The sequence below is a fragment of the Lissotriton helveticus genome, chromosome 11, assembly GCF_964261635.1.
Source record: "Lissotriton helveticus chromosome 11, aLisHel1.1, whole genome shotgun sequence".
In the NCBI taxonomy this organism is placed as follows: domain Eukaryota; kingdom Metazoa; phylum Chordata; class Amphibia; order Caudata; family Salamandridae; genus Lissotriton; species Lissotriton helveticus.
Genome location: NC_136072.1, coordinates 254,665,884 through 254,810,062, shown reverse-complemented (window position 1 = coordinate 254,810,062; position 144,179 = coordinate 254,665,884).

The following is a 144,179-nucleotide window of genomic DNA, read 5'->3' as shown; positions in this document are numbered from 1 at the left end:
TGTGCTTTTGTGCTGGTGAATATATACAAGTAAGTGGGAGGGAGGGAGTTGGAGTTGTAGGTAATGGCAGATGAAATGTCCGTGCTGACACCACATTGGGGGGTGTCAGGCTAGTCCAGCAGACCAGTGGCAATGATTGTCTATGTGGGACAGGATGGTTTGCAGGGTGAATGTCTGGCACAGGCAGTGGCATTGTCAAGGTCGTCCCCTCTTGGAGCGTGTGCCTGGCGCTCCAACACTGCTCTCAGCAACTTCCTGCCTCGGCCGCCCCCTCCGTCTCGGAGGTGGTACAGAGGCAGCTGGGAGGGCAGGTTGGTGATGGGCCACATCCGTCGCCAGGGGCTCAGGTGGTGGTGGCGGCGGTGGAGGCGGAGGCGGAGGCGACGGGGGAGGCGGAGGTGACGGTGGCGGTGGCGCTGACACACATGGTGGAGGGGGGGGGGGGTTGTTCCGGGCAACCCATTCCCTCCACATCGTTGCCTGCTGGCCCATGATCACCAACATCTGGCCAAGGATGCCAGAGATCTCGCGCAGGCTGTTGGTGTTGTCCACTGAGTCCTCGTGAACACGATCAGCGTTTGCCTGGGACCGGTCGTATGAGGCCTGGCACCTGGCAAGAGCTTGTAGGGACTGTGCCACTGGCTCGGGTAGCTGTCCCTCCTCTGACCGGCGGTGTGTGGGTCGCCTGATTGGCAGTTGTCCCGTTGCCTGTGTTTGTGGCCCACTCACCCTGCTTGTGTGTGGGGCCGTTGGACCAGCGTTGCGCGCTGGGTCATGCTGGGTGGCACCGGCAGGAGTCGTGGTGCTCGTGGTAGTGGTGGTAGTGGTGGTACTGGTGGTACTGGTGGTACTGGTGGTGGTGGGGACTGTGCAGATCACAGAGACGGGTGCCGCGGGAGTCACACATGCGACGTTGGTCGGTCCCGGGAGTCCCTGTGAGCCAGATGGCCCTGGCTGCGTGCTTGGTCCCGCTCCATCCTCCGCCCCGGAGCTGCCTGTGTCGTCGTCGGCAGAGAGTCCTGTAGGTGTGGGAGGCGAGGCTGGCGGCCGGGTACTGCTTTCCCCAGTCAGTTGACGATCACCTGAGGGACAAGATCGAGCAGGTCAGTAATGTGGACAGTACATGGTTACATTGATTTGTAGACATTTCTGTTTCCTGTCGCACACACCCCACCCTCCACCACCACCGCCACCCTCCCCGTGCACATGGGGGCCTGTTGGGAGTTGTAGTTTGGGCCTCTCACACACCCCACCCTCCACCACCGCCACCACCACCACCACCCTCCCCGTGAACATGGGGGCCTGTTGGGAGTTGTAGTTTGGGCCTCTCACACACCCCACCCTCCACCACCGCCACCCTCCCCGTGCACATGGGGGCCTGTTGGGAGTTGTAGTTTGGGCCTCTCACACACCCCACCCTCCACCACCGCCACCACCACCACCACCCTCCCCGTGAACATGGGGGCCTGTTGGGAGTTGTAGTTTGGGCCTCTCACACACCCCACCCTCCACCACCGCCACCCTCCCCGTGCACATGGGGGCCTGTTGGGAGTTGTAGTTTGGGCCTCTCACACACCCCACCCTCCACCACCGCCACCACCACCACCACCCTCCCCGTGAACATGGGGGCCTGTTGGGAGCCATGGACATGTTAGTGTGTTGGTGTCCGACGTGCATGGGTTGGGGCGTGGGGGATGTTTCTTCTCAGTTGTGTGAGCCTGACCATGTCGTGCTGATCGTGGTGCTTGGTTTGTACTCACCAGTCTCTTCTCCTTCGTCAAGGCCGTCTAGGCTCTCTGGGTGTAGTATCACCAGCACCTTCTCCTCCCAATCGGTGTAGGGTATGGGCTCCGGGGGTGTGCCACCGCCAGTAAGATTGGCTCTGGCGTGGTTTTTCGCTCGGATGCCCTTGACCCTGGTCTTAAGGTCATGCCACCGCCTCTGAATGTCGTGCTTGGTCCTCGGCACAGTCCCCGACGCATTCACACGAGTGACGATCCTGTCCCACATGTGGTTCTTTTGCGCCACGGTCGTCTGCTGGACTTGGGCCCCGAAGATGTTGGGCTCCACACGGATAATTTCATCTACCATTACCCGCAACTCTGTCTCCGTGAATTTGGGTTTTTTTTTGGGTGCCATGGTGTGTGGTGCTCAGTGTGTGAGTTGAGTGAGTTGGGAGGTGCAGGTGTGTGGTGTGTGATGTGTAGGATTTGTGTGGTGGGTGTTTGTGTGGTAGGGTGGTGGGTGGGTGTCTTCTATGTGATTTTATGTGAGTTCGCAGTGTCTCGAATGGCCCTCTTGCTGGCAGCAATGCTGTGGTGCAAGGGATTGTGGTTGTGTGGGGGTGTCTTTTTATAGTCGTGTCTCGATGGTTGTTGGCAGTCAGGTGGTAGGTGGGCGTGTTGACTTGTGTGCATTATTGGATAATTGGGACGTGTCATGGTGGCTTGTGCTGGGGGGGGGGCCTTGTCAATGTTCGTATGTTTGCTTAGGACTTGCGGTGCACTTTCATACATTTGTTAGGCGCTAGGGATGTTGTGCGTGTTGGCCTTCCGCCCTGATGCTGTGGTTCTCGTTGCATTGTTTCCGCCGCGGACGTGGATGGCTGTGAGTTCCGTTGTACGGGCGGATTTATCCTAATTGCGGCCACGGAGTATTCTCAGGGATGGCGGTACATGTTTTATTTTCCGCGGTCATTTCCGTCCGCGGCAGTGGTTGTTCATTGGACTCCGTCCGCCGCGGACGGACTTGGTTGTGTTCCGTCCACCGCGGACGGTGTTGGTTGTGTTCCGTCCGCCGCGGTCGGAGTTTCGTGACATGAATATCCTAATCCCAACCGCGGTTTCTCCGCGGCGCAGCCGGGAGTAAAATTTCCCCCACCATGGCGGACAGTACCCATTTCCGTCCGCCATCCTAATCGGCCCCTTAGTTTGGGATCCCTCGTATGTTCTGATTGTGATGGACATCACGAGTTTATACACGTGTATTGAGCACTCGCAAGGCTTAAAAGCAGTTGAATATTTCATGATGAAGAGACCATTGAAATATGCGGGACACAGTACCTAGAATTAACGGAATTTTGCCTGTTGAACAATTTCTTTCTTTTTCAGGGTGAGCTCTACAAACAAATCTCCGGGACCGCCATGGGAACCTGCTTCGCCCCCAGCTATGCGAATTTATTCGTAGGCTGGTGGGAGGAGCAGGTGGCCTGGTCAGAGGGGAATATTACTTGGACTAATAATGTGATTAAATGGCATAGGTACATTGATGACCTCTTCCTGGTGTGGAGAGGGTCAGAACAAAGTGCCAGAGAATACATTTCACATTTAAACATCAATAATGTCAATCTGAAATTCACTGGCGAGGTCAGCTCAGTGGCAGTGAGCTACCTCGACCTTCGTGTAACCATCATTGATAACCAAGTAACAACATCCCTATACCGCAAACCTACTGCTGGCAATAGCGTCTTGCACGCTGAGAGCGCACACCCGGTGAACCTGAAACGAAGTATCCCTTACGGGGAGCTATTGCGCCTTAAACGCAACTGCTCACGTGAGGAAGACTTCCAGGATGCAGCAAAAGAGAGTGTGGCCAGGTTCATACAAAGAGGCTATAGCCATGCTCTCTTGACCGAAACTCTTAAAAGAGTGTCCGGGACAGATAGAGCTGAATTGCTTAAGGACAAAATAAACCCTAAAAAAACAGATGAGGGCAAATTCCGTCTGATAACGGCTTACAGCAACAATTCTAATAAGTTAAAAGGAATCTTACGCCATAGTTGGCATATTCTAAAGACTGATCCCATAATTGGGGCAGACATCCCCCACAGCCATCTTGAGACTCCCGCTGCTAGGACTAATACTTTGGCAGAAATGAAAGGATTCTATCCATGTGGCAAGTGCAAGGCCTGTGCTTACAGCAAAAGGGTCTTGGGCTATGAAATCCCTGGGGTCACGAGGAAGAAAAACATTGGGTCCTTCATTACATGTCAAACACCCTATGTGGTGTATTGCCTAGTATGTCCTTGCAACCTTAAATATATAGGGAGCACTATAAAAAGTGTGAAGTTAAGAATCCTTGAGCACATGAGGGCGATAGCCAATAAGGATTTGACATCTCCTGTTGCTAAACACTTTGCCATCAAACATCGGAGCAATAGAGATTTGTTACGATATTTCGGGGTGGATCAAGTACAGGAACATGAAAGGGGTGGTAACAGATTGTTGAAGTTGAGACGTTTGGAGTCTCGTTATATCATTGATTTACAGACAAAAATCCCAACAGGTCTGAATAGTGGGGAAGAATTAGCCATCCACCTGGGTAAATGAATTGAATTAGTAAACAGCCTGCCTTTTCATCTAAGTCTGGTGGAATCTGTCTTGACTTGGGGGGTGCCCCCGGGTATAGATATGCGGTTTCTAGTGATAGGAGCCGCCTAAGCCGATCCACGGCAAGATAGTAATGGAATGTCTGATTGATTGGGCGCTTATATTTATATTTGTGAGATAAAATGTGTAACAAGCGTACACTCAATAAGAGAAGCAAAAGGATGGTTTGAATAATTATGAAATGAATAGTGATTATTTGAAATGTACGTGTTTTTGCTCAATTTTACGTCACAATAGTTATTGATTGAATTTAACTGGTAAGCTGATCCACAGCTTTATAACTAAATGAATTATGTTGCTTAAAAATGTAATCTCGCCCTGTGATCTATGTAACAACGTTACTTTTGCACATTCCAATATGGCGCCCGCAGTTTTGAGCCGGGTAGTCCATCTACAGTTTCCATCAGTGACACCGCGCTGCATAAAATGTCTTCCTGATAGCGTTTTTGTAATCACATTGACAAAGGGCTTGGCCCGAAACGCGTCTGCACCAGGAATAAAATAAAGAACTTCTGAAACTCACCCCGCGAGTGCTGCTTTTCTACTTCTCTCTCGGTTGGGAGAGAAGCTGTTGGAGCATTGATATATATATATATGTATATATATATATATATATATATATATATATATATATATATATATACATATATATATATATATATCCCTTCGTCTCTCCTCACCACAAGTCTTCATGGACGGAGTCACGGCACTGCAACAGGTTAGTTTTTAAGATATTTTATTCACACACCATGTGAAAATTAAAGTGCATCAATTAACGGTCTACGCGTTTCGGCTACTCCTAGCCTTCTACTGGACCATAGAGTCCTGTGGTCTAGACCCCAATTGTAAAGTGCTCAGTGCTAAGTACCCTTTTCCCTTTCCTTGGTCATCTAGACCGCCAACCCTGCACAGTTAATTGACGGCATATTTACACAGTCATTATTGGTAGTTCATATCATTGTAAAGTACTGTATGTCTTTCTCAGATTTTGTCACAAAATCAAAAGATGATATTTACAAATTTACAGTATTCTTAGATACACCTTTTTTTTCCCCTTTGGCGATTTTTTTGGGGGTTTTTTTCCTTTCAGATTCAGTGTACATTTGCTCTTACAACTAATCAGAAAGTTGTTACTATGTATATTTTGTAAAGTACATTTCAAAGAAAAAATATTTCCGAACTAAATCATAGTTTGATACCTTCTTGCGGACTCTTTTCTCCAAGTCTGTTCATATCTATATATGTACACTATTTACACTATTTTACATTCTGTATAGGACGGTTTTTCTACAATTGTGTACATACTTATTCCTTTCTAATTATTAATCTTATGACGATTTCAGATCGGGTGATGTTTTCGACCCTATATATATATGTATATATATAATTTAATATATTAATTAAAATATATTTATTGGGATTTGCACTTTTTCCCTTGGCGGGATGTACGGCAAATAGGAGTCTTGGGTGGGGGAGTGTATCAATACTCAGGTATTACTTTTAATACTTGAGAATTAAAGGATATTTAGTTTTAGTCATAGTAAATTTATAAAAATATCTTTTTTTAAATTAATAAAAAAGGTTTAGGCAAATGTCCGCTGGGATGAAATGCATGGTAAATAGGGGTTTTGGGTGGGGGAGTGTATTAATACTCAGGTAAAAAAATTTAAACTTAATAAAGAATTGATTTTTATTGATAGTGATTGAAATATGTTGGATTATTGTTTATTTGAAAAATGGTTAAGCATCTATAATTTGGGAATGTATGTATGTATGTATAAAATATTTTATTACGCGCTCTGCTACTACAGAGTATCCTGGCGCGATATGTGAGCTAAAACAGAGCCAAACCAGAGGGAGAAGAAAAGCAACTAGATACTGAGATTAAAAAGGTGGGTTTTTAACCCCTTCTTATAAATTCTGTCAGTGTGGCTGAAGCTCGCAAAGAGAGCGGCAGGGCGTTCCAAGATCGAGCTGCTTGGACAGAAATAGACTGACCACCCAATCTCACATATCTGATTTTAGGCGTGAACATCAGAAGGAGATTAGCTGATCGGAGTGCACGGCGAGGGGTATAGAAAGTGAACCTCTTGTGCAAATATTGTGGTCCTTGTTGGTGCAGGGCGCGAAAGGCCAGGACCAGTGATTTGAACACAATACGATGGGCCACTGGAAGCCAATGGAGCTTTCGAAGATGAACAGATGCGCTAGTTCTTCTCGGGAGATGGAATAGAAGTCGAACCGCCGCATTCTGAATGATCTGCATTCGGTTGATGAGATATTTAGGGAGACCGCTAAAGAGGGCATTGGCATAATCCAGCCTTGATAGAATCAGAGCACGCAGAACCGTCTCTTTTGCTTCCCTATGGAGCAGTGGAAGGAACCTTTTTAGTGACTTGAGGGTCGAAAAACAGGTCGCCGTAATTTTTTTTAGATGTACTTCAAACTTAAGATCCTGTCCAAACCAGACCCCCAAGTTTTTGGCCGGGCCTCCAATAGAGCTGGGACAAGCAAAATCAGGCGGCCAAATAAGATCCATAAAATTGGCCGGAAAGTTGCCATAAAACAGCAGCTCTGTCTTGTCCTCGTTGCATTTAAGTTGGGCTGAAAGGAGCCACCGAAAGACATTGGATAGACAGGAGCAGACGACACTGGCATCTAAGCAATTCTTAGGCCAGGTAAACAACAGCTGTGTGTCGTCGGCATACGCCATTATTTTGGCTCCCCACTGCTCAGCCAGATGGATCAGCGGGGTCATATAAACGTTAAACAGCAAGGGGCTTAACGTCGACCCCTGGGGGACCCCTGTGCTGAGCTTCTTGGGAGACGAGGCGTAAGGAGGCATCCATACTTGCTGCGTCCGCTCCGACAGAAACGAGGACAGCCAAGCCAGAACCGCGCCTGACAGTCCCACCTCTGCCAGCCGATTCAGCAGCAGAGCATGGGGTACCGTATCGAAGGCGGCAGATAAGTCCAGCAAAACCAGGACCGCTCTGCCGCCTCCGTCCAGACACTCCCTGATGGCCTCTGAAACTTCCACCAGGGCCGTCTCGGTGCTGAAAGCCACCCTGAAACCCGATTGAGCCGGGTGCAGGGCCTGAGAGGACTCAATAAAATTATTCAGCTGCCTAAAGACAACCTTTTCACAGACCTTCGCCAGTGCCGGGAGCAGCGATATCGGACGATAGCTGGACGTGGCTAGAGGGTCCAGGCCAGGCTTCTTAAGGAGGGGAATGGATGCGTGTGAAACTTGGGTTTTGTGTGGGGGATTGTATTAATACTCAGGCATTCATTTTAATACTTGAGATTTAATTGAAATTTAGTTTTACTGTTAGACCATTTTTTAAATGTATTTCTAAAGTGATAAAAAAGGCTTTGCCTGTATAATCTGGGAAAACAGGTATTTTGGGTGGGGGAGTCTATTAATGCTTAGTTATTTTTTTTATCTGGAGGATTAATTAATATTTAAATTTACTGATAGATAAGTATTACAAAAATACTCAGGTATTAATTTTAATGCTTGAGTATTATGTATTACTTAATGTAAACGTTTTTTAATTGTTAAACTTTTAAATTCATTTGAATTAATAACATTTATAAAAGTAATGTGCGGGTACATTCAGGGTGTTTTTGAGAAGGGGTGTTTTGTTTTAAAGGAATACATTTACCATAATTTATGAATTGCTATATATTTTAAATCAAATTTATAAAATTAATAATCTTTTAGAAGTTAAATAGTATATTTAAAAAAATTAAGAGAGCATAAATGTACAACATGAGTATGCATAAAACGACATATAAAATGTATAAAAGCAAAAATGTAATTAAAAAATGAATAGTTAACAAAACAATCAATAGACACATAAATAGTATGGTAGATATTTTATTATATTTATTAGAAATATAAAACAGAATATAAATAATCAAAAAATGGGTTAAACATATTTTATTAGTAGAATTTTCTTTTTAAATAAACATAGATTTTTGTATGTACTGTAACATATATTTTTTATTTTCTTTGTAGGTTTTTCCATGGTTTCCCATTGAAGTCAATAGAAGAAATTGTCCTTTTTTCCTTTTTACGGAATGAAATGATGTTGGCCCTTGTACGTAAGTTTTGTTGTTTCGTCATTGCGAGGTTTATCGCAGTCCGGATCAGAAGCAAGGGAGAGCTGCGGCCAGGTAAGGCAAATTTAAATTACTAAAGATATATTATGGGTGGTATAGTTTATTGTAAGGAGAGAGGAGGGAGGTAGTAAGACCTAGGGAAGGTGAATTTTGATATTATTATATGTTATTACTCAAAAGTGTTTTCCAAAACAGGTAACACGGCTGGTTGATTGCTTTTGCAACACTTTTTGTTTAATAGGATTACTTTAAAAGATTGATTATTTTTCCATTTAAACAACAGTGTCATAAAAGAAATCTGTTTGGTAATTTTTTTGATGTGACCGGTTTTTAGAAATGTTTTTATTTCGTCATCGCAGTTTTCCGGACAGGACGAAGGAAAAGGGAAAAAGAGGGTTGAAAAAATACTTTTTGGGACATGTTTAAACCATTGCTATATGGTTTTTGGCAGTTATGCAGGACTTTGGTACAGAGTGGATTTCAACGATGGATTTTTTGATATGTGATTTTTTTTTTACATTTTTACTTTTACATTGTTTTTGAACTTGAATTTGAGCAAGAGAGGACTGCATCGATGGAATCATGTTACATTTTTGCCAAACAAGTATTCTTTTTCAAGATTTCTTTTGGGGTGCGTGTTTTGTAGTAATGCACAGTACAGTTTACAGCACAATTTTTGTTGTTAAAATATGGCTGTGTCGTTTTTGGTTAGTTCACCTCGGGTCATGGCTTATATCACGGATTATGGATTATTTCCAAAGGATTAAATGACTGGTCAAGACTCTTGGTAAAATGTGGGATTGTACATAAGTCCAAGAGTTGAAAAAAGAAGACAACTGAAGTTAAGAAACCCAACTTTTTATTTATAATTTACACTTTTTTCAGAAAAATGCCAATTGAATTAGGGGAATTCTTTGTCAAAACAGGCAAGTAAAGGGGTTTAAGAGTTAGTGTAGATTAGAAATGTTGGATGTGTGCAATATTATGTAGGTAGTCTGAAGCCACCATCAACGAAAATTGTTGATTTGCAACCAATAGTCGCTCTGACATTTCTTTTGTTCTTTTAGAGATTCATGGGTTCAGACTACCAGTTAATGATTCCGCTATTCTCATTTCTGACTAACTTTGTTCCTTCTTCAAAATTTCCAAGAAATTATAGAAGTTAGGATGTGGTTTACCGATAGATTTGTTGAAGGAGTTGTGCCATCCCTCCATGGCATTATTTGTTTTTGCTCCTCCCTCTAAGCAGGTCAAGTGACAGTTCCTCCATTTCACATGGAAACATGGCTTCCTCCTGCAGCCTGGCCTGCTTAGATGGCCAATCCATGTGTCTTCAAAGTAATTTAGAAAAGGTGCCAATTTATCCTTGTTTGCCTTAAAATAGGCAGATTCAATAATAGATGTGTAGTATTCATCTACAATGTCAGGAGGAACAAAGCAACGTGTAGTTAGTTTCTTTAATTCAAATTGTAGTTTACTGTCTGATATAAAATCCTCAACTAAGGATGTTTTAAAAAAAAATTGTAAATACACCTGTGAAAAGTAAAGAAAATCCTTGAATTTGGGTATCCGTGTACATTTTGGTACTGGTGTTAATCATAGGTAATTCAAAGTCAATTAACGCTTTTCTAGGGCTTTTGTTCATGGTTTTAGCTTTTATCACCAACGTAAATTCAGTGTATATTGAGGATTGTTTATCAGGGAGTAAACAGTATACAAAGGGCACTACTGTATGATTAATGTAGGCATGAATAGTGTATATATGGATGAACGGATGGGGTGTGGATTTAAACGTCCCATCCATCATCCAAATATCACTACTTTCCACCTTAACAAGATTATGGGGTATGTTAAAGATTAGTATTCTTTTAAGAGGGTTTTTGTTGTCATGCAAAAGAAAGGATTCATTAGTACCAGTTACAGAAAGTTCAAGTGGAATGTTTGTCAGGAAAGGTTTGGGGTGTTAAACATAGAGGTTTACGCTGAATTATTCACTGTAGGTTGGGTAGTGTGGGCATACAACTTGCTACATGTGTTGGAATGTTTTAAGACACCTCTCTTAAAACTGAGCCACAGGGTTCATTGGAGATGGATGCCAGGGCTTTAATTTCATGTACATTCTTCCTTACTTCTATCTCCATTGCAGAGACAGAGGGGCTCATTAAGATATCTGGCGGATTGCCACTGTCCATATGGCTGCGGCGATCCGCCCGCAGAAAACCACAAAGCCACATTACCATGGCGGGGGGACACCGGCAGACGGGAAGACAGTCCACCAGTTTTTCGCCGGTAGGCAATCCGCCCGATTGCCTACTGGGCGGAAAAGTAGTTAATATGGTGGCGGTGTCTGGTAGACACTGCCATCCATATTAGTATGCAGGCGGGGTGTGGCCTTTCCGTGGTGGAAAGACAGGTGTTTTTTTGCCATTGGGGGCCCGTAGCAGGCCACCAGGGATTCTGGGGGGTGCACATGGGGGGTACCTATGGTAACTCACTGCAGTTCCATGCACAACATGGCAGGCACTGCGTGGTGCCTGTCACGTTGTGCATGGAAGTGCACAACATGCCTTCTTGGAATTGCGGCGGGCAGGCAGTCCCATTCCACAAAAGGATGTTCGGCAGACACGGTCCGACCGCCGTCCTAATGACCCCCTAGATTGTTGATGCTCAGTGGTCCTTTCAACAGTGTTGTCAAGAGTAACTGCTCTGCTTGTGCAATGGGATGAGTAATGATGCACACACCTCCCATGACACCTGGGCTCAGTTAATCTCTCCTTACAATAAACGTAGCCACTGTGACTTAACAGTCTATTTCCACGTCTTGATTGTATATATTTGGCTTCTTTTCTTGATTCCATTCTCTTTAGAAAGAAGAAAAAGAGAAAAGGATTGTTTTAGTGATTATAAGTGTGGTTTGTTTAAAAACTATTTTGCTGGCATGTGAAAAGTTAGTGCACATTGTTTATTTTACAGTTTTATTTTTTAACATAACTGTACCAGGTTTTAATTGCTTTGGCTTGATAATGTTTTTTTGGGAATTGTTTCCTGCTTTTGTTCCTTTGTTGAAAAAAGGTTAATTTTGGTTCCAGTTTACAGAATGGTAAAGGTTACCTTATTTAGGTTTTTTTGTTGTCCTGTTGGAAAGGCTTGGTGTATATGCTGTTTTTGGGCATTTTTCTTTAAGTTCTTCACTATTTTGTATTTGGTGGTTTTGATTATTTGGTTATGTCAAAAGTGAGGAAATGTTAAGTTTGTGGTTTGGATATTTTTTGTTTTGCAAATAGCCTGCACAGAAATTGATAATTGCTTTTGTCGTTCATAAAAAGTCATTTTGCTTTTATTTATGAGACTGACATTTTTACTGCAAATATACTTTTTAAAATAAAATGATTTTTTACTTGAAACCTGCAAAAAAACAATAATGGTGTTTTTTACTTTGATTGAGGATATGCTCCTCTATTCTTGCTGGTTCATATGGTTTATTCAGTTGAAAAGGTAAAAGAAAAAAAAGTGTTTGACTGTATGCTTGACAAATAACAGAAATAAAGATATAACATTTACTGTTTCAATTCTTTTTTTATTTAAGTATAATCAATTTTTCCCCACCAACATCCAACACTTTTCCTGAGGCAAGCACCTGTCGGAATAGGAATAGTTAATTTGCCCCCCAATACCATCCAACACTTTCCCTGAGGCAAGCAAAGATCGGAGTAGGAATAGTAAATTTGCCCCCACCACCAGCCAACACTTTCCCTGAGGCAACCACAGGTCGGAGTAGGAATAGTAAATTTGCCCCCACCACCATCTTTCACTTTCCCTGAGGTAAGCACAGGTCGGAGTAGGAATAGTAAATGTGTCCCCATCGCCATCCAACACTTTCCCTGAGGCAAGCACAGGTTGGAGTAGGAATAGTAAATATGCCCCATCACCATTCAGCACTTTCTCTGAGGCAAGCAAAGGTTGGACTAGAAATAGTAAATTTGCCCCCCACCACCGTCCAACACTTTCCCTGAGGAAAGCACAGGTCGGAGTAGGAATAGTAAATTTGCCCCCACACCATCCAGCACTTTCCCTGAGGCAAGCACTGGTCGAAGTAGGAATAGTAACTATGCCCCCACCACCATCCAGCAATTTCCCTGAGGCAAGCACAGGTGGGAGTAGGAATAGTAAATTATTCCCCACCACTATCCAACACTTTCCCTAGGGAAGCACATGTCGGAGAAGGAATAGTAATTTGCCCAACCACCATCCAACCCTTTTTCTGAGGCAAGCACCTGTCGGAGTAGGAATAGTAAATTTGCCCCCCAATACCATCCAACACTTTCCCTGAGGCAAGCAAAGATCGGAGTAGGAATACTTATTTTGCCCCCCCACCATCCAGCACTTTCCCTGAGGCAAGCACCTGTCAGAGTTGGAATAGTAAATTTGCCCCACCGCCATGCAACACTTTCCATGAGGTAATCACCTATCGGAGTAGGTATAGTAAATTTCCACACACCACTATCCAACACTTTCACTGAGCCTGTTTCCTGAGGCAAAGTCATGAAGGTGTTAAATTAGTAACATTTTAAACTTAATTTTGCTGTGTGTCTGCTAATGTTTTATTTCTGAGATCAATAACGTTTTTTTTTCCAAACAGATTATTGTTAATATTTTACTCACATTTGATTATGTAAAGGTTTGTTTCTTCCTGCTAGGTATTTGGGGGCCCATTAAGATGACGGGCCGACTTTGTCCGCCCGCCATCTCATCGTTGAAAGTGACCACCCACCATAAGGGCGGGGGTCCCATGCCTGCAATTAGGATGCGCCCGCCACAGTGGCAGGCGAATCCAGCATTCCTGACATTGTGGCGGGTGGTGCACTCACCACCGCCTGCCACAATGCCAGGAAGGCACGCTGTGCACTTCCATGCACAACATGGCAGGCACCGCACGGTGCCTGCCATGTTGTGCATGGAACTGCTGGGGGGTACCATAGGTACCTCCCATGTGGACACCCCACCCCCGCAGTCCCTGGGGGCCCACAACGGGCCCCCAAAGCAGACCCGCATGCCTTTCCGAAAGGCATGGTAAAATGCCCATTCTAATATGGCTGGCGATGCCTGATAGACACCGCCATTATAGAACCCTTTTCTGCCCGGTCGACATGTCGACCGGGCGGAAAAGCGGCGGATGGTCTCTCCGTCCGCCGCGGACCCCCCAGCCATGATAATATGGCAGGGGGTCATTCCGGCACGGATGGTGGGTGGATCGCCCCCACCAGGCCGGCGGTGGCTACCGCCGGCCTGGCGGGGGCTATTCGCCCGCCATCCTAATAAAGCCCCAGGTGTTGATTTATGTCCAATCTCTGTTAATATCAAAAGTAAAATGTAATAAATTTTAAAAAAATCGGGCTTAAGTGCTTTTTAAATTTACGTACATTTTATACCTTTATGCACTTACTTTTTAACAGTAAGATCATTTCTAGAATATCTGCCTTAGATTGGCGGCTGTTTTATAAAATGAGTAAATGCTGTAAATTAATTAAACATGATATTGTAAGTTCTTGTGATTTAGGTGTCAATATTTTGATGCGGTTTTATTGTAAACCTACACTTAATTGGACTGTAGATGGCAGTGATCAATTTGACAAACGGAAAAATTCTCCTGCTACTTTTGCTGTGTGTGATCACCACAAAAGTCAGTTTACCACTGAGCACAAAATGGTGGTCAGCTTCTTTTCTATGTTTTTTTAGGGTAAACGACAATTTAAAAGAAAATATATATTAGAAACAGTTTTTGCATGATTTACAACCTGACAGAATGTATATTTATTTTGCCATGTGAAAAAATGTTCGTTTATATGTTCCTTTTCAGAATGTCAGCCATTTTGTGTTGTTGCTGGCACAGAGGCTGTAATAAAAATAGTTGAAGGATTTCCGTTTGATGTTCTTCAAAAAAGATTGTATGTATAATCTCTTTTTGACTCTGAGAGTAGCGTTTTGTATGTTTAAAATGTATGTTTAATTTTCCCTGTCTTTTCAAATATTTTTATAAATTATATTATTAATACTCAGGTATTTTAATGAATAGGTACTTTAAAAAGTGCACAAGTATTGAAATTAAAACCTGGGATTAATAATCTCCCCCACCCAAAACCCCTCTTTCCCTTGCATCCCGTCCAAGGGAATGGTTTGAAAAAATATATATATATTTATTTAAAGATAAATAATAAAAACATAGCATGCGTTGTAATGGTATGCGTAGTATGAGTATGCATTGAAATGGCATGCGTTGTAATGGTAGTTTTAATGTATCTAGATGTACATGCATTGTAATGGTATGCATTGAAAAACACGTGAGGTAATGGTATTTACGTTTTAAAAACTGCGATGTAAAAGCATGCGTTCTAATGGTATGTGTTGTAATGTCATATATTCACTAGGAGATGCAAATTCATGCTTTTGCATGGCCACACAGCAGTTGCCAGTGTTTTGCCAGAGCTCTGCATTAAAATCGTAATGTAGAGTGAGCAAAACTCCACAAATTCTGCCAGCAGAGTGGAATTTATCACTCACCACTACCCGGCATTCCCTCTCCAATGAGCTGCCTCCATGAGCAATTTCCTGATACCTCCAGGGGCCTGCAAATGGGCCTCATCGGCCCAAGTTCAGGGATACTTTAGGGAACTCGTAGGACCTGCTTCTATGTGCTCTACCCCAAACAAGTGTGTGCTAGGCACACGTCAGGCTCCTCTCAATACTACTTGGTAAACGTATGAGTATGGACATGACACATCAAGACAGACAAACAAACATTTGAATAAACCTTATTCTTGAAATTGAAAAGGAATAAAGGTACACTGAATTTGAACTGGAGTGGAGGGTATCACTGCCTGATTTAGGCACAAAACCATAAAGCTATTAAATGATTTTATTTTCCCCAATTTCGTGGTAATACCTTATTCCGCTCGGATTTTAATATAGTGCTTCAGGTTGGCTTCAGGTATCAAAGATTCTGGCACTTCAGTATCCTTACACCTTACACCTTGGAGTTGAAAGAATTAGTGCAACGTCAGCCCTGCCCCCAGCCCCTCGCAGGGATGATAAACTAACGGTCAAGTGCCATTTTTCACAGCTCTTCAAGACAAAGAGGTTGTATAATAAATTATGGAGGACCTCTGTGAGGGGCTGCCATAGGTCTTTAGTGCCTGCTGGCCCTGTACTGTACCTGACCCTAGATTTAACACAGTGGGAGAGGTCCCTCCTCTTCCACTTCAGGGCAAGAATGGTCTGGCAGCTTTTGTGCTTTTGGGGAGATCATTCAAGCAAGCCGGGCCGACGACGGCTGAAATGCCAGAAACCGGTCCCCGGAAGCTTGTTTCCTTCCCAGTATAAGAATTGGCTTGGTAGTTTGGTTTGCCCTGTTCCCATCTTGCACTGGGAAGGGAACAGACTAATTTGCATATAGCCAGGTTCTGAGCTGGGATGGTGCAGTGAGCTAAAAAACGGTGATGGATCAAGCCCTGATCTTTGGACTGGGTAAGAGTGGTCTGCTTAATTCAGACACTCTGTTCATCACCACCCCCTTTTCTGAATCATTTGGGGAGATCACAGCACATTGAAGGATCATGCCCTGTCTTTCCCATGTGACAGTTTGGTAGACCAAACCTTGTTACACGTGATGTTTGTTTGCTAATTATGTAATCTCTGTTTTGGTACTTCCTTAAACCCTTGCTAAATTCTTTAGCGCACCGGGGGCCTCATTTATGAGGCTTTGCGTCACTTTTACGCCTCTGGTGCGTCACTTTTTGTGACGCACCAGCAGCGTAAAAAATGTGCCTTGTTGCACCATATTTACAAAGTGACGCATCTAGGTGGATGCGCCACTTTGTAAACCCCTGCGCCACATTATACCTGCGCCAGGTATAATGTATGCAAGGGGGGGCGTATTGATGCAAGAAAGGGTCGTAGAAGTGACGCAGTTAAATCTATAAGATTTCACTGCGCCACTTCTAGGACACCATTGCGTCAATTTCTTACACCTGCCTCACACCAGGCGTAAGACTGATGCAGGCCCTTTCACATGGGGCTTGCCCATGTGAAAGGACACATTGCTGGAGTTGCGTCACTTTTGTGACACACTCCAGCAATGCGTCACTTTTGCGCCATACAGATACGTCAGAAATACTGACGTATCTGTAACTCCTTGCGCAATGATGCGTCATACTGTATATATGACGCATTATTGGATTGGTGTCGCAAGGAGGGCGCAGTGAAAAGTGACGCATCGCTGTTTTCACGCAGAGATGCGTCACTTTTCATAAATGAGGCCCCGGAAATGTAGAGAAGCGCTATTTCATCTTCAGCTACCAAACAGCCACGATGTGTTTCAGGGTCAGTTTGTTTCTTAAAGCTAAAGTGGGATGTGGGAAATTATGGCAGGTTAGTCTCCTGGATGTGGTTTGCTCTATCATTTTGTTACAAACAAACTGTTCCCAATTGAATGTTTACAGGATGTATCACTGACTGATTTTTATTTTGAGTTTTATCTTGTGACAAAGCTGCTATACTGTTGAAACAGATTGGCTGATAATGTATTGTACCGATTTTACATGAATTTCAGAATGTGTGTATGTTTTAACCTTATGTTTTCATTATGCTTGTCATTTATGGCCAATTCGGCCGAATCGAGATCACTTGACTTGAGTGACTGGTGCGTCAGTAAGTGAATATTGTGCGATTTAGTTTAAAATATACATTCCACAAGAGCACCTGGAATTACAGTCAGGGACATATTTGCTATTGCAGATCTTATATTGACACGGACCGAAAAGTTGATGTATTTCTACTTCGAATTTACCATAAAGTTTTCATTCACTTTCTAAAATGTGTCATACTTTTACTTGACATTTGCTCTGCTTGAAATGGCTGGTGACAAAGAAGGGTGATAAAACAAGCACAGACACACAGATCTTCTTGGCAAACCCTAACAATCGGAAAAAACAACTTTGAAAGGCATACTTGTCAACATTACAAAAAACCCGCATATCTTTCTTTGCAGTGCGGTAAAAAATGGAGAAAATACTTACTCGTTTACACCTTGGAAACACATAGGAATACCGACAACAAAGGCATATTTTAACAAGCGCTTTCTGTTTACAAAAACAATGTTGATTTATCGTACCTATTGAACAACTCTCAGAAAAAAATATATCTTTTAAATTTGAAATCATAGAATGATTCGTAAAAATAAACACAAGGCTAAAAGACTTAAAGAATATATATATGTACCGCATTTATCACGGGTTATGCATTTATACGGTGTGTGCATCTAACTGCATAACATATTTTCTTTCCACAGGAGGTACTCATGACAAATTGAAAGTCTGAGAATTTTCTGATGGTGCACAGACTCCAGCTGTCACCGGCGAGATAGTGATCCGATTTCATAGCTGCATGGTCCCGTGGCGCCACTAACAGTTCCATATGGTAATGCAAATGTTTCAGCTAAATCCACGTGAAATATACCATTCTACGATGTATTTATGGAGAATAAAAAGCATTTTATATGAACTGCCGCCTATTATAAAATATGCGTTTTCTATTGGCCCTTCCAGGATCTTGCAGCTTCCTGCCATGCCTTTGATACCCAGGAATGTTTATGTCCGGGTAAGCTATGCGTAAGGAATTCGCAAACATTCAGAGAAGATAGGTCGAGTTTTTAAGTGGCCCTGGAATTAATAATTAAGGATGTGTGTGTGTATGTGGTGATAAATAGTAATTCTCTAAACCACGTCTCGTTTGGAATAAACCACGTCTGTTAAATTGTTAATGCTCTAGCTGTGGACAGGGATGCGCTCATTCATGTTAGAGATGTCAGCTCAGACCCAGCAAACTAACAAATGACAAATGCATAATTTATTGATATCTAAATGGCTCTGTCCTTGAAAGTATTTCTTGTAACTAATTTGCTTACGGACACATCTGGCTTGTGTGTACAGCATCTGTTGGTAGGAAAGAGGACCCATGCATCACAGGTAACAAAGTGTACCAGAACACTTTTTAAGGAATGTAACTCTTTTTGTTTGGGCATCAGTTTCTTTTATCCCCTTCAATGTTAGGTTCATTTGCTAATTTCGAAAGAAGCTCCAATACAGTCACAGTCTATGGAAAAAAAGAGTCAAATGTGGCTCACCCCTAATGAAGAGGAAATCAAACCAAATATCAAAATAAGGTTTTATATATAAATTCAGAATTTAGATATCTTCATAAACTGAACACAGTGAAGCCTAAAACTATGCAATAGTTTGTGTGGCAGATTTACAAGCCCCTTGCAACAGTTTTGCACCGCCACTGCGTCACTTTTGTGATGCATCTGCAGCGTAAACAGTGCGACCAATTTACAACGTGCCGCATCTAGGGAGATGCGTCACGTAGTAAAGCCTTGCGTCACATTATACCTGCGCCAGGTATAATCTATGCAGGGTGGGCGTTCCCACGCAGGAAAGCCTTGTAAAAGTGACTCCGTGAAATCTACAAGATTTCACTGCGCCAATTCTAGGATGCCACTGAATCAAAACCTTACTCCTGCTTGAAGCAAGCGTAAAGAGTGAAGCAGTACTATAAGTATGAGCCTCAACATGCATTGCCGGAGTTGCGTTGGGCTTGCGACACAACTCGAGCAATGCGTGACTTTTGGGACAACAGATGCGTCAGAATTTCTGATGCATTGGTCAATCCTTGCAACATGGTGCGCCGTATTGTAAATATGGTGCATCCATGGTGGAGCAAGGGTATCGCAGGCTGACGCTGGGAAACTGATTTATCTCTACAGATGCGTCAGTGTTTTGTAACTCTGCCTTTGTGTGTCTAATTCCACGCTTAGTTTAGGATTATGTTATTTTTGAACTAGAAGTGCATAATGGTTATGTTGATGGAACAAATAATTTAATGTTAGGATATTTTAGCATTTGTTACATTTCCCAATGATGTTTGAATTGCATGTTTTCGTTAAGAATTCATTTTCTTTTAAGATTCAAGAGTTTAGCAGTGCAATCGCTCCCTGATACTTTTCAATAAACGAGACGATAAATAATGTCGCAACCCACTCTTAAAAACGTGAGGTTCTACACCTGAAGCTATACAGACTCACGTGAATGCAGACTTCCAAATGTAGATAATTCAAAAACATTTCAAAGAATAATCCAGCAAACCTATATCAGTTGCAATAATCCAGCAAATCTATACCAGTTGCAGGTTTGCAGAAGTATTTTTGGAAAGTTCTAGTAAACTCCATTTTTTACGAAAGGCCACGGGCTTTTCAAGTAGAAGTTCCTAGCCTACGCTGCATCAGTGTTGGCATGCTACCGCCTGGGGAAGGAATTTTACCTATGCTCTTTTCTGGTAGGAATGGGCCAGGAAAACATTTGTGGATGCACACTAAACAGTACATGTGTTCGTATGAACCACTTTCAGGGTCTCCATGATCTTCCTGGACTCCCATCCCCCATGCTTGGAAGCAGATTTACTCACATGAAAATCTTCCTGTGACTAAATATTGTGATGAGTGAGAAACTATCTTTTACAAGTTTAAAAAGTTGTTGTACACTCATATGTAAAGTTACTTGCATGTATTACCTAAACTTACAAAAAGCATTGTTAATCAGGTTCTGTGTCAACCCACTTTATAACCAATTTGTTTCAAATAAAATTTTCGAGAGTAAAATTAGCAAATTTATATCTGAAAAGTTTTTTAATCAATTTCTAAATTACATACAACCATGGTATTCATGTGGTAAATATGCTTCATTTGTCAGTATGTCAACCTCTAAGTTTTCTTTAAAATATGTAATAAATACCCATTCTTGTAGCAGGTGAGGTTCAATTGTATTGCAATATCCATAGTCTAAGTCCGTTTTCTCACTGTATGATAATATTTGAAATCCAAGGGAAATGTCTCCAGATGTTCCTAATTCTAAATGCATTTATTTAAATATGCATTTAAAGTCTAATAAAGCAGTATTGTGTGCCTTTCAAAATGCTTTGGCCAAGAGGGTTAACATGAAATATCCTTCTATACAAAATGCCATCTCTCCTCACATGGAATTCAATTGATAGGATATCTCGTTTCAGGGCTGTTAGACATTCGTAACATGACTTACACAGATATAAAAACGATCTGGATTGGGAGACTGCTGAAGCTTTAATATCACACTGCCAAGATGTGCCTGAAGTTAGGTATATTTGCCCACGTCAAATAGTACCTAAAAGTTCTCCATCGTCCCCCATTGAATCCTTGGATACGATTCAAAATACTTAAGGGCAGATTTATGAAAGTGTCATGCAATGCAGCGCAGCAAGACACCTTCCTGTTCTGGGTTGCATGACATGGAGTGAGCAGGAATGCATCATATTTAACATTGTGTCACACTGTCCTGCCCTCTCCCTTTGCTGGCCCACTATCTGCTGCCTAGTGCCAAAGCAGGCACTCTTGTACCATGGTACAGGAGTACCTGGGTTGAAGGCAGGATTGTTTTTGTGCAGGAAGGGACATCTTCCTGCACAAAAACAATCCTCCTAGGCATTGTCCTCTTTATATGTGTGCTGCAAAATGCAGTACATGTAGAAAGAGGAAAAACTGGGAGAAATAAACATATTTCTTGTTACACCTCCCCTGGGATGTTGTAGCATTTTGATGCATTCCCATGTATGCCACTCATTATAGATCTGGGAATGCACCCAAATCCATTGGTGAATGCATGGGAACACCCATGGAATGCCTCCCTGGGGCAGAGCAATGCAAGCCAGCGACTTTTGCAGCCTTGCCTTACTCTGATTTACCAAGCTATGCAGGGCCACACAAGGTGGCCTTGCGTGACTAGGCAAATCTCATTCTAGGGTTTGTGCCATGCTACTTCCTCTTGCATGGCACAAGGGTGATGAAAAACTTTTGATAATTCTGACCGCTAGTGTTATCCACAAGACTTAATGTAGTAACGGCCCATCATATTTTCATAAGGTGGCACTACTGTATATACTGTATGAGAAGCCTTGAGTCAGCATCTTCACACCTGTTCCTGTTATCCCTTCACCTCCCAGAAACCTGGAAGTTGATGCCTGGCTCTGTTGGTCCAAAACGCTGGAACACTCCTGGTCCCCATCTCAGAGCTAAAGCCAACTAACTCTCATTCAGAAATATGCTAAAACAAATGTTTTTAGGAGAGCATTTGACAAAGAGTGCTCCAGATGCTAAGTCTGAAGAATGTTAAGGTCTGACACCCACCCAACTGAACTGGACTCTTACAGTGCAATCATTATATTCCTGTTACACTTCATATACACCGGTCTTCTTTATTAGGCCCTGACTACTAAACAGTAATGCACTCCCTTTTGTGAGATGTATTGTCAACTTACTGTGGTCTTAGAGACCTTCCATTGCTTAACATTGGTTGGCTTCATTGTCAATCTCACTTGCTTTTCTAATTATGTGTTTACTTGTATAAGTATAGCTTCTGCTTCATGTGTTTCTTCATTGTGTAATTCCCACCTTCTGCTGTGCCTGTGGTGCTATTTCTCTGACCATGTGCTCCATCCCACCCCCTCCATGATGCCCTTGCCCTTGTGTGCTTCTTCTCGTGTTGCTTTCTCACCCATAAAGTTCTTCTGCTAGCTCCACATTACACTCGCTACACATTTCTCTCCCTAAGTTTGCTCCCCTCCCCCTCCCTCAGTGTTGCTTCCCCCCACATGCACCTCCTGTGTTGCTCCCCATGCCCTCCTGTTGCTTCCCCCATTTTCCTGTTATTCTGACTTCCTGTATTACTTCTTCCCTCCTGCGTTGGTTCTCTCTACCAGCCGCTCACACTACTTTTTGTTCTTTTTACATTACCAATCTAACTCGGATCGATAAACAAAAAGAAAAAAGAAAGCGCACATCATTTTTATGGCTGTTTATGCTTAGTGTTCATCCCTACCAAAATAACTTGTTTCTCTTTTTTAGCCATGCCCAAGGATGATGTACAGCATAGATAAAACCATTGTCAAAGCCGATAAGTCCGAAAGACAAGAGCACTTTACTTTCCAATACTTGTTTTTGTATCTGCTAGCACTCAGAAGTTATCTCCAATAGCTCTGTATAAACAACCTAAAAAAAATGAAAAAAATCTTATTTCGCTCTGATGAACACTTTGACAGCTGTTCTCATTTGGAACACATATCCTTCGAGAGAGAATATTGAAGATCTTTTGAACAATGGAACAGTCCAGAGTAGCTTTTGTTCCAAGGGCTCTGTGGAGGATGAACTGTACTTAGAGGACCCTGTACCTGGGTGGAATGGTGGGGATCCTGGAGGTATTAAAGGTGGAGTGCAAAGCTTAATTGAGGTGGTGTGCTTTTAGTTTCCTTCGAAACGTATCTATGTTTGATTGGCATTTACAAAAAGAGCGACTGTCATAACCATCCCTGTTACTGTACTATTTCATTGTTAGATTCACTGGTAAAGGTGGATGGCTGCATCATTTTGAACAGACAACAGGAATGGGCAGAACCTAATGGAATTCTCAATATGGATTTCGGATTGGGTTAGAGATGTTTGAACAGGAACTAAACTGGGAAGTGTTTGCAGATTAGACGTGGCTACATGTTTTTAGCAGTTGTAGACCTATCCTGATTGTGGTAGCCTTGAGAAGCTGTGGTCTATTATGGCTGATCATGGTGCGAATGCACCCATTGTACAGTTACATGGTGAGCTGTATGTGGGGAGTAGGGCCATGGTACGGTATGGTGTCAGGAGATAATACACCCAAACATTCAGGAGAGAGAGGGGAGGGGTCAGGCAGGGGAGGGAACATCCTTTTCAACGCGGATGTTACCCCGCAGTGCTTTTACGACGCATCCTTTATAACGCAAGTCGTAACCACGACTTGCGCTGGAGGGCGCTAAACGATAAAGAATAGTATATTTACTATTCCAACAGCTTCCCTACTATCCACAGGGACTGGTGTTAGAATAGTAAATTATACTATTCACTATCCGCGCCCAACAACGCAAGTCGTTGTAACGACTTGCGTTGTTAAAGACGCGTTGTAAAGGCACGCGTTGAAACGGTACGCGTCGTACCATCATACATCCCAGGCAGGGCTATTTACTTGCACCCTTCTTGCTTACATTGTACATTAACAGCCTGATAAGTGTGCCAGTAAACAAATGTAGATATTTCCCTTAAATCAGTCACCATCCGATCCCGTCCCTCCTCTATGCTGACGATGCCTTACTCATGGCCCGTACTCCACTGGGTCTGTAGCATCTACTCACTAACATTGTCACTTTTTTGCAGAATTTAGGACAAGTAGTCAACCAAAGTAAAACTTTCATTATGAAGTGCAGGAGCAGTTCCTTGAAGTGCTTGACATAACTGTAGGTGTCCTTCAAAATCTGTTCTACTACAACCATTTCCAACTTGGACAGTTTATTCGAAAAAGAGGATTCATAGGTACAAGTCATCAATGCTAGAACGCTCCAGTTAATGAAATCCAAGACAGCCCTGTGTAATTAAGCAAGAAAACTGGGTAAGAAGCCCCGCAAAGAGATGCTAACTATTTACTAAGCTAAGTGTTTACCCACTGCCCTATATGGGGTGGGAGTTTAGGGGCATATCACTAGCCAAATCCTACAAAAGGTGGAAAATGTATTTTTAAGGCTTCTCCCCTCAGTTCCTAGTGGCAGCTCTTTGGTCATATGCTGAATTGGTGAACTCTTTCTTAACATACATAGTTAAAAGCCAATTCTGCTTTATCAGGGACTGTCTCAAATCCCCTCTTGCCCATCAAATCCCTTGGCTGAAATACATCAAAACCTCTCCGAGGACTCGGGGCATCCAGAATATTTTGATTAGCCTTAATCCCTGGTATGTATCGGTCAAAGGGAACTAAAATGAATGTCTCTGCTTGAGGATTTAAGGTTGTCCACAGAACTGCTGAAGCCTAGTGTACTTAAAAACCAAATGATACTGGTCACATTTGACATGTAACCCTATCTTGAATTAGTACATAATGACAGACATAGGTTTGTTCTAACTTGTTTTAGAATGAACATATTTCACCGCCTGTCTAGCTTCCCTAATATAAATGATTGGTTTTCCTCTTTAGGAAATTGTCCCTGTGACAATGTGTTGACCTAAAGCACTATACACATTGTTTCCTTTGTAATTTTATATAGACCAGAGGAAGCGTCTAATTATACCATTGCTGAGGTTGCAATGTTGTCAGCCTGCATATTATTATAACATCATGTCACGATTTTTATGGGCTATAATTAATTGCAGAAAGTTGTTAACATTTTGTAATCCTGTTCTGGATGAGTAGTCTTACTCTCATTTGCAACTATTATCAGCAATTGAAGCTTGCAATATATCTTATGTACATATGGCCTTATGATTTTATTTTTAAGAGTAGTTTATGGATTTTATTACATGCTTTTATGATTTTCAGGTGAAATCGAATAAAGCTTATTTGACTTGACTTCATTTGCTGATATTTTCTTGGCTTAGCATGCTACTTATCTAAACACCTATGGTGTGGATTGTTCTACCTTTGTGGCTCTTGTAATTGGATCTGGATTATTGTGTGATCAGATTAGTTTTGCTGGAATTTAGCATATGGATGGGAGCATAATATGAAAGTAAAATCCAGCAAGTAATCGGTTCTTTATCTATAGCTCAATGAAGGTGAGTAGAAGTAATCAAAACTATATTCTTTCAAGTAGGTTGTATCTATTTATCAGCATGGACTGCACCTGTCCCTTTTCTCAGTCTGCATGCTATTTTCTCTTTTATGCTGCACCTTTGTTAGTTTCTATCAAAAATAATGCCTCGCTGGTCAAAAGTTGAGACTAATACTGCTCTATTGACAATTAATATTTGCTTTAGCTTGGGGTTTTTCATACAGAATTATGTATTTTATTTTGTTTGATTTTATAGTATGTTTCTTTGAGTAGCAAGAGGTTTCAAGTCCTTTTGGTGTATGGTGCGCTGGGAGCATTGGGAGAGAACGCAGTATGGCACGATTGGAAGACAGTAATATTGCACCTTTTTCTCCTCCGCCTCGCTGTAAGTTGGCCAACTTTATATTAAGTAGTTAAGTAGTGGTGTCATTTATATCAATGGGTGATTACAAGTTGGGCCAGATGCATCCCTTTCAGACATCAATGTAAATTGCAATACCTTTAATGCATTTCCCTTCTGTGCCAGGCTTGACACAGGCTGTTTTACATTGGTATTAATTTATTATGCTTTGGTGGAGTCACTTTGGAATATCCAATTTTTAATGCTGTCCAATAGACATTCAGATCTACCAAGTCAAACATGTTTTTCACTTCAATGAAAATCAACTATTGGGGGGGGCACACTTCCCTTGAATAAACTTTGAGTATATTAGTTGACTGGTCAAAGGTGCTCAGCTCTTTCTTAAAACCTGCTTGGGATCCTGCAATTGACCCAATAGGAGCTCCCCATACATTTGTCCTACTCCATCTAGAAATGAGACTGGATAATAGTGTGTTGGGTCAAGGTGATTTCTCTTTTCATTTATGGGGCCATTCTATCTCCAAGAATCAGGCACATAGCCACTGCTGCAACCTGCATTAAATTATGTGCATAAAATTGGTGCCCATATTTGTGATCAATTTGAGAGATGTAGGCTGGGGCTCTATTGGGGAGCCTTTATTGTTTTCATGCTATGGTTGCCTTCAAACACCTATTTAACACTGAAATCTATATTCCATGGCCCATATCATATCTATGTCTCTCGTCTGTTGGTGTAATATTTGAGTAAGTCTCTGTTGTCCTTTTTCACTTTGGTTGGCTTGCCATAAATCAGCTTATGGATTTCCGTCTTCTCATTGCCATTGTATAGTTCGCAAAGCATCCCCTTCATTCAATAGTTCTCATTCCAATTTCGAGTCCCTTTGATGCTCTCTTTGAGGTCCCTGGAGAACAAGCACCAAATCTTTTGACTTCTTTTTCAATTAGCACTTTTTAGTTCCTCCCAGTCCCTGAGCTGAGTCTGTTTCTTTCTGTTCTTCATCTGCTCTTTATAATCTCCCTTTTAGCATTTCAGGGCTTTCTCCCCACAGGGTGTCACATAGCACACTCTGGGCAGCCAATGTTGAAGAATGCCATGTACTGTGGGTGAGGTTTCCTCATCCAGAAAAGTTGGATTCACCTTTAGATCCTAGCATTCAGGTAGGATGGGGAAAAAAATTCCTCATCGTACTCATTGTCTTTATTAAGCTTCGTCACACGCATAATCTCTGCTGTGAACTGTTATGAGTAGTTTGCCAAACATATTATGTTATTGCTCAAATCAGCCACAGAATCAATGAATCCACTTTACGAATTCAATTTATCAAACAAATCATATTTGCATGCAAGATTGCAAAATATATCAATTTGGAAAGAAAATGCCGGTCAACAGAAATAAGGGGAGATGTGTCGTCTCCAGTTTATTGTACATTAAAGTAGGTCGTTTCTTTGAACATTAAATCAGGGTTAATGCCAATCAGATTAAAGAAGGAATGGAATGCCAGATCTAATGCTATTTTTTTTATTTAAAAAACACCATGGTGTGAGACTGTGAATTCCTGAGTTTAGGAATCTCATAATGCAGAATTTCTTTACTGTGTTGCCACAGTTTCCACCTGGTCGAACAAGCTTCTCAGCCAAGGAAAATGCCTCTTCAAAATTGCCTACTTAGGAACTGAGCCTAGTAGTTGCTAGGAGAGCCACGCCTCTAATAGCAACCATAGGGAATAGGGAGCAGAGTTGTACAATTATGCTTATTTTGGAATAGCCCAATTCAATGTGATGGCTTTGTAAATCACTACTAGTGTATAAACAGATACAATCAGAAGGGATTTTACATTTGTTTTTATTGTAAAATGATTTACAAGCAAATAATGCAATAAATGTTCAGAAATTGTTACAAGCATCTTCCATGGTGTACAAATATATATATTTTTCCCTTCCCTATCCCACAAACATTGGAAATAATTAAAACAGTTTTGCTCATGAGGGGGTGAGTTAAGAACTGGCTTGTGTCAGCAGAGTGTCCCTTGTTTTGATGGAATGGATGGCATTAGTGTTGGGTAGCACCAGAACAAATGTACCATTGTGGATAGGGCTCCATATGACAAAAACAGTAAAATATGGAGGGTACGGGCCTATCACACTGAGATTCAGGCTGCCCAAAAAGAAAGAACCATTATTGAAGTCCCCAAATGCAGAAATTTGGTAAGAAGAATTTCCAGGCTTTTTTTAAACTTCATATATGAAGCTGTATGAGGAAACAATAACCATAGAAGAAGACCATACTCTTTCTTTCAGAACATTCCAATACCCAAACTCAGATAGGAAGAAATTAGTAGACTTGTCACTCAAATCTCTCAATTAGAGGTAGATATGCCCATCAAGTTACTATCTTCTAGAAATGTTTGAACTTCTTACCTCCAGAAGATGTTTCAACACATGGCTACTGAGGGAAGATGTCTGCTAATATTTCAAGATTTTGTATTTTTCATAAACCGGATAAAAACTCCTAGAAGCGTGGCTCTTATATACTCATTATGCTCCATAATACTGTCTGCTAAATTTAACAAATCAAGAAGACTTGATTAGATGGGGCAATTCGGAGAGTAATGAGAAAATATATATTTGGGAAATCTTTGTTTGCACTATTTAATGTTTTTGGATGAAATTTTATGTTATTTGGTGCAATCACTCTCATGGATTTCTTAGAAGGCTTTTGACCTCGTGAACTAGATCTTTATGTGGGAAGTACAATGATACAAAGGGGTACCCTTCACGTTTCCTGCTCCCTAGTCAATAGCCTCTATTCATGGGTGAGCCTGGGTTTGATCAATTGTAAATGGTCAGGCATGGGATAAAATATTTATGTTTGAGGGAGATTACCTATTCTTTCTTACTTGTTGCTCTGTACATCAAGCCCATAGCATTTAAAATTAGGAGTTTTCAGAATATTCTTTCATGTTATCTGTGAAATTAAAGCAAAATACACAAAATACAAGACAATCATTTCATACTATATTTTAGTGTGAAATGCATCCTTGCATCTGTTTGTGGCACAAGGATGCATTTAAACAAGAGCACCATCGGCAACAACTGTTCACGTTCTGTTGTTCTTGTGTGTTTGCGGGAACATTTTACCACCAATTGCCACAAATTGCACCATTTGTGGTAGATATTTGCCGTGAATGGTGCATAATTATGTGAAGTGCCATAATAGTGGAATTTCGGGATTTTCGCATAACAAGTGTAGAACAAAATTCCCAAAATAATGCAAATTACGCTGCCATAATTTTAATTTCTCCCAGCATTATTTAAAGTCAGACAGCTACAAATCTACAGAGCTGACATTTTTGGAAAGTTAAAAATACATTTATTAGACAATGTTGTTATGCATTTGGCTGCTGATAAAAATAGTATAAAAAAACACAAAACCAGGTCTTGAATACAAGGTTATTGAGGGTATGACAGTAGGATTTCTTGTTCTTAGTAGAAGATGATGTACTCAATGAAGAGCTTAGGGCACTAATTAATGATTCTTCTAGAAATATCTTTGAATAAGAGTAGGAAAACAGCAGCAAAATGTATTAGCTGAATGTCATCCTACTGGTGGACAAAATAATACAAAGTCAATTGAAAAAAATGAATTTCTTACCCCTTACACTCATGTAAGGAGTGGTGTGGCTCACTGGTTAGAGGCGGCAGACCCGGAAGCCGAGAACAGCCCGGGACCAGGGTTCCATTCCCGACGCGGCAGGGTCGTGGACCAGGGTCAGCGGACTCGATAATTCTCGCCTCGGTGCCTACTCTAACCAGGGATCACACTCAGCAACTCTGGGCATTAGCTTGCCTCATCTCTACAACGGCCCCCCACATTCGCCGGGGATGGTAGTGAGACAAAATATCGAAATTAAAATATCGATATACAATAATATCGATGTTTTAATTTCGATGGTATAGAATATCGATGTCCAAAATATCGACAGACAGAATATCGTTTTTTTAAGGTATGTATGTTACTAATATCGAAATTTACTAATATCGAAATTTTGTTTAGTGTTATGTATTTTATTATGTTGTTTATATGTTTGTTAAATATGTTTTGCAATGTATGTTTGAAAATTATTAAATTTGTTTACATTTTGCGTTTTAGTATCAGAGCGGGTTGTGGGTTTATAGGGGAATAGGGTGGGAAGTAATTTAATAGTAAATAATTAATTAATATATTTTTGTAAATATTTTTAATTAATAATTAATTGGTAATTAATAATTATTAAGTGATTAAATGATGTGATTTATTTATGTGTAGTGGGCTGTGTGTTTATAGGGGGATAGGGTGTGATATAATTAAATGTAATTAATTAAAGAGATTGTATTTATTTGTTGGTATTTATTGTTAATTAGTAATTATTGTGTGTTAATTAGTTCATTTATAATTACATCAAATTTAGTAATATTAATTGTTATTAATTGATTCATAGAAATTTATAATAATTGTTTTTTTTTGTATGTGTAGTGTGTTGTGTGTTAAAGGGGGAGTAGTGTGGGAAGTAATTTTTACCCCGATGCTATCCAACGCTTTCCCTACTGTTGCACCCTCTGGAGTGGGAATAGTAATTTTAACCCTACGCTATCCAACGCTTTCCCTACTGTTGCACTCTCTGGAGTGGGAATAGTAAATTTTACCCCTACGCTATCCAACGCTTTCCCTACTGGTGCACCCTTTGGAGTGGGAATAGTCATTTTTACCCCTACGCTATCCAACGCTTTCCCTAGTGTTGCACCCTTTGGAGTGGGAATAGTAATTTTTACCCCTACGCTATCCAACGCTTTCCGTACTGTTGCACCCTCTGGAGTGGGAATAGTAATTTTTACCGCTACGCTATCCTACGCTTTTCCTACTGTTGCACCCTCTGGAGTGGGAATAGAAATTTTCACCCCCTACGCTATCCAACGCTTGCCCTACTGTGGCACCCTCTGGAGTGGGAATAGTAATTTTTACCCCTATGCTATCCAACGCTTTCCCTACTGTTGCACCCTCTGGAGTGGGAATAGTAATTTTTACCACTACGCTATCCAACGCTTTCCCTACTGTTGCACCCTCTGGAGTGGGAATAGTAATTTAAACCCCTACGCTATCCAACGCTTTCCCTACTGTTGCACCCTCTGGAGTGGGAATAGTAATTTTTACCCCTACGCTATCCAACGCTTTCCCTACTGTTGCACCCTCTGGAGTGGGAATAGTAATTTTTACCCCTACGCTATCCAACTCTTTCCCTACTGTTGCACCCTCTGGAGTGGGGATAGTAATTTTTACCCCTACACTATCCAACGCTTTCCCTACTGTTGCACCCTCTGGAGTGGGAATAGTAATTTTTACCACTACGCTATCCTACGCTTTCCCTACTGTTGCACCCTCTGGAGTGGGAATAGTAATTTTTACCCCTACGCTATCCAACTCTTTCCCTACTGTTGCACCCTCTGGAGTGGGAATAGTAATGTTTACCCCTACGCTATCCAACGCTTTCCCTACTGTTGCACCCTCTGGAGTGGGAATAGTAATTTAAACCCCTACGCTATCCAACGCTTTCCCTACTGTTGCATCCTCTGGAGTGGGAATAGTAATTTTTACCCCTACGCTATCCAACTCTTTCCCTACTGCTGCACCCTCTGGAGTGGGAATAGTAATTTTTACCCCTACGCTATCCAACGCTTTCCCTACTGTTGCACCCTCTGGAGTGGAAATAGTAATTTTTACCCCTACGCTATCCAACGATTTTCCTACTGTTGCAATATGTGGAGTACATATATATTTTAATTTATATGTAGAGTTTTTAATTTATTTTAAATGTATATGTATTAGTTATAATTTTTAAAATATGTTTTAATGTTTTTATTTAATATTTGTAAAATTATATGTATTTTTAAATTATGTTTACATTATTATTAATACATTTAAAAAAACTATATTTTTAATTTCGATATTTTTGTACTACGATATTAAATTTTCGATATATTTGTACTTACCTTTATGAAGATATAACTCCGATATTTTTGTGTCGATATTTTGGTATGTAGATATTCTGTCTGTCGATATTATGTCATAGATTCGCCGGGGATGCCTGGTTTCACCTTGGAGATACCCAGTAGGGACCATCTCACAGGGATAGCCAGGACGGGTTCCCCAGCGGTCTACAGCGCCACGACGCCTCAGGGCAGCAGTGCGCTTTACCAGACACATACACACACACACACACTTACACTCATGGTTGGAATGAATTTAATTAGGTAGATTATGCTCCTGCAGTGCCTATTTGTATTTCTGTCAGGAGACAATATTTAGTTAATATTTAGTATAAATACTCTATTGAATATTTTGAATACCTGATTTAAATGGCCCTGAAAATGAAGCAGGGTTGGCAGAAAGAGATTGTGCAGTAAGTTATTTTCAGGAGGGTGGGGTCTACCTGAATTTAAATTTGTATGTGTGTATATATGACATGGATTTAAGCATCATCTCATCAATGGTACAATCTCAAGTATCACACAGTGTTATGTACCCCAATGTTGGCCTAAATAGCCAAATGGCAAAATGGCCTTTCATCTGCATTTCTCCTACCTTGCTATGCATAACGGTTCTAGCACTGACCTTTTACCCAGTTATGTGCCGAATAAAGTTGACTGGTTTCCTTGGAACTAGCCTAATTTATTATGCATGAGGATTCTTAGAAAAGTCCCCTGCACATGACGTACATAACAGCATGAACATACTCTGTAAAAAAGTCATGGTCATCTTCATCCTAGGGCAAATTATCTATTTTGCATAATTGCAGCTATTTATTTAGGCTCATTTACATAATCCTACTCTTAGCATATTGATTGTGTTAGGAACCCGTGGCTATCTTTATGGTATAAAAATACCATACCCAATTTAGATAGACTTAGGAGGCACTTAAACAAGACACTGGGGTCCTGGCCTGCAAAAGCTCCAGCACGCAGTGGTCTGACATCCCTTGCGATGTGTCCAACTCGAGACCAAGATGGGGTCCTATGTTCTCTCCAATCAGGTAATGAAGTTGGCTCTTTCCTAGGGGATTCTTGGCTTTACACTGACATACATGCTAGGTACTTTTAGGTACACTTAGATAGGTTCTGCATAGTAGCAGTAAGCGTGAATAATGTCATGTTTATATATACCTGGATATATTAGCTGTTTTACCACCATGGAAGATTCCTACCTTTTATTTACTTTGTTGGTGCTTGTAATCTTATACATTTGCTTCTGTGTAATGATTGTCGCAGCAAACATGTTTTATACTAGAATGACGCTGGTTCAATTAATACTTATTGAAAATGACCCCAACGTTCATTCTTTGTAACTCTCTGAGACCAAGTGAGCACAAGTGACTGAGCAAAAAGTACTGTATTGCTTCCATGATCCCTGAAGGATCAAGGGCTGCCATGTTTGCGAGTTGCCAGAAACTTTTCGCTCTTTCGTAAGGTTAGGGGGCTTAAAGTGGCACTGTGAGCTAGCTGGTCTAAAGGCTGACATATCCTTTGGGGGTGTCTGGAACCAGTCTGGACACCATTCCATTAGTTTATGTTGTTCAAGTATTGACCTCCAAAATATTTTTAGATTATCAAGAGTGTACTATGCATATTCTTTTAAGCTGCACAAAATCCTGAATAGTATGAGCTAATACTCTATTGGTTAATTTATATTACCCTTCTGAAATCTCTGAGAGGGAGACCAGATAGAATATAATTTGGAATAAAAGTTCTTGGCTAGATAATATTGCATGTCCAACTTAGGAATGTTAATGATCTCCAGAGTGAGTAGAGGCTATCAATGTGTAAGTATTTTTTTAATATATTCAACTGAGGCATTGGATCTCTGTAACCAAAGTGACTTTTGGTAATGTGGTTGGGGCACAGGATTTCTTGTATGAAGAGTGGGCGGCAACTAAATACAAGCTATTAGAACATTTGGAAGAAGAGTTTCTATTTTGAGTGATATGGAAATGGGAACTGGTTGGTACTATTCTTTCTTTACAAAGGCTCCTGCAAGTGTGGGTAAAAAATGCATACTTTGTTGAGGGTAGCCAGTGAGTGACAATCAAGTTAATATTTCCAATATAGCCTATAATACACTTCAAATATTATCAATACACAATTCGCTGAAGTCAGTTTCTATTGCAACAGGTACTAGACAACTGTAGGTACCTGGGCGCATATGATGATAGAATGCATCAACTAAGAGATTTAAAAAATAGAAGTTGAATTGTTTTCCAAACTAAATTAACTGAAAAGGCAAATTTACACCCAATAGAAGCCAATGTGGACATGATGTCTAAGTATACAATAGCCTGCAAGACCATATGCAATTTTATGCACACCTGCAACTAGGTGCCTAATTGCTAAGAAATGGAAGGGTGCAACCCCAGAATTCTCTAAAGTAAGAATTAGAGAGGTGCATAATATTGCTGGAGAGCAAGATGTTGTAATTTATTAATGGGTCTGCTGGTAAAGATAGAAAAAACATTGTGAAACGTCTATGAAATATTGCAAACTTGCATATGTGAAAGTAATATATGATGAAGATTGGAATGAACTGATATCTTTTTTATTTTGAAATTAGATATTGCTGTAAATAATATATAATGATTACTGTTTATTGGGCTCCTTTTCTGTTTCTTTGGTCTTTTGGAATCTACGATGAACTAAATAAAAAAAATAAAAAATTAAAATGATCCATTTAAAAAAAAAAGTTTTATATAGCGTGAACTAGACCAAAGACATCGGGTATCAGAGCGCTTTACATGAGCACCAGTTTTGTTACAGATAGACACATTTATTTTTGTTAGGCATGGGAAGATTAAGTGATTTGCCCAGAATCACAGGATGCTGAGCGTCATTGCTGAGACTCGAACCTGGTTCCCCAGCTTTGAGGTCGACAGCTCCAACCACAAGGATACATCCTCTCCCTTACTTCCACAATTTAATTGCACGTTTGCTTCCAGTAACAAATAACGAATGGAAAAATATGAAGATACAAAAATGGTTCCTTTTTCCTAAAAAACAGCAAAAGGGATACTTAACACCATCTCTTGAGTTCACATACATTAAGGAAAGAATGAACTCAAAAAACGAGTGCGCTATTCCTGAATAATTTGGGTTCTCTGGTTTATAAAATGATTTTGCTGCTTTCAGCATTTTGCTTTACACCAAAAAAAGACATAAAACTGTAGTAATTGTTCCCTTTATGTCTTACCACATGCTCCACATGGGCAGTGGTCTTAAAACATGGGCAGTTGGTGAAATGGGTATTGATGGATCTCAATTCTGATTGCATTGGCTCCAGATATATTAGAATTGGGACAGCTTGATTTAAGTACTAGAGACAACGAAGCTTCATTTAGCAGATTGCCCAACTCAGCTTTATAAGGGCTCATTGGTTAACACAATGATCTACAATAATCAAGAACATAAGAATCAGTGGTTTAGGTGGAGGAGAGATGTCGGTATGCCAAAGAGCTCTGGGCTTATGGTTATAAGAGAAAAGGAGAAGTGTGTCCACTTGAAGTGCAATGTCAGGGATTATTCTAGTCTTGCCTCTCCAGACAGACTGAGATGATGAATTTTATTATACTTCAGCACAACAACAATGCAGCATTAGGCACATGTTAACCAGCAGTGGGTGCAAAGTCAAGTATTGTGGTGTTTGTGGGGCTCCATTTGCACCCATGGACAGAACAACTAGTATCTTGGCTCAAGTTCCCTCAAAGGCTAAAATATCATTTGCGTGAACAGACTAAGGGCCCAAATTATATCTTGGCAGTATACTACATCGCAACAGCAGTGGAGTATACATACCTTCAAGACTGTGTTCCGCCCACCAAATGTATATGCGGGAGTACGTTAGGTTTTATCACAGTGGAAAAAACTCCAGCTGCATTGTGATTAAACCTCTCTGATGGCCCTGTGGAGTAAGGGCCATTGGAGGTAGGCCTCTAATTATGCCTGCCTGATTGAAATGGGGGAAATTAGATGTTAGTTTTCATTGCCTATCACCACCTGCAAAGCCCTGACAGTAAGGGGAAGCAAACACTTCGAAATGCTCCCCTTTCCAATTTCCAGAGTTTCTTTTGGATTAAAAAAATAAAGAAAACAGTTTGATGTAGGGTTCTGTCATGTTGATAGAGCCCCGCACCAAACTGTAAGCAGCATTGAGAGGACCCATGTTGGTGGTTCCTGTGAATACTTGAGAAGTGTTTGGCAGCTTAGTGGTCATTTCTAAATTTGGTGTCGCAGAGCATTCTCGGGCTGGCCGACGTTAAGTCCTCCGCCAGGCTAACAGATATTACGCCATCTGTTAAAATATGATTCGGGACCAAGCAGGGTCTTTCTTCATAACACATGATCTCCACCCAGATCTATGCTACTTCTTAAACCACAGGTTGCTTCCGATAGTTTCACACTCAAAGTCTTCAAAAGTACCATGGGCTGAAACTCTCCGGCTAACCAGATTTGCAGATATATTCTGTTTCTGGAGCTTTGATCTTACATGATAAAAAAATATTATGAATATTCTGAATTTTACACCTTTCTAGAAATACAGTAGGTTTTAGAAGGACTATCCCTATTATTTTGTATTGCACACTTGTTTATTAGTGTTACAAAGGCTGGCATTTTTTAAGATATACAAGTGACACAGTATTAAATAATACCCTTAATGCTAACTTTACTCGTGTCTTTGCTCATTATAACCTCTTAGGGGTCTATTTACAAAGGCAATTTTGAGTTCACAAAGCAGGACTCCTAGAGTACTCTTTTACAAGCTCTTATGTGCTTTTCTTGACCATTTCTGGACTCATTCACAAAGGCATGTAAAGGTATGTAATAGAGTATGCCGGTAGGTACCTGCAGTGCTCACAAATGTTTTTCTGAACCAGACAGATAAAGTCTATTTCAGCTTTTTATTAATTTTCCTGGGACACATTATTGATGGTCTCCAGAGATTACAGTCCACAAAAAGTCAGCCCTTAGTGAAACAGTTAGGCAGTCATCATAGCAGCTGTTCACCCATTGTCCTCTATTTCAAGGCCTAGATATGTTAGCTCTGGTTTTCTTACAGGTTTTTCACTGTTTTATTATTATATGCACTGCCTAAGGGGTCACAAACATGTCTATGGGCTTCATGTACAAAGTGTTTTTTATAATCACTTACATTCAGATTAAGTAAATCTGGGGGGGGTTCCGCCACTAAAACACTTTTTGAAACATACTAAAGTCAATTAATAATTTGGAAAACGTTTCCTAAAATGATGTATGAGTTTAGGATGCAATAAGGAATTGGTATTTGGAAAGAATGTGTTTGGGTCGTCCTTTCCAAATACCAATTCCTTCTGGTATGTATTAATTTTTACCACCAATTAAAAGGAGGTGGTTTGTAAAGGGAAGTGGTATCCAAGGGACTCCTTCAAATTTGCAAATATTGAAAAAAAAAATTAGAAGCGTATGCCTAAGAAAGCTTTATATAACTTTTCTTTTTGTTTCACGTCAAGTCAAGTCAAATAAGTCTTTATTTCGACACATGTCATGAAATATTATACAGTTTATAAAAGTACACATGTTAAAAAACAAGGACGAGATATGAAACCCTAAAAATATCAAGGACACAATATTCCTGCCAGGAAAACAGATCTACTGGTTATTCCATTACATTACATTTACATCATTTTTTTTTAAAATATACAAAATTTAAAACATAGTCAATAATTTAAGTTAAAAAGAAATATGAGGTCATTAACCAATTAGCATCACAGTGATAGGAGTACATAAAATTTAAAAAGAATTAACCCAATGTATTTATTGCGTAGCTTTCTCTTCCGTATAGCCCACATCCAGTGCAAGAATTTAGAAATAGCAATTACAATACTTTCGGAACACTCCGTTTTGAATATCCTTATTGCCTCTGTCCCGTTAGTAATGCCCTTCAACAAACATATAGACTTTAGCCACTTTTGACGTGGTTGTTTGTACTCTGGACAAATAAAAAGGATATGGGCTATGGTCTCTGGCTGGGTAATACAAAATGGACATGATAAATTATTTCCAGCAAGCCATTTACCAGTAAAGGAATTGACAGGAAGGGTACCCACCCTATACTAGTGAAACCATTTCCTATCTTCGGGAATTGTAATGATATCCCAATAATCTTCATAAACTGATTCATGCTTGAGCTCTAAAAAATCTCTTGTTAGTGATGGGCCAATGCATGTTCGAAAGTTTCGCATTGACACCATTGACCAGTAGAGCTCCTTTAGAACCTTTCGAGGTGGGAAAGGGTGGGCTGCAGGATTCTCCCACAATGTGCCCAGACCCATGGCGACGTAAAAGGCCTTAACCTCTCTAAACCATAGAATTCTGTTGGCTGTATCCATATCTCGGACTCCGAGGAGGGCCTGGGCATACTGGGAGAGTTCCGGTGTTACCCAGAGCCTCCTCCATTATGCCACTGGTCTATACCGCGCCACATCCTCCAGTCGTTGGCAGCCCAGATCGTAGTAGAGAGGCAAGAGTGGCATAAATGGCGGGAGGCCAACTAATCCCCTCAAAAACTTGTTTTGGGAATTAGCTAGTTGTGTGATGTTACTAAGCCCCCATAGTTCGGCCCCATACAATATGGAAGCGCTTATTTTGGTATTATAAATTTTAGGTGCTGGGCAATGGGTTTAGTAGCCGAGAGGTGCAATTCCCTTATTAGTACTTCGCTAGCTGGGCATGTCTAGTGACTAAATGATTAGTGTGGGGTTTCCATTCAAGCCTTGAACCCAGTGTAATTCCAAGGTAGGTGAAGGATTGGGTTTGTTCGAGCAATTCACTGTTCATGATGGCCCTCCCTTTCACAAACTTATGTTTGTGCATGACCATAAATTTGGTCTTTGACACATTAATGGTGAGGCCATAATCTTTGCAGAATATTTCAAAACGCCCAATGGCCTTCTGTAGCCCTTGTTGCATCTTTGAAATTAAAAGAGTATCATCTGCAAACATTAGCAGGGGTACCGACATTCTGTTCAACTTAGGGGCATCCGTTGGGTAGTCCTTGAATTAGTCAATAAACCTGTTAATGTACAACGAGAACAGTGTTGGGGCCAGGACACACCCTTGCCTTACCCCTCTAAGGATCGGGAATCTATCTGTAACTTGGCCTTGTTCTCCTCACCGGACCTGAGCAAAATTGGCATCATGTACTTTAATTAAAAAAGCAAGTACTTCAGGTGGCATGCCTTGTTCTTGGAAGACACTCCACATCTTAAAGCGCGGTACTAAGTCGAAAGCCGACTTAAGATCGACAAATGCCGCATATAGGGTGCCACCTCCAAGAACAACCCACCGCCAGTAAATCATAACCATTCTAAGAACCTGATCTACAGTGCTCGTGTGTGCACGGAACCCAGCCTCGAGAGGGGACAAGACATCTACCTCATCTATCCAGTTCAGAATCCTAGACAACACGAGCCTGGCTACCACCTTCTGGACACAGTCTATCAGGCTAATCACCCTATAGTTTGCAGGGTCGGAACGATCCCCCTTCTTAAAGATGGGGATTATCTCGGCCCCCTTCCAGGTGTCAGGTATAGGGGAACCTTTGGCGATGGCATTTACAAGGGACTGGATGTAAGGTGCCCAAACTTCATTCCCATGTAAAAAGAGGTCCGCGGGAACACTGTCCAACCCGGGCGCTCTACTCTTTGGGACGTAGATAAAAATCCGTTCAACTTCATTCAAACTAAAATATAGTGGCATAATATCTGCATCAGAGATGGGGATGTTGAGGCTCAACCCCTTGTCGAGGGACGGGGAGGCAAACTGCGACTTAAAATGCGAGACCGGGGGCGCCCCTTCCCCCATTTCACCAGATCCCAAAATGTAACCATGTTCCTAGTTCTACTCGCATTATATATCTCTGACCAGTATTGTTCGTCCCAGGATCGCTTTGCTTCCCGTTGGGCAGTCTTATACGTCCCCCTAGCGACTCAAATCCGATCCCTATCTTTGGATCTTAGTGCCACTGCTAGTATTTTGTATGCGTCCCTGCAACTTTTACCATACCATGATTCTGCCCTGTTTTTAAAACTTCGTATAGGTACACTGACCTCCTTAGTAAAAAAATATCTTAGCCTGTTAAAAAGAGTTATATGAATAGGAATAACCTTTGACGTGAAATCCTGGTCCGTTGTAGCTCTAGTGTGGCCTTTGCAGCTAATTCACCCATTGCAGCTAAGTGTTCCTCTTTAAGAAGACATTCAGCCCATTTTACCCTTCTGGTGTCGTTTGAAGGATATATATCAATAGTAGTGGGTCTGGAATCAGACGGCTTTCCTTCATACAACTCCACTGTTAATATTAAAGGATTATGGTCACTTTCCACCCGTTTTACAATGACCATATCCTTAATGAATGACCAAAACTCTATATTAAAAATGATGTAGTCGATCCGACTACTACGTACCCCATTATAAAATGTGGGATCACCCTCTTTATTGGATTTAGTTCTGCCATTTGCTGCCCTCAGCCCCTGCTCTAGACATAACGCTTTAAGCTGCAAAGCAGCTTGCGACCACCTCTTGATGGGAGGAATGGTCAGTTGCGGAATATCCCAAGTAAGGTCTTCCTCCAATGATAGTTCAATATCGTTATTGTCCAGTGGTTCAAAGCAGCAATTAAAGTCTCCAGCTTTTAGCATGTTCCCTTTGCCATTATAATAGCTGAGATGGGAATCCAACAGCGAGACTGTCTCTGAGGGTACCAGAGATTGTGCTATAGATAAATTACTAGTAAAGTCACTAGTCTGGGGCTGACTACCTTCGAGAGCATTAGTAATTGTCATTTGGCCTAGGACTGGGGCAACAACAACTGGACTCTGTACAATAGAGGGGCAACTTAATTCTGAGATGACCATCCTGTTATAATTAGCATCACTATAATACACCGATGGACCCAGGGTTACGGAGACAGTAACTTCCTCCCTTATAATATCAGCATCACCCTCGCCGTAATTAGTGACTAATCCCAAACTTTTAGGAACTACTGGGTTTCGCAGTCAATCATTGGCATCTAGGATGCTTAATGCATCGTAGCGGTTGGACACCACATTTGCCCTTGGATTGTCACTTAATATATCGCCCAATTGCCTGTAGCGATTTGGTCTTTTGTGCACATCAGGGCTATAAAAAAAACAGCGGAAGAATGTTAATATCCTCCTGAATAGACCCAGAATGTGCACCCCGATCCAGTATATCCCTAACCAGGGCTGGTGACCTAAAGCTAAGGACAATGCAATCTTCTTCAAAGCTCTTCTGGGATTGCCCTACCCATGGGACCCTTCTGACCATCATAAATTGTTCAAAAAGATGGTTTCCTAGCCCAGTTTTCTGCTTTAAATAGTGAAGTGAATTGTGCTTTAGGCTAGACCAATGCTCCTCGTCGTATTAGGAACATTTCAGGGCGTTTGCAAGGATGATAGTATACGGCGTAGCCTCAGGTGGGAGGTGTAGGTAGGGTCTATCTGACAGCTCCTTCCCATTACTCCTAAATTTACCTCTAGGGCCCTGTGGTCCTGCCTTACCCCTGCATACCTGCTGGGCATTTTGATTCAATTGTGTTGCTGGGGCTGGAACCAAGACTGTAGGGCGTTCTGAAAGCCTTTCGTCCTGTGAACTAGTTGGAAGTAATGACATGCTGTCCTTGGGCTTAATGGTTTTACTGGCTCCCTGACTGGTTTCCTGACAAGCAGGTATATTTTCGAATAAATGTTTCTCTATCAAGTTTAGTCTCTGGGAAATAGCGTCAAGTTTCACCATAACGGGATTGATCAGTAATAGCAGCCTTTCTTCTAACATATTAACTATATCCGATGATGCTTGTAAGCAGTTTGGGCCCTGGGCAGCCACGGGTGTGTTAAAGCTATTTGTTTCCCCCCTTAGCCCCTCTAGAGTGCTAAGTGACACAAACAGAGCTCCCAGGCTTGGATGCAGGGTTCCTATTCTTAGACTGTTTTGAGGTCTGGGTGCTCGTTTTAGGGGCACTACACGCCTTTCTTTTTCTGGACTGAACTTTCCTTGTAGTGCCGTGTGTGGATTTCAATTGCCCAGATCGGGTATGCAGTGGGGAGGGGGCCGAAATCAGACAAGGGGAGTTAGCTATATTTGATGCACCTGGGGTGCCCCGCTCAGATATGGATGCAATGTGATTTGTTTGAGTAGGACTTATAGCTACAGTTGGAATAGCCTCTGTTAGCTGTATTTCGTGCATAGCACGCTCTCAGCCCTGATGAGAAAAGCATCCAATGTGCCTGCTCCATTACCCCCCTTGCGAATAGTCTTACTCATAATCTAAATTGACAATATCAAACAGGATGCCAGCTTGATTGCCAACAAAAAAAACACTAGGCTACACAGTATTAGCTACCATAGCCTCTGCTCCAGTAAACCCCCGCTCCCTCACATTGACAACATTAATCCTGTTATGGTTGTAAGATCCCCTGAGTCCAAAGTCACAAATGTTCAGATCTCTTACATGGGGTCCCGGGAACAGAATTCACGAGATGTGGCCCAGCCCAGCCTCCTCCGGGCTTCGGCGGGCGCGGACGGGCCCACCCTTGGCCCGGGCTTCGCGCTGCAGGAGTGACACTGTTGTTTTTAGCCCCTCCGGGAGCTGGTGGGTGACGCGGTCCAGGGCGCCACGCAGGAAAGCTGGGAGACCGAGTCCACCGTGGCCGGTAAGCAGTCCCTCGCTTCGATGAACAGGAGGATTTGAGTCCGTTTCCACCCTCTATTCAATTACTGCGGAAAATGTTCAGAAAAGAATCCCGCGCTTCGGGAGTGACGCTGTTGTTTTTAGCCCCTCCGGGCGCTGGTGGGTGACGCGGTCTGGGGCGCCACGCAGGAAAGCTAGGAGACCGAGTCCCCCGTGGCCGGTAAGCAGTCCCTCACTTCGATGAACAGGAGGAGGTGAGTCCGTTTCCACCCGCTATTCTATTACTGCGGAAAACGTTCAGAAAAGAATCCCGCGCTGCGGGAGTGACGCTGTTGTTTTTAGCCCTCCGGGCGCTGGTGGGTGACGCGATCTGGGGCGCCATGCAGGAAAGCTGGGAGACCGAGTCCCCCGTGGCCGGTATGCAGTCCCTCGTTTCGATGAACAGGAGGAGGTGAGTCCGTTTCCACCCGCTATTCAATTACTGCGGAAAACGTTCAGAAAAGAATCCCTTCTTGTTTAACCCCTCCCCTGCTGGTGACGGAACCACTCCGTCATCAGCTGCGGTCGCGCTGTGCTGATGACGGAGCGGTTCCGTCACGGCCCGCTCGGCACGCCTGCGCGGCGCGAATTCCGCGCCTGCGCTGAGCGTTCCATTGAGCGGGCGGGGCCATGACGGAACCTCTCCCTCATGAGCACAGCTCAACCGCGGCTGGTGACGGAGCAGTTCCATCACCAGCATGTGGCCGCCGCGCGGCCGCCCCGCCCCCTTAGCACTGCGGCGGAATAGTCGCCACAGTGAAGGGGTTAATATATCCCATTTCCTTTGAGAAAACAGGCTTGATTTTTTTTATAAAAACCTTGATTTATTTAAAAGCAATCACAGACATAGAGGTCTGCACCAATCCTGTGATTGTGGACAATCGTAGCGGATTACAATTTGTGACCTACCTCATGAACATAGAAGAATTGCTGCCCACTATTATCCTCTATTTTTTTAACCAACCCATTAGTACGTAGGTCGGTTTGCAAAATCAAAAATGATTCAGTAAATGTTGATGCACAACTTGCAACCATTGTTATCAAATCAATTCTTTGTACATGAGGGCCTACAATCTGACCTGAATTTTGATAATGCATGACGTAAATTGAAAGTGAGATTTGTCATTTTAAAAAGTTGTTCAACAATGAAAACCCTTGTTGATCGATGCTTTTACACTGCTCAGTTGTTTAGGGGTATTTGTGTCTCGAGTAACTGTCTGCTGTTTCCGCAACAAAATGGGAGTTTAGGGAGCAATACTAATAAATGAACCCTCTCTGGCAGCACATACGAAAGCACACACAGGTCAAACATTGCTGGGCTGAATTTAACATAACTTTAAACAGGATAAATTGCAATATATTGCAATATTCCAATAGTTTCTGATCATGGTCAAATGATTGCAATGCATTTGATCTAAACAGTCCTTTTAGCTCTTGATAAAGCTGAATACATAATTCGACAGTGAGCAGGCATTGTTTTCTGACAATATAAAAAAAAGTACATTTTAAGACTCTTTTCGCAATTTGTATAATGTTTAAACTTTTTTACTTGGCAAACGTTCCAATGCCATTCTAGAAATAGGCCACGGAAGCAACTGCCATGACCCCCGGCTTCCGCAAAGACCAAGGACCAGTCCTACCTGTGGAGACATAATAACTATGATGGATGTCGATATGCCATGATGAAAACAAATGATCCATAAATGGTGCCCAGTTACAAAATTAGACATTCTGTGAGTGATAACAAATAAAAGTCTGACAAATGGAGACATTGCAGTTCATCAATTACGATCATTTTTTCCAGCACATATGTTACTAATCCTTCTTGCTTTGGAAATCAAAGAAGGACTAATGCTGTATAATGTATGTCTACTTAGTTCTGCTCTGGTTTACAGAGTGATTTGTGTTTCAATGTTGTTTCTGTGGCTCTCTAGTATACCTTCCTTTTACTAAGACAATCATAAGTAGATTACCTTATAACAAGTAACTCGTATTGACATAATTTAAGGGTTTTAAAAATACCTGACCAAATTCTGGACTGCTAATTCAACATTTAAGCTAGTTTTGAAGACGCAGTTTGAAATTCTTAAGATGCAGAGATCCGGTCAATTAAAAAATGCATTACATCTGTTAATTAAAAATATTTCTAAGACTAAAGATAGAAAGCTTAAACACAGTGGGCCTGATTCATTCATGGTGGAACCTCTGCATGGCGCACTTGAACAAAACACGAAATGTTCCAACCCTCCAAATTATAGAAGACCAAAATGTTAAATATAGAGCGTCTATAAATTACTTACTGTAGGCTCTGCTTTCCGAATGATAAAATCAACATAAATGTGTGTACTTTGGCACAATTAACTAAACGTAAGCCTATTTTAAAATAATGACCTGATGGTTATTGTTCCTTTACATGATAACATTCTTCTACGTTCACTGAGCTAATTATTTCTGAAGAATTATATCATTGTTTCCTACACAGTCTGAACAATTAGCCTCAATTACATGCTTTGCACATGTGACTAGCCAAAGTTGCATTAGTTCATTGGTGAATTCAGCATCCTGAATTGGCCGTTTCACTCATCAACTAGAGTAAAATGACATTTGCTTTTGCAGAAAAGTAAGATGTTGTGCTGGTCATTCAGCCCCAAGCCAGTTCAAAATTGTCTGATCACTACTGCAAAATTACTCGGACACTAGTGTAATGCACGCAATGGTGCATATCATAGGGCCTCTAATAGCACCGAAGATGCAGAAATATGTGGAGTGACATCGGACCGATATACAGAAAGATGGTTTGGGAAGACGGTGAAAAAGACCTCCAGGGTTGCCCCATTGTGAAAGTTGGGTTAAGGTAAGAAATATCACACATGCCGGATATCTAGTGAGAGGTCACTTAGGCCCATATTTACTGAAGTTTTGTGGTGGTATTCAAGCCGCCCAATATGATGCAAGATAGAGGGGCCTATTATCAAGGGGGTTTATCTCCGCGTTTTTGGCTTTAAAAGCAGAGATAAAATTATCTCCCTATTACCTAGCTGTCGCTAACACCAGTTAGCGACAGCTAGTAGGAGATAGCGACCATCTTGGGCCCCGCTTTGCATGTAAGTGATATTTATCACTAATGACATGCAAAGTGGGCGTGCCAAGATCAACAAACAGCAAAGCCCCTGCGCTATACAGTTACAATTACAATTAATAATTGGTAATAATGGTATCGAAATGCAAGTAGTCAAAATAATTTGAGCACATCAATAAGAAATCTTGGACTTCGAGAATAGGTAAGCATTAGTTTGACAATATCAGTACAGAAACGTTCTTTTCTTGTTGAAGTATTCTTGTTTAATGTTCCTTTGCATTTCAATACCATTATTACCAAATATTAATTGTAATTGTAACTGTATAGCGCAGGGGCTTTGCTGTTTGTTGTTACTGTGGGGATCCCTTGGGGTCCTTCTTAGAGCGGTTGTGAGGGTTACCGTTCGCCTCATTGCCTATACTGATCACTTACTGTCAACATCACCTTGCGGTCACCCAAGTTGTGCGCCTATATACTCTGGAACACATAAAAACCTCCTAGTTGTTTGTTATGGGCGTGCCAAGATGTTAGCGACTGGAAACAGTCGCTAACATCGCTATCTCCTATTACCAACTTTTGGAGATATTCGCGCTAAGCGCGAATATCTCCAAAAGCTAACACCTGCCCCTGAGCAGTTCTTAGCCATGTTATCCAATGGTAGGTGGATAACATGGTTAAGAGCATTAGCTCGGTAATGCATGAATGTCGCTGACTTTTCCGCGATATTCATGCATTTCGGCCGATTTTTATCGCTTAGGAGATATACCTTGATAATAGCAAGGTTCCTAAGCAATAAAAATTGCCGCAGCTCGGCGATAAAAATATCGCCGCTAAACCAACATAGCGATAATTATCGCTAGTTGTTGGTAATATGCCCCATAGTGCCTAACTTAGAGTTTGGTAAACAGCCGACTATGTCAGAAATGTGATGGACATCCCATCCACCTTATTACAAGTGCAATATATCCTCTGGCACTAGTAATATGGTGGACAGAATATCTGTCAGGGTTGTGACAGACTTACTTATCATTTTAAAGACCCATGTGTGCAGCGTTAAACTGCTCAGTGTCACGCGAGTGCCCATACAAATATGACGTAAAGGTGTGCCTTGAATTCCCCATTCTAGGAGCTAAGTAATGTATTAAGGCCAACAACCTTGCAGACCGTTTTGCTAACCTTCCTAATTTAAGGCCTGATTTACATTTAAGCGATTGGGCCATTTTTCCACCTGGGCAAAGGAGTACATTTCTCTGCCGGCCAGGCAGATGTCCAGCCACCAGATTTACAAGTGACTGCCAAGCTGACGGTCATTTACAAAGCCTTGGCTGGAACCATGATGAAGCCTGGCACCAGTTATTTTTTTATTTTAAAAATGAAATCTTGACCACATAAAAGGAAGATGGTGGATTGACTTCGTCAATGAGAGCTTGCGTCCTGAGTTGCTGCAGCACCACAATGGCTTAGAGAAAAACAGGAAAGCCGGGAATGAAGGAAAGCGATAAAGATAGGACACACACAAAGAATCCTTTTTCTGTCTACAGATGGGAACACTGTGCATTCCTGGAGATTGTCGGCTTAACGGACCAATATCAAACATTAAAATCTCTCCAAAGAAAGTGAAATACCCCGACCCGACTCACCTGATGCTGGTCCTGATTTTAGGGACGCCCGCGGGTTTGGAATCTCACCCGGCGGGGCTTGATCAACTCACGGGGTTCCTCTCTCGGCTGGTTCTCCCTGACACACACTTCATCTGGTGGAATGGTGCCTCCGAAAGTAACAGCTCAGAAGGGAGGTCGAGCTGGCTCATGCTCTACTACAGCAACAATCGACCTGGCAACGGTGGTTGGTACAGATGCTGAAGCACACTTCTCTGCTACTTGGAGTAACATAGGGGCATATTACCAACAACTAGCGATAATTATCGCTGAGTTGGCTTAGCGGGAAAATTCCTATCGCCGCCTTTCACCTTTTTTTATCGCTGAGATACCTGGCTATTAGCAAGGTTTATCTCAGGAGCGATAAAAAACAGGCGAAATGCGTGAATATCGCTGTCAATACAGCGATATTCAGGCATTACCGTGACAATGCTGCTCTTAGCCATGATATCCACCTTTCATTGGATAACATGGCTAAGAACTGGTCAGGGCAGGCGTTAGCATTTGGAGATATTCGTGCTTAGCGCGAATATTTCCAAAACTACGCCTGCGTTGATCATAGGCGATTGCAGCGACGGTTTTCAGTCGCTGACATTTTGGCACGCCCACTTTGCATGTCATTAGCGATAATTATCGCTAACATGCAAAGTGGGCCCCAAAATGCCCGCTATCGCCTACAAGCTATTGCTAACTGGTGTTACCAACAGCTTGGTAATAGGGCGATAATATTATCGCCGCTTTAGCGGGAAAAAGTCCCTCTAAAGCGGCGATAATGGCCCTTGGTAATATGCCCCATAATTCTACCGACTACTTCAAGAGTTGGATGTCTTATAATGAAAGTATTGCAATCAGGTGAAATCAACAAAGTGAATAATCCTGGCGGTCTTTATGACTGTAATGGCTTGAAAACAACATGTTTGTACTCCCACACCAATATTATTATAAGTATTTACAACTTAGTGACTTCTTTATGAGATCACGGGGGTTAAATGTGTAGCAACATATATTATATTGACATGTTTACAAGAAATACCTTCGAAGCATGTAATAGCCATTGCATACCAATATTTATGTTAGGATAAAAACAGAGGTTCTCCCTACAGCTGTAACCGATGCAGTTGTAACGATAAAAGAGGCTTTATGTTCAATTAATTGAAAGCTCCAGCAGTTCCGGACTATATGCATGTTATACTACACCCCGGAAAAAATAGCTAGTTGGGGGGCACTAGGTGGAAGATATTTTAACAATAAGATGAATTGTCCAAAATGCGGATTGTATGCGGCAAACTTTCTGCTTATGTTTGCTACATGTCCATCACTGTCGACATTCTGGGAGGGAATTAGACACGTTTGTAAAGTTTGCTATGGACTTGATCTGGCATTTACTACACAAGAGATTATGCTGGGGTATAAGACTGACCCCAATCATGTGCAACAAGCACTGATAGCTATTATTTTGGTTACTGCTAGGCTAGGCAATTTCAAGGGCTTGGATCACCTCAAAGCTTAGCAGTATAACAGAATGGTGGTCTATTCTGGTGGAGACCTTACAGAGAAAAGGCTTTGGCTAAAACCAGAGGATTAAGATCACTGTTGAAGTTTTATTCTGTTGGGCATACAATGATCAAAAATGTATATTATATAATATGATTTTCTATAAACTGTTATACGTATTGAGGGCCTCATTTATGAGGCCGTGCGTCACTTTGACGCCGCCGGTGCGTCACTTTTTGTGATGCACCAGTGGCGTAAAAAATGTGCCTTCTTGCTCCATATTTACAAAGTGACGCATCTAGGTAGATGCGTCACTTTGTAAACCCCTGCGCCACATTATACCTGTGCCAGGTATAATGTATGCAAGGGGGCGTATTGACGCAAGAAAGGGTCGTAGAAGTGACGCAGTGAAACCTATGTGATTTCACTGCGCCACTTCTAGGACACAAATGCGTCAATTTCTTACGCCTGCCTCACAGCAGGCGTAAGACTGACGCAGGCCTTTTCACATGGGGCTTGCCCCATGTGAAAGGATACATTGCTGGAGTTGTGTCACTTTTGTGACACACTCCAGCAATGCGCCACTTTTGTGCCATACAGATACGTCAGAAATACTGACGTATCTGTAACTCCTTCCGCAATGATGCGTCATACTGTAAATATGACGCATCATTGGTGGTGCAAGGAGGGAGCAGTGAAAAGTGACGCATCGCTGTTTTCACGCAGCGATGCGTCACTTTTCATAAATGAGGCCCATAGTTCTTAATCACTGTCCTAGATGTATCTATATGTATTTTTGTTTTAGCATTTATGATATGAACTATTATATGTGAACCTGAATTGCCATATTGTTCGTTAATTATTTATGAAATATTTTGATCTCCCTTGTGATAATAAAAAACTAAAACGAAATAAATTAATTAATTAGAATCCATGGGCCATATTGGGTGACAACAAATGCCCTACTTGCACAGAACATGCAGAAACCTATCATCATGTGCTGTTTTTCTGCCCCATCTATGCAGGTCCCTGCAAAGCATGGCTCACACAGACCTGCAAGAACTTGGGCACCAGACAAAGTAGCATAGCCCTGACAATTTTGCGTACTGATCCATCACCCCGTTACACAATTTCAGTAGCCAAGTTCGTGAGTTGGATGTGGTCTATAAGATCACAACATTTGACTGAAAATCATTAAACTTGGAATTATGTCCATTCCTTGATGTGACATCAGTATTCTATCTTCAAGTTCTGGCTTCGCTCAACGATTTTAACGTTCTTATCCATCCATCCTTAATTACCCTTGTTGCTGCTTTCATGTCATATATTTTTCTTCTAGGGCACCAGGATGACCTTTATGATTACTTGTACATGTTTTTAAGATATTTTTACTCATTGTTTTATCTTTTATGCTGCATTTTATGTAACAATGCTTTTATTTTTTTTTAAAACATATTTTATTGGTAGTTTGTTGACAAAGTGCAAGATACAGTACAAGTCAATGCTATGTTTCTTCGGATCCATTCCTAGAACTGTTATGTTACAGCATCTTAAAAGTAATCAATTGTTGCATCAGTTCTCCAACTCAACAATGGCACTCTAATCTATTTGTGGCCCTCATCCTTCTCTCTATGCATCGCCAACCTACCTACTAGTCTACTTCCAACCTCAACTAACACCCACCCCCCTCCCCCCGCCACCAGTGATTAGCACATGAAGCACAAACATAAAACACATCTCATGACCCACCCGCAATTGAAGCATACCAATAACAGCATTGTGCAGGGCCCCCTGTAGTAACAACTCTCTCTATTTATTCTTCCTCTGTTTGCTGATCAGTCAGGGATTGCACCAGCATTTCCCATGCCATCGCTGTCGCTAACGCTTTCTCGTATGTAACAATGCTTTTATGACATGCATTGTCAAAATAAAGCTTATTGAATTGAATGGAAAATAGATTATGCCCCCTCATCATGAGAGTCCTCTCCCATGGAGAGGAGGGGGCATTATTTCTTTTTTACTGTCCCTCACACGTGGCTGATAGTAAAAAAAAACTGTTATATGTCCCCCCATCCAAATTGGGTGGAGGGACACATAACCGGTTGTTTGATGGTTTTTACTCCATCGGGCCGGCAGAGAAGTTTAGCCACGGTAGACAGAGCAGGGTACTGTGCCAAACTTGAAGTCTGGCTACATCTAAATCGGCCAGGCAAACCACTGCGTTGGTGGAGAGGGAACCCCATCTCCATTGCATCAGAGTTTACTCTCTTTCAACCTATGATTCAGGCTTATATGCCCACATGCATCATGGTAAATTGCATTCGCAAACGGTGCGAATCGCATTTTTCGGCCGTTTGCGAATGCAATTTCCTGATTTGGGAGGCACCAACCTTTTTCAGGAATTCGCAATTTAAGAAATCGCACAATTGCGATTTCTTAAATTGCGAATGCATTTAAGGAATCTCAATTTGAGATTCCTTAAATGCAATTCATCATACTTTTAGAAATTGCGAATTCGCAAATTAGAAATGCAAATTACCATGAAGTTGACCTTCATGGTCATTTGTGAAAATCTAGAAAAATGCTTTTAGATGCAATTTTTCTTTGTTACATCTTACACACACACATGCCCTTGTGGCATGTGTGTGTGTAAGATGTATCCAAAAGCAAATTTCAGGGGTGCAACAGGGTGTCATTTGGACACCCCTGCACCCTTGAAATTGCATTCTCAATTTGCGAATTCACAATGATAAATTGCAAATTGAGAATGCCCTCCTATTCATTCCTATGGGCCTCTAGGCCCATAGGAATGAATTGGTAGAAATTCCTTAATTGCGATTCTCAATTAGAGAATCGCAATTAAGGAATTTTAAGAAATCGCAATTTTTTTGCGAATTTCTTAATGAATTGCATTTTGCAATTCCTTAATTGCGATTCCTTAATTTTCGCAATTAAGGAATTGCAAAATGGAACAATGATGCATGTAGGGGATAGTCTCTTGTAATATCAACATTTAAAATGAAAACATCACCGTCATCACAGTAATAGGCAGTGCATATTAGTTTTGAAAAAAGTGAAAGGTTCTGCATCCCTAGGGCCCTTGTGAAAATAATTTTACAAGGTTATCTCTTTAACATAACATACAGGTAGAGCCGTGGAAACGATTGTTGATGTTATACCCTACATTACTGTCTTTGGCTCTTACAGTGCGTTTCAATATTCATCTCACGTGCTGAGCTTCCAAAAACATCCCTTGGGAATTCTTAAGCGTGTCACAGACCAGTTCATCCCGAAAAATAAATAGAAAATAGAAACTGACTGTTGACAGCAGAAGAAACTTCCCATTGTAATGGGCTACAAAGATCGAATGTGAGAGAGGCTTATAAAGTGTCCTTTAGACCAGAGATAAGCACATAATCTCTTTTAACTTTACATTTCACCTTGCAGTGTTCTCCTGTGTGTTTAATTATTTTAGGATTAATGGAAGTACTGCACTTTATAATTAAGCTGAAGTATGAACTGATGTCATCATCTCAGTATGATGATACACAATTTAGTGCCAAGGCACCTGTTGTTTTGGAAGAAAGCAGCTGATATCATTATCTACTCAGCCTGACAGTCCTGTTCCCTGCTGCCTACAAAATTATCAAAGGGGTTACCTGGAATCTGGAAGGATGTCATGTGCATTTAGACATGCTCAGCACACATATCAAATATTGTGAGACTTAAATGGTCAATTTGTATTTTGCTAATCAGGTCCTTCTAAAGTTGCATACTCACCTTGTGTTTAAGATATGCTTAATGTCAACTGAATGTCTCAACCAGGACTTACTCTGATCAACTAGGTTAAACAAAGAGCCCCACCCCCAATAACTCAAATTCATTTTCTTTTTTTCTACCATATTTTGCAATGAAGCGATATGCTGGCTTAAATACACATTAAAGCAGCGGATTGCTTTGTTAGGTTGTGTTACACACATTCTTATTTATGTAAAGCATATTTTCCAGTTATGTGGCCTCTTGGTACTTTTCAATGGCAAGCATGAGCCAGTAGCGCAAAGCAAAATGATGGGGAGACATATAGAATGTGAAGAGGAGCCCCCACTTCTCCCATGCAGCGACTGATATTAATTGAACTTAGGTTAAATGAGCCCCTGGAAAGGTTGGGTGCCCCATGAAGGGTTGGGGACCCCTGCACCTCAGATGCAGTAGTGGCTTGCGTTACACCCCTGGCATGAGCCAGTGGTGGTGGATTGACTAAGAGAGGCCTTCCATTGGGGCTGTCTGCAGTTCAGCCCGGATCCAAGGGAGTGAGTGTAGAGCTATGTGGGATGTTGGGCCTTCCGATCGTTGTGTTCCTTAAGAAGGAGTCTTGCTATGTGCTGACCAAATTCTTAGGGGGCTACAGTGTGTTTCGACTGATATCTGTGGGGCATCATATTGGTGTACAGGTTTCTTGACCCACTTCCTGCACTGTGTTACCTGTGGTATTGTAGTAAATAGTTCTGTGTTTTGTAGGACCACAAATAAATCATATGTTTATTTAATGTCTGAAGTAACTGTGAGATTAATGCTGGTGAATATTTTTTTGATTGGTGCTAGATAAAATCCAATACATGTATCACTATGTTTACTTTCTCACTGAACAACATCTTATTCCTTTCCATCAACTCATTATATACATTGTTAGCATCAGGTTGAAATTCATCACCGATAACACACACACACTCTGTATTTTGGCATGTACTACATTTTTATGTGCTGTTCCAAATACGTTGTCACTTACTAATACTGAAATCCAAAAATGGTTTGTTACGCTTAGTTCAATTTCTGTATATCATGATCCAAAACAAATTAGTCATTTGCAATCTACATGATCGCTGTAGGCAGACCCCAGACAGCATCCCACAATCTTTGCCATTAAAAGATTTTGTTGGCAATAATCTTGTCACCAGTTTTTTTTAAGTACTTTAGAGCATGATTCTTGAACGGGACACATTGTGCTATGCAATGCTTCATGCAAATATACTATTTTTACTCAATATATATGTTTGTAGGTTCAGCGAGCATGGTCAGCAGATGTGAAGAACTTGATGCATCCAATGGATAATCGTGCTATATTTTTCACAAAAACTTCTTGAATTTCAGACTCCGATATTAATATGCTAGCTTAATTTACATAACATAATCATTTGTACGTTGATTACTACCAAGAGCTGACACATGTTTCACACCCTAACTGAATTGGAGATGTTATGGTCCTCAAACACAATCCCATATACAACTGAAAATATTTTTTTCAAAACATAGATTTCAGGTTGTGAACATTGCAGGAGATGATTTTTTCACCTATACTGTTCAAATGGAGAGACTTCCGCATTTTTCCTCCGATCTAGCCTGTGGTGAAAATTAATGGTTTTTACAATACTCAGTTGTAGTGCAAATTCTAACAAGTGCATGCATCTGTGTGAAAATAAGTGAAACAGTCGTTGTTTTTTTCACCAGATACCTACTTTAAGAGCCTTGCATAGTGGTGTATTTGTGACCTGATGCTTTTCTTCCTTCATGTTGCAGATTTGCTTGAAGCCCTTGGTAATTTGGCTTTTCCAAATTAAAGGAGTAGTCGCTTGTTGTGATGTGTATGAGATGAGGTGTGTTTCGTAGATTACACGGTAGTGCTGACAAAAGCTCAAATTCATTTTTGTAGGACTTTCATGCTTGGTTCGAGTGAGTATGTATCCTTTTTACATGCAAACCTAGGTTTAAATAGATTGGAAAAAAGTCGACATATATCTCTGATTGCTTTAAGTTGATTCGTGAAAACAGTAACACGTCTTTAGTTCTGTGCACCTTTTTGTGAAAGGGGGTGTTAAGCTGCTTTCCCATACAATACTATGGCCCATGCCATGTTATTAATATTATTGCATTCTTTGAAATGCCATAGCAATTGTGGTAAAGTCAGCTGCCACGTTTATTTCTGGCATCTTGGGTCTGATCTTTCCTAGAAAATGTGTTTTCTCCAGGAAGAAATCATACTGTCCAAGAAACAATACTGTTGTCCTTTTAGTCTCAATTGAATACTTTTGTAACATTTAGCAGGAGGAAAATACTAGGGAGTAACTCTGCATTAATTAAACAACTAACGTTGTTGAAAGTTTTCCTAAGATTTGTTGCAAAACAATTCCAACACATGCTTTGGTTTGCTATAAGCTCAGATTTCATTGTTAGGTTTTAAAGGGCCCTGTTGGAATTTTATTTAAAATGATGACATTTCCTAAATTCCTGAATATTGATTCATCAAATATCTCAAAATGTAGCATTTTGCATAACTTTGTTTAAATGACCATTCCCCTCGCATAAAAAGTCAAACAAGACACCAGCAAGAGATATTTTCGAAGAATTTACATGAAATTTCACACACAAAATATGCAAATTTGCACACTCTTGGGATATATTTATAATTACTCCACAAAATACGGTGTCTTTCATTGTCAACAAAATGGATGTGATAATTTTTCTGCTGTACTCTTATGTCCTGAGTTCACTCTTTTGGCGAATAGTGTATACACTATATATAATTTAAAGGTTCAGTCATTAATATTTATCTAGTATGTGGTGTGTGATCTCGGATTGATTGGTCGATTTTGTTTTAAAGAATAGTTTTGGCGCTCTAGGTACCTGAAAATTAGATGTTTTTTATTGATCTTTATACATATTAGATGGAATATGCAACATACTCTTTTTCATACAGTCTTCAGTTTGATAGTGTATTTTAAAATACTCTCGTCCGTTGTTTATCATACATTTTGCTATTGTTTGTTTGTATTGCTTTTACAACACAAGAAAAAAACAGCAATACTCTCATGCTGCCTTGAGGTACGTAGGAATCTTCTTAAAATATCAAATCAGCATATCATACATTCGATCCCCGTCCAACTGCAGCTGATCTCAACTGGTCTCAAGTAGGTCCATCACAACTGTTCTGATCAGCATTTAGCTTACAGCAATATCTAATGTTGCACTGAAATACATCATCTATTTATATCCATGCCTCAAATCAGGCCCCTTCCCAAATGTCCACCTTGTTCTTGACTGCTGGAGAGTTCCCTTGTCCTTGGGCCCTCTTATGCTTCTTGGAAAGCCACCACCAGGATAATACATGCGGTGTGTGTAGCATAGTCTTACTTCAGCCATCGATGATCCCTCCATTTGCTATTTTAGCCTAGAGTTTCCTAGGTTTCCTTTAATGGGGGGGCTTGTATTGGGTGAGTGCCCTAGGACCCATATCAGCTATGCCCATTCTGTCAAGTCTTCTGCCAGTTTATCGCCCCACCTAACTTGTTGCATGTGACTTCTCTGCCACTGGCCATTAATGCATATTCCAGATCCAAGCTTCTTTGGGAGGTGCCTTCAGATTCTTCCAATGAATAGTAATGTACGTTTTCAACAGGACTGTGCCCAGTGTAAAATACTTCCTTCTCATATGTTGCCTTCTCCCAGCTTTTGGAAGGATGCCTAAAATAGAATGCTTCATTGTGTGAGTCACATCCCTTTGGAATGCATGTGCTGATTATTTAGACTACCTCCAACCAAAAAGGCATATATAACAGGTCAAAGCCAAACCATGCACAAGAATTTCACTCCACTATGGCCTCATCTGCCACAGCTCACAGAGCCTGACAGATAAAGTTTATGAAGTGTTGCTGCAGTTCAGTATGTTATATATATAACATTTTACTGCACCAATTTAAAACGTGCATTACTGGACACTCTTTTCACCTCTTTGCATGCTCTTGCCCATTTCTTATCAATCAATCAATCAATACATCAATCAATTAATCAATCATTTATAGAGCGCGCTACTCACCCGAGAGGGTCTCAAGGCACTAGGGGGGGGGGGGGGATGCTGCTATTGCTTGAATAGCCAGGTCTTGAGTAGTCTTCTGAAGGTTAGCAGGTTCCGGGTCTGCTGTGGGAGGATGGGGAGGGTGTTCCAGGTCTTGGCGGCGACGTGGGAGAACAATCTACCTCCAGAGGTTGCTCTTTGGATGCAGAGGACAGTGGCGAGGGCAAGGTTGGTGGAGCGGAGATGGCGGTTGGGGTTGTAGAAGGTGAGACGTCTGCTGAGGTATGCTGGTCCGGTGTTGTGGAGTGCCTTGTGTGCGTGGACGAGGAGCTTGAAGGAGATCCTCTTGTTGAGGGGAAGCCAGTGCAGGTCTCTCAGGTGCAGTGTGATGTGGCTGCGGCAAGGGATGTCGAGGATCAGGCGTGCAGAGGCGTTCTGAATCCTTTGTAGTGGTTTAGGAGTTTGGCCAAGGCTCCTGGGTAGAGGACGTTACCGTAGTCCAGCCTGCTGCTGAGGAGGCCATTCTTCTTGTTTCGCAGGGGATCCACCTGTAGATCTAGCGGAGCAAGCAGAGGGTGTTGAAGTAGGAGAATGAGACAGTGTTGACCTGGAGAGAGTAGAGTCAAGGATGAACTCCAAGTTGTGTGCTTGGTTAGTGGGTGTTGGTGCTGTTCCCAGTGCAGTTGGCCACCTGGAGTCGTCCAAGGCCGAAGGGGTGGAGCCGGGGAGGGGACTTCTGTCTTGTCTGAGTTTAGCTTCAGTCAGCTATTCTTCATCCACTCAGCGACGGCTTTCATTCCTTCATGGAGGTTGATTTTGGCGGTGAGGGGGTCCATGGTGAGGGAGAGGATCAGCTGGGTGTCGTCGGCATAAGAGATGATGCTGAGGTTGTGCAGTCGGGTGACACTGGCGAGCGCTTCCATGTAGATGTTGAACAATGCTGAGAGATGAGCCCTGGGGTATGCCGCAGATGATCTTGGTGGCTTCGGAGCGAAAGGGGGGAGACGGATGCTCTGGGTTCTGCTTGATAGGAAGGAGGTGGTCCAGTCCAGAGTCTTGTCTCAGATCCCATCGTCGTGGAGGCGTGTGCAAAGTGTGCAGTGGCAGACTGTGTTGAAGGTGGCTGACAGGTCCAGGAGGATGAGGGCTGCGGTTCTGCTGTTGTCCAGCAGGGCCATGAACTCGTGGGTGGCGCCGATGAGGGCAGTTCCGGGGCTGTGGTTGCTGCGGAAACTGGACTGGGACGGGTCCAGGATGCTGTTCTCCTCGAGGTAGCAGGTCAGTTGTCTGTTGACGGTCTTCTCAATGACCTTCGTCGGGAACGGGAGCAGGGAGATGGGTCAGAAGTTCTTGAGGTCCTTGGGGTCAGCCTTGGGTTTTTTGAGTAAGGCATTGATCTTGGCTTGTTTCCAGCTTTCTGGGAAGGTCGCTGTCTCGAGGGAGTTGTTGATGGCTTTCCAAAGATGGGGTGCGATGGTGGCGCTGGGTTTGTTGAAGATGTGGTGTGGGCTAGGGTCTGACGGGGAGCCAGAGTGGATGGTGTTCATGATTTTGATGGTGTCGTCGTCGTTTATGTTGGTCCAGGCGAGCAAGGTTCGGTGAGGGTGGTGACCGTGGGGTCGGAGGTCTTGGTGGATGTCTGGGCGATCAGGGTGTTGAAGCTGTCATGATGTCTGCAATCTTGCGATGGAAGAAGGTGGCGAGGGAGTCGCACAGGTCTTGCGAGGGTCGGATGTCGTTTGTGTTGCAGAGTTCCTTCATGATGTTGAAGAGCTCTTTGCTGTTGTGTGCATTGTCGTCTAGGCGGTCTTTGAAGGAGGCCCTTTTGGCGGATCGGATGAGGTGATGGTGTCTGCGGGTGGCGTTCTAGTTTTCTGCAAGTTTGCTTGGAGGCCTGGAGGTCTTCGGTGAACCAGCTGGGTTTCTTACTGGTGTGTTTGTTGGAGGGTTTTTTGTCAGGGCAAAAGTGTTGGCGCAGTCGTCGATCCACAGTCTGAGGTTGCGGACCATGGTGTCGGGGTCGGTGGGGTCTGCGGGTTGGCTCTGGGCGAGGGTGGTGGTTAGCTGGTCTTTGGTGATTTTGCTCCAGCAGTGGCAAGGGATCTGTTGGGTGCGGTGGTGGGTTTCCGGAAGTTGAAGTGGACGCAGTGGTGGTCAGTCCTGTGGAGTTCAGTGGTGTGGCTGAAGGAGCTTGCAGAGAAGATGGGGTCAAGCGTGTGGCCTGCAGCGTGGGTGGGTGCGGTGACATGCTGTCTCTGTCCGAGGTTGGCGAGGTTGTCAATCAAGGTGGTGTAAATGTAATGTAAATGTAAATGTGTTTGTATTTATATAGCTCACTTCTACCCAGAGGTCTCGTAGTGCTGTATTCATACCGCTGTGGAACCCATCCTGGCTTTCCTGTGAAATGTCCACTCCTGGGCACCCCCAAGTGAAGCCAGGCATCCAAGCGCTGCTGGGGCCGTTGTGGAGATTAAGCAAGCTATTGCCCAGAGTCACAGAGTGGGACCCATGATTAGACTAGGCACCGAGGGGAGAATTATCAGGTCCGGGGAAATTGAGTCCAAGAGCCGCCGAGGCGGGAATTGAACCCTGGTCCCGGGCCAGACCTCTGCATCAGGGTCTGCCGCTCCAACCATTGAGCCACGCTTCTCAACATGGTGGAGTTGGTGTCGTTGTTGTTCTGGAGTTGGTGTCGTTGTTGTTGTTCTCGAGGTGAAGTTCAGGTCCCCGAGGAGGATGTAGTCTGTGGAGGCAATGGCGTGTGTACTGACGAGGTCGGCGATGGAGTCGCTGAACTGTGGTCCGGGTCAGGGGGGGTCGGCATATGAGGGTTCCTCTGAGGGTGATGTTGGGATCGGTGTGGATCTGGAAGTGCAGGTAATCGGCGGTGCTGAGGATGTCATTGGCGCTGGTCGAAACTCTGAGTGTTCCTGTGGATGGTGGCGATTCCTCCTCCTGTTCCGTTGGTGCGGTCCCTGCGGGTGATCTTGTAGGCATCCGGGATGGCTATGGCGATATCAGGTGCAGAGGATGGGTTCATCCAGGTCTCTGTCAGGAAGGTGACGTCTGGGGAGATAGAGTTGAGTAGGTCCCAGAGTTCAACGGCATGCTTGCGGGTATAGTGGGTGTTGAGGAGGATGCATCTAAGGTGGTTGCGGTCTTTACCGTTGGGAGGCTTGGCGGATCGGATCCTGGTGTAGCTGCAGTCCGGCAGGAGAAGGGTCCTTGGGTGCGCTTCGGGGTGGCCAGGAAGGAGGTGTGTGATCGTCCGGTGTTGAGTGCGTGGAAGGTGCTGGCATCGTAGCGGATTGCAAAAAACACAGTTGATGGACAGAATGTAGAACAATGTCATACATTCATCCCAGTACAAGGATCTGGGCCTAAATCCATCGTTTTTTTGCACTCCACACCACCCTGGGTTAGAAACTGGCTATATGCAAATCAGCTATGACCCTGTGCCTCATGGGAACAGTCCAGTCCGAACTTCCAAGCCATGTCTTTCCCAGACCGGAATCAAGCATCCAAGGACCGGTTTCTGGCTATCAGCCTTCATCAGCCTGGATAGCTTGACTCCAGTGGTGTGGAGAGCCTGGGACTCACGTCTGAGCATACCCAGCCCACTCGGGGTGAAAATTGCAAAAAACACCGTTGATGGACAGAATGTAGAACGGTCCCTGCGGGTGATCTTGTAGGCATCCGGGATGGCTATGGCGATATCAGGTGCCGAGGATGGGTTCATCCAGGTCTCTGTCAGGAAGGTGACATCTGGGGAGATAGAGTTGAGTAGGACCCAGAGTTCAACGGCATGCTTGCGGGTATAGTGGGTGTTGAGGAGGATGCATCTAAGGTGGTTGCGGTCTTTACCGTTGGGAGGCTTGGCGGATCAGATCCTGGTGTAGCTGCAGTCCGGCAGGAGAAGGGTCCTTGGGTGCGCTTCGAGATGGCCAGGAAGCAGGTGTGTGATCGCCCGGTGTTGAGTGCGTGGAAGGTGCTGGCATCGTAGCGGAGGCAGGTGTCGTGACGATCGTGGGGACCAGGGGTTCTAGCGCTGGGCGCGGTCCAGGCATGAACGGGCACAGACAGACTTGCCTTAGGCGTGGCCAGTCAGGGGCCGCCATATGAGGGGAGGTAGGAGGGAGGAGCAGCTGGGAGCCGGGAGCGGGGTGGCGAATGGGTTAACAGGGGGGCGGGCTGCAGGGGGTGCAGCAGCAGGAAAAGCGAAGGGGGAAGCTGGCAGGGGTACATAAGGCAAGAAGGGCACAATCACAGGGAAAATAAACAGTCACAGAGGAATGAGCGAAATACAATAAAATACAAGAAATACAAGAAGATGCTACAGAGGGACAAGTGAAATACAAAGAAGGCTATACTAGTGCACGAACCGTAACGAGCGGCAGCAGCGGGCTCAGGGTAGCGTCACACAGGTGGTGCTGTGTGGCGATGGGAGCCACCTGCCTGGTAACAGGGTCAAGGCTTATCTGTAAGTTGACCCTTTAAATGGTCTCTGCAGTTGTCCTATACTTTCCGTTTCTGTGCCGGTTTATCTACTCGTAGCAAATGGCATATATGAGAAACCAGGTGTGTACATCGAGCCAGGGCTAGTATCATCATCAGTGTCTGTAATTGTGGCATGGTCTGCGGGATGGTGGTCAATATGCTCCTGGCAATGTGGCCTAGTTGAGCATACTGAAGGGAACTGACCTGAGCCTACCTCAAAGTGCACCTGTTCTTTCTCAAATGATATAAACCTGCTCTCTGGATACAAGTCGCCATTAGTTGGGCAACCTCCCATTTTCAACCTTTTTATGAACATGGTTGATGCTATCTGTGTAAAAAGGGGCAATATGCCAGAAAGGCATGTCTGCTGCAAAGCGTTATTGTTGTTAATACTCTGTTCCACACATGACTGATACATCGGGGAGGTGCTAGGGGACCTTCTGCCTACCATTAAAAAAGTGGGGAGAGGCTCATCAACGTGTGTGCCCCTGAGGCATTTCTCCCAATTATCCCCTTCGTTCAGCCAATGGACTGCACTCTGCAGCTGGGCCACCATACAGTATAGACCTAGATCTGGAACCTCCAGCTTTCCCTGCTTCCACACCTGCCTCAGCAAATTAAGGTTGACTCTGCTCCTCCTACCCACCCATATGAGATCTTGCATCAGTTGGACGAGAGCTACAAACAACTGCAGAGGGATCATGTAGGTGGCCATCTGCAGCACATAACTACATCTAGGTAAAATGTTTGCTACTGTCACTGAGCTCATGACTTATAGTGGGAGTGACTTTCAAAACATAATGGACTATTACAGACCATCCACCACTCTCCCTATGTTCAGCCTATGGGTGTTATCTTCATCCAACATTATTTCAATGCCTAAATACTTATACTGGAAGTCAGACGTTTCCCAGAGGATCCCCAGAACAGGCAGGGAATCGCTGTTTAAGCCTCTCACACCCATCAGAAATATTTTGCATTTACTTTGGTTGATGCGGAGACCCGAGATCTCACAATATTCTGTTAGGGCTTCAGCAGAATTAGAACCAAGTCATAGGATGCTGCAAATACCCCAGGGTATCGTCTGCATACATATAAACCACCTGTATGTTGTCTCCTACCCATATACCTTGAAGATTAAGCACACTTCTGAGCCTACAGACCAGCAGTTCCATTGCTAATGTGAAAAACAGGGGCAACAGAGCACAGCCCAGTTGTGCTCCATCCAAAATTGCTCTGAGACCATTGTGCCTGTCCGGACTTGGAACAGCCGCTGTGTGTACAACAACTTTATCCCTTTAATATAGGACTATCTCAGTGAAATAGCCCGCATCAACTCCCAGAGGTTGATCCAGCAGACCAAAATAAAGCTATGTTCAATATCATGTAGGGCTATGGTGTAATCCTTATCTGATTTGCCCACTGCATGAAACACGTGTCAGTCGGAGTATATTTTGGAGAGCATTTCTCTGTGGTAAAAAGCTACTTTGGTCCTCAGGCACCAGCCCGAGAGTACCTCAAGAAGGTGATTGGCAAGTACCTTAATTCATATTTTATCATCCACATTTAGTATAGGGAGAGGGTGATATAATGTCACGAGGGTTGGGTCTCTATCGGCTTGAGAATTAGGACTATTTGAGCTTTATGCATTGAAGCTAGTAGTATCCCCAACTACTTGGCTTCATTATACACAGCCAACAATCTATGTGCCACCAGGGCTTTAAAATGTTGACAAAACTTCACTGGGAGTCGATCACAACCGGGGAGCTTAGCTGTCGGCATTTCCTCTATAACTGTGAAGATCATTTCTTTATTCAGTGAGGCAGAAAGAACCTTGTTCTGTCCGGGAGCCAAATGGCACAGTCAGAACCTACAAATAAGCATCCCGTCTGAGAGAGTCAGTCCCCATTCGAGCCCCAGCTGTCTGTCTCAACATTCCATCTGGTTGTACAATGATTCAGCCCGATGCTCTCCAGCTTCTCCATGAGCCTGATGGTTCCCAGCCTCTAGGGCCGTGCCCATTTCTTGCCTATGATTGCAGGGGTCGAGATGGGGTCCCACCGTTGCCCCGTAACAGGTTTAAACCAGTACCATGTCTCCTGTGGCACAGTAAACAAGCGGGTCTCATCTTCATGTTGCATGTGAAGTTTCGCTGAATATATTAGACTGTTCTGGAATTTGAGATGTCTCAGTTTTCGTTTTCTGGCCAAAAAGTGCTATGTTTATCTTGGACTCACTTAGCATAGTCAGGGAAGGCATGTATGGAAGCATGTTCATGTTTCATTGACTCCACCTGTCTAATATGTTGTGGGATAGCATCCCAGTCTCTGTAATTGAAGAATCATGCCATCAGAGCCCGCAGTGGGTACCAGGCATGGTGGGGCGCCACCAGCAACCCATGGGCCCTCCCATTCTAGAAGAATTTAAAGAGCCTGGGGGGTTGCAGCATTTTCTTGATCCACTCCTCCGAAAACAGCTCAGCTGAGGCGCCCTCCACTGCTCTGGAGAGCTGATGACTGGAGGTTATTGCACCATGTTCTCCCTACCATGTCCTCTAGGGCCTCCCCAATGGCAGTTGCTTGAGTCGGCAAAGAAACAACAGCCGTCTTCAGAGTTTTTACTTCTTTTTGCAATGACTCAAGCAGGTCCTTTGCTTCTGTCATTAGATCGTCCACTTTCGCATATTGGCTCGCAATAAGTTGATCTGAATCATGACTACCTGTATCTCCCACGTATCGACTTTGGAAGAGGCATACTGTAGGATTATTTGGACTGTGAGGCCTCGTCAGATTGTTTTACCCCACTTTAGATGTCCAGTGCACTCAGAGTGAATTTAGGCTCCGAGTTTGGCCTGGCCCTACCACTTCTTTCTCCAACAGTCAGTCTCATCATCTCCTTTGGGGCCCCCTGCCTGCCAATCCACTCACCAGGGAAACCGGTCACCAGCTTCACGCCTGCGAGAGCAGGTATGTCCATTTATCTCTCTCCTGTGCCACTGGGCTGACCCCACGAGCAGCGGTCCGCAATGCGCCAGTCTGTTCATAGAAGCAGCCCCCCCCAATCCGTATGGTCTTAAGAAACCGGTACTCTTTGCATTCAAATCTGTAATTTATGATCCACCCGGTTTTGTGGATTGTGAGCTTTTTACACTTTTATATACATCTTATAATGTATCAAGTTTTGGACTTCCGCTGTCTCATTAGTGAATGAAGCTTATCGCTATTTGTCAAACCATGCAATTTGGATAAGTAATGTGCAGCATATTTTAAAATGATGATGTAAAGTTTTGTGGGTCTTATACTTGTATTGCTTGCTTTTTGCAGCCCTGAGAAGGCCTGTGATTGGTCGAAATGCATTGGCTGCAGTATTGTTTATACTGAAGAAGAATACGAATAAAATAATATTAAGGATAAAAAAGAAAATTGCCTGATTATTTCTGTACATTTATAGTTTTTCTCTGTACTTCCTTTTCGATACTCTCAGTTTATGTTGCCCCTCTAATGTAAATAATTGATATTCATACTTATCAGCAAACTTTACTTAGAACTCTTTCTTGCGTTTCTTCTATATCCATTGACAAAATAATAAGTAATCAATAATACCACTGAAATTCAATGTAAAGGAACATTAAAAAAACACTGTGGATGGGATGCTCCTCAGGGTCATCAGCCTCATCTTCTAGAGATCACTATTTTATCTCTAATGTCTATAACGTAGAAGACTTTGACTGACCTTGTACAATTTGTAATCCTCTTAACCAATCAGTCAGGAATATGTGTATGGGTATGAAGGGTGGAGCACAAATGAGAGTACCCAGAAAAGTTTATTTGGTGTGAGATGCCATTGGTTTACAGGGGCACCTTTATTATCTTTAGCATTATCTTACCGGGCAAAAGAGGGCACACGACAAGATGTCTGCACTTTAGTGCAGTTACGCCGGCCAGACACTCAATCCGATCATAATCCTGCTCTAAATCTGACATCCTATGCCAAAACTTGAAGGGCATTGTGGGCGAACTGCGGTGGTGGGATTAGGTGTGGCGGAGGAGCGACAATCTGCTCTAAATCCTGCAGTTGAAAATCGCCGCCACCGCGGCCCCGAAAACAACATGGCGGCTGTGTGAGCTGGCAAAGGCTCCTGCCAGGAGCTGGTCAGTGGGGCTGCTGCGGGGAGCTGTGCGGTGCCTGCATGGGCTGTTGGCACTTGTGAGAAGCCTGCGACTTGATGAACCGCTCTGGGGCTCAGCGGTGTTGTGGCAGCCTGCGGCCGACAAGATCTGAAGCTGCGGCAGTGTAATTGATCGTCCCTGATACCGTCCAGTGAACACCACGGCTGGCAGCTAGACGGTGGGGCTGCTGCAGAGGTGCCGGTATGGCCTGTGCGGTCTGGGGGACCCTGTGAATGATCACGCCCGCTGTACTCCAGTCGGGTCACATATTGTTGATGCGGCCTGCTGCAGACAAGTGGCCTTGATGGGTGGCACCCCTCGGAGAGCTAAGCTGCCCTGCCCTGCCCTGTGCAGCGGATAATGTATTGCACTGCAGCCCAATCCCCTGTGTCATGTTGTGCCTGTGTTCGGGGTCCCGGCGCACCGAGAATATGCGCACAACACATTTTAGCTCCAAATAGAAGTGGTGCAGTTTCAACCAGGAGGCCTTCGCTGCCGAGAGACTGGGCCCCATATAGTGTCCGCTGCGTCTTCAGGATCCTTCCTTTGGTTATGGGTGGGCTAGTCTTGCATTACCAAAGTCACCCCTTGGGGGACTCTTGTGGCATCCCGAGGTGGGTCCCAGGGCAGGTGCGAGATTTGGTGCACACACGGTACACTTCAGACCCGTGGACACTTATGTGACGGCCTGGTTTGAGTCATAGCGGCAGGAAGGTTTCATGCTGTTGGCGCTTTCCACATGCGGAGTCCCATGGTCCCCTGCCCCCCAGTGAGTCCCCTGCCCCCCAGTGAGGTCTTGCCGCGAAAATAAATAAGCATTGGTGAGTGTGGAAAAGAGAGTACATACCTGCTCCTGGCCCGCATGCGTGTGTGTTAATGTCCTGCTCTCCAGGGGTGCTGTGAGGTGTATGGTCAGTCTGGGGGACGTGATCTACAAGTACAGTTGTGGCTCACACGGGGGAAGAATGGGTAAATCAGACAAGAATGAATCCTGTCTCACCTTAAAGCTGCAGAAGCCTTGGAAATCGCAGCAGAGAGCAACCTTGGATTCAGAGTTTGACACCCCCTCTGAGGGCATATTGTCTCTTGAAACCACTCTCCTCACTATGCTAAGTAGCCTGCAAAATTGATGCTCTCAATCCCAGAATGGATCATATGTCAATGAAGCTTGAGAAGCATGGAGCCACATCGAGAGAGGCTGAATAGAGCATCTCAGCAGCAGAGGACACTCTACAAAACGTTGCAACCCAAACCCTTAACATGGAAAAGGTGTTCATGGTTATCCAGGTGAAAAATGAGGACCTTGAGGCCAGGTCAAGACGCAACAACCTTAGGATCACGGGCCTGCCAGAATCGCCCAACTCCGGGAGGCTGAAGCCCTATTTTGAGGAGATGCTCAGCAAGATTTTTGGAGCAGAGAACCTGTCAACGATGCTGATCTTCGAGAGAGCTCATCGCTCACTGGCGATCTGCCAGCCCCCTCATGCCTTGCAGAGGCCGATCATCGCCCGCCTGCTGAATTATAGCGACCGAGACTCAGTCCTACGCATGTGCCGTGAGAAAGGCACCATAAATGTTCTGGAAAATAACTTGGCTTTTTACCCAGATTTCACTGCTACAGTCCAGGCAGTGAGAAGAAAATTCCAGCCAGTGAAGAAACTACTAATAGCAGAGAACATAGCAGATTATGAATAGGTAAGGAAAGCACCGGTGGTACCATTAAATTGCTAACATGGAATGTGCGGGCCTCAATAACCCAAAAACGATCCGTAAGGTACTGGCATACTTAGACAGGCAAGACATCCAGGTGGCGTTCTTACAGGAGGCACACCTCACTAAGCATACAGAACAGAATGTGGGAGCACGCTGGGCTGTGGTCAGGGTTACGTCGTCATAATCTACATACTCAAGGTATGTGCTGATATTGATAAGGAAGGGGACCCCATTCACACTGACCCATTCAGAGAAAGATGATCATCTTCAGGGTGTAGAAGAAGGATGCAGTACAGTTTTGACTTTTCCGGTTCTAGTTTGCTGTTGATGATTATACTGAGGGTTCTGGCGTGGGACCGGTGTGTGGGTCTGAGTTCGGTCGGCCACAAGTTGGAATCCATAGTGAGGTTTTTCTTGCCAAAGATCACTACTTTTGTCTTGTTGGTGATGAGCTTAAGCAGTTGAGCTTGAGACAGTTGCCATTGATCGAGTTAATGACTTCAATCATGCAGGCGGTGAGCTTGTTTCATGTGTTTGGGGTCTTGTCCAAGAAGGAGAGTATAAGTTTCATGTCATTGGCAGAGGAGAGGAAGTTGATGTTGTGTGCATGGGTGGCATTGGCCAGAGGGATCATGAATGCGTTGAAGAGGGTGAGGCTGAGTGAAGAACCTTGAGGCACTCCACAGATGAATTTTCAGGATTTGGAGGAGTAAGGCCCCAGGCTGACAGGTCATATTCTATTGGGTGAGACAGATCACATCCAGCAGAGAGCAGGTCCTTGGATGTCAATCTCATGAAGGTGTCTGAGGAGGATGGGACGCAAGACCTTGCCAAATACTGCAGAGAGGACCAGGAGAAAGAAGACTGTTGTGTCTCTTCTGATAAGAATCATGCAGATGTCATCTGTGGCACCAATGAGTGCTGTTTCTGTACTAACTTTCAAAGTTTCCACATTACAAGTTAAGCTAATTTCTATATCATAGCATATTCATTTTCATGATATTGATTACTATTTCCGTTCACATTATACCCAGGACAAAAAGTAAAGGTAAGCTGCACATTAATGTGCAGAAATCTTACCTGGCCAGCCCTGGCTGGAATGTAAACTCTGGAGAATAGAAGTCTAAGCAAGTTGGAATTACAATTTGAGAAACACATTATTTCAAGTGTTGGTCTGTTGAGGCAGATGAGTGAGAGGTGAGACAATGAAAGAGGAAAGTTATAATGAAAAAATAGTGAAAACTAAATCTAACACGATAGAAAGTACAATGTAAATAGTTAGACACTATTTATACGTTTCTAAAAATATTCAGCACTTAGTTTTATGCTTCTACATATGCATTGATGATGTCACTAACGGCTAAATAGTGTCAATTGTTATAGGATGACACTTTTCCTTTCTTGCAACACTCATATAATCTGTACAGACAGAGAAGGCAAATGACCAGCCACTCGCTGTCATACACTCCCCATTACATCTTGAATAGAGCAACGTTATCTTATCCAATCTTATCTTTCTGCTGACGATCATTCCAGCACTCACTGAAGAGGCCCAGTCATCAAAAAAATGATGGCCTAAAATCTGTCCCAGAGAAATTACTAGAGGCTGAGATCAATCAAGCAATCCATCCAGAATGTATTTGTGTTTTCTCATAATTCCAGTACTACAGATATGTGTGTGTGGGGGCGGCGGATGTTGAAAGGGGGACAGACAGGCTAGGTGCCCCAGTACAACTAAGACTTGCACAAAATATCTAGGCATTGTCTACCTGACACTGTACTGTGCACACTGCACCTGTCACCGACAGTGCTCCTTCCACCATGTTCTGGCATTTTTGCTGCACATTACACCTCTCCAACACGCTGCCCCAGCCCCAACACTCACTGCCCCAGGCCCAGAACATTGTCTGCCATCCAGCAATGCCCTTGTCCCATGCTCTGACATTTTCTCCTTCTTTCACCCTGCTTTCATCTATTTATCTAGCCGCACATCTTTTGTATAAATCACCCACTTTTACTCGTGAACAAGCAATGCTGGATGGCTTTGCAAAGTTAGTTTAAATTAGGAGGATCAAAAACGATGGGTGATCCCACTGAAGATTTTGTCTTAGATTAAGGATGTTAAAAATCAAAGAGGTATACAAATTGGATGTGCTCAATGTTTTGTTTTATGGTATGAAATAACGTCCTAGAAATGTTGTGTACGAATAGTTTATGACATGTATTGTGTTACCTCTCCGCGTAACTCCACCTTGAAGCTCAAACTGCATAACTCGCAAAAATATTCTGCCTGAAAAAGGTAAAATGATTATTGCAAGTGAACCAATTGGTCTTCTGGTACCCAAAAAATAGAACTGCAATATGAGCTCAATCGTTTGTTTTTTTACATTTCAAGAAAATGTACACAACAATGCAAATTTACCCACAATCTTTTATTCATACTTTATTCAATCTAACCAATTCCTCCATTTTCATTTCACATACAGGTGAAAAACGGTGGGTAGTCCAGTGTTGAAAACTGTCTCGTTCTATTACAACATGGTTGAAGCGACTTTTCCCAGAGGAGTAGTCTTGAGAATGTTGTCTGTCCAAGCATTCCAGCATGACAGCAAGCCACCTACCACATTCAACTTTCTCTCTTCTTGGCCACCTGCGTCCCGGAAGTGTTTGAACTCGTGGAGCAGAAATGCCACCTTGCTTCAGCTAGTGCACCAGAAAAGCTGTCAGCTGCTTGAGCGTTGCAGCACCAGCAGCAAAGCAGACTGGCACATTTTCAGTGCCGAGCAGCTGAAAAAACATGTTCTTACTTCAAAAGAAAGAAGTGACTGATCGTGGATTGCTGCTACATTCTGGGCATACCAACAGGGGTGTGTTTATTTTCAAAGTAAAACGTATTTCATGTTATGCAAATAGATTTTTGGTTTGTTTTCTGAAAGCTTCAACTCTTGTCAAAGACGTCTGGAGTTGGACAAGCAACATATGCTGCGAAATGACTAAACAAGTAAATGCTGCATTTTACAAGATATACTTAATTTATTCTTAATATGTACTCTCAGTAAAAAATCGTCAGCTGGCACTGGTATCCATTAGTCCAGCATATTTCTTTCTTTCTTTCTATCTATCTATCTATCTATCTATCTATCTATCTATCTATCTATCTATCTATCTATCTATCTATCTATCTATCTATCTATCTATCTATCTATCTATCTATCTATCTATCTATCTATCTATCTATCTATCTATCTATCTATCTATCTATCACAAGGCATATTTAGTCATAAACATACATTAATGGACACATTTACCATTTTACGCCTGCAAGAGATTCTCAGAAGGCATAACTGGTTTGACAAGAGTGTACATCACCATCATAAATCTAGAGAATTCTGATCAATTAGAGGTAATTTGTGGACATTCCCAACTCCACTTTATTCCCTTGTGATCCTGGACATGGTTGGAGTTGGGAAGAGGAAGTGATCGCCCCCAGATCTGGTGTGAAGGGGAGGAAGGGCTTTGTCTGTAGAAACACAAAATGTTTCCCCCATAGATTACAAAAAAGAGCATTTGAACCAGGGGCTCCTTTATGCTATGCTGAGTTGATCTCTCTGGACAACAACACATAGTGATAATAGGATCCTCCCCAAGTTTATTTCTGGGAATGTATGTGAACAGAGAAAACAGAAATATAGAGTCAGAATGATAATACATAGTTTATTACTCTTGATGGGTTTGGTGTACGTGGTTTATGCAACGCTAACTTGTTTACGGTAATAATACGTGTGTGGTATAGTATGTGTACATGGTAAAAAGGGCAGCAGGGAAAAACAATTAACAAAACCTTTTCAATGAAGAATCGCGTTTACAGTACAATAGAAAATCTTATGATCAAAGTGATTAGAAATAACAAAATAGGTTAATTACACCAGGTTCATCTAAATAGTCTTCAGTTGTACTTGGTCTTCTCTGCAGGGACCCCCTAAGCATTTTGACTTTTTCTCTCCACTTTTTACTGAATTCGTTTTTTGGGCCTTAGGATTCTGTACACTTTGCCACTGCTAACCTGTGATAAAGTGCTAAAGTGCTTGCACTTTCTCCCTAAAACATGGTCAAATTGGCTTATACCTAATTGGAAAATTTAAATTTCCTGTAAGTCCCTTGTAGAGTGGAGTGCCATATACTCAGGGCCTGTAAACTAAATGCTACTGATAAGCCTGCAGCACCTATTGTGCCACCCACTGAAGTAGCCCTTTAAAACATATCCCAGACCTGCCATTAAAGCCTGAATGCTGTGTTGAACTGCCCTATTTACTTGGCAAGCCTTAAATGTAATTGTTATTACAGATAAGTCACCCATAATGTAGGCCCTAGCTAGCACATAGGGTAAGGTACTGTGTAATTAAAAGGTTGGATGTGTACTTTTAAGTGTTACATGTATTGGTAGCGAAAAACACCTACATTTGTTGTTTCACTACTGAGAGACCTATGCCACCCACAAGATATCATTAGGGATTCCTTATTGAATTTAATAAGCTGTAATTTCCAATTGCAAGCAGGTAGCTAGGTCTTGTTGGTGTCATTCAAATTGTAATGTTAAACCCTCTCTAGTGGTAAAGCAGGATTTTGAAACAATTTGGTAATGCCACTTTTAGAAAGTTGGTATTTTCCTGCACTTAGCCCTATTGTGCCTGCACCCTGTCTTGGGTCACATGACAAGGTGTAACTGATAGTTATGCTTTGTGAATTCCTCCCAGACAGTCACACAATAGAGGTATTAGGTGTGTCTTAATGGGCAATCCGCTGGCAGGATGGAAGGGCAGAGCTTAGCCTAGCCCCACTTGTAATTGAATAGGGTGTGCTATACCTTCCAACAAAGGACCTAATGACTCCACGTTGTCACTGCAGCCTGCTTGGAGCCAGGCCAGGAGAGGTAGGAAATTCTATGCACTTCAAAGCCACTGCGTAAAGGCTTCTTCCACTGTCCAGAAACAGGGCACCAGGATATAAAAAGGTGACCTCAGGCACCAATTCTTCAGTACACATCTGGACTCTGCCAGGAAGAAGGACTGATGTGCTGCTGGGAGGACTGCACCTCCAAGTTGTGTCCCTCCAGTCCTGGACCCTTTGAAGCGGTTCTAAAGGTGCCCAGATAGCCAAAATCCAAACGTGGGGACTTGGAAACTTTTTTGCTAAAAGCATCCCTGATAAACAGGAGGACACTAGGACCAACCTGCTCACCTAGAAGTGGAAGGTGCATAGCTGGTCAGATTGACTTTGTGGCTTCTCCATCTACATTCTTATCCATAGCAGCAAATCCTTTTCAGCTGTCCTTCACCTAAGGGGTACCCAAACTTGTGAAACTGTCTTCAGCTACAGCTTCAGAGACCAAGTCCGAACGTAGAAATCTTCCCTGCTGCTTTGATCCAAGGCTATCTGACAACAACACTCCCTTCTCAGACACCTTCTGTAGGCCTTCCCCGCTAAACTTTACATTCTTAGAACATTTTTCTCAGAACTCTTTCTAAGTCCGAAGGTGAGCGCTGACTGCACCCAAGGCACTTCTCGCATCTAAACTGTGCTCCATCACGATCTGCCATGGTTTTCGACTTTGACCCAGTCTTGTGTTACTAGATATCTGTGGTTGCTACTAATAACATTTAGAAATTCATGAATCGAGTTCTACTGATTGGATGTTTGTCATTTTGTTGTCAAATAATTGATTACAATTTACTCTAGTTTTCCAAATTGACTTTGGGGTTATTTGTGTTGTGTTTTCACTTTATTATTGTTTGTGTGTTGCATAAGTACTTTATTACTGCTTCTTTGTACCAAGCTACCCATAATTAAGCACAGTTTAATTTAGTGACTTCTTGTGGTTTAAAAGGAAAGGGATTTTAGCTGTTGATTCACTAGGGCTCACACTCCAGTTAACCAACGGTTGTACGGCATTACAACGCTGGCTTTTACCCCGCATGCCATTACAGCGCTGTTTTTACAACGCAAGTTGTTACAATGACTTGCGTTGGGGGGCGCTAGATAGTGGAATAGTTTAATTTTCTATTCCAACTCCAGCCCACATTGACAGTAGGGAAGGTGTTGGAATAGAAAATTAAACTATTACCTATCCTACAGCGCCCTCCAGCGCAAGTCGTTGTAACGACTTACGTTGTAATAGCAGCGTTGTAATAGCAGGGGTAATGCCCGTGTTGTTATGGATGTTTCCCTTAACCAACAACCAAATTTCTCAAATATTATGGCCAGTTTTGTTATAATGTCACAATGCTTTTTAGGTGCCAGTGAACATATGTTTTGTGGAATGATTTGGCTGATCAGATCAAACTCAAAGTAAAATACTGAGGTACCAATTCGCAAACGTAAAGTTAAGCCAAAGAGTCTAAATTTAGACCTGAACTCTAAGTTTAGACCTAAAGTCTAACTTTACACCTACAGCCTACCTTTACACCTGAAGTTTAACTTTACACCTGAATCTAAGTTTAGACATATAGTCTAACTTAGACCAAAAGTCTAACTGTACTACTTTTTGGTATTCACAAAAGTAAGTTACTACTAGTAAATTTACTACTAGACATTTTACCAGTACTAACTTTACTACTGATAACTTTACTACTAATATGTTTAATAGTAGTAAATCCAAAGCTATAGGCACCTGTAATTGTTTTTGCCCCCCAACACTGTTGCCCCCTTCCTGTATCAGTACAAGTCTTGCAATCCCAATGGAGAACTAAATATTCTGTCTGCAGATTTTTTGTGGGCTTGCCAAAGGATGACACAGTTAAGTGCAAAAGAACACTTTTGACTGTGTCCTCTCTTAACAGTACTCCACAAATGTAAAAATGCCAGGAGTAAGATAAATGTGCAGTTATCTTGTACATTTCAAATTGTGCAGAAGATATAGGAATATAAAGTGAAGATACCACCTTATTTTAACTCTGTCGCACCTAAAACATTTTTCAAACCTGTTACCTCTAAAACTACTGAACATATTTACTCAAAAGCACAGAAAGCAAGCTGGCGGATAGAAGTACTACATTCACACGAAATGTGGTGTACATCCCTTCAGTATATATTGCTTTAGCAGAGAATAAAACATTTTATGGGAGTGAAAATAAGATATGCATCTATATTTACTCCTATTTAACTTTTTTTTCCCCTGCATGGATCTGCGATATCGAAATTTGCCCAGTTTTGAATCAGATTTTGAGTATACATTTGTGCTGTGGCATTGGAAATAAAAAGAGCCCTATAACACATTATTTAGTGCAACAGTACCAATAAAGACACTTTCACACATTTATTACTATAGACCAAAGGCCAAATTCAAGTTAATTTGGGGTTTGCTAGTGTTTCTCCCTGACAGGAACTGAGGTTGCTGATTGAGTAGGGTTTCTCCTTCCTCATCAGTAACCCAATTTCCTATAATATCCATATTCTTTATCCTTTCATCACCATACAATATAAAATGTGTTGCTGCATCACTGATATCATAATTGAAGACTTTTTGATATAATCAGTTATGCAATGCATGACATCACCTGTGAGGATGACATTCATGGTGATAATAAATATGGAAGTACTAGTGGCATAATTGAGGACATCACTGAAGCAATGTAGCCTGTAAATCTCTTCAATGACATCAAGATGTTGACAGTTGTCCTGCAGCCTCACAACTCATTCAACGTCTGCGAGGGATTTTCTTTTTCTTTTGAGTACAACCTTGGTGGCTTTCAACAAGAAAACAAATTAAACAAAATATCTGCAACAGAAACATAATATTGTCTCGTTACTCAACCAGCTAACAAGTTAATAAAAAGGAATCAGATAATTCTGAATGTACTCCTACATTGACTCAAATTTTATCTATCTACCTTAATTATCACAAGCACATAATCAAAAAAGACAAACACTATCAACTAATTCATTATCCATACTACAACTTATCTATTGTAGATCTTTGTGAGAAATTGGGTTGTTGGTTGGGGGTTGTGAGGCCTTCTCAAGCAACAGCCACAATCCATGTCAGGGTGAACGAAAAAAGTCACTAAATTAACCTGGGCTTAACCCTCTGCTAGATTGCCACAAAGGCAATCAGACTTAATTTAGGGGCAATGTTAAAGTAGTTATTCAGAACACAAACGGCAACTGAAAACACAACATAAGAAAAATCCCACACCAGTTTAAAAAAGTGAAGTAAAATGTAATAAATTATTTGACACAAAAAAAATCCACTTAGTAGAACCAGAGATGTACATTTTCATAGATTTAAGGTAAGTAGTTTACCTAAAAGTACAAAGCACCACTCACGGTTATCTGGTCGAATAAGACCTGGCGAAAGTCACAAGTTAAGGTTGATCGCAATGGAACATGGGATGGACACAGGGACCAGGTTAGTCTCACTGAGAAAGTTACCTTTTATAGTCAAGTGTGAATATTTCCGTTCACGGTAGAGAAGGCCGTAAGTTTTTGATTGAGTATCACATATGGTCGTTGCTGTAGTATGAAGAGCAGGCCAGATGTGGCATCTGGTTGTTACTGTAGCACAAAGAACCTGAAAGGCCTCATGGATGGTCATTGCTGGAGATTCCCGTTGGCTGTCCCCGTAGGCTATCAATGTTGTATCAAAGTGCTAAACTCACATTGCCGGTCTTCCCTTTGGAGTGAAGAGCTAGGTTCAACTGAGCTTTGCATTGGCAGTCAGCACATGCTGCAAGATCTTGGCATGAATGTGCCCATTCGCAGTCATGAAGAGCCCAAAACTTGAGGATTTCACCTATTCCTTTAGGAGGAGCTCATCTGATGCCACACCAAGTGTCGAAGACCTGAGGTGCACTTCTTGGGGATCAGGACTCACTTCAACAGAGGCCAGCAAGTCACATGCAGGTCCAGTTGAAGGTCTAGACAGGTCCAGTGCAGCAAACAAACAAGGAAGTTGCAGGGAGACCAATGGGTTATGTGTGTCTCAGTAGCTCAGAACACCAAGACAGGCAGCTGACTCTGGGAGTCACTTCAGTCTAGGGTGAAGGATGTAAGTTCAATTTTCATTCTCAGGCAGAAGGGCAGGCCTCAAGCAGCAGGTCAGCAGGGTAGGTCTTTGGCAGCAGGGCAGTCCTTCTGTAGTATCCACAGGTCTAAGCGTGTACTGAAGAGCGGGTGTGGGAGTCCCCTTTTTATTCCTGATGCACACTTTAAAGTGGGAGAAGCTTCGTGTGTTATGCCCCTGTAGAACTGTCTGGAAGTTCCTGCCTCCCTATACTCCCAGTCTGTCTTGGGGTACAATAGGCTAATGTGAATTGCATTATGTGTGAGCTAGGCCAGTGCCTTTGAAGTGAAAGTGTGGTGGGTGACAGTTCTGCCCCCTCATCAAGCCAGGATGGTCATCCTGCCAACACCTAGACCATCTGGGAGGAATACACAAAGGACAATTGCTAGCTACTCCTAGTTATGTGACATAGGAACAGGCTGCAGGCATCAAATGATTACGATGCAACAATGCCAACTATCTATCAGAATTGTGACTTAAAAATGTGACTTTACCATTAAGGATGGTTTTAAATTATGATTCCTCAGAAACTAAGCATGACATTCCAATCTACTCCAAAGCAAATGTTATCACTTATTAAATATAATAAGCTAAACCTATGTCATCCTATGGGAGAGTTAGGCCTCACAGTAGTTAATAACTAGTTTAGGAGTTTTTTACTAACAGGACATGTAAAACCTAAGGTACATGTCCAACTTTTTATCTACAATGCACCCTGCCTAAGGGCTGTTTGGGACATACCTAGGGGTCACTTAAATGTCTTAAAACAAAGGTTTCGTACTGGAAAAAGCCTTATTTTTCCAGGTCGAAATGACACTTTAAAACTGCACACACGGTGTGCAATTGGAGGACTATGACATGTTTTAAAAGGCTACATAAGAATGGAGGCAGAATAAGTGCTATAGGCTCACTAGCAGCATTTAATTTACAGGCCCTGGTACATGTAGCACCACTTTACTAGGGACTTTTAAGTAAATAAAATTTACAAATTTGTTGTAAGCTAATTTAACCATGTTTAAAAGAGAGAGCACCTGCACTTCAGCACTGGTTAGCAGTACTAAAGTGTTCAGACGGCTGAAGGCCAACAAAAAGAAACTAAACAAAAGAGGAGGGTGTAAGCAAAGCTTTTGGGGGCTACCACCCAAGGATGTCAGGAAAGTCTATCAGTCTAAAGTTGGCTGCCAGGCTTTTGCCTTTTTTTATTACTTGTTTTGTCATTTTGTTTGCAAAGCGTTATTGTTTAGAAATCTGCAGGGTCCTCGTCCCGCTAAAAATAAAACTTGGCTATATGCAAAAAGTATTTTTGGTCTCAAATAACAGACATTGTTCATGGTCCATGGCACTTAAAGGAACTACTTTGTGTGTGGATGTGCTCCTTGTGAAAGTGCCCAATGCCATCACATACACTAAGGTTAGCTAATGGATAAAATGGGCTGACCCATTGCCCCATGTTGTAGATTGAATAAGTGGGCGGAAGAAAAATGTAAATGGCACATTAACAAGGTCAATGGATAAAGGGAGCTGGCTGAAGGCCCCCTTTAAAAGAAAAGTATTTTTATCAATAATTTGATCAAATAAAATCAAAAGGACTTGGCTAACACCAGACTCAAACAGAAATATCTGACTTACCACCCACTTGGAATACCAGTTTCTATAAGCTTCAGGAACAATTTAATAAGGTATGCCATGATTAGCCAATTAAAAATCTACTGCCAAAACCCTCGAATACAACAGCTTACCTCAGAAAAATACACAGAAAATGGATATGATTGTTTCTTCTTTATTAATGGGTAGAACTATTTATGCAATGTTATACCTTTTTGCTCTTTCTATATTTTTTTTTCTGCTTGGCGTTGATAATTCTACAGTTCGCACTTCTCTTGAATTCACAAAAGATGTACACGTAATAAACTGTGCAGCTGTGTGAATTTATTTACCAATAGATGTGTGTGTATGGTTTATATTCCAAACATAAAGTTGTTAGCAATCTATTCAACCGCCTACAGATTTCTCCCATCTAGTAGTAGAAATAATGTAAGTTTTGTAAAAGCTTGGAATCGCCTGTTGTTAGCAGTTTGTTTGCAAACAGGTTCCTCGGAGAAATTTGTAGTGCATTATAGTAATACGTATGAAGTTAAATCAGTACATCAGAAAAAAAATTGATGACTTTTAGTGTGTTGTAGCCTCCTAAAGAAAGGAAATTTCACCATTCAAAACCCTGAAATTCAAAAGGGCGAATTATTGCTAGTTTCTGGAATGCGGTTTCAGTCGAAATGCAAATGGCGAAAAATCTGCATAATTTAGTCTGAGATTAAAACCATATCTCGTCCAGATACATGCTGAAGAATATACATTAATTTTGGGGGTTTGTCGTTGAAGTGGCTGATATTTGCTTTATTCATATTTAATTAACTTTTTGGGAGAAATGTCATAGTTGCATTAAATGTTTGAATTATTGGACTTTTCAAGTGATATTTGAAGTGTTCGGATGTGTGAATGTTACAGATAGAAGTTTAAAAAAATGCTAAATGATACAAAATAAAGTGACATACACATCGAAAAGAACTATTGAGTTTTGCTCACGTTAGTTAGCCATTGAGTGTGTATAAAATATAGATTTATAAATCCACTATGGCGGAAAGTCAGATCATGTTTGACTGAATTTTCGAGTGTGAAGCATCAGTTGTGCTAACTCAATGGAACGTGCTGTGGACTGACAGCAGACTATAATAATTTAAAGGTAAGGGAAGAATCTCTGAAAGGGAATACTTGGCACAATGGTAGGAGTGGGGAAATCTACACTAAAGATAAGCGTAAATCTATAGAAAATTGCTAGTGACAGCTTTTGAAAGAAGGGGCTGCCTCTGGAACTACATGAAAAGCTGCAACCATATAATAAGGCGAGGGATTACATGAGAGGGAGACCTCTCCAGGGTTCTCTGCCTATGCGCTTTCTTTAAACGAGGATGCCTTTGATGCATAGAAAGGGAATCACTTCTTTAAAATAAAGGGGTACAACTCACACTGTTAGGAGAGAGCCTGCCGATGGTCGGAACATCGACCTGTCCATGAACATATGGTAATTAGGACAAAAAATGTGTAGGTGGAGCCAATTTATAGTTGTCCAATCAAATAGCTCGATTGAACGTTTGCACAATGGAGATGCTTTGAGGTAGAGGCAAGGTGCTGTATGTGTAGGTATATAATATTCTCTGAATGAACGTGAGACACTTCTGCCCAAGCCTGATCTCAGCTTGAAAAAGACGGTAGGTGCCTCAATAAAATAGATAGAAAAATAAATTATCAAGTGCTAATGTATATGAGCTCTATAAACAATTAAAATAATGATACTTTTACAGAACGTGTAATTTATGTGGAGCCAATATGCTCCAATAGAACATATATTCCAATGGAATATACCAGAAGGAAATGTACAGTATTCCATCTCTTTCTGCTGCAATAAGTCTCTATATGAGTCATGGTAGCTGGAAGGGAACAACATGTACTTGCAGTATGCCCAGCATTTCTTAAGAGGCTTGTGGGACTGTCAGTGTTTGCTGTTTGGCTGTAATGCGAGAGTTAGCATCATAACAGAAAGGCCAACTTTACAGGTAATGATTATTACAGTTACATTTTCAGATGACCAGTACTTGCTAGACTTAGCAGCATGTATAGAGACCTGCGGCGTTTTTTTAGCATGACTCTCAATGTTTGGAAGATCTTAAAAAGAACATAACAAGAGGATACCAGCCTACAGACACACTTCTGAACAAGGCCATAATGAGATGTTTTTATGCCTTGGGCAAGGTGGATTTTTACAGCAAGATTTTCTTTTTCCAGGCACAGCCTTCTCCAATGGGTTCATAAGCTGTGTTGCTCAGTATTGGGCATCAAAGTTAACCACCTGTCGGGACTGTGCCAAATTATTGCCCTTTCCAACGCACTAGTAATTTTCATTCATTGTCACATTTGTGCTTGCCTATCTTCCACATTCAGCACCAGTGGAAATACAGCAATAAACAGAAATAAACCTTAGCAATAACCATTTTGGATTCTAAACCCCTCCTTTCTTAACTGGGGTGGCAGAGTGGGCTAAAGAACGGTGATGGATTAAACCCAGATCTGTTGACTGGGTGTGAGTGTTTGATGGGTTCAGATGCTCCGTCCATCACCACCCCCTTTTGTACCGCTTTGTTCGCCATGAGTTGGCAGGGTATGCTCAGACGTGAGTCCCTTGCTCACTTTGCCACTGGATACAAGCTAGCCTGGCTGAAGACGGCTGGAATGCCAGAAACCGGTCCTAGGAAGCTTGTTTCCGGTCCAGGGAAGGCATGGCTTGGCAGTTCGGGCTGGACTGTTCCCATGAGGCACAGTGTCAGACTGATGTGCATATGGCCATGTCTGAACTGGGGTGGCAGAGTGGGCTAAAGAACGGTGATGGATTAAACCCAGATCTGTTGACTGGGTGTGAGTGTTTGATTGACTTTGTTCGCCATACGTTGGCAGGGTATGCTCAGACGTGAGTCCCTTGCTCACTTTGCCACTGGATTCAAGCAAGCCTGGCTGAAGACGGCTGGAATGCCAGAAACCGGTCCTAGGAAGCTTGTGTCCGATCCAGGGAAGGCATGGCTTGGCAGTTCGGGCTGGACTGTTCCCATGAGGCACAGGGTCTGACTAATTTGCATATGGCCATGTCTGAACTGGCGTGGCAGAGTGGGCTAAAAAATGGTGATGGATTAAACCCTGATCTCTTGACTGGGTGTGAGTGTTTGATTGGTTCAGATGCTCCGTCCATCACCACCCCCCTTTTGTACCACTTTGTTTGTCCTAAGTTGGCAGGGTATGCTCAGACGTGAGTCCCTTGCTCACTTTGCCACTGGATTCAAGCAAGCCTGGCTGAAGACTGCTGGAATGTCAGAAACCGGTCCTAAAAAGCTTGTTTCCAATCCAGGGAAGGCATGGGTTGGCAGTTCGGGATGGACTGTTCCCATGAGGCACAGGGTCAAAAGAATTTGCATATGGCCACGTCTGAACTGGGGTGGCAGAGTGGGCTAAAGAACAGTGATGGATTAAACCCAGATCTGTTGACTGGGTGTGAGTGTTTGATTGGTTCAGATGCTCCGTCCATCACCACCCCCTTTGGTACCACTTTGTTCGCCATAAGTTGGCAGGGTATGCTCAGACGTGAGTCCCTTGCTCCCCTTGCCACTGGATTCAAGCAAGCCTGGCTGAAGACGGCTGGAATGCCAGAAACCGGTCCTAGGAAGCTTGTTTCCGGTCCAGGGAAGGCATGGCTTGGCAGTTCGGGCTGGACTGTTCCCATGAGGCACAGGTTCAGACTGATTTGCATATGGCCATGTCTGAACTGGTGTGGCAGAGTGGGCTAAAGAACAGTGATGGATTAAACCCAGATCTGTTGACTGGGTGTGAGTGTTTGTATTGGTTCAGATGCTCCATCCATCACCACCCCCTTTTGTACAGCTATCTTCCACATTCAGCACCAATGGAAATACAGCAATAAACAGAAATAAACATTAGCAATAACTAATTTGGATTCTAAACATCTCATTTCTTTGCTATTTATGGTGTTCTCTTCTTAGACCCCTGTTGTGTTCAGGGACGGCTCCTCCATGCAGGAGGAGGAGCATCGCTCGACTGCTTTCTTGCAGGGTGAGAAGCAGAAACATAAAATTGTATTATAAATACCATTTTATGTTTCTGCTTCTCGCCCTGCTAGAAAGCAGAAAGGTTTGGTTGGGGCGGGTGGGTCCTAATCTAGGGCAGAATAGGAGTGGCTTGACCACTCTGAGGGGGCTGACTGTTTGGTCGGGCCCAGGGCCGACTAAACCAGTCATACGCATTCTGCCTTTTCTCCATGCAGGCTGCATGAAGCCTACATGGAGTAAATGTCCTCCCCATAGATGCCTGTGTGGTTGGCATTCCAACCAATCACAACGCTGGCCTTGCAGCGTTGTGATTGGTTTAGGGGAGGAGAGGGAGGCTGCCTGCTTCCTGTAAGGATCAGAGACAGAAACGAGGCAGGTCCAGACCGGGCTGGTGAAGGTAAGTTAACTTTTTAAAATCAACCTACCCCGCTGATTATCAAAAGAATTTACGAGTACAGGAAGTAGTCTCACAGTAAAAAAAATCTTTAATCTATGATTACTTAAAATCATTTACAAGAAACAATCTAAATTAAAACATAAAAGCAAAGATCAAGTGTAAACCCAGGTAAACAAGACCTGTGCGAAAGTTGTTCATAAAATTTGCATAAGACAATATTGAGAGAATGATTTTTTAAAGCCCAGACAAGATCGGCAGCTTGATTGTATGTGACTGGAAACAAACATTAAGATTATAAAATTAATTTAAGACAATATAAAGGCACAAAGTATGAAGCCCAAGCAAAGTTGGCAGCTAAGAATGTGCAAGGGCAAGGTATTGAAGGTACAGTAGAAAGCTCCAGGCATAGCATTGTAGGGCTAGGCATTTTTAAGCCACAGCCAGGCATGCATAACGCTGTAAAGTGTCTGGGCATGCAAAGACTAGTTAAAATAGGTTACTCCAGTGTTAAATTGTGGGGCCAGACATTAACCCCTTCGATGCTCATGACGGAACGGTTCCGTCATGAGCTACGGTTGAGCTGTGCTCATGACGGAACCGTTCCGTCATGACCACGCCCGTTTTTTTTAGGGCCCAGCACCGGAGGGGGAATCAAGGTCGCGCTGAAAAGGTTAAAGACCATAGCCAGGCATGCATGAGGCATTAAATAACACGGACGTACATATACAAAGATGCATATGCAGCCATGGGCTTCCAGATCTTAAAGTGCAAGATTAGTGCATAAATCCGTGTGATGCCAAGTCATGTGTGCGGCTCCACCGGAGAGAATGTGCAGGGGGTGCATAAAAAACAGTGACAGGGCCCTCGCAATGCTCAAAAGGGTCAAGTCACCAAATGTGACTCATGGTCAAGTATATAATTCCCTTTTGGTATACCTATACAAACACATTCCACATACACTCTCTTATGTCCCACTACACATAGTAGACACAAGCTTAAACCGGATATCGAGACACTTATAAAAACATTTAATAAAAAGCAATCTGTGTCATACATATATAATAAGTGTTAAAAACATGAAGAAATACCTATTAAGTTTTTTTCAAACAAAAGTGGAAAGGACCCAAAAACTATTGTCATCCTTTCCTCTAGTCAGTCAACAAACCTGCTTTACCTTGGTGATATGCTGCTTTTAGTCAGACACGGCTTAACTGCAGAGTCACCTCTGACCTGTTTCTTGAATTACAAGGTAGATCCCAATTGGTCATAAAGTGCGTGGTGCATACGTATTAAAATGTATTTAACTCTTGTTCTGCCATATTTAGTGATCTGTAATGGTGAACAGCCTGCAATATAATTCAGCCTACTTTAATTTAGTCCCGGAGTTAATCAACTTCCCCCAGTTCTGTATAAAGCTTTGCGGAGTGGCATGAATATCGGCCTTCATTTCTCCTGTATGCGATTCACACATGAAAACTGAAATAACACCATTGTTATATGTGGATATATATGTGGGTGTGAGTGTGTGTTTGTATAGATTTCCTAGTAACAGTCTCACTGTGAAATTAGTGTACAATATGTCCTAGTGGGTTACTTGAACTATTTTACAATCCTCCTTTGAGTCATGTCCTTTGTAACACTCTCCACTTAAAGTGGTATATCTGATTATCTTTGTTGTGAGGCTAGAGGATAGTAAAGAAGCAGTGGTACTGAGTTTTTAGTTGAGACCTGAGTTTAAAACTTGTAGAGATTGCAATGTGGCCATCCTGATGGAACTCATAGCCAATAGTAACAATTTAAAACAACCCTTCCATGGAACCAACATATTTTCAGATTGTCTAAGATATCAATTCACATGATGCTTTTATCAGTTTGTGATTCTTCTTTAGGTTTAGGAATCTCAAATATATTGATCCTCCCACACCTGGAAACCATTCAGTGGGCCTGAAGAAATGAAGAAGACTCAATGGCAAGCCAGAAAGTATTCACATCAATCAGACCCCCCAAGATATAGAGGCATGGATTCTCAAATTTAGCGGCACAAATATGGAAATTTAGTGGCACAAATATGGAAATATAGCTGCATTTTAGCGGCACTTTATTTTACTCACAAGCATTCATTTTCAGCCTTAAATCAATGGAAACTGTTTTAGCAGAGTATTCCACTTTGATTAGGCAATCTGGAATATGGAATAGAGGAAGCAGCCCACAGGTGAAGGCTGTTATCCCTTGGAATTGCAATTCTTCATCTGCCAGTTGGGCTAAACAGAAGTGTGAGGTCTAAAATTTTGTGTCACATTTTGTGATGTCAATTCCTGTGAGGTCATGGGTCTTGATGCCACTTCCTGTGATGCGACGTGCCATGTCACGCTCAATGATGTCACTCAATGAGATGTCACACGCTATGCTGCCTAACTTGGTTAGACCCCCCCACTTCTATTTTTTAGGACCTGTGCCCTCCTAAGAAGTGAAATAAAGACAAAACAAGACAACAGGCCTCCTCCATTCGTGTACCCAGAATCGGGGAGAATATCCCTGTCTCCATCAGGGCCGCCCCAGCGCGGATGCAATGCAGGGATTGAGTGACAGGCATTCACCCACACCTGACCCCCCCCTGCATGTCTGGTTTCTGCCCCCAAAGCTCTCCTGCCTCTGAAGTCATGGCTCCTGCCTGGGATCCGAGGGGCAGGCGCAGAGTACAAATGATGTGGAAATGAGTCCTGTTCCTAGGGAGGGCCATGGGCTAAAGAACATGATGGATTCAACCAAGATCTGTGGCTGGGAGTGAGTGTCTGAAAAATGTCAGGGTCCTGTCCATCATCTCCTTGTGTTTGCTTGATATGTAAAGGTTCCCAGATAGGAACAGATTATAAGAATGTAGCTTGCGTGAATTCAAAGTAATACTTATAGATCGCACTGTCACTCCCAGAGAAGCATCCTGGTGCTAAGCGACCATGAGTGTGGCTGTGTGTGCTGTCATTCTTGGTACAGCCTTAGAGAAAGAAAAAAAGGATCTCAGAATGAGTAAATAACCGAGATTGTCAGAGATTCCGAAAGAGCTTAAGGAAACATGGAATGGTTCTCATGTCTAATTTGGAGCTAGAGTTAACATTGATTTTCTAGCTAAGAGCAGGAGCAACTGTGTCTCGGGGTAATAAAGATGAAATCTGAAAATTTTGACAAAAAAAGTCACTTAATCTTACACGTAACAGCAAATCTATAAACATTTCGCTGAAAAGTTCCATATCTTAAATGGCCTAATCTTGGGCGGTTATCTACGAGTTGTGGAAATTCCTTAGGAGCTGACATAAGAGACTTTGTAGTTACCTTTGCATCAGAGATGCCATGCTTCTGGGTTGTGATTGCGGCATCAGTGCCATTCAACTCTTACTAAATCAGACGCTGGGCATTTTTTTTGCTATAGGTGAAAGTTAGTAAATCTGGGCCTTAGGGTCTCTTGGTGACCTGCACCAAGGGGCAGATGGGAAAGAAAGGAGGGTTCCACTTGTAGTCTTGCGGAGAGAAAGGAAGAACAATTTCTCACTTTATGTAACCCCCTTTTTTCTGCTAGAACAGTTTAATTACTCCGGAGTGCATGTATGAAGCATGTTCCAGAGGATGTGGTAAATAGCAACTTTACACTTTATTCACTACATTTGAGGCGATAATTCCTGCGTTTCCTTAATGCGGTGGCGAGAGCGCATTAAGAAATTAAATACCGCCGCCATTCAATTAATATTGCATTTGTTTAAGGGAGGGCCGTGCCAGGGCTTAGAAGCCCCGCTGCGAGTCTAGAATGCGGACGGCCCCCCCCTGCAACTCACGACACCCACAACAAGGCGCTTCACAGGTCGTAACCAGGGGGCCCGGCCTGGAAAGGATATAAAGAATGCGCCCCCCCCCCCTTCCAGCCATAAAAGAAAAATATGCCCCTAATGGGAGGACCCAGGGGGTAGGCTTCTCGTGCAATGACACACACCGACCCCAAAACCACTGCAAGCCCCTGACACCTGCCAGAGCCCAGGATAACAGGCGGGGGCGTGAAAAACAAAGCCTCATTAACAAGGGAAAGGTCTTTTAATGACCTGTGAAGTACTCGGGTGCTGCTGGCAGCTCAAAAACTGACTGTCTGTGTGTGTACCAGGAAAGCTGCTGACACACACGAGTGGGGGTGGGCGACGTACAGCCAATAAAAGCCATTGTTTGTTTTGCTGTCTCCCGGTAGAGACACTTTTTTGTAAATATCGCGGCCAATATGGTTATTATCGCGGCCATCGCGGTAATCTGCCAATTTGGCGATTTTTTCATGAATCGCAAAATCGCGATAAACTGGAGGGTCTGATCAATGAAGATGAGGGTTATAAACACATTTTTAATGCTCTTCTAAACCTCAGAAGTGAAGCCGTGTTTATTATATGTAAAATGATCTCATTCCAGACCCTAGAAGCTTCATTGGAAATGGCTTAACAACACAGTGTAGATCACTTGATTCTAGGACTATTCTGAAAAAAGTAAGAAGCCGATCTAAGTGTCCAACTGGGATTATAGTAGAACAATCTACCAGATAGGAGACTAGAGCTCCGATGGTAGAATGATTTATGAACCAAAATGAAAACCTTTGATACACAGGCAGCTTGGCCAAAGCAGCTGAAGCTTAATCAGGCTTACTCAAGTTTAGAGTCATTTTAGCCATCACATTTGAACCCTCTGTAACCCATTTCTACCTTTGAATGGAAGAGCAAGATACAGGACATTGTAGGAGTCATGTCTAGTGGAAATTAAACCATTCATAATCTGCTGTAAAGAAAAAAGGACAATAATGAACTTCATAACAAGTAGATAGTAGAAACAAGACTTCACCACTGCAGATAGGGATCAACTGATTTTAACAACCAAGTTACGAGCTGGTGTGGGCCTCTGTCCAAGGATGTCTGGCTCTAATAGCAGATACCAGGTAGATGGTTGATGGAACAGTTCTAGGATCTCTCTTTTTCCACCGTTCAACTTAAGATAGGTAGAGGATATTCAAATCAATACTTTAAAATACATCTTCAGTTTTTTAGACTATCAATTTTAACTTCTAACCTCCTTGGACAGAGACTAAGCACCCTGATTTCATACAGATCTAACCTCATAGCGTGTTGTTTCTTCAATTTTCCCACTGTGCCACTGGATTCAAGCTAGCCTGGCTGAAGAAGGGTGACATACTCTGAAACCAATCCCAGGATGCTTGTTTCCGGTTCAGGGAGGACTTGGCCTGGCAGTTCGGTCTGGACTGTTCCCATGGGGCACAGGGTCAGGACTGATTTGCATATGGCTGGGTCCAAACTGGGGTGGCGTAGAGGGCAAAAGAACGATGGATTTATCCCAATTCTTTTGACTGGGGGAGAATGTTTGCATTGTGAGCATTCAGTCCATCATTTGTTTGCTGTAATACTGCTACTGCAGCCTGATTGTTTTGGCGCAGATAAAAGTGAAGAGTCGACCTGGCACACATCCCTTTGTGCTAGAACTACCAGCACTGAAAGAGGCATATGTAAGTCATCCCTACAGCAGGCCTTACAGCCCTAAAGCAGGGTGCACTATATCGCATGTGAAGGCATAACTGCATGAACAGATATGCCCCTATAGTGTCTAAGTCTTTTCTTAGATATTATTAGTGCACAGTGAAGCCATACTGAGACAATGGGCTGGAAGCTTGTCAATATAAGTTCCACAGCTCCATGATTTCTTTACCGAATTACAAGATGTTTGGTACCAAACATCTCAGATTAATAAGCCCACACTGATGCCAGTGTTGGATTAATTAATAAATGCACTTAGAGGGCACCTCAACTGTGCTCCCTATAAACCTACCAATTGCCAGTGTGTGTCCGGCTGTTCTGCATCAGCCAGCTACTTCTAGACATGTTTCTGACCCCCTAAGGTGGGAGCCTTATGCTCTCGTGGGTCAGAAGCAAAGCCTAATCTGGGTGAAGGTACCTCACATCTACCCCAAGCAGGAACAGCACAGAACCTCAGTGAGTCTCTAAGGCTTCCTGCCCCTTGTTTTGGTTATCAGGGCCTTTCCAGCTAGTGGAGGTGTTTTCCCTCCTGACCAAGCCCCACTTTTGGCAGCAAGATTGACAGGAAAATTAGTAAGCAGAAGAGGTGTGGCCTCTGTCAGTCAGGACCACTCCTACAGTGTCCTGAGCTGAAGTGATCCCCTCCTTTGAAAATCCTCCATATTGTTTTTAAGGATTTTAGCCAATAGGGTTAGTGGTATGTCCCCTCCCCAGAGGGAGTGAACATACAAAGGGGGCAGTCACCCTAAAGGTAAGTAGACCATTCAATACTACCTTCTGACCCCTGTAACACCCCAAAAACTAGTATTTAGGGGTACCCCTGAACCTTAATCCTGTGATTCTATGGACAAAAATAAGAAACAGAAGACGACAAACTGCTGGACGAAGAACTGTGCCATGCTGCAGCAAGAAAACAGAACAAACCGTGGCAGCAGAAAAAGGACTTGAAGATTGCAACCTGCTGTCCCTCCTATAACCAACAAGCCCTCCAAGAATCCAAGAGTCCCTCCCGTCTTCACAAATTGCCATGAAAATCTGTTTGGGTTAAAGGCTCTAATCTCCGGTAGACCGGCAGTAAATAAACCACCAAGTTGTGAGGACCGGCATGGACTGTGTTGATGTGACTCTCCACCAACCCGCCCAATTGCAGCAACAAAGGTTTGTTAGCCTCCACACAGGTGACCAATGCCTCACTGCATCCACCAGCCCCGAGGGCTCCTCACAGAAAATGGTGACCGCTGCTGGGAACAGGCCCGGGCGGTGTGCCTGTACCCTCCCACTTGCAGGATCGACTGCACCTAAAAGAGCAAAATGGTGAGACCTCCCCAACTGCAATGGCCTGCCCTGGTGATAACCAAAACTATCGCATATGACCTCCGGTACTTCCGATCTAGGTGACCTGACAATGCCTGCTGTACCTCAGTGCTGGGCACCTAAAGACCTTCATCCTACCAGTGAAGAACTACCTGTGGCCGTAGTGACCCGAAACACCCCTACAGAGTGTGTTTCTCATCGACTGTGACAGTAAATGTGTTGGCGGTCTCCCGCCCACTAACTCAATACCTATCTTTGCAGTGACCCTGGCAGTCAAAGCATTGGCAGTTTGTCTCTGAACTTTGCAAATTTATATCTCTGAAAGCATTTATCCCAGATCTGTGTTTATGGTGATAAGAATTACATAAAAATCTGTAATATTTTTACAAACCATTGGTCTTAGATTTAGTCTTTGAGTGTGTGTAATCATATATTGCCTGTGTTTCTGCTCTCCTTCAACAGAGCAACAGAGCAGAGTGCAGCAGGGCATAAAACAGAAAGGCAGGCCTTCCAGATAAGCTGTCCAGTTGAGTCATTTGAGCAGCACAGCAGATCTTCTGGAAGGGGTTCAGGTTTAATTCCAGAAGTGTCCGATTTGCTGTGGTCAGTGACCCAGTACTTACACTCAAATGTGCCCTTGAAGTGCGGAACACTTCAAAGAATGGCTTTGAAGTGCACCAGCATCCCTTTCAACTCAGCCCTGTCTGTCAGGTTATCGGGGGAGGTCCTCTGTGTGGGTCAGGCCACTACACTTTGAAGTGTAAATGGTAACTTCTTCCTCCCTTTCTGCGCAGGAAGGGTCATCAGAATGAGGATGGATTCAGATGAGAACTCAGCCACACCTAGCCTTCTTGTGTTTTTGGCTGTCTGGTGGGAATGTACAAAGTGTAACTGTCTCTGAGCCCAGTCATGTAATGGAGACAGGCTGCAAGGCACACAGAGGAGTAAGAGCAGCGAAATGCCCACTTTCCTTAAGTGCCATTTCTAGAATAGTAATGTTACATCTGACTATTCCAGTAAAGTGGAATTATCATTACCATTCCAAAGATATGAAACATGATCAGCTACTCCTATGTAATCAGGAATTACTGTTTAAAGGTATTTTAAGTAATTACCAATGTTAATCTACGAGGGGAGTAGGTCTCACAGCAGTTAAAAATGAATGCAGTTGTTTGTCACTACCAGGACATGTAAAACATACAATTACATGTCCTACCCTTTAGTTACACAGTACACTGCCATTAGGGCTACCTTAGGGGTGACTTAGGTATAATACAAGGGGAGTTTAAGGCTTGGCAAGTAGTTTTAAAAGCCGAGTCAAAGTGTAAGTAAACTGCAAACAAAGGTCCTTCAGTGGAAGGCCTGAGACATGGTTGGGGGTCTACTTAGGTGAGTGACAAAAGTAGTATGCAGGATCACTAGTAGCATTTAATGTTCAAACCCTGGGCACATGTAGTGCACTTTGCCAGGAACTTATTAGTAAATTAAATATGCAAATTGGGTATGAACCATTGTTACCATGTTTTAGGGAGATAGCACATGCACTTTAGCACTGGTTAGCAGGATCTTTAAGCCAGCAAAAACGAGTACTAACAAATGGAGGGAGGCAGGCAAAACATTGAGGGAAGACCACCCTAAGGTTGTCAGGTGTAACGTGCCCCCCAGCTGAATGTGGGGCAAGCTACCAAACCCCTTGGGAGCTCTCTTCAATAAGGTGGAAGAATCTGGAGATACCATCAGCACTGGTCAGTCCTTGGGCGATGCTCAACCCTAAAGTTTTTTCCCTATAGGGAGATGGATCACCAGAAGAATTTCGGATTGTCCTCCTTCATCTTCATGAGCCATCTGAGAGGCCTGTAATCTGTCTCAAACCAGAAGAAGTTAGTCCCAAACAGATAGGATCTCAGCTTCTTTATCACCCAGACGACAGCAAAAAGCTTCTCTTTCAATGGCACTCCACCTTTGTTCCCTTGGAAATAACCTCCTGCTAATGAATTCTATATGTTGGTCAAGGTCTTCCTCATTCAGCTGTGCTAAGACTGCCCCATGCCATGCACTAAAGTGTCAGTCTGCATGATAAATTCCATTTAGAAGTCGGGGGCCCTGAGCACAGTGCTCTGCACATGACTTAATTGAGAGAATCAAAGACTTTCTCAGAAGCCTCTGTCCAGATCACCAATCTGGGCTGCTTCTTGGAAGTCAGTTCAGTTAAGGGCACAACAATTTTGCCATAGTCCTTAACAAATGTGCAATAATAGCTGGTGAGGCCCAGGAAGGCTGTCACTTCTGTTTGGGTTTTAGGTGGTTCCCAGGCCATGATGGTTTCAATCATTGGCCTGAAGGGACTGCACCTTGCCTCCACCTACCAGGTGTCCCAAATACACCACTGAACCATGACTTATCTGGTACTTGCTGGCCTTGATTGTCAGGCCTGCCTGTTGCAGGGCCTTAAGCACCTCCTCGAGGTGAAGGAGGTGTTCCTCCCAGCTGGAACTATAGACAGCAATGTCATCTAAGTAGGTAGCACAGAAAGCCGCCTTACCAGCCAGGACCTTGTTCACCAACTGTTGGAAGGTAGCAAGGGCATTCTTTAATACAGAGGTCATCACACTGAATTGGCAATGCCCTCTGGGGATGAGAATGCTGACATCTCCTTTGTCCTCTCAGTCAAAGCGATCTCCCAGTACCTTGATGTGAAATCGAAAGGAATATGGCATCATCCAGCCTGTAAATTACCGCATCAGCTCTTAGGATGGGGTGTTCATCAGTCTTGTCAACTGGGTTGAGTCCTCTGTCCCACGCAGAATTGGGTTCTGGTTTCATGCCCAGTGAGGCAGCCTTTTTTACTAGCACCATGGGCTTGACCAAGGAATGTTGGGGGGGCTCAATCACCCCCTAAGCCCATAATCTTGGAGACTTCCTCTTTGATGCAGGCTCTCACCCTGTCTGACCACCTGTAATTGTATCTTTTTTACAGGGGGACTGTCTCCAATGTCGAAATCATGGACACACAGGTGTATGTATACAGGGGTAAACGAAACTGTGAGGCAAACTGTCTCAACAGTTAGCAACAGTCCCCTTGCTGTTCTGGAGTCAGTGTGGCAGAGAGGTTAGCACACTCCACTGACCCATCGTGCTCCTGTGCAGAGAAGAGGTCAGGGAGAGGTTCACTTTCTTCTTCCACAACCTCATCTGTCACAAGGAACCTGCTGACTTAGAACCTCTCAAAGTGAGGCTTTAACCTGTTGACATGGAGCACCGTTAGGGGATTTCCAGGGGTCTGGAGGTCCACCAATTAATTGGCCTCCCTTCATGCTCCTTGACTCTATATGGGCCAGTCCATCAGACATGTAGGGCTCTGGGTTCTATTGGCTCCATGATCCATACCGTTTGCCAGGCTGAAACTCTACCAGTGTGTCGTTCTGGTCATACAAGAGTTTTATCACCTCTTGGCTGGCCTCTAGGTTACTCTTTGCCTTTTTTCAGAAGTGGTGCATGGGGTTGCAGAGGGCAAGCATGTAGCTGACTACATCCAGGGTTTTCCTTGGGATCTTTCTCCCACCCCTCTTCGGAAAGTCTAAGAGGTCCCCTAATAAGGTGTCCATGGAGGAGTTCAAAAGGACTGAACTCTACTCCCTTCTGTGGTATCTGCCTGTATGCAAAGAGAAGGTATGACAAGAGACATCCAACCTATGCCTCATGGTCCCAGGCAGACCAATAATCATGCCCTTGAAAGTCTTGTTGAATCTCTAAATTAGACCGCTGGTTAGGGGGTGATAGGGTGTGGTGAACTTGTACGTTTCACCACACTCTTACCACATGGACTTCTGGTATGCTGACATGAAGTTAGTGTCTCTGTCAAACACTCCCTCCTTGGGGAATCCAGCACAAGTAAAAATCCCCATCAGGGCTCTCACCACCATGGGTGCAGTCACAGTCCTCAAAGGGATTGCTTATGGGTAGCGGGTTGCATGGTCCACAAAGACCAGGAAAAACCTGTTGCCTAGGGCTGTCTTGGGGTCCAAAAGACCAATGACATTCATCCCCACCCTTTCAAAGCGGGTGCCAATGACGGGTAATGGGATCAGGGGAGCTATGTGCTTTTTTGCTGACTTCCCACTGGTCCAGTAGGTGGGACAGAACCTGCAGAATGCATCTGAGGCTGTCTTCATTCAGAAGCCATAAAAGTGGGAGACAAGCCTGAAAAAGATCTTGTCTTACCCCAAATGTCCTGCTAGGGAAATGTTATGAGCCAGGTTCAGTAGGAGGGTCTGCTAGCATTGGGGGACCACCAGCTCTTGAACTGCCCCAGCATCAGAAACCTTAGGATCACATGTAAAGGAGATTGGTCTCCAAGTAGATTAGGGGGTCCCCAGAGGCTTCAAATGCTCCATGGGCTGAGACCTGGCATCTCAAGCCCTCAAGAGTGGGACAAACAAAGGGTGTTGGGGCTGGTGGAGGGAACGCAGGAAGACAGCACTTGGGGAGAGCGGGGGGGCGTGTTAATAATAATATTTTTTTAAAAGAACTTACCTTAAGCTGCCGGCCATCTCCCACGTCGCTCCTCCTGTTCTCTTCCTGGTTCCAGAAGCCCCTGGGACAGACTCCCTGTGTAATCCCCATGCTGCTCTCATGTTGTGAGAGCAGCACACGGATTGGCGTAAGCGGGCTGAAAATATGCTTGCTCAAGACAGTGAGTAGTTGGGATTTCTCCAGCCTGGCTGTTCAATGCAGCTGGGTAGGAGAAATCTTAGTGCCCATTTGTGTTTGGCCGGCCTGAGACAGCCGGCCAAAAACATATAAGTACTTAGAAGTGCACATAGCACTCCCCCCTCCCATGCCTCGGCCCGCCCCTCCCTGCACGTAGTGGCTAACACCTGGCAAATGAAAATAAAACAATGATAGAACATAGTTTTATTTTTACCTGCTGGATCTGAGCCAGGTAGTGTGGCGACGCTCCTCCTCCATTGCGGAGGAGCCACTGTTGCTTCTAACTTGGCACCAAAAGTGGAGGCAAAGTAAATACCAAGTATTTAAAATTAATATAAAAATAATAATATAAAAAGGCCATATTACACAAGCTTTTTCATGGAAGAGAAACTAAATATTTTAGGTGGATGAAAGCAATAAGCAGAAGGTTTGAGCAGTAACTCAAATTGAAGGGGGTAGTGGGTATGTTGGTCTGACCCATTGCACCATGCTGTATGCTGTAATGGAGGGAAACAAAATCTGAATGACAATTTAACCAACCAATGGATGAAGGCCAAGGAACAAAAGCCCCTCTGTGTATGTATATTATATATGCAGGTTTTAGAAAAACAATAATCTGGTAAAACAGATACAGTTGTCCCTATGGCCAGACCTTAAAATAGGGCTGCCTAAAATGAAGAGACCAACATGCTGATTCAGATTTTGGAGGTATGATTACTCTCTTACAAACGTGATGGATATCCCTTCCGCCTTATTTTACATGAATTATATCCTATGGCATTGAGTACTCATCTGTCAAAATCTAAATCAGGCCTCTAGCACTTATTCAGCCAGATGGCACAAATAATTTAAATCACAAATAAACATAATCTATCATTAGGTTAGATTAACCAATGAATTAGTCAAATTTCTATCGGTGATGTTTGTGATCCTTTGTGGATTGTTTGCATCTTTTTGTCACTTTTGTATAGTGCCTTGAAGCCCTGTGCGTCAAGGTTATGTACGAAGGAAAGATTTCAATCCACAAGGTTCTCACAGGGTGAAAGTTCTTTCGAAGTATTATGGGGACTTCATAGTGCCAGAATCACCAAAGTTTGGTACCGAAGTTGTATGAGGTCCACAAGCAGCGATTATTTACTACCCTATAAGTGTATCCTGCATTCACCAGACCCTCAGACCTGGCTCTGGGTGAATGAATGAATGAATTCCTATTAACATAGACAGGATGGGTGCATCTTGTGAGGGGGCATTTTTACTCTGCATAATTCGTTCATAGAAGCATGTGCACTTCCTATGGTGATCCCCACATTTTCATGCGGCACCCCCATGCCAATGAGACAATATTCACTTTTGAATGAAGTGGTGCTTTAAGAAAGACAATGATGCAAGTAGGGATATGCATCTGTACATCTTAAGTTACTGTGTCCAGATGTCATCAACAAACATGTGTAGACACCTCTCTATTATATCATTTTGAAGGCTTATCTCCACAGGTTGCTTTTCTGGTTTCACTGCTTATGTTTTATATGCTGCCATCAGTTGCACATTGTGAGTCAAATACTCCACGGTGAGCAAACCCTTGCTAGTTGAAGGGGCATTGATCTTGGATGCATCAAACATCAACAAAAATTGGGAATTCCTTTTATTGTAACTAGGAAGACAACTACTTCGCCCTGGCGCAGCGCACACTTATAGGAGGCACGGGTAAAGTTGATCGACCGACATTTTGCTACTATCATTTAGCTGTGGTTAAAGACAGCTAGGACATGCACTGCAGGCTTCTAAAAGGCAGCTGTAAACGTTCCTAAGAGACATCAATGTCGACCATTTAAGGCTTTCTAGCTTCCGTGACCCTAACGTAATTCCGAGGGCACCAGAGCACTATTCTTCCAAATAACAACACGCGCACAGACACTTTATTCACTGATCCTGTACAATATTTATAGCAAATGAAGAATACATGCGCGTCATTCCAGGCCTCGGCCTGTGTTGCAGATTCCGCAAACCGCCGGCCTCACTGAAGACGCCACTAATAATATAAGCACTAAATATGCCAAGGAAGCACTTAAGGCGAAGAGGACATGGCCCGCCTTCCTCTTCAGTACACATCGGGCTGACCTGCCTCCATTGTGAGCTGATTGATACGGCAGTTTTGTGCCATCGCCTGACTGTTTAGATGCTCATGTGGAAAATCACTGCCAGTGATGCATGGTTAAAATCGTCGCGCTGCCAGAAGCCATGGATCACAACTCATCACTGTGGTGGAAATCTCAACTCGGACAGAAGACTATGGGGACAGAGCGGGCTGCCAGCCTTTGTCCCACCTCGCCAGTAATGGCGGACGTGATGCCAAAGGAAGTGCGCGCTCTTCAGTGAAACACACTACCGGATGTGTGTTATAACACTGCACTTCTGAATATGCTTAAGGTTGCCGTTTTCTTTGTAAATACAAAAATGTCAAATGCAGGTCAGTATCAAGAACAACGTGCGCCCCTCAAAACTAGATTTGCACCCGCATATGCACCCCCATTTGCAAATGGGCTCTTTCATCTCTGTGATTTACACCTTAAACAACAGTTTGGACACGTGCCATGTGTTGTGATAAAGGCAGATGCACAAATAGCATAATGCATCACCTAGTGCCGTTTTATGAAGTTGGTCTTCACTAGAAAAACAGTTTATGCAGTAATTTAAAGCAGTGCTTTCCAAAGGGATACAATAATGAAGTGTTACACTCAGGCTACTTGGTAATATGTAAAACAGTTATACGAGATGCAGTGCTGTTGAAATAATTCTGAGCATTATAACATTTATTGGCGAAGTAATGATGTGTTGTATAAATTACAGAAACATACCAGTATGTGTGCGAAGGGATATACAACTATGGGGCATATTCTCAAGGAGCTATCGCCTAGTAACAGCACTGTATTGCTGCCAAATTTGCCATAAATATATCACCCCATTCACAAGCTGGTGACAACAGCCCATAGCACCAGTTTACCTGCGATAGCAGCCACACAAAACATCGCAACAGACGACCCAGGCAACTATAGCTAATGAGATGCAGAGTAGGCGTTCCCGTGCCAAAAGTCGCGACAACACCCCTCCCCAACATTCTCAAGGACCAGCCACATCAGCGATAAGAACACAAAACATGTGATAAGGTGCATTAGCAGCAGGAAACAAACACCTGCACTGACATGGTGGAAAGTCACCGCCTGCACCACAAAAGGGAGACCAGCCCAGAGCCACACCTGAAGAACAACAGATGCCATGGAGCCACCGAACATGTGGCCACAACAACCAGCACCACCACCCCAAGGACCACCCCCATCCCCCCAGACCCCTCACCGCCCCTCCCCGAATCAACACAGATGCAGCGCTGACAAAGGCAGCGACCCTCTGAAAACACACAAACCTCACAGAACCAACTCCAGAGAATGTCATTGCCAACTACAGGCTCAAAAGGACAACCCTCCTCCGCATCCTGACCACCATTGTACACAGGCTGACGGTACCAACACAGTGGACAACCAACATCCCACCTCAGACCAAGCTGCTCGCCGTGATGTACCTGTTGGCCACTGGTACCCTCCAACCAATATCCGCTCGAATCGGAGGAGTCACACAGCCAGGACAATCCAAGTCCCTCACAAGGGTCATGGATGACACCATCAGCTTGGTACACCACTATCTATACTTCCCACACACTGCGCAGGAACAGCCGGAGACCAAGCAAGGCGTCTACGTCACAGCTGGCTTACCGCACGTGTCAGGGGGCAATTGACTGCACACATGTCCTACTAGTGGCCCCTGGCAACACTGCACACAATAAGCTCAACAGAAAGCACACGTATTCCACCAATGTGCAGGCAATATTGGACCACCGAGTAATCCCCGCCGACGTCACCGCTAACACACCCAGGCAGTGTGAATGAATCCTACACCTTCCAACAGTCTATCATCAATCTGTGCTACTAGATGGCTCCCAGGGAAATGCACTGCTCGTTTTCCAATACCAAATGAACACACCACACACCTCTACTCCACAATCATGCAACTCACAACACAGGAAATACACACGCCACAAGCTCACATACAACATGCACACCCACCAGACATGACATCACAACTTACTGTTGGAACCTGAGCCAGCCATGCACAGAAGACATCAACGGCATGGCACCTCAGCCAAACGATAGCAAATTTTGGGGAGAGGTGAGAACCAGGCATGTGCTAAGGGGGCAAGTGACCCATGAATAAGCATGTACACAATGCCAAATGTGGCGTGGATGTGCTGACCAGACTGCAGTAAGCAGACCACACACATATCCATGTCGACATACACCGGTGGTTTATGGAGTGTACTGGACAGTGGACGCAACATGTCACCCCAGCCAGTAGGGAAGATAACGGAAATGTAGCTTGTTACATCCCCCCCTGTAAGTGTATGCGGAGTGGGGTGGCCCGGCGTATGCCAGGCCAGTGCAGGGGTGTGAATAAAAGGCACGTAGCTCTGGGTGTGGTTCTCTTCCGGAATGCCCAATGTCCATGCCAGGGTGGCGCCCCTCACCCGCCACAAGGCCGTTGCCATGAGCGGTGTTGCCTGCGATCCTGTGCGCCTGCTGCACCCCGGGCTGCTGGTCCTCAAAATAGTCTTGCCCACCCCTGCGTACTCAGGCCTCACTGCTCACCTACCGACACCGGCGTGTGTCAGAGAGGGCCCACCACTTGCCGGTGCAAGCTCTAAGCCGAAGGCACGCGACCCTAGTAGCCTGCTCCGACCATCACGCCCTCCACAACACAGGCCTGCAGAACTCCATTCTTGTTGACGTACTCCACTGGCATACAGAGCGGACAAGTAGGAAACACAATTGGAACTGAGTTTTGATTACACCATGGCAGGGAACATCATTTAAGGCTGAGGTTAAGTCACTAAACTCCCTTCGATGTGGTGCCACCAAGGCTGTGCATAGTACTCGCACTAAACGTGTCTGTGGGTACTTGCTGACTGCAACCTTTGGCCCACACGGCAGTCATACAGGCCTCACACCAATCCAATGCAGTCTGTCACCAGCAGGACACGGAATCATCGCTGGCTAAACACACTCTCAGCTCTGGTACCACTACCTATGTCACCCACAAATCTAATACATATGCCATTCCAACGTCGTGTGTTAGAGATCCAGGAGGAGATGGCTGGACAGCGGTGAACCCGGGCTGACGACAGCCTCTGTCAGACAATGCGGCCAACTAGGTTGCATTTTTGTAACTGAATCTTGATATATTCATGGCAGTGTTCATGTCACAGTATGCGAGGAGATGATTAAGGGGAAGACACGCTTCAGTCCAGAGGAGAAAAGGCTCACTTTTACGGAGGTGATGGGACACTACCAACACCGGCACTAGTGCCACTGACTCTGTGCAGCACATGCCTAGCACACGTGACTGTGGGCCCCTGATGACCACTGGCTCCAACACACACTGCAGTGGAGTAGGTCACATATTTTGAATGAGTCTTGCCCTCTACATGGCAGAGTCCACGTAACTGTACAGGCATCATCGCAGACTGCATCCCCTTCCATCTCTGGTGCCCCTGAGTGTGTGCCCTGAAAGTCTTGGTTAATCTCTGTTTGTACGTCGGTGGTGTCTGGTCCTATGGGCTGGAGGCTGTCGTCCTCTGCATGAAGCTGATACTGACAAGGTGGAAAAGTGGAGTCAACTCCACCATTTGCCTATTTCTGCTTGCTTCTGCCCATAGCATCATGCCCTAGAGAGACACCTTCCACTGTCTTCCGCAACCCTCCGCAACATTCCCCTTGGATACTGACGAGCACACGCTCAGCTTGCGTGGCCCTACCTCATTGCACTGCAAGTCACCGTCCTGTGGTGGTGTGCCTATGCCCACTACTGGGCATCCGGGGCCACAAACTCTGTGCTGCTCAAGTCAGGGAATGAGTATTGAAGGGGTGGGCCCTAAAGAACTCGGGGACCTGGGTCCAAAAACCAGTACAAAAGAAAATGGATCCGAGTTGTGGTTCATATGGTGTCAAACATCACTTCAATATATCCACACAATCACCACTGGCTATTAGATCAATTAATTAGGCAATTCTTTAACGAGACTTTTTTTCAATATTCAAAACCTCAAGTGGCATTTATTTATGCAAGGATATCATTTCCACATTTTGCAAAAAATTATTCATCACGTGCAAACAAATTATTTCAATGTAATTGTAGAATCATTACATTTAGAGTGCTCTCTGTGAGGAGGGGAAAGGATGTGCATAGGTTGTGAGGGACAGGGTAAAGGTGCTGTGACATATTGAGAACATCATGTTCAAATCAGAAAACGCCTTTACAATCAAATTTATGAGAAAAGGTTCCTAAATTACATCACGCATAGGTATGAGTCAGTTTGTTATTTGAGTCCTATGGTGTGTCAAATTGGCGTAGTTCTACGTTTCGACCCCCATGTACGCTAAAGGGTTAATTCAGGCCTCATGTTGGGGTCTTCATCAGGAAGGTAGATTAGAGAGCCTATAAAACAATGCAGAAGCTACGATCAATTGTTGAGGTGAATGTGCCATGAAGTACTAAAGTTGAAAAGAAAAAATCTTACATACATCAGCTGACGGGACAGATGTCAACCGTCAGCTGATGTATGTAAGATTTTTTCTTTTCGTCCCGCAATGGACGATGTTGCTATGTGGCATGCCCCCGGTGTGCGTGGTCGGCTAAAGAGGTACACGGGGGAGGGCATGCCTGCTCTGGGTCAGGGATCACACATGCCAACTGCCGTGTGTGTCGCTGTTAGCGCAGCATGAGCCAAGATGTACCCTCAACTGCATGTCGAGTGCAGTCAGGCATATGCTCTACATCTGTGTCAGCCCTGTCCTTGGAATGGGCCTACGCACACATTGCTGGCCACATTCTTTGCTGCATCCTCACTGTGTCATACTCAGGCTTGTAGAAAAGTGCAGACAGGCATGTCAATCGTGTGCTGTAGGGGTGCATGTGATGTAATTGTGCTGCGCTCACTAGTGAATGTGCTTGGGGGAGGTGCGCAGTGAGGCTACGTAGTACACAGTGATGCAGCTCATGTGCAACACACAGTACATCTCACACATGAATCACTAGGTCACACATTTCACACACCAATTAAGCAGTGAGCATGCCAACACATCATACAGTATGTATGTCTTGACTCGTGTCTCTCTGCACTGTCACAGGTGACCAAGGATACACACTCTGCGCTTGGATGATGACACCCCTCTGAGCCCCGAACACACAGGCCCAGAGGCAGTACAATTTGGCTCACAAACACACCAGGGGTATCGTGGAACACACATTTGGCGTGTTGAAGTCACGTTTCAGGTGCAGGGATGTCACAGGTGGTAAGCTCCTGTATAGTCCAAACCCCGTGTGCAAGATGATCGTTGCATGTTGTGTGTTGCACAACATATGTGTACGCAGCAAGCTCCATGGATACGAGTGCCAGATGCACCGGATGATGATGATGAAGATGAGGCAGGTGGACCACACCCCACTGCAGCAGAAGCAGGAATAGCCCGAGGAGACTACATCATTGACAATTTCTTCTCTGGTTGACGTCACTTTGTGTGGGTCCTTAGCAGTCATGGCACAGTACGCTGACAGACCACAAGCACTGCATGTGCTAATAAAAGCTTTCCGATACACTTTCCCTGCATGCATGTCACTCATCTGTACAGGCACTTCACTCAGACAAGTGTGGGTGCGACATGTTGTGCTGTCAATTCAGGGATTTCTTAATGGATGGTGGGTGTGTCACCTCTGTGCAGTGAGGCAGTTTATGGTGTCACGTATCCGAACTGCCAGTTCTGTGTGTCACAGTTGTTAAGGTATCCCACTCTTCGGCATTTCACATGTGTCCCAATTCATTCCATTTTTGCTGTCATATGCGGCCTACAAGTCACAACAAGGATTGTTTTGTGCTCTGATATGTGCCACCATGTTGCAGGGATGCACCCTGTGTCTCAAATCCCAAGACATGGGCAACATGTACGTAAGGGGGATGCACTGCCCCTACATTAGTCTGTGCTTTCATTCTTGTTTGATCATGGACATGGCACGTCGGTGTGCAGGGGGTGTTGTTTGTCCCTCTGCAATGTGAGGGGGAGATGCATTTAACGGTGTGTACCATGTTTGTTTCCGCATTGGCGCATTTTACATACTGAATGCATGTCTATGTACAATGTGTCTGTTTGTTGGGAATTGCATATCTGATTTGGACAATGGACATTTATTCAGCGTCACAGCTGTGGGGTTGTGCTAGAACGTTGTCATTTCACCGTTTATTTACTCTGCTTTTATGGTGCTTTTTTCCTCAAGATGCATGGGATTTGCAGGACTGTCGCTGGTTTTTGCTGCTTTTTGTACCGCGATTGACCTCCTCGCAGGAATTTTTGCATTTGCGTTTCGCATTTGTGCGGTGTGGCGTTGATTTTACCACAGACATTTGACGCGATTTCTGGAGACTGTCGCATGGTATGGCCGTGTTGAGAATGCTTGTTTAACAGGGCATAATTTTCCCACGATAGACTGCGATGTTGGAAGTTGCGGTACGTTACTTTTGTGATGGTTATCACACGTTCTTGAGAATATGCCCCTATGTGCACAAACATATTTGTGCAATTATGTGGTTTATGAAGTTAGGAGTGTGTCAAATTTGCGCACTTTATTTTGCCTAATTTTGCAAGATCCTTGAAAAAATTACACAAGAATACATGAAATGCAAGACTGACATTCAGTTTTCTATTTTAGCGTGAAACACGTCCTCATGTCCATTTTTTAGGTGAGGAGGCATTTTGCACAAAAAAAAATTTAAAATATACAATTGCGACAAACAATAACCATGGCTTTCTCGTTGTTCACATTGTTGCTGTGCTCCGGTGCTAAAATTGTGCCATAAATGCCACAACATTTTGCCACGTGATGTAATGAAGTAACGGAAATGTCGAGATACATAAATATTTAAAATTTGTATATTGTGATTCAAAAATATTGTGATTCAGGGAATATCGTTGACAAGAAAATCGATTTTCTAAGGTAAATAATATCGATGTCAGAAAAGTCTGTTGTTAATATCATTCACAAAAATATCTACGTTGTTAATATTGATGTTCAAATTATCTATGTTGTTAGCATCTTTATAAAAATATTGTTAATAATATCATTTGGTAAATATTTTTATGTATTATAGTATATCTTTAATTATATATTTTATAAATTGTTTGTATAATTTTTGTGAATGTTTTTTAATATAGTTTGTCAATTTACTGCTATTTTTAAATTTAACGTAATTGTTTATTTTAATTTTTAGTGTTGTAGCGGGTTGTGGGGTTTGTAGGGCTACCGGATGGGAAGTACTTTAATTATAACTAATTAATTCATAACAATTAATTATCCAATTGATAGTAAATTATGCACATTGTGTATTAAATATATTTTTCAGAGCGTATTTTAGGTGCAGGTTGTGGGTTGGTAGAGGTACAGGGTGGAAAGTAAATTGATTACAATATTTAATAATTAATGTTAATTAATGATCATTATTTAATTGATAATTAATTATGAAAAATGCGTAATTAAGATAATTTAAGCTATATTTAGTTTAGTTTAGTTTAGTCTTTCCTTACTGTTGCACTGACTGGGGTGGGAATATTAAGTGTCATCCTTTCTGAGTCCAACACTTTTCCAACCCTTGCACAGACTGGAGTGGGACTAGTATCTCAATAAACTTTATTCGGTTTACATACTAGAAAACCATAAAAAGTTGCAATTCATCTATAAAAATGTACAAAGCACATAATACATAACTGGACGTACAATACAAATATTCCAATTTATATACAAAGATTAATGGAGTAAAAAGGACATCACATTGTTTCAATTTAAAAATTAATTTATAAAATGCAGCAGCCAAGTCTTTTAGGGTTCCAGACATTTTATGTACCTTAGGGAAAATTTCAGAAAACCAACCACAAACGGAATACATTCTGGCTTTAATAATTGCAAAAAATAGAGGGCGGGGCGAACCTGTAAAAAGTTTAACTTTTTTAAAAGAGATTTTAAAAAGAGCCTCCGAGGGGCTTCATAAAAATTACAGAAGAACACAAAGTGCAGTAGATCCTGAGGAGACCTACTGTTGCAGCCATGGGGTGCTAACACTTGTCCTTTCTGACTCCCCTTCGGTACGGCTAATAAAAGAAGGAAATTATCCAATCTAAACCTGATCAATAGGAAACGTTCAAGGAGCCGACAAAGGCCACGAGAGATATGGCTCCATATCTAGAGATGATTTAAGCATCATGTGCTTACGGACACTATTTTTCAACAGTTCCACCTCCTCTCTTTTAGCTTTTTTACACATAATAAAAGATTGTTTCACAAAAGCCACATCTGCCCTGGTAATACAGTCAGGTATTAGAAAAAGATCCGGACGCCTCAACTCTCTAAAGCACCCCTTTAAATACTTTAACCACGGTATATCGATCATGTGGTCCAGGATCAGGGTTGGACTAGTAAATTTAACCCCTCTTGGGTCCAGCACTTTCCATACTGTTGCACAAACTGGAGTGGGAATAGTCAATTTAACCCCTCCTCAGTGGAATGCTTTCCCTACTATTGCACAGACTGGAGTAGGAATGATAAATGTTACTCCCCTGAGGTAAACGCTTTCTCTGCTGCTATATAAGTTGGAGTGGGCATAGTATATTTAATATTTATGTAGTTTAATTTCTTTAATTAATATTGTTTAAATATATATTATTATTATGGGTCTGATAACGAATTTGGTTGTCGACCCCCATAGGACCCCGTCTTCCCCCACATCAGCTCACGGTGCTGGTGATCTAACAACCGTTGTATTATAAGTCAACCATGAGGCCGGCGCTGTGGAGGCAGGGATCATGAAGTGGTGGAGAGTACTATTACCAAATAGATCGAAGCCTGTGTCTGCATTTCAACTGCTTGTGTGTTGTATGCACACATATACATGATATCCCATTACCATGGTTTGGTCCATATGTGGGCAGTCCTGGCAATGGGCATTTGGACCAAAAGGACTCAACTATAGATCGCCACACACAGGTTCCTAATCCTTGGGGTGAAGATCCTGCTGTGATGGGGGGACAGGGAGAAAGGGATGCAAGTTGGAATGTGCCTGGAAGAAGAAGGAAGGGGTGAGTACACCCCCCAAATCCTTTGCCCCCACCTCCTTGAAGCTAGTGGTAGGACCGCCATAGTCTGCTCGTGGAACAGGCAACTTGTAATACGCACGGTGGTGCAGCTCACCTGTACCGCCCTATGGCGGCTTCCTTTCCCCTATCATTAACCCGTCAATCGGCTGTCTGCTGGTGGTCTCGGTGGTCTAGTGGCAGTCTTCGCAAAGCTGATCCGCCCAACTCGTAATATGGTAGTTACATTGCCAAACTCACCCTGCTCGGACCATCATCGCCAATACAACAGTCCACAGGACTGTCAAACTCATAATATGTCCCTATCTGTTTGTGTATTTACATTTATATTCTTTATACATGAATGCATGTAGTTTTTAAGATCTTTTTAATCAAATGTATTTGTATAGGATAGGATAGGGATTTGTAAAGCGCACTAAAGCCCGAAGGTGCTAAGGCGCTGAGCGGACACAAAGAGGAAAGGAGAATGAAAGGCTGCTGACTAGACTGAGAAAATCCAAGTCTTCAGCAGTTTTTTTAACACTGGAAGGGATTCCACCATTGGGGGTCGAGGAGGGTAGAGTATTTCAAAGTTTGGCTGCCGCCACCGAGAAAGAGCGCCCCCCCCCCCCATCTGGCTTTGCGAACTCTAAGGATGAACAGCTTTCTCTGGGATGAATATCTCAATGTCCTCCCAGGCGTATACCATTTAAACATGGTTTTCAAGTGCTGCGGACCTATATTATGCAGGGCCTTGTGAACCGCACGTACACTAGGCTTTGAAGGAGATTTGCTTCCTGATAGGGAGCCTGTGCAGGTTGTAAGCCCCTCCTTTGCTGAATGCCTTTTCTGGATATTAAGGATCAGCCTGGCAGCCACGTTTTGTACGACCTGAAGCTTGTGCAGGGAGGCCGTACTAATATTCAAATACAAAGCATTACAGTAGCCAAGCCTGAAGGTAACCAGTGCAATGACCATAGGTCGATGGAGTGCTGGTGGAATATATGGGAGGACCTTTTTCAGAGTCTTCAGAATGTAAGAGCAAGTACTGACAGTGCGACTGACCTGTGCCTCAAAAGACAAGCCTGCGTCAAAAATAACCCCCAAGACTTTGACTGTCTTGGCAGGAACAGGAAGGGAACCGCAAACTCCTGGCCACCAGGCATTTGACCAAATTGAAGTCTGAGGACCAAAAATTAGGACCTCGTTTTTTCTGCATTGATCTTAGGGGAGTGTTTTTGCATCCATCTGATAAGACTGGCCATGCACTGGTTACATTTCCCGGCGCCCAACTGCAGATCATGAGAGATGGAAACTATGATCTGAGTGTTGTCAGAGTATGAGATCACCTGAAACCCAAAGGATCTGACCAGCTTGGCCAGCAGGGCCACATACACATTAAAGAGGGTGGGGCTCACGGATGAGCCCTGGGGAACGCCACAGGGTAGGCTAAAAGCCTTAGTTCTGAAACTCCCACAACTAACAGTATTAGTTCTGTCTATCAGGAAGGAGTGGAGGACCTGCCGCTCGTGTTGGGAGTCTGTGGACGCTTTGCTGCTATTGGTGACTGTTGGATCTTTTACAGACTCACCGGGAACTTTGCCGATCTTGGGGCAGGAGTTGGATCTATTGGCTGCTTGCGGGACTGCGAGGACCAGCGTGCTGTGCGGCTCCTGACCTGCCGCAGCTGGTCCTCTTCCCGCCTCATCTCCCCTCAGTATAAGAACTTCTCACGGCGCCCCCTCCGCGGGAGCCGCTCGTGTTGGGAGTCTGTGGACGCTTTGCTGCTATTGGTGACTGTTGGATCTTTTATAGACTCAACGGGAACTTTGCCGATCTTGGGGCAGGAATTGGATCTATTGGCTGCTTGCAGGACTGCGAGGACCAGCGTGCTGTGCGGCTCCTGACCTGCCACAGCTGGTCCTCTTCCTGCCTCATCTCCCCTCAGTATAAGAACTTCTCGCGGCCCCCGCTCCTCGGGAGCCGCTCATGTTGGGAGTCTGTGGACGCTTTGCTGCTATTGGTGACTCTTGGATCTTTTACAGACTCACCGGGAACTTTGCCGATCTTGGGGCAGGAGTTGGAACTATTGGCTGCTTGCGGGACTGCGAGGACCAGCGTGCTGTGCGGCTCCTGACCTGCCGCAGCTGATCCTCTTCCTGCCTCATCTTCCCTCAGTATAAGAACTTCTCACGGCCCCCGCTCCGCGGGAGCCGCTCGTGTTGGGAGTCTGTGGACGCTTTGCTGCTATTGGTGACTCTTGGATCTTTTACAGACTCACCAGGAACTTTGCCGATTTTGGGGCAGGAGTTGGATCTATTGACTGCTTGCAGGACTGCGAGGACCAGCGTGCTGTGCGGCTCCTGACCTGCCGCAGCTGGTCCTCTTCCCGCTCCCACCTCCTCCTATTTAGTTCTCTCAACATCCGCGCATGCGGTACGCACGCGGGCGTGCGCCGGGCGAAGCCCGGGCAAAGGGCGGGCCGTCAGAGGCCGTCCGGGGCCGGACGAGGCTGGGCTGGGCCCCCCCTCTGACATCTGAGGACAGATTTGTAAAGTAAGACTGTGGCATTTACGGAGATATTGTATTTCCTAGGATTATATTTTTATGATCGTGGGTTTACCTAAACACGATAACGCCCTGACCGTACTCCTATTTTAGACAGGAACGTGCTTTGACCTGTTGTAGTACTCCTGTATGCTCATTATATTTAGTGTAATCTGATTAGATCAATGACTACGCGGACTAATACTGCCAAGAAATCTCAGGGGGTTGGGCTGACTAGAGGGACCCTGGATAATTATATCCCAGGGAAACCTCAAGGTTGGAACGTGAAATAGAGATCACGGAACGGAGCTTGTCCGCGGAATTAACACATAATAGACGATCATCTCTGGGTCTTATCCGTCAGGCATCAACCCCACCGCTAGTTAACTCGCAAAATAATAATAATGGGGACTCTAGTATCCCCCTCTTACTACAAGACATAACTACTTCTATAGAACTATTTAGGGATACGACAATAAATTGCATGAACATTAATTTACCAGTAGAAAAATCGGACGAAGGCTCCCAGGTAATTCCCTTAACACAGCCCCCAAGAAAGGAAATATCTAACATTCAGAGTAGCTTAGGGCTGCCATTGAAGAAAAGAAAGCGCAAGGGTAACACCCATAATGGTAGACGCGCAAAAACACCAAAGACTGCCACACTCAACTCTGGATCTGTCTTAGAGAAGATTACGCAAGACGACATTCCCCAAAATTCTACCGAGACACGAACACTTCTGGGGGGCATTGAACAATTAGTTAAAACACTTTTATTACCTCTAGGCTTGGGGACAATAGAACAAGCCCTAAATCTGACATTGATCCTAGGTAAATATGTTAGTGCAAAGGGAGGCACGGTCTACATGGTTTATGTAGACCTATCAGCAGCCTTCGACTGCGTAGCCCATAATAAACTTTGGGCCATCCTAGCGGAAATGGGTGTCGAAGAACCTTTGCTGATTTTTTTGCGTGAACTGTATTCAAACGCATCAGCAAGGGTGAGGTTCGGGACACAGGGCGAGTTAACCGCGTCATTTGGAATAGAGAGAGGAGTGAGACAAGGATGTGTCCTGGCCCCATTCCTCTTCACGCTTTATACCAACGGGCTGGAGAGGGTTATGATCACTGGGAGCCGGGACCTTCCTTTAGTAAACAATCGACCGATCCCCGCTCTTCTCTACGCTGATGACGCGGTGATACTCGCCAGAACGCCCCTTGAACTGCAGAAGGCACTAAACAGATATGCACAATTTATGAGCAACCTGGACCTACGCATAAACATTAAAAAAACTTTTGTTATGACCGTGGGTCCAGGGAAAAAAAGGCAAACCAATACACACTTAGGAAAAGAGAAATTAGATTCTACAGATCAGTACCCATATTTGGGAATTATAATGGATAATAGACTCAATTGGAAACCAGCTCTAGAGTCTAGAAAACTTCTTTTAATGAGAGCAACAATGGCCCTGGTAAATTTCTCAAAACAACTGGGTAAAAGACCCCCGCTAGAACTTCTTCAGATATATAAGGCAAAATGTCAATCAGTTGCATTATACGGGGCAGGTCTTTGGGGGTACGCAAAAAATAATGCCCTACAATCTGTGGAAAATGCTTTCCTGAGGTTCCTTTTGGTTGCCCCAAAGACCACTTCTACATATGCCTGCCATATTGAGTTGGGCATTCCTTACTTGACCGATCTAGTAAAAACGGAACCACTCCTCTTGTGGCACCGTATTTAGTCAACGGATAAAAACGTTCTCACGCAGGGGATCATTTTAGATTGTATGTCTCTTGATCGTTGCCATAAAATTGGATGGTTGATATATGTAAAACGTTTTTTAACTGATCTAGGCCTAGAAAAACATTATTTGGTGCCCTCCTCTATCCGTTCCATACCAAGGAAGACATTGAAGGTTCTGTGCCTAGAGCACTTAGATGAACTAAGATTGGCTAAAGAGATCATTAAACCATCTGTGCAACAGTCCATAGCCATCCAAACCACATTTTCTCTTCAGCCATACTTAAACAAAAGTTTCTCTGTGTTTGAAAGATTTCTTTTGGTTAGACTTAGGCTGAATGTCTTCGATCGTTTGGTTGCCTTTCCGCAGACCAAAAAATGGGCTTTAGAATTACCCCCATGCCCTTGTGATGATATTTCGGTGCAGGCAACAATGCATACCCTATTTTTCTGTAAATTCTATACGGAACACAGAAAGATTTGGTTGTTGCCGATATTACAATTTATGGGCATTAGAAGATGCTGTCCGGCCCTGCTCTGTTTACAGTTTTTGGAAGAGGAGGGGATATCGAGGCACATTGTTAGATTCCTGAAATGTATTTTTCGACATCGCGTTAATCTGTAATGAAGTCCGTAACTTGTATGGTTTATCCTCCTTTTAACACTGAATGTGTGCCAATCACTAACTGAAAATTATGATTGCTAAACTGCTGCACTAAGCTATATTGTACATTTAATACCCTTCGGGATCCACGAGTTAGTACATATTTTTTATATCATGTATACTTATTATCCTTTTTAGATGTTTAATTACAAAATGAATTGTATTTGTAATGATTGCTTTTATGGTTTTTCCTCTGATAAAAACCCGAATAAAGAAAGATTTGATTTGATTTGATTTGATTTGAGTGGAGGACCTGCAGGGCCTTATCCGAGATTCCCACCTCTTTCAGACATTGAACTATCCAAGTGGGAGAGACGGTGTTAAAAGCCGCTGACAGATCGAGCATGGTGGTACAAAAGGGGGTGGTGATGGACGGAGCATCTGAACCAATCAAACACTCACACCCAGTCAAAAGATCTGGGTTTAATCCATCACCGTTCTTTAGCCCACTCTGCCACCCCAGTTCAGACATGGCTACATGCAAATCAGTCTGACCCTGTGCCTCATGGGAACAGTCCAGCCCGAACTGCCAAGCCATGTCTTCCCTGGACCGGAAACAAGCTTCCGAGGACCGGTTTCTGGCATTCCAGCCGTCTTCAGCCCGGCTTGCTTGAATCCAGGGGCAAAGTGAGCAAGGGACTCACGTCTGAGCATACCCTGCCACACTTATGGCGGCCAAAAGCGGTACAAAAGGGGGTGGTGATGGACGGAGCATCTGAACCAATCAAACACTCACACCCAGTCAACAGATCGAGCATGATCAGCACTACCAACCCACCCTGATAGACCTGTATGCGGATGTGATCAGTGGCAGCAATAAGGGCGGATTTGGTGCTGTAGTTAGCATGGAAACCATTTTGTGACTGATAAAGAGCTCATTAGAGTCCAAGTAATTCATCAACTCAATGTTGATGAACTTCTCTAGGATTTTAGGGGGCCGAAAGAAGAGAAATAGGGCAAAGATTTTTCAGTTCAGAGGGGCCAGCATTGGGTTCCTTAAGCAGGGGTGTAACAATTGCTTCTTTCCAAGCGTCCGGATAGCAGCAGGAACAAACGATGTTGTTAAACACTTTGCAGAGAAAGTCAACAATCGGGTTGGGGGCCATCTTGAGAGTGAGGGGCGTGCAAGGGTCAGAGAGGGAACCGGACTTGATGCCCATAAGAAAACCCAAAGTTTGTTCCACTGTAATATGGGAAAAAGCTGCCAGAGTAGGAGGGAGCTCCCCCTCCCTTGGGCGAGCATGACCTCCACACCCTCTTATTCTGCCATTTGCATATGATTGAGCTCCCTGAGATTTTAAGGACCTTGTCCTCAAAGTAGGTAGCTATTATATCAGAAGGTCTTGAGAGGGGGGCAACGCCTGCATCCCAGATGGTTCAGAGATCTGCTTAATCTATTTTATAATCTAGCTAATCTAGTTTATATTTCTGAAGCAGAGCTTTCTGCTTGGTTTCCTCCCTACTACAAGGGTCTAGCTGACATCTGCGTTCCTGCCTTCAACATGCCCTTCTGAGTGATCTAAGGTCATTCGAAAACCAAGGTTATGTAAGTTTGACTCTCTTAAAGGTATGCTCTTTAAAAGAGGCGACAATATCTAAGGATTGAGTAATCCAATTGTGAAGGCCCTCCCTTGGTCCAGCATGACCTCCACGCCCTCTAATTCTGCCATTTGCATATGATTGAGCTCCCTGAGATTTTAAGGACCTTGTCCTCAAAGTAGGTAGCTATTATATCAGAAGGTCTTGAGAGGGGGGCAACGCCTGAATCCCAGAAGGTTCAGAGATCTGATTAATCTAGCTAATAATCCAGCTAATCAAGTTTATATTTCTGAAGCAGAGCTTTCTGCTTTGTTTTCTCCCTAATACAAGGGTCTAGCTGACATCTGCCTTCCTGCCTTCGACATGCCTTTCTGAGTGATCTAAATTCATTCGAAAACCAAGGTGATGTAAGTTTGACTCTCTTAAAGGTACAATCTTTAAAAGAGGCAACAATATCTAAGGATTGAGTAATCCAATTGTGAAGGCCCTCTACCGTAAGGGGGAAGGGACTGTATTGTTTACTTTTTTTGTATAATTAAAATAGAAATATTTAAAATTTTGTTGCAGTTTCTTGTACTTTACATTTTTTTTATGTGTGGGTGTATATCTATCTCTATATATCTATATATATCCAACACTTCAGGTTGCCCACTGTGAAAAGCTCCGTCGCTTATGCGCCTCACTCGTCGTCTTCAGCACGCAGGTATGGACCCGGACCATGAATTTATAATGAAAATTATTTTATTTGTGCTTTGCCAGTCGCCATAACGTTTTGGCTCCGAGGAGCCTTGTTCACATATATATATCTTTATCTATTTTGTCAGTGCAGAGGGGTCCCAGCACAATAAAAATTGCACCTTGAAACAAGATCCTGTGAGTGCTCTCCTTTTGTATGCTGACCGTATGGTTTTGGGTGAGTGGAGTAATATATATATATAATATATATATATAAAATAACTGGAAAAAACAAAGGTTTACAGGGACGCTATAGTTAGGCTGACATTTCACTCAAACAAAACCAGAGAAATTCAGCTGTTATATTTAGCTGAGCTAACTATAACTCACATCCCTGCAATGCACTGCTTATGACCTCACATATTACATCACTCTTGACATGGTCAGTGACATCACTGATAACATCACTGATGACATGATGTGTGTTTGCTTAAATAAGTAAATATTTTATACATGTTAAAATAGTTACATTTTACTTATTTTAACTACCTAGATAGTAACACATGATATTTTTGCATGTTAGTGTAAAACAATATTTGTTTTCAATATTCTTTTACTTACCATTATATGTATGGATACACAATATTTTGTGATCAATATCTTCGACACAATATTTTGGTATCATGATATTTATGATTTTGATATAGTGTCAGTTAACCAAAGTAACTTCATGAATTTTGTGTAACACATAATTGTGTCACAATTGCCGTCTCCGTACATATTCCATGTTTCTTCATATGGTGTTAACAATGGAAATAGATTTGCTTACATTATACCTTACATACTGTGCTCTCTGTAAAACCGAGGCAATCATTAAATGCACAGTAAAAAATTGTCCCATTGAACCCAGAATTTGGGGGTATATTAACAAGGGCCATATCGCCGCTTTATCTGCACTTTTTACCGATAAAGCAGCGATTTTTTTATCGGCCAATTACCAAGCTGTCACTAATAGCAGTTAGCGACAGCTTCCAGGTGATACGAACCGGTTTGGGGCCGCTTTGCATGTCAGCGATATTTATTCCTAATGACATGCAAAGTGGGTGTGCCCAAACTGGTAGCGACTAAAAGCAGTCGCTAACACAGCTATCACCTATTAGCAATACCCGGGACGCAATCAAAAACGTACGCTAACCGCGAATAGCGCCAGGATTTTACACCTGGTAAAAACCCGACTTAGCCATCATAGTCAATGGGAGGTGGAGTCTACGGCTAAGTCCCCACCTGCCTATTAGCGAGATTTTCCTTAGCGATAGGATTTTTATCGCTGGAAATCTCACGTTAAAGATGGGATTATCCGCTATCGCTGGATTTCTTATCGCCGTGGAGATAAACGTTGGTAATACTGCGTTATCTCTGCAATAAAATCCAGCGATAGGAGGCGATAAAATAATTGCGCTAAGCGCAGTTTGCGATAATTATTGCAAGTTGTTGCTAATATGCCCCAAGGTCCTGACAAACCCATGTATCTAGATCCCAAAAAAAGAAGTAAGCCCTCTACCCCAGTTATCAACAGGCACCTAGCTCTACCCTGACTTTTGCTTGTTTTTCTGATGCTACAAAACAGTTATATTCCAGGATTTTTGATGAATACATCAGTAATGTTTATAAATTCTCAAAAAATTAATGAATTCCAATCATATATTAGATAATGCTTTTGTAGATTTACAAGGGTAATTAACTAAGAGTTGTAAACAAGGATTGATAATATTGTTAAATATATTAGCCTATAACAAAGGAGGGCTGTATGAATATGCAACTGGACTAATTATTTACTGTGTGCATTCTCTTTTTTAATGATCAATAATTTCTGTCCTGATATTAGGGATGTATATTGTAAAATGGAATAAATAATTCATGTTTGATTTTGTTTGTAGTGTAATGTTGCTGCAGCACCAGCTGTATAAAAGACTTGATGTCATCTGTTAGGGCTTGACAGCATTCATGGTGGTTGTCAAGAAAAGCACTTAAGATGTGACCTTTTGCTGATTGTTTAACATTGTGTACATTGAGGTACAGTTTAACTTTTAGTTTTTTTGCTAGGCTAAAAAGAGACTGCACCACATGGTAGTGTCAGCATAAGTGGATGAGTATGGAAACTAATGGTGCAAACCTGTTAAGGATGGCTTAATTGTGACATGGAGCACATTCCATGGGCTTGTGCACCTATGTCTACAGCAGTTATTGTTCAGCATGATAACATGACTCCACTCTTGATCAGCCAAATACTAGCAGAATTAATTTTGTTGCGCACTGATTTTCCAGTGAAACCCTTGAAATCTGTACTCTGTTGCAGGATGTAAAAGTACGTAATTTATGGTAATTATTAAGTGTGATATCAACTATGAGACCTTGGCTTTAAGGAATCTGAAGAGGAATAAGACTTGTAAGGCCCATACAAACTTCAGATGGTTGAACAGTATTCAGAAATGGAGAGATAACATATTCCACAGGGAGGCTAGCTGAACAGAGACCACCCTCCCACTCAGCCAGGCTTTCATAAATGATGAAACAAAAAATATATGTATAAATATTTTAGAGGAGTGAACTTTATTATCTGGTCAAAAACATTGAAATTCTGAGACAAGAAACAAAAGTCAAGGCTGATAAAAAGAATTATTAATGTAGGTAAGTGGATCTTTTTGTGCTGCTCCCCCATTTTCTTACTGAACTAACAGACCTATTTTGACCCTAGGCACTGGGAGGCTGCTAAACACACCCATTGAGTGCTAAAAAAACAGTTGCATATGTTCCAATCCATAACTCCTGATGTCTTATTTGGCTTTAATGTAAGGCAAAGAAGTAAAATATCACATATGGGCAGCAGTGTGGATTTGCACCACCCACATGGTAGACTTGTAATCAATCAATAATGTTTTATAAAGTGTGTCTTATCGCCAGATAGGGTATGCAGGTGCTAGCAGACTTATTCGAGCAGCCAGATCTTGGGCCATTTGAATTTCCGGAATGGAGGTGATGGCCCGGAGGTAGTGTGGGGAGGTCTTTGCTGTGATGTGGGAGAAACAGCATCCTCCACTTATGCTTTGGTAAATGCCGCAGTATGAGTGAAAGGGAGGTGGAGCGTAGTCTACTTGATGGTTGGTGGAAGTTCAGGTGGTAGTTAATGTAGCTGGGTCCATAGTTGTGCAAAGTTGTGTGTGCGTGGATCAGAAGCTTGAATTTACATCTCTTCTGTATGGGAAGCCAGTGGAATTTCCTGAGGTGCGGTGTGATGTGGGTTAATTCGGAAAGGCTGAGGATGAGTATGTCTGTGGCATCCTACATAGAGGGCATTACCGTAGTCCAGTTGCTGGTGATGAGGGCTTGTGTCATGGTGCGTCTCATGTGTAGGAGTAGCCACTTGAAGATTTTACATAGCATGCGCTGAGTGAGGAAGCAGGTGGAGGAGACGGCGTTGATCTCTGATTTCATGGTGAGCTTTTTATCAATGATGATTCCAAGGTTGTCTGGCATGGAAGAAGGGAGTGACTGCGAGTCCTCAGTCTGATGGCCACCAGGAGTCTTTCCATGTGTTGCTGTTGTTGCCAAAGATCAGTACTTCAGTTGTGTCTGTGTTAAGCTGCAGGCAGTTGTTCTTCATCCAGTCGGTGACGTTTGTCATGCATCTGTGGAAGTTGATTCTGGTGGTGGTGGGGTTGTCAGTGAGTGAAAGGATGAGTTGGGTGTTGTCTGCATAGGAATTTAGGTTGAGACTGTGGGATCTAACGATGTTGGCCAGCGGGGTCTTATATGAATTGAAGAGTGTGGGGCTAAGGGATGAGCCCTGGAGGACATTGCAGGTGATCTTTTTGGGTTCAGGGGTGAAAGGTGGGAGGTGGATCCTCTGGGTTCTTCAGGTCAGAAAAGAGTTCATCCATCTGAGTGCATCCCCTTAGATGCAAATGTGGTGGAATCTTTCGATTAGTGTCTGGTGAGATACGGTGTCAAGGGCTGCCAAGAGGTCAAGGAGCATCAAAGCTACTATTTCTCCTCAGGTGAGGAGGGTTCAGATGCCATTGGTGGCTGTGATCTGGGCTGTTTTGGTGCTGTGAGTGCTGTGGAAGCCGGATTGAGTGGCGTCAAGTAGCTGGTTCTTCTCCAGGTGTGTCATGAGTTGATTGTTGATATTTTTCAATACCTTCACTGCGAATTGGAGCAGGGAAATTGGGCAGTCGTTTTTGAGGTTTCTTGGGCTGGCGGAGAGTTTATTGACTAGTAGTTTGACATCAGCATGTTTCCAGGCATCAGGAAAGGTTGCGTGGTGATCCAGGTGTTGAGTAGGGTGGGGAGTTCCTGGCTGATTCCTTGGTTTCTGAGGTTGAAGATGTGGTTCAGGCATGGGTCTGTGGGTGCTCCTGAGTGAATGGATTTCATGGTGGAGGTGGTGCCCTGGTAGAGAGGATGTTCTAGGTGGTCCGTGTGTGGTTCATGTTGGTTATGGTGGTGGCATATCTGTTGAGGAAGTCTGTAGGTATGGGATGGGTTTTGAAGTTTCTATTTATGGTTGAATCTTGTTGTGGAATAAGTGAACAAGTTTCTGGCACATCTCCTGTGAGTGTGATGTTGTTTTCGCTGGCATCCAGGTCGGAGAATTCCTTAACGATTTTGAAAGATTCATTGATGTTATTGGCACTGTGTTAGACCTGTCAGCCCTTTGGGTAGTCCCTCCTATTTTTCCTTCTTTTTCTCCTTTGTGTCTCCTAATTTTTCTTTTATTTTTGCGTCCACTACAATTTTTTTGGTGTTGTCCTTAGAGTTTTAAGTGCCTCCTTTCCTATAACCTTTTTGAGGCCTAGGTGCTCTCTTAACATGGTGAATACATAGACACACAAAATGGTGGCTTGTAACTGCCACATTTTTTTACCTCAGGGACCTGAGCCATAGGACTACACTGGGAAGGCTCTAGAATCTTCCAGCTGATTCCAGTAGCCAGGGCCCAGTCTATAAAAGGGCCAGAACCAGGGCGGCCATTTTAGAGTGACCAGAGAGCTGATGTAGAACCTGGTCTGGTGAGGAGTGAAGCGGTAACGTGGGGAGGAAGGCACTGAGAGAAGTTAGATTGACCTGTGGGCCGACTGCTTTTCTTGAAGGATGTGACCCCCTGCCTATCGACTAAGCCCTACCTTGGATATTTCTCCTAGCTCCCTGCATCCCTTGAGCGCTACGGGAAATCTGCTCCTGAGCGAACTCTGAAGTGCTGTATGAAGCTGGCTTAGGAGAAACCAGAAGCGGGAGTGTCTGCATCCAAAAAGACACTGAGGAAATCAGTAATATCGGAGATCCCTCTTGCCCCGCCTGCGGAACTCTGACCAGCGGAGCTGTGACCCTACTATGCCAGCTTGAGGCCAAGATAAGGAAGGCCGCTGAGGAAGGAAGCGGAGAATCAGCCCTGTAAGCGGGAAACATCACTCACCGTGGGGGAGACCCCGGCGTGCTGAGCGAAAGACCCTTCTGTAACGGAGTGTGCCTGCTGTGAATTCCTTTTGCGGAGCTGGTGAGAGGAAGGCCAGCGAGTGCGGCTGAGGAGCGGAGAGGAAGCTGTGGTACTCCGACGGCAAGATCGTGGTGACGACGGAGGAGGAGCTGAAGGAGGCCGGCCGTGGGCAGAGTCCTTCGTGCGTGAGGGGAGCACTCCAGAAGAGCTGACTGACGACCCAATGCCCAGAGTGGCGCTGATAAGAAAGTTTGGGCTGACTCCTGAGAAGTACCGACAAAAGTTCAGGAACAGCCACAAACTGGCTACACAGAATTGGGTGGATTTCCTAGATTATGCCAAAAAGACCCTAGAGGGTTGGGTGCAAGGCAGCGAGGTGGAGGACTACGAGGGGCTGTATGATTTAATCCTAAAAGAGCACCTACTCGAGAAATGTTTTCCAGAGCTGCGACAACACCTGGTGGACAGCAAGCTTACCAGCCCCCGGAAGCTTGCTGAGGAGGCGGACATCTGGGCTAGTACCCGGGTGTCCTCAAAGGGGGCTGGAGGGGATTCCCAAAGGACTGGTCAGGGCGCTCCCCAGAAGAAAGAGGGGGGAGATAAGAAAAGGGAGTTCTCTAAAGGCCCCGAAAATAGCTTCCAAGGAAAGGGATCAGGATTCATTCCTAGGGCCAACCCGCCGAAAAAACCTCATCCTGACCATAGTCAGCAGCCAAGAGTTGTCCGCTGCTATGAATGTGGTGGGGTTGGGCACTATAAAGGAGATGTCAAGTGCCCAAAGAGACCACCCCCTCCCACTGGAGTAAAAGCCCCGGGAGTAGCTAGTGTAGTGCTCGGGGAGGAGTTGCCCTTAGATAAGGGAGGGGAGGGGGCGGGAGTCACTTTAGTGTCCCTGGGATATCGGGAGATGGTTCCTAAGATCCAGGTGCCCTCAAATACTACCAAGTATGGGAAGTGGGTCACCATCAATGGCCAAAGAGGGGAAGCTCTGAGGGACACAGGTGCCAGTATGACTATGGTAAGGAGGCATCTGGTGTCTCCAGAGCAAGTGATTCCACACGTGCTTCACCCCGCCGCGATGGCTGACGGCAGAATAGGTCACTACCGGGTGGCCTAGGTTCCATTTGAGTGGGAAGGGGTTGCAGGTCCTCTTCGAGTTGCCGTAAGCCCTGCCGTGCCAGTCGATTGTCTGTTGGGGAATGATATGGAGCACAATGCTTGGAAGGAGGTGGAATACCGGACTCATTCTGAGATGCTGGGTACACCTGACTGGGCCTGTGCCAGCACAAGGTCCGCGACTACCCGGAGGGGGAGTTCGCATGGGCTGGAGCTTGGAACAAAGGCTCAGCCAGCTGCCAGAAAGTGAAAGATCCGGGGACAGGAGAAGCCTGCCTCGGCATCCACGCCCCGTGAGATGGATAGGCCACCTATGGTGGTGGACCCGGAGTCCACGGAGGTGGATGTTGTCTCCATGGAGAACCTACCTATCCCTGCCGAGTGGCATGTGGAGGGGGGGCCTACCAGGGAAGAGTTTTATAAGGGCCAGAAGGAGTGCCCTACCCTTGAGGGTCTGAGGCGACAGGCCGAAGCCCAGGCAGCGGGTAACATTGCAGGAAACTATCACATTTACTGGGAGGATGGACTCCTATACAGTGAACCCAAGGCTCCAGTGCATGGTTCATCACGGGCCTTGGTTGTCCCACAATGTTACCGAGCCTTTCTTTTAGAATTGGCTCATGAAATACCCTTGGCAGGACACTTGGGTCAGGACAAGACCTTTGCCCGGCTTGTCCCCCATTTTTACTGGCCTCAAATGAGGGTGGCGTCCGACACTTACTGTCGGACATGTGTGTCTTGCCAAGCCAGTGGGAAAACAGGGGTGAAGCTGAAAGCTCCCCTGGAACCACTACCTGTCGTTAGCACCCCTTTTGAAAGGGTGGGCATCGACATTGTTGGGCCATTGGATCCACCAACTTCAGCTGGTCACAGGTTTATCCTGGTTCTGGTGGATCACGCCACTCGGTACCCAGAGGCAATTCCTCTGAGGACCCTTACTGCACCTGCAGTGGCTAAGGCCCTGATGGGGATCTTTACCCGAGTGGGTTTCCCCAAGGAAGTTGTGTCCGACAGGGGGACCAACTTCATGTCAGCCTACATGAGCGCTATGTGGAAGGAGTGCGGAGTTACCTACCGGTTCTCCACCTCCTAACATCCACAGACCAATGGTCTGGTGGAGAGGTTCAATAAAACCTTGAAAGGCATGATCAGAAGTCTGCCTGAGAGCCTGTGGAGGAAATGGGACGTCCTCCTACCCTGTCTGTTGTTTTCATACAGGGAAGTGCCGCAGAAGGGAGTGGGCTTCAGCCGCTTCGAACTTCTGTATGGGCACCCTGCTCGTGGACCTCTCAGCCTGGTGAAAGACGGATGGGAAAAGACTCCCAGGAAGCATCCCCAGGATGTGGTGAGCTACATGCTTGCCTTCCAAAGCCAAATGGCTAAGTTGTGGAAGCAAGCTTTTGACAACTTGGAAGCCGGCCAGGCAGTGATGAAGGAGTGGTATGACCACAATGCTCACCCTGTGGAGTTGGAGCCTGGCCAGAAAGTGTGGGTGATGGAACCTGGAGAGTTGAGTGCCCTCCAGGATCGCTGGACAGGCCCCTTTGAGGTGTTTGAGAAGAATTGCAAGGCCACTTACTTAGTGGACCTTAAGACTTCCCGGCAGCCTCATCGGGTGCTCCATGCTAATCGCCTTAAACCCCACCATGAGAGGCCCGAGGTCATCTTGATGATGGTGACTGATGGAGCAGAGGAAGAGGAAAGTGAGCCTCTCCCTGATCTATTTTCGTCTCAGGAAAAGGATGGGTTGGCGGAGGGAGTGATTCTCTCCCCATCCCTAACTCCTGAACAGCATAGGGACTGCCAAAAGGTCTTGGAGCAGTATTCCTCGCTGTTCTCCCTTATCCCGGGAAGGACCCACCTGTGTACCCATGATGTGGACACAGGAGACACCCCACCTTTGAAGTCTAAGACCTACCGGCTGTCAGATAAGGTGAAGGCTAGCATCCACAGTGAAGTCACTAAGATGCTGGAGCTAGGAGTGATTGAACCTTCAAGTAGCCCCTGGTCCAGTCCGGTGGTTCTGGTACCAAAAGCTGCCCCACCGGGCACCACTCCAGAACTAAGGTTCTGTGTGGATTGCCGGGGAATGAATTTAGTGACAAAAACTGATGCTCATCCGATCCCTAGGGCGGATGAGCTCATTGACCGGCTGGGAGCTGCCCAATATTTGAGTACTTTTGACCTCTCCTCAGGGTACTGGCAGATCTCCCTTACAGATGGAGCAAGGGAAAGGTCAGCCTTCTCCACGCCTGAGGGCCACTACCAGTTCTGTGTGATGCCCTTTGGGCTCAAGAACGCTCCTGCCACTTTTCAGCGGCTGGTGAACCAGGTCCTCTCCGGGATGGAGGCCTTCTCGGCTGCTTATCTAGATGACATTGCCGTCTTCAGCAGCAGCTGGGAGGACCACTTGTGTCACCTACAGGCTGTTCTCCAAGCCCTGAAACAGGCTGGCTTGACAATCAAGGCCAGTAAAGGCCAGATTGGGCAGGGGTCGGTGGTGTACCTAGGCCACTTGGTGGGCAGGGGAACGGTGCAGCCCCTCCAGGCGAAGATTGAGGCTATCATGGCCTGGGAGCCCCCCAAGACCCAAACCGAGGTCCGAGCTTTCCTGGGCCTCACAGGATACTACTGTCGCTTTGTGAAGTGGTATGGCACAATTGTGGCACCTCTAACTGAACTCACTTCCAAGAAGCAACCCCGACAGGTACTCTGGACGGAGGCTTGTCAGCAAGCCTTTGACACCTTGAAACAAGCAATGTGTGCGGCTCCATTCCTAAGAGCCCCTGATTTTTCTAAGGAATTCATTGTCCAAACGGACGCATCAGAGCATGGCATTGTGGCAGTGTTATCGCAACTCAATGAAGAGGGTCTGGATCAACCTGTTGTCTTCTTGTCTAGGAGACTGCTTCCCCGGGAACAGAGGTGGAGTGCGATTGAGCGGGAAGCTTTTGCGGTGGTATGGGCTCTGAAGAAGCTGCAGCCATACTTGTTTGGCTCGCACTTCATTGTGCAGACTGACCACCGACCCCTTCGTTGGCTGATGCAAATATTGGGAGAAAATCCCAAGCTGTTGAGATGGTCCATCTCCCCTACAGGGAATGGACTACCGGGTGGAACACCGGCCTGGAGTGGACCACGCCAATGCAAACGGTCTCTCTAGGTATTTCCGCCTTAGTGATGAGAACTCCCAAGTGGTTGGGTAGCTCTCCCCACTTTCAGCTGGGGGGGACGCGTGTTAGACCTGTCAGCCCTTTGGCCTCCTATTTTTACTTCTTTTTCTCCTTTGTGCCTCCTAATTTTTCTTTTATTTTTGCGTCCACTACAATTTTTTTGGTGTTGTCCCTAGAGTTTTGAGTGCCTCCTTTCCTATAACCTTTTTGAGGCCTAGGTGCTCTCTTAACATGGTGAATACATAGACACACAAAATGGTGGCTTGTAACTGCCACATTTTTTTACCTCAGGGACCTGAGCCATAGGACTACACTGGGAAGGCTCTAGAACCTTCCAGCTGATTCCAGTGGCCAGGGCCCAGTCTGTAAAAGGGCCAGAACCAGGGCGGCCATTTTAGAGTGACCAGAGAGCTGATGTAGAACCTGGTCTGGTGAGGAGTGAAGCGGTAACGTGGGGAGGAAGGCACTGAGAGAAGTTAGATTGACCTGTGGGCCGGCTGCTTTTCTTCAAGGATGTGACCCCCTGCCTATCGACTAAGCCCTACCTTGGATATTTCTCCTAGCTCCCTGCATCCCTTGAGCGCTACGGGAAATCTGCTCCTGAGCGAACTCTGAAGTGCTGTATGAGGCTGGCTTAGGAGAAACCAGAAGCGGGAGTGTCTGCATCCAAAAAGACACTGAGGAAATCAGTAATATCGGAGATCCCTCCAGCCCTGCCTGCGGAACTCTGACCAGCGGAGCTGTGACCCTACTATGCAAGCTTGAGGCTAAGATAAGGAAAGCCGCTGAGGAAGGAAGCGGAGAATCAGCCCTGTAAGCGGGAAACATCACTCACCGTGGGGGAGACCCCGGCGCGCTGAGCGAAAGACCCTTCTGTACCGGAGTGTGCCTGCTGTGAATTCCTTTTGCGGAGCTGGTGAGAGGAAGGCAAGCGAGTGTGGCTGAGGAACGGAGAGGAAGCTGTGGTACTCCGACGACAAGATCGTGGTGACGACGGAGGAGGAGCTGAAGGAGGCCGGCCGCTGAACAGTAAGGCGAGCGAATACAGCGGGTAGCGGAGGCCTGCCCGGGTCCCCCAAATAGCAGAGTGGGTTGAAAATTGGAAGCGGATTGACAGAACTACCCCAATAAAGTAAGCAGGGAAATAGTTGGGCGGGTGGAGAAGCTCGCGCACAGACCTGATCACCTCAAACCTGATGAACTGCACTAGGGACAGTGCTCGAGAATACCTGACTAACTCATTCCAACCACTACCATATTTGAGTAGACTGCCTTGCGGGGAAAGCCACTGATTGTAGATGTTTATCAGCTCAAAGCGTACAGGGTCGCAAGGTAGACTCAGAGAAGAGAGGAGTGGGGGTGAGAAGGGATTGACGAAAGGGAACCTTTTCAGGCAGTTCACTCAGGGATCATAAGTGCTGCTGAATTATATCTTGCCAAACAAATGTGGTCATAGAGCAAACGAGCTGTCTGGGAAGCCTGACTAAGTATTCTGCTTGCTTTCGTTTAGATAACCAGCTGATTGAAATCATTTGCAAGTATACCAGTGGTGGGGGGGGGGGAGATTTGCTGAGCAACCGTATCCTCTAGTTAATGCTGGCACCGTGTCCCCACGGGCAAGGTACCTTTTGGTTACAACATCAGAGAGCCTTATTCTTGCTGGTTACCCTATTCTAACTGTGAAAATATTGGGGAAGAGATAAGGTGCAAATGATATTGCTGCGATTCTTTCAACTTAGGAATACGATGTAATATTTAATGCATTGTAAAGTTATGAATGCCAATAATCAAATGTGGAGTATTTAATGTACTGAACCTAAATTCCGCTAAGTGACAAAGAGATACTAAAAAGAGTTTTATAAAACAGACCGTATTTTTCTAAACTGGTGTAGAGTCATTTTTTTTTGTGGATGGGCGCTGAGTCGCTGTAAGTGAATGATGTAAGCACAACACAATTGCCTTTGAGATTAGCTGTTCCTACTCTGTGCCAGGCTACCCTATGTGGACACTAACCCCAGGTCCAACACACTGGTTTTGATATGTGTAGCAATGGCTGTCTTCTTTGTTGCCCTTAGAAGCCAGTGGTAGAGGGTGAGGGTGGTCTTGAAGTCTGACCTGTCAGAGGTGTCCTTGCTGGTGCGCCATCTCCTTTCTACCTGTTTGCTGTCTCGTTTAGCTGTTCTGAGTTCTTGGGTGTACCAGCTGGCCTTTTTAGAGGATTGTCTCTGGATCTTAATCTTGATGACGACGATGCTGTCTTCACAATTAGTGATCCAGGCATTGAAGTTTGCAACTCCCTGTTAAGGTTGGTGGCGGTAGCAGGGTTGGAGGTGTTGAGGGCATTCACCCAGCTGGTCTTTGAGAATTTCTTTCTTTTCTGGTGGTAGGCATTGGTCATCTTGGGGGTGGCAGTGCAAGGGTTGGAGATTCTGAAGTGGACAATGGAGTGATCGGTCATTGTGAGTTCTGTGGCATGGCTGTATTTGATACGGTTGCTGGAGGGGAAAAGTGGGTCCAGTGTCTGTCCTGCAGTGTGTTGCTTGTGGAAGATCTGGGTCATTCAGAGGCTGCTCATACTGTTAATTAGGTGTGCTGTGTTTTTCAAAATGCGGCACTTCCCTCAGGAGTGACGTCCCTTCGATGCACTCGAAACTCAATTATTCATCTCATTCATTCAATAATGTTTCCTCAATGGTATTTCCAATGCTTAATTCTGTTTTATTTAATTTTGTGAATGACAAAGACACTTATATGAAAATGAGGAGCGATCCAACCAAAGAATTTACAAAGATTCTCATCAAAATCATTGACGCAGCAATTGATAATGGTACTCTTACCAATAAGGACAAGGAATTCCTAGTAAAATCATATCCATCCATTCCTTACATCTACATGATCCCAAAAATACACAAACATCCCACTATTCCTCCGTTTCGCCCAATAGTTTCAACAGTCAATTCCATTCATGAACCAGTGGGAAAATTCATAGATAAACATTTGCAACCACTAGTCCAAAACATTCCGACGTACATCAAGGATACCACCCATTTTCTCAACATTCTGGAAGAACACAAACCATCATTCACCGTCAACATGATCATGTGCACAATCAACGTCAAAGCGCCATATACCTCCATCCCGCACAACTTAGGTCTTACAGCCATTGAAACAACTTTGATCAACAGTGACAAGGATGAAAATTTGAAAGTGTTACTCATGGAGCTTATGCATTTCACGCTGTTTCACAGCTATTTCCAATGGGAAGATTAATTTTATGCCCAATGCTCAGGAACGTCCATGGGAAACTGCAGCGCCGGCGTACGCCAATATCTTTATGCACCAATTCGAAACTGATCATATCATGAGTCAACAAATATGGAAAGACAATCTCATCTTATATAAGAGATACATCGACAAACATTTTCATCCTGTGGAGGGGATCAATCACAGACCTCCAGACAGTGATCCAAAAACGTAATCAAGTGAATGAACGAATACAATTCACCCACAACCACAGTGAAACCCAACTACCGTTTTTGGATGTTTTGGTGACCAATGTGCAAGGTACCATACAAACCTGCGTATACCAAAAATCTACAGATAGGAACAATCTACTCCATTTTCAAAGTTTTCACCAACCATCCTTGAAAAGACACTTGCCATTCTCACAATTGCTCCGTATCAAACGCATAGCATCATCGGAAAACATGTACCAACAACAGAAAACAGTAACCATGAAAAGATTCATGGATCGAGGATACCCTGAGAATACGCTGGTACAGGCGGCCGACAGAGTACATGATTTAAACAGGAATCAACTTTTAATACCCACAGCCAAGGAGGAAGAAAGAAGGACAGTATTTGTCTTGAAATATTCCACCAGAAGTCACCACATAAAAAGAGTCATACTTAAACATTGGCCGTTACTTTCCATGGAAGAATATTTTAAAGGACTATTCACAAGCAATCCAATTTTTGCGCATGAAAGAACAAAAAACATTAAAGAATTACTGAAACAAAAAACGTCAGTGCCGGTGAAAGAGTTCAGAGGGACATTACCGTGTCATAACTGCGGGAACTGTAACGCGATTATTAAAGGTAACGAAATGTATCACCCGTCACAAGGAACAAGAATCAAACTCAGAGTCAATGGGACATGTGACAGTACCAACCTAGTATATATGTTGAAATGTCCATGTGGCCTCTCATACGTGGGGCAAACTGCAAGAAAAATCAAAACAAAACTCGTCGAGCACAAAAGCAACATACGCTTGATAGCAGCCAAGTCAACAGTTGCCGCACACTTTAATGAACTCAACCACAATCCCAGTCAACTCAGGTTTTGTATCCTAGAAATGGTGGCCACATTGCCTGGAAGAGACAACACACAACACCTGTTAAGACGCGAATTACATTGGATACATCGCTTATCCACGATACAGCCCAAGGGACTCAATGAACGGCTGGAATACAACTGTTACCTTTAAACTACTATTACCGTTGGAACACAGCAGCCAGAAATATGGTTGCTAACAAAATTTATTATGCCATATATGCAAACAGATATCAAGTGCATTGCACCTGTGAACATTGTCCTTTTATTATTCATTTACATAGTTCCTTATATGTATTTTATGTTTTTACTGTCATTTGCATCTCCATCTGTATGTAATTTTATTACAGTAACCAGCCATAAGCAGAAGTCACTCACACACGCATATATAAGGGTGTAAGACCAGTAAGACCGAGAGGCATAAAGTTACACAACGTAGTCATTTTAAAATAAACGCGTCGAACCAGAGTTTACGTTGCCTAGTAACCCCCAATCAGTAGGAGGCTCTCGTCGACACTAGTCACATGACCGTCATGCACCAATCACCACCTGTAATATAGAGGGAGTCACTCGCACACCGGTAAACACCACAATCGAAATTCGAAAACGAACACGCTTACACTCAGCGTACAGAACGGTAAGCCATTACTAAAAGTTATTTTGGTTAACTGAGCACGCCAGCAGTAGAGCACTAGCATAGAGTAATGCAGTTACGTTTTTTCAACCTCAGGTTTTAACATTGATTGAGAATTGAAGGAACACGCGTTATACGAAGCATCTGTCACAGGTCAGATTTCTTTATAGACACCCACGGTGATAACAGCATGCCACACTCAGCCTTGATACTCACTCAAGCTTAAATCATCGCACAGGGAATCCGTCCCGTTAACGGCACCAGTAACGCACTAAGTAAACACGTTTTTCCGACCGGCTGTTTATTCGCGGTTAAACGTGAATACTCATTACACCCCAACTGCATGTTAGCACTTGTGAGTACTAGTTATTATCGTCAAACACCCGTGTGACACTCGACCCAACTCCGGAGCGCACCGGAACCCACAGGTTACGTGGAGAATGCAGGTTACTTAGAGCACTGTCCTAATCCCCCTTGTGCATGTTAATTTAACAATGACAATGATGTGAAGACATGTAATCAGAACCATAGCGCCTAGCTAGTTAATTGAACCTATGTCAATCTTGTATGATTTCACAGGATAAAATGTCCCCTGATGAAGGGCACTTGCCCGAAATGCATTGGGCACAATCGCGATGAATGCTTTGAAAGCTTCATGAAGGAATAACGTGCATCAAAGAAAAAAATTAAATAAAACAGAATCAAGCATTGAAAATACCAAGGAAACTTTATTGAATGAATGAGATGAATAATTGAGTTTCGAGTACATCGAAGGGACGTCACTCCTGAGGGAAGTGCTGCATTTCGAATCATTGTCACGCCCAGAGCACAGTGGGCTGTACTTCGAAAGCACCCCCCACACAAGAAAACATACAGCAACATCATTTAACCTTGAGTGCGATTACGACTCATCAAGTCATTATTATACAGTGTGCTGTGTTTTTGTCATTGTGGTCATCTATGTGGAAATTTAGGTTGCTGAGGAAGATATATTCCTTGGAGTCTAAGGTCGGAATGAAGTCTGTGATGGTTTTGCAGAAGTTGGAGAGTGGGCTTGGGGCTTGTTATGCAAGGGTGCCTCTGATGGTTGTCTTGTTGTCCATTTAGAGCTTGAAGTTGAGATGTTCCATGGGGTGGTGGTGTTGTCGGTGGTTGTGGTACACTGTATGGTCTCTTTCTGCATGATGGCTGTTCTTCCTCCTGGTTTGTTGGTGCGGTCCTGGTGAGTGACTTTATATACGTAGAGATCGATTTGGCAATGTCTGGGACAGATGTTAAACCAGGTCTCAGTGAGAAAGACTATGTCAGGTGCAAGGGTGGGGATGAGGTCCCATAATTCTGTGGAATGCTTGCATAATAAGCGTTTGTTGAGAATGGTGCATGCAAGTTGACGTTTTTTTTCAGGTGGTGTCTGTGGTGTTTCTGGGGCGGAGCTGGTCAGTCAGCTGGTGTGTGTGCAAGGGCAGGTGAAGTAGCTGTGGGTGCAGGTGAAAAGGTCCTAAGGCAGATCATAGGTCGGCGTAGTGGCAGTGTTTGTTGCTGTGACTGGGTCAATGGTGTAGAGCTCGGCGATGATGTATGTTCAGGAGGAGGGAGGGCCAGGGGTCGTGGCACTGGGTATAGTCCAGACACAGATGGGCACAGATGGGCTTGTCTTTAGCACACCTTCGGTGCACCAGCATTGAGTCGTGCTGCGGTCAGCATTAAAGAGGTCCTGGGGAGGGCTATGCTTCTGTTGGCGGCAAGAACGGCAAGTAGGAAAAAAAAGTCTAGAAATGATCAGCAGGAAAACCCAGGCATCTGCGTTGTCACTGGATTAGTCTGGAACAAGCAGGAAGTGGAGGCTAGAGGTATGTGGCAAGCTTGCTGTCTAGGTGCCTACTGATGTGGTTGCGCTGCAGCCTGCATTAAGTAGGTCCTGGGGTGGGCAGGGCTTTTGTTAGCGAAAAAGAACAGTGAGTGGAAAAACCCAGGCAGGAAAACCCCAGGGGGAAAACCTTGGCAACTGCAGTGTCTTTGGATCAGACTGGAACAAGCAGGAAGTGGAGGCCACAGGAAAGTGGCAAGCTATGTTTCAAGGTGCTTTAAAATGTGGCCTCGGGATGGCTACTGCTGCCTGAATGGCTCTAAGCTAAGCTACTGCATGCATGTATTGGAAAAAACCTTCCTGCTGCATTTAAACATCTAAAATCAGCTACTTAAGAAAGGCAGGACCAAGGAAGTAGATATTTCCTTGTGAGCTAACTCAGAGCAATTTGTAAAGGGAAACAATGGCTAAGCTGATCCTCATGCCAAAGGTACCACACCATGTGAAGCCGTGCCCAACTTTTGCTTCTGTTCTTGTCTGGTGAAGGATTTTTATATAAAGGCAGAGTAATTATGGCCCTTATTTAAAGTTTAGCGAATGTGGGACATCTGCCAAAAAGGTGGCTGATGCCCGTCTGCTTTATTTAGAATGTACAGGGCCTATAGGCACTCGAAATAGCTTGGTGAGACATCTGCTGCTTTCCTTGGCGGATGTCCCATATCTGCCAAACTCTAAATAAGGGTCTGAATCTGAAGAATAGAACCGAAGCAGAAAGAGACAGTAAAGTGATCCATCTGAGAAATTTGTCAGCTATAATTAGCAAACTTGTTTCTTTAAATGAGTTCATGCCAAAGCTCGAGGCTTTAGAAGAACCCTCACTTTTATGCTTTAGAACTCACTGACCCCTCTGTGGGAACATGGCCCTGCTTTGCCCTGTAGAAGGATGTTTATCTCTTATGACTAAGTTAGATGATAAAACATTTGACCAAGGTGTACCACTAGGCTTTACCTTTCTGGTGCTCTGTCAAAGTCAGCCTGACAGCCCACCTAGGACACAGTTATGTGCATACCATAGAATGTCAATGCTTTTGGCCTTCCCTACTGTTTTCTGTAGAGGATTTTTGTTTCTTAAAATGTCATGACTTATGATTGCCTCTATCAATGCCTGATATCATTTTAATCATTACAGTTTTCTTTCTTTGAATAAATCAGTTTGAGGATTGTTCCTCTGAAATGCATTGTCTGGAGGACTGCTTTGATTCTGTTGAGAGCTGTTTATCACTTTTAGCTACAGCTACCCTGAAGAAATTAAGTACTCCTCAGATTAAGACACTGCTAATACTATCCTTGCTTAATTTGATTCAGGATCAACTGGTTATTAAATATGAAAAATGTCACCACCTCCGCTCTTAACTATATGCCAATATTTATCCTCATTTTACTGCTAGGATCAAAAGAATGGACTGAGAAAATGTAAACTCTTTGAATTCTGGAAACCTTCAGCAAATGTAGCAATTTGCTGTCACAGATTCAACTGGGAAGAGATAGTATGCTAGCTTTGGAATATATTATTGACAGCTTCCTTTCTTAAGTTCTTTTCTAATTACCAGTAAAGTTACTATCATACATGTATCGTCAGCTGATCATAACTGTAGAACATTCTATTCTGACACACAGGGTACCAGAAGCCTCCTACCCCCATGCTGGCATTATCTTTAATCTTCTGTAATAAAAGACCCTGTGTAGTGTTTAAAAAAAACTCTTTCATGCACTTTTTCATCAGCTCTTGTTATGTTCTTTGTCAGGAGCCATTTCATGACATTCACCCAACCAAGATTCCACTGATGCTGCTCTGAACATTATAAATCACTGATATTGTGACTAACTGGGCCTGTTGCATTGGAGGCCTTTCAAGTTGGCACTGATGTAATACTGTTAACAGGAAATACTCGTAATTGACCCTAGGTATTAGTGATGTCTCATTGTTGCCCCACTTAACCCCTTGCACACTGTGTGATTTTTCGTGCTGTGCGGGAGTTTTAAACAGCGGACGGGATTCGGAAGGCCCACAGCCGTCCTGCGCACATGCCCACCGTGACGCATGACGGCTGGGGGCCGTCCCGAGCACCGAAGGGGTTAATTACTTACATGTCACAGATGTTATCTTACTGATTGCTCTAAAGCTCAAGATGCTGGCTTTGCCTGACACACATATAACAATTCATGCAAAGAATAATTCCATTTAAGCCCCCAAAGCCTGTGTTGATCTATTTCATATGACCTTCAATAACTTAGTAATTAGAAGTTGTTTGGCAGTTATTAAACATTAGTAGTACAAATCATTCTTTATAAGAAACTCACAGACAGTATGTAACTCAATCTCCTGTATGTTGTTTTTGGTCTGATGTCCCCAAAAGAATCCTCATGATAGAACATTTTCATGGGAGTGACCTTCACAAATATTACCACACAGTAAAGTAGTCAACAATCTATAACTCCAAGCCCATGACTTAATTCCCACTGAATGGAGTTAAGGTTTAAAAACTCAGGGGTATATTCACAAGAACGTGTGATAACTACAGCAAGAGTAGTGTAATGCAACTTTCAACATCGCAGGCTATCGTGGGAAAATTACCCAGTGTCATCGTGGAATTCGCAACACAGCGGTAGCATGCGATAGTCTGCCAAAACTGCGGACAATGTCCGCGATACAACCACCTCGATGGAGACAAAAACACAAACCACAGCACCAAAAATTATGCAATGGCCCAAAGCGTTATTAGGAAACCAGCGATAAGCAGCGCCAGACCTGCAACACACACCTGGGAGGCGGGAAAAACCATAAAAGTAGAAAAAACACCCAAACACAAACTGACCAACACCCAACCACCATGTAGGCAGCCGGAGCAGGCGCAGAGGAAGAGCGCAACCCCACAAGCACCCAGACAACCAGCCCGGGACTTCGGGGACAGGGAAGGGCAAAGACAAGAGGAAGATAAAGTTCAGAGCGCAGGCGAACGGGATCGTAGTCACGGAGATGATGAAGCACCATCAACAACTGTTTGTCACCTCCAACTTGTCATTGGGAACCAAAAATGGAATATGGTGGGAGATCGTGGACAAGGTGAATGCCGTCGGGGAGCACAAGAGGACAATGGACGAGGTCAAGAGGCGATAGAATGACATCAAGCGGCGGACCAAGGAGAAACTCTCCGCCGGAAAACCACGATGGGAGCACACTGCTAGCCTCTTCTCTGGATCACCACTTTGCATTCTGGTATATGCAGTGCGAAAAGTTTCAGAAAAAGTTTGTGAGTGTTTCATCAAAGTTGGTGCAAGTAAGTGCTTGTTATTTCCAGTATCTCTAGACACGAGACATGGCTCGTGTTTAGGGATTGTATCCCTCATCAGTAGAGAAAAGTTTTGGGGTGGTTGGGAAGGTTGCCAAACAACCGTCACAGGCTTCGTTGCCTCTCAGGCGCGCAGGTGCATCTCCAAAAGCTCGTCAGCTTAGGGGCTCACAGGAGCCCTTTAACAGGAAAACCACGATGGGAGCACACTGCTAGCCTCTCCTCCGGATCACCCCTCTGCATTCGGGTATATGCAGTGCGAAGAGTTTCAGAAAAAGTTTGTGAGTGTTTCCCCAAAGTTGGTGCAAGTAAGTGCTTGTTATTTCCAGTATCTCTAGACACGAGACATGGCTCGTGTTTCGGGATTGTATCCCTCATCAGTAGAGAAAAGTTCTGGGGTGGTTGAGAAGGTTGCCAAACAACCGTCACAGGCTTCGTTGCCTCTCAGGCGCGCAGGTGCATCTCCAAAAGCTCGTCAGCTTAGGGGCTCACGGGAGCCCTTTAACAGGAAAACCACGATGGGAGCACACTGCTAGCCTCGCCTCCGGATCGCCCCTCTGCATTCTGGTATATGCAGTGCGAAGAGTTTCAGAAAAAGTTCTTGAGTGTTTCACCAAAGTTGGTGCAAGTAAGTGCTTGTTATTTCCAGTATCTCTAGACACGAGACTTGGCTCGTGTTTCCGGATTGTATCCCTCATCAGTAGAGAAAAGTTCTGGGGTGGTTGAGAAGGCCGCCAAACAACCGTCACAGGCTTCGTTGCCTCTCAGGTGCGCAGGTGCATCTCCAAAAGCTCGTCAGCTTAGGGGCTCACAGGAGCCCTTTAACAGGAAAACAGGAAACTCTTCGCCAACCAGAAGGCAGCAACACAGGCTGGAGGTAGGGGCCCAGTGCCAGAGCTTGTGTTGGATGACATGGAGGAGCTGGTGTTGACAGTCATCAGTGTGGAGACTGTGTCCGGAGTCGGGGGATCAGACACTGCTCTACAGAACACAACACAACCGCAACAGGGTGAGTGACCACCAGGCTCTGGGGGATGGGAAGAGATGGGCACAATGGCACACATGCACAATCAAGCAGAGCACAGTGCACACCCACAATGACACTTGGGTCCTCGCCCAGATCTACAGACTGTCACAATGTACAATGCCATGCTGTCTGAATGTCAACATGTACCATGCGACTACATACATGTGAACACATTGTAATACACCATCTCCCCTTCACATCGCAGGGGCACCATCAACACCTCCTGCAGAGCAGTCCCAGCCACTCTTCACTGATGACGAGGACAAAACCAGCATCGACACCCAAGCCATCCAAGACATCATTGACCTCATCCGCCACTCACCTCCAGGATCAGGGCAGGACAGCTACATTGAGGAGACCCCACCCACTACCCAAAACACCCAGCAGGAGGCACCCACAGGCTCAGCACTCCCCCAAGAACCCCAGGAACAACACCTAGCCTTCCAACGTCATGTGCGGGAGTGCCAGAGGGAGACCGCAGAGCAGGTGCGGTTGGACTTCGGCAACATGGCAACCAAACTTGACGCCATCCTTGGGTGTGTAGCCCCACTCCATGGTCTCCAATGGGCCATGACTGACATCGCTGGAGTCATGACATGGAGAGAAGAACACCTGTCCGCTCAGAGTGGCTCCAGCGATACCAGCCATGAGCTGGCACACATTTGGAGGCTCATGGAGGACAGGGTGCGGATGGAGGCGGAAAGGATGGCAGCCACTGCTGCACATCAGCGGAATGTAGCTAGGACCTACCATGCTGTGCAGATTCTCATCATGGCATTGCTGCCACAAGGCATGGCGATGTTGAATGTTGCAGCCCCCACACAATCCACATCTGCGCCCCCTGGTGAGTCTTTGCCTCCCTGTGCGGCAGGCCTAACCACTCCGGCACCTGATGTTACAGTGCCACATAATGCAGCCAACAATCAGTGCTGCGGCCAGTACAGCAACACACCCAGGAGGGGTAGGGCACACATCCGGGGATGAGGACCTGGATGGGATTGTGATCAGAAGGGTTCAGTAGTATTCATTTCCGCAACCTTGCCTGATCCTGGTTGGTCCCGCACATGGCCTCATGACCTTCCACTGACCCGCAATTCACTCATATGCACTCACCTCACCTTGGACAGTGACATTGACCGCCACATCCTGTTTGATGACCAATGACACAGTGACCAGGCTGCGAACTGCACCCCTCCTCTTCCGCAGTGCTTGTCTTCCACGGATGGACTCTGTCTGGCCCTCCACAGGCCAAATAGTGCCTTGTACCACTCCAGCTGCGGAACTGTACTGGATGTGCAATAAACATCCAGTGATGCACTGCTGTGTCATACCTTTCATCATTCATGTATGTATGTGTGGATGAATGTAGGGACAGTGATTTCCCTTGCATCAATGTTGCTCATCATGTGGGATGCCAGTCAAAGGGTGATACATAGCGATGTGTGCATGGATCCCGTGGACACCACAACGGGGATACACGCACCAACCATTTTCATGTCTGGACATGGACTGAACCACGCCCAGTGCCCACGAGTCATTTTTGCAAGCCCTGTGCTGTTCCGGCATACAGCAGGCCAGACCACTCCGCTAACGCTCCTGGGGGCCTCCCTGCTACTCGTCAAAGGGATACTCGCTAGTGTTGTGCAGGTCACTGGTGTAGTTGTCAGTATGTCACAGCCACTCCCTAAGGGCAGGTTTGCACGCACACCACACCCACCCGGCACAGGCGTTACAGGCCATGTGACCGCGCAAATATTAGGGGCTGACAACGTCACATACCCCTCTGCCAGTGTTGACTGGATGACGTACCCGAGTCCGTGAAGTCGGCACAGGCGTACCACCATGTGTTGCTGACTGGGGTTGAACAGGGTTTGTGGCACACGCTGCATTGCGGCACAGGCACCCTGCTACGGGATGGTGACTTAGGGTGCACTGAGTCATTGGCACCTTCAGCTGCTGAGCGGACGTGCAGCCTGCAATGATGCCCCGTCCCTGCGGTCCGGACTGCTCAGGATTAGTATGCCTTGCTGGACCGCAGTGTAGACTGTGCCAGTGGGCTGTGCGGGCCTAAGGGATCACAGCGTTAGTGGCACCCATTGGGCTGGGCGGCTACACAGGCTGCGATGTTGCTGGGTGCCCTGGTATGTCCCATGCCATGGTGTAATCAAGACCCAGCACCACACATGAGAACTGGTGGCCTGCGCAGCGTGGCTGCATGATGTAGAAGGTGTCATGTCCACGGGCCCCCAGCTTGTGGCTTGCAGTGGCATGTGGAGGGACCTGTAGTCTACACGCCGCTTGTGGAAGGTGAGCAGTGAGGCCCGTGTGTGCATGGGCGGGCATGCTCCAATGGGCGGCGCTAGGGGCTGGGATGCCTCTGCCTGGGTGTGCATGGGTGGGCGGGCGATGTTATCTTGTGCAAGTGTGTCTACTGTGTCAGTCATGTCTCTGGACTCTGTTTCAGATAACAGCTCTGTCTCAGATGTGTGACCTGGTGTACTGCTATACGTACCGGCAAGTGGTTGGAGACACACTAGTGGCAGCAGGTGAGCAGTGTGGCTTGGGTGCGCAGTGTATGCTCCCTCTCTCTTTCTCTCTCCCTCTCCTCTTCTCTCTCTCTCTCCCCCTTTCCTCTTGTCTCTCTCTCTCCCTCTCTGTCTCTCTCTCTCTCCCCCTCTCTTCTCTCTCTCTCTCTTCCCCTCTCCTCCTCTCTCTCTCGCTTCCCCTCTCTTCTCTCTCTCTCTCTCTCCCTCACTTCTCTCTCCCCTTTCTTCTCTCTCTCTCTCTCTCTCTCTCTCTCTCTGTACTTTGATGTGCGCAGGACACACCTTCTCATCATGTTTTTTGTCTTGCAAGCTGTGACTTATGGATTGTGTTGAGGGGAGCCGCAATGTGTCTTCATTCGATTTCTGTGTTAATTTCAATGACGTTTCATTGTTTGCTTCCAAAAATGAATGTGTGGTGCTCATTTATGTGACGTTGTGATTGTGCGACATCAGCAGATTATTTCTTACATGTTTCGGTGTAGCTGATGTGGCATGTCTTTGGTTGGGGGTGCCTGGGCGGGGTGGTCCTGGGGGTGGTGTCTGTGGGTGTTGTGGCCCTCTTGGGTGTCCGTGCTGCGTGTTCAGTTGCTCTATGGCATCTGTTTGACTTCAGGTGTGGATGTGGGCTATGCTCCCTATTGTGGTGCAGGCTGTGGTCCGACTTTACACCAGGTCAGGGTAGGTATACATTTCCTGCTGCTAACGCGCCTTATCACTTGTTTTGTGTTCCTATCGGCGATCTGGCTGGTTGTTGTGAATGTTGAGGTATGGTGTTGTCACAGGTTTTGTCATGGGAACGCCTACTCTGCATCTCATTAGCGATAGTTGCGTGGGTCCTCTATGGCGATGTTTTTTGCGGCTGCTGGTGCTGATGGCTGTTAGCAGCAGCTTGTGAATGGTGGGGTATATTTATCACGACTTTGGCTGCGATAAAGTGACGTTGATTCGGCAATAGCTCATTGTGAATATGGCCCTCAGTTTAATAAGACATTTGTCCATAAAGGTCCACTCTCGATACATATTATAGTCATTCAAAGAAAACTAAAGCAACAGTCATATCAACAATATAACAACACTAAAATGCATTTAACATACAGTACATTTTATTATTTATACATTATAACATTTTATACCTGACCTACACCTATCACAATATCCAAAAATAAATATCAGCTAAAAAGGGGGAAACAACCTTTACAACACAACTTTCACAACGCACTACTATGACAACGAAACTTTTACAACGCCACATCCATTACATCGCATGCCATTACAACGCAACCATTACAATGCATGACACTACAACGCATACCACTACAACGCATGTCATTACAACGCATACCATTACAACACATAACATTACAACGCATAGTACCCTTACACTATCCAACACTTACCTTACTGTTGCACCCCCTGGAGTTAGAATAGTAATTTTTACCCCTACACTATCCAACACTTACCCTACTGTTGCACCCCCTGGAGTTAGAATAGTAATTTTTACCCCTACACTATCCAACACTTACCCTACTGTTGCACCCCCCTGGAGTTAGAATAGTCATTTTTACCCCTACACTATCCAATACTTACCAAACATGCAATGTAATGTTATGCGTTGTAATGGTATGCGTTGTAAAGGTAGTATGCGTTGTAATGGAATGCGTTGTAAAGGTAGTTTATAAAAATTTGTTGTAATGGCATGCACTGTAATGGAATGCGTTGTAATGGATGTTGCTTTGTAAAAAAAGCGTTGTAAAGGTATGCGTTGTAAAAGTATGCGTTGTAACATCATACATCCCCAAAAAGGTCATCACAAGCAGCTGTGTAAATCCCATACTTTACCAATAGAGGTCCTAAACCTTTTTCTGCAGATGTATAAATATAGGCCAATCAATATGTATCTGGCTACTAGAATGTTTTGTATTTAAATTACAGACACAGAGTTCTGGAACAGAAAACTAATGCTTGCAATCTACTTGCAATTTGAAAAATTTCCAACTGTAGCTGATGGTTGGATAAGTAAAACAGACAGGGAAAAGTATTTTGACCCAAAGTGATGAAAGACATAGGGCCCGATGTAGATAGGCGAATACCGGTGGGAAACGGCCGAAAATACCGATTTTCGGCCGTTTCCGACCGGTATTTGGATATTGAGATGTAGGGGCATGTTAAATTACAGAATCGGTAATTTTACCGAATCTGTAATTTTTCCGATTCGGTAAAATACCGAATCGGTAAAATTACCGATTCTGTAATTTAACATGTAGGTAGCACTGTAATCAGTGTTACAAGGGTTTAAGAATTCGTTATTTACCACCAACTAGAAGTTGGTGGTAAATAATGAAAACCCTTCAAAAAGCATTTTTTTTGCTTTAAAAAATGTGCCATGTTGCAGACATACATGACCTAAGGGCATGTATGTCAGCAACATGTGCACCCATGCACAATTGAGGGCTGCAACAGGGTGTCAAAGTGACTCCCTGTCTCCCTTGCAAATTCGGTAATTTTACCGAATCGGTATTTACCGATTCGGTAATTGGCATTGATTTCTATGGGCCTCAAGGCCCATAGGAATCAATGGCAATTACCGAATCGGTAAATACCGATTCGGTAATTACAGAATCAATCCAATTCGGTAATTTCAAAAGTGAAATTACCTACATCCCATTTACCTACTCTTAAATACCGAATCGGTATGATTCGGTATTTAAGAATCGGTAATCTGGGATTACCTACATCGGGCCCTAAATGCGATCACATTTTCCTAATTAAGTATTCATAATCCACAAGTAAAGATATTCAATGCAGAACGTTTCTGTCTTTCTCTTACGGAAAGGAATCTCACAGCTCAGCTAAAAATTACCATATGCTCAATTTTTAGACTTCGTTTTCTTTATAACTTTTTGAAGATATCTGGCACACTTCTGTTCTCTTCACAGAGGTTGTTCTCAACAGGATAAGACATTTTTGATGGGTGTTTATTAGAGGACAGTTTACAAATATACCTTGATAATCGTACTCCTGCCAATTCAGTTCAAGAATTAACATTCTGTTTGTGGTGAATAGCCTATGTCCTTGTTTCATTTGAAAGATTTAAAATGCATTTCCAGTATAGATTTCAATACTTGCACATATAGCAGATCTATCCAACATACTACCTCAGACCGATATACATTGCCATTGAAGGCATTTTTACTTCAGTAGCTCTCATGAAAGCAAATAAAGAATGAACTCCAAATCTACAGTTAAATTTAGTTAAAGATTCCAAGGATAAAATGTCCCTAATGTTTAATAATTTTTGAACATTATTCCTTTTTGGGTTATGGTAAAAACATAGTCAAATACTTGTAGGAGGTTACTTCCTCATTTTGGCTTTCTCTAAAACCATGAGATGTTTGCCATTTTCTTACCAAAATCGTTATTTATTTTTTTCAATACTTACATTCATGAAGTTTGTTTTACAGCAAGACAATCACACTTGCATTATAATCCCATCAGTGTATAATACAGAAGAATTCATCATCTTCATCATAAAATAAAGTCTTGCATAGATAAGTGATATTTTCAGACACATAAAAATCAAGGAGAGAATGATTAAATAGTTTCCATAAAGAGGAAAAGGTCTGTGGACATCTCCATTTTTGGTGAGAATGACTAGTTATCTTTCGGATAATTCCACCATAAAGACATAAAAATGATAGACAGTGAGTGCACATCCTTGCCAAAGACCATTGTGTATGCTATTTCTTTAAGACATCCTATATAGCTCTACCTGAGCCCAGTATTTTGCATGTAAACATTTGATAATGAGAAGATGCACACTGGATTTTCCATAGTTGTCACTTGCTCCACAAATGGAATGCTTCACACATTTGAATGCTCTACGGGTGTCAATGAAGCAAAGACACAGTCTTTGATTAGCACCATTGTTTTCCCATAATGCAAAGCAGTGATCAATAGTGGAATGCCCCTCCGAAAAGATCCCTGTTCCAAAAGTAGGAGAATCATTTCGGCCACCCTTCCTCGAGTTGAAAAAGCAAAGTCCTTGCAAAAACATCAAACGATTGCAGTGGTGTAGCTAGACCACTGGCTGCCCGGAGCGACCCGGTGTTTGCCACCCACCGCAGGATGTAAGAGCGTGGGGGGCAGTGTGTGGTGTTCTTTATGTTAGCTATGTTGTGTAAGTAATGCAGCATTTGTTAGCTATGTTGTATAAGTAATGCAGCATCCCTGTTCTCCCTTGTACCATGGAGTTCCATTCCTTTTCAGAATCATATCCATGTAGAATGTTAGCACTTGAAAGTTGAGTCAGTTGCTGCTGTTGGTTATAGCATGAGGTCTCATGAATTGGAGCTACATTAAAGACCTATCCTCAGACACTACGCTTGTTTCCCTTTCTTCTGCGTGGGTCCACCACTTCATTTTGGCAACGAGCGGAGATTCACCCACCGGCTCCAAGAGACCTCAACTCAACACTTCAATGAAATATGACCCTTTTCTACTTTCTAAAGATGAGGCTCACCTCCAGTAATGCATCCGCTGATCCGCTTCTCTGCTGACCTCCTGACGCTGGATCCTAACTTCACTGGGGCCTAGATGCTCAAGCTGCTGCATTTGCTGTGGTAGGTCCGACACTTGCGGTACTACCGTTGAGGCCTTTGGTGTTGCCGTTCCCTGTTTCTTTGCAACTACCATTGCCTGACTTTGCCTGACTTCAACCTGGGCCCTTATGCTGACTTCACGCCAACCTGCTTGCGTGACCTTCAACGTCACGATGTGACATGACGGCAGCCATCTTGGGTACCTTCAAGTCTCCTTGGCTAATGTCTGCGTGAATCTCCGACGTCAAGACGTGACGTGACGGCAGCCATCTTGGGTCCCTTCAAGTCTCCTTCTTCGGCGACTTCAACAGTTTTCCAGCGCCATATTCTCTCCGCATTTTTTAGCTGATATCGCCTGCCATTCTCACCTATCAGCTGATACTGTTTCGGCAGAGGTTTGCGTTTCCTGTTTTTCCCTCAACCATTACTTTCCTGCATGCGGAGGGGTGAGTCAACTTTGTTCTTCTTGTTGCTACGCTGATCTGCACAACCTTCTCAAAGCGGTGGTCTTCGTGCTGCAGGTATCTTTGACATTTCTTGTGTTACATGCTGATCTGCACAGCTTCTTTGTCTTATGGATCTTAAATACTGCCAGACATTGCAGATTGGTTGTTTCTCCTCAAGGTCCTTCGTCACGCTGATCTACACAGCTATTCCCTGCTTCATGTTACACGTGTACTTTATACATTGTTGCTTTGCCTTGTGATAGCCTCCTTCCTTTGCCATGCAGAACGTCACTCCTCCTCCGATTTTTTCTGTCTGCTTTTGGTGATCCTACCATACCCTGGTTAAAATGGAAAAAAGTATTTACTAATTACACCAGGGTTTGTGGTACATCGCTAAGTGCAGAGAGTAAATCTTCTCTTTTTCTACATTGTCTAGGGTCAGAGGGACAGGAAGTATTTCAACACCTACCAGATCTTCCTGACAATGAGGCAGACTCTCAATGAATATGAAATCTGCATTAAGAAAATGGACTTGCATTACCTTCCTAAAGTGAATATGATTTTAGAACGCTATCACTTTGGGAAGAGGATGCAAAGGCAAGAGGAATCTGTAGAGCAATACGTCACAGCTCTACGTAAGCTTGCTTTTGACATGCTCTTTCGCTGGCAGTCTTGATGAGAGGTTAAGGGACCAACTTATGTTAGGTTGTTCTATAGATAAGGCAAATGAGAGTCTTTGGCAGAAGGATACCCCCCCCCTTCAAGAGGTGATCACTAAGTTAAAAATGCATGAACACTCTAAAGCCAGCGTTGAGGCAATTCGAAAAGACAGAGAAGGTCATAAGAATGCCAACACTGATGTGAAAGAAATTAAAACGCCCTCCTCAGACAAAGCACACGAGCCTTTACCACAGGGGGCTTCTATTGTCTCTAAGTCTCTAAGTCTATATGTCCCTTTGTAAACACCAAATCCTTCCCTGTGAAATGCTTCCGTTGTGGAAACCCAAGTCATGTAGCTAACTTTAAAGATTGTCCTGGCTGGAAGACAGTTTGTTCAATTTGTAAAAGAAAGGGTTATTTTTCTAAGTGCTGTAGATCTAACAGGGACCAACAGAAAGTAAGGGAGGTGGATATTTGCTCAAGATGATGATAATATTTTTGTCTGTCAGGTCAATGATCAAGTGGTTGATGGTCCTATTGATCATGCTCTAATTAGTGATAACTCAGTCAGAATGCTGTTTGACTCGAGGGGCTAAAATCACGCTTGTGCCCAAGATGTTCTATGAGAAATATATATCTGGAAAAGTAAAGCTGTTTAAACCTACATCGTACCAAGAGGCTATGGGGGAGAAATCATCGATCTTTTGGGCTACTTTATGGGTACCATGTACTTTAAAGGTAGGGTCACTGCAGGAAAAATATATGTCTCAATGAAAGGGGATTCCCTAATTAGCTGGGGTCATCAACGTGACCTTCATGTTTACCTTGACCCCAATGAGTCTCCCTCTGTGTGCTTAAGGGAACCACCCTCTGTTGCTGCTATTACTGATCGCAACACCTGGATTGTGAAATGTCCCAGAGTTTTCAGTAATATGTTAGGTTGCCTCGAAAATTATATAACCTGATAAAGGTGAAAAGCAACTCTAAACCCAAGGTGGAGTAGGTTAGAAGTGTACCATTGTTAGTCAAACACAAGATGAGGTCTGAGTTAGACAAACTGTTGAAGAATGGTGTTATACAAGAGGCGGAGCTCAACAAAGCTGTGATTGTCGATCGCTACCTGCTTCCAAACATTACTGAAATGTTGTCCTCGTTGGGTGGTGCCACTCACTTCACCACGCTAGACCTCTCCTCAGCCTATCATCAGGTCAAGCTCCATCCCTCGTGCCAAGATCTTACATCTTTCATCACTCCGTTCTGCACTTTTAAGTTCCTCAGGATGCTGTTTGCCCTAATATCGGCTGCATCAGTGTTCCAAAGAGTGATGGAAAATCTTTTTGCTGGCATTGATGGAAGCAAGGTTTAACAAGATGATGTTCTTGCTCACGGTGTGAATTTACAAGAGCTCGATTCGAGACTGGAAGAGGTTTTGACAAAATTGATAGACTCCGGGCTCCCTCTCAGGTTAGATAAGTGTAAATTTGATGTTAGAGAGATTGAATATCTAGGTCACTCGGTGTCTGGCTCAGACATCTACCCAAGCCATCTTTGTTTGAGGCCATCCCCAAGCTCAATTATCCTGAGAACAAGGATGAACTTTTTACATTTTTAGGGATGGCAGAGCAACAAATTTGTCCCTGGTTTTACACAAAAGAACTGAAAATGTAAGAGGTCTGCTGCAGAAGGGACGTGAGTTTATATGGGACAAGTCCTGTTGTGATGAATTTGATGTTATCAAAAATTGCTTGAATAAGGCACCAAATTTGTCTAGCTTTGGCCCTTCAAAGGAATCTTTCGTCATGACTGGCGCTAGTTGTAATGGGTTAGGTGCTATTCTTCTGCAGCCTGGTGAATATGTCGGCAATACCATTTTGTTTATTTCGAGGCCACTTAGAGGTGCTGAGTGCAACTACTCTGTGATAGAGAAGGAAGCCTTGGCCATCTACTGGGTGGTTCGAAAGCTCAAAATGTTTCTTAGGGGCAAGCACTTCTCTGTAGTTTCTGATCACAAACCTCTAAAAGATTTGAAAAAACGCGGATTGATTGTGTCTCCCATAGAATGAGGAAATGGGCCGTTGTTCTGCAGGACTTTGAATTTCACATTTCTTATTTACCCGGTGCAAGTAATATCCTTGCGGATTGCTTGTCTAGGCTTGGTGGTTCCGCAAGTCCTGATGCTTGTGACAATAATGACTGTCTTGCTGGTGAAGATACTGGAGAAAACTTAAAAGTATGTGTTGTGACTAAAGGTGTGGTAACAGAAGGAGAATGGAATGCCAGTCTAGAGAATGATCCTGCCTTACAGCAAGTCATCATCTATGTGCGTGATGGTTGGTGTGAGAAGCGCAATTATGGTAATCAAATCAAAGGGTTTTGGTGGGTGAAAGAGGAGTTGTCCATTTGGAATGGGTTACTTTTCAGAGATAGTAGGCTTGTTGATTTTTTGGGCCTACATGACAAATTGTTAGAGAATGCCCATTCCAGTCATATTGGCATAGCAAAAACAAAAGAAAGGCCTAGGGAAGCCTATTGGTGGCCTGCTATGGATGTCCAGATAGAAAGATCGTTGAGCAGTTGTTCACAATGTGCTAACAGTGATAACATCCTTAAATGCAGAACTCAACCCATGGTTATCAGGAAACAAGGCAGTGGTCCCTGCGTCGATATTGCAGTGGATATCCTGGGTCCGGTAAAGGTCAGGACCCAATATCATTACGTATTAGTGTGTGTGGATATGTTTTCCAGGTGGCCAGTAATCAAAATGGTTAATTCGGTTCATTCATCTGCTGTGATTTGTTTTCTGGACTATCTTTTTGCAAGTGAGGGGTTGCCAGCTTCGGTCTTAACAGACAATGGGGTGCATTTACCTCTGAAACAGTAGAGGAGTTTTTTAGTGAAAAGGGAATTACCCATAAGCATGCCGCACTTTGCCATCCCGAGTGCAATGGTGTTGTCAAGAGGTTTGTGAGAGTGCTCAAGGAGGCCATGCAATTGGCTGTTGTTTCTAGTTACGACTGGGAGGAGGCTATCAAGAAAAAAGTATGTGAGCACAGATTCACCCCGCATTCTTC